Source organism: Macrotis lagotis, chromosome 3 (genome assembly GCF_037893015.1).
Source record: "Macrotis lagotis isolate mMagLag1 chromosome 3, bilby.v1.9.chrom.fasta, whole genome shotgun sequence".
NCBI classification, from domain to species: Eukaryota; Metazoa; Chordata; class Mammalia; order Peramelemorphia; family Peramelidae; genus Macrotis; species Macrotis lagotis.
Window position 1 is genome coordinate 182,581,455 of NC_133660.1, and position 144,179 is coordinate 182,725,633.

Consider the following 144,179-nt stretch of genomic DNA (forward strand, 5'->3'; position numbering starts at 1 on the left):
CAGTTATATTTCAGAAAAAACATGGAAAATTATATATGAAATGATTTTGAGTGAAGTCACCAGAACAGGAAAACATTTTATGCTTTGACAGCAACATTTTGTGATGACCAACAAAGATGGTCTTCTTCTGCTCCATAATGCAATTATCAAATGTAATTTCCAAAGATTTATTATGCAGCATTCTATACACATCTAGAGAAAGAATCATGAAATTTGAATACAGATCAAAGCATACCATTTTCACTTTTTGCTGGTGTTTTTTCCCATTTTTTTCTGATTATTTTCTGAATATGACTAATGTAGAAATATTGTTAACATGATTGTATGTATATTACTCTCATCAGATTGTTTGCTATTTTAGGAAGGGATTTGGGGAGGGAGAAAGGGAGAAAAATTTGGGAATCAAAATCAAAAATCAAAATGTGTTTTGAAAATTATAATTACATGTAATTGGGCTAATGAAATACTATTAGGAGGAAAAAAGAGAAGAAAGCACCCCTATTTGTCTCTTTTACATAGGTATGGTTGTAAAAGGTTAATGATTTGGAGGTATTGTTTGTGTTTGAATTGAATGGTGTGGCTTTGAATGAAATGTTGTAGGGTTGTTATTTATCCTATAGACTAAAAGGAGGTACTCCATGTCACTGATCAGGGCAGTGGTATGGTCACACTTTGCTTGTCTCAGATTCCTTCTTACTCTATATAATTGCTAAAATACTTCCTTGTACTTCCCAGTTTAGCTGATAAGCACCAATTTTACTATCTCTAAGCATACTTATTACAATATGTGAAAAGCAGTTTTATTTAAAAAAATTTAAATGAAATGCCAAACCATTAGATATTATTATGTCACATTACCATAAACTAAAATGTGACTAGTATTCTTTCTGAGTTTTACAATTTCTAATGATGGGAGCAGGATAGAACCATTTTAATATTAATTTATGCCAGACATTGTGATAAATGCAGAAGATACAAATATAGACTAGGAAGATGATGAATTCATTCTAGTTTACATTATACTTGGGTAAAATAACATAAAAGAATGACTTCGGAAAGGGGAAGATTCCATTTCCTCCACTCCCATGGTACAGAAATGGCTAGAAAGTGAAATGAAAAATCTAGATCTGGACAATAGAAAGTTACAGTTTACCCGCTATAGCCTGATATTGTTTCAGACTTGTTCAGGGTTGCATTAAGAAAAATGAAAAATATGGAGTTGAATGGCTCAACTGGAGAAGGTATGGCATGATGATAACCAAGAAAGTTCATTTCAAAGTGAAATCTCTCTTGGCTTCAGTTTTCTTTTTCAGAAAAGAATGGTATCCTTTTTATGATTCTATAAATAATCTATAATGCTATTCTTTATTTACAAATAAAAAATAACAAAACAAAATCTTCTTAGCAATTGCTTATAGAAAAACTAACTCTAGAGGAAGCCCAGCTCTAGCTTTAAGATTGTGGTTTTCTGACCTCTAATTTATTTAAAGAGGTGTCTTACTAATCATTTATTAGCATTTTTATTGACTGTTTTCTATGGTTCAGCACTCTGTTCAATTCTGCTAATTCAAAGAAAGGCAAAAAACACTGCCTATGGAGTTAGGAGTTCAATTGGTGAGAGGAACAATGACTTATCTCTCAATTTCTTTCTTTTGTTTTTGGTAAGGCAATGGAATTAAGTGACTCGCCCAAGGTCACCCAGCTAGGTAATTATTAAGTGTCTGAGGCCAAATTTGAACTCAGGAACTCCTGAATCCAGAGCCAGTGCTCTATTCACGGTGCAATCTAACTGCCCCCCCCTCAATTTCTTCAAGTAATTACTATTCGGTAATAAATAAATTGCCAATGATCTCTGATACAAGAGCTGATCACAATTCCATTCTCAGTAAATTTTATTTTATATAGCTCTTTAAACGTAAATATTCTGCAGTCCTCCCTTCATCCTTTAGTTCTCCTGAGGTGGAACAGCAGTAGAATTCAGATTTGCACAATTATCAACAATATACATAAACTGGTTATCATTTATTTTTAAATATGAATGTACAGGTGGCTAGGTAACACAGTGGATAGAACACTGGCTCTGGAGTCAGGAGTAACTGAGTTCAAATCTGGCCTCAGATACTTAATAATTACCTAGATGTGTGGCCTTGGGCAAGCCACTTAACCTCATTGCCTTGCAAAAAAAAAAAACAAAGGAAAGAAGTTGTGAATGTAGCAAACTGGAGTTAGTGACATATTATATATGCTTTAGAATTACAATAATAGCTTTAGAGCCAGGAAAGTGCTCATTCATTTTAGATATTGGTGAATTGAAATCCACAGATATGAAGTATGTAGTCATAAAAAAAGAGAGAAAGGTGGCATGAGGGAGCAAGTGCTGTTTCTTTGTAGTCCCTGGGAGTGATAGTCATATATCCTTGGTGACTTTTTCCATCAAAGATATGTATGGATTATTGCTCATTGTATGTATCTGTTGGCTCACCATTGAACCCTGACCTGGAATAATCTCAGGCTTGGGAGGTGGTTGTAAAAGGTTTTCTGATAGAGAAGTAAGCAGATTTAAAAGAACAAATATTGTAAATTCGCCCAGGAAATTGTGAAACTGGGTCTCCTTTAACTAGTCATTCCTGAGATAAGTTTTTGCTAAAAAAAGTCTGAGTTTCCAAAAATTGGTAGATTTTCACTTCTCAAGGTTGTATGTTTGGATGTGTTTTTTCTATTCCACCTGACCCTTGTAAATTCATGTCCAAACCCACACCAGATCTATAGCGGGCTATATGTCTTGAGTATGGAAAAATGGAATTGAAATTTTCTTTCAAACATTTACTAGTTTTGTGACTACGTTAATATCTCTCTGAATTGTAGTTTCAAATGGGGATAATAGGAGCTCCACCTTTTGAGTTGTTATGATGATCAAAAAGATAATAGTATAAAGTGAAATTCTAATTTCAAAAAAGTAAACTAAAGTTACCTATTTTTATTATGCTACTCTCACTTCTCCTAACATGTATTTCAATAAAACAAAAACTATGGCATGAAATACTGAAACAGTTATCCAGTATTCAAAAAAAAAAAAAGGAAAACAAACTACTGCCATAACAAAATACAGATAATTAACAGCACATAATTATTAGTTTGAATTATCTTGATAATTATCTCAAGTATCTATTCCACTTAAGTCAGTCATTTTTAAAGATAGGGGAAAAATGATTCAAACTACCTCATTATGCATTACATACCTTTATTATGAGATATGTAATTTGGTCAATTGGTAAATTATTACTGGATCTGCATTCTAATTGAGGATTGTTGAAGAATGGTTTATTAAGAATTTTAATTGATACAATTAGGTTAATTTAACAGTAACAAATGTAAATTAGCATTACTTCTTAGTATTATGTTTATTGGTCTGTTTTCCATTCTTAAACTCATATTATAATGTTAATTTAAATTTTAAGAATAAAAATTATTGGTTATGAAAACTGATATAAGCATGTCTCTGATTTTGTTTGCTGGAATGATTATATTAGAAAATAAAAAGGTGTGAAGGAGAGAGAAAGGAAGACAATTTTGAGACATGTCAACTTGTCAATTAATTCCCGAGTATGAAAATGCCTTCATAGTTCTATCATCTGGCTTCCAAAAGTTAAGTATTTATGTTTCCTTCATTGTTCTTTATCATCAAATATCTACCAAAGGTACAGGGAACTCATTGATTAGAAAAAATATTAGCCAACAGATTGTTTCTTAACTTTTCCACAGAAGTAAAGAATTGGTGAAAGGTGAGATTGTTCCAACTGACTGCTAAAAGATATGTTGTCTTTTTCTCATTTCCTTATTCCTTAATAAAAATGAATCTTTTAAATTATTCTTCTAACAAATTTAACTACCTTAAACTATTTGTATAAAAATAAGTTATACCTCATATATTATTTTTCATATCTGAGATTTCATAATAATATTTTTCATGACATTTATACATATGAGTAACACCTCTAGGGAGGCAGCATGGCAAAATAGATGGAGGACTTCCTTTTTTTTTTAGGAAAACACAGGGTTTAATATTGATATGAACTAAGCAAGTGACTTAAACTTGTCACTTAACTTTTTAATGCCCAGATAACTTTATCAGTCAGTGGCTAAACTACATTAATGGAGTACAGAATTTCCCATGGAAAATTCCTTAAACTGATCAAAGCCTGGATCACTATATAGATCTCTGACATTTTCCTTTCTTGAAACAACCCCCCGCCAGGCAACAACACTAGATTGATCTCTAAAAGTTAAACAAATTTAACAAAGACTAAACAAATTCTCTAAAGTCATTCTGTTTCAGGCACATCTGGACAGCATTTTAGTATTCACATGGCTCTTTCTTCTTTCCCTCATTTCTCACATCCAATTACTTAATAAATCTTGTCAATTTGCTCCTACTATCTTTTAAATTTCAGTTCCATGAGGTAAAACCTAATTGAACTATCCTAGATATGACTCTATACATAATAATGTTTGTAGAATTAGATTGCATCATCATATAATTACAAAGTATCAACAGGAAAATCACTCATAGAAAAGTATGACTAGGGAATGAAAATGCATGTGAAACAAAGAATCAAAAAAGACATTAATTTTGGTGACATTTTCCTAAACAGAAAATCTTGATCTGATCTGGGAATTTCTTTTCCTGTATGAAAACTGTCAGTATTTTGCAAACTGTTATTTTCCACATTTGTAATCCTTCAAAGGCTTCCCAGGGAATCAAAAGTTTCCATTTTTATTTCCCAGGTTATTATAGTCTCCTAGAAGATGAAAGAAACCTACAGTTACCACATGGACCATATTAATTTGTGCTTATTTGTTTTTATTGAAGATCAGAAGATTCCCTTTGAAACAACGAAACTGAAGTCAAACATACGGAGATAACATAGCATTTTTTTTGTTGTTTTTGTGGAGAAGATACAAATGTAAAAAAAAACTCTTTGAAACACTACAATGACATCACAACAGATGCTCTAAGTTTGTGAGCCAATGACTTTAATAAATCTCAAGTTACCTTCAGCTAGTCATTTTCTCAGCAATTCCTTTAGAACTTTTGTAACTATACTGTATCAATTGTCATTGAGTAAGAAAAAATAGACTCAGCATGGCACAGTGGAGAGCTGGCTGTCCTTGGAGTTAGGATAATGCTTAAGCCCCACATCAAAAGATAGATAAGAAATAGTGGGAACAATGCTCACAGAAAAACCTGGAAAGATTTAAATGTTACATTACTTCTCAGTACTACAGATAACATGCTTAAGATTCTAACATTTCAAAAAAAAATAGGTGTTAAAAGAATTTAGTTCAAGAGAATTTAATGTTGACTGGAGAGAGAAAATGAGGATTTGTAGTATTTGTTAATTGTACAGTTCTCCAAATCACAAAACTTTCTAACTTTGGAAATATTTTGTCTTTTTCCGCTCTCTCCTACCTCCTCTACTAATTTTGGTTCTAATTCTCATGTATCTCTCTCATTAAACTATTATCTCTAACATTATTGTCTTTATAATAGTATTTTTCCTAATTACATGCTTTATTATAATATTTTTTCCTAATTACATGAAAAACCATTAGCATTCTTTCTTAAAATTTTATTACAAATTTTCTTCTTCACATCCGTCCTCCCTGAGATGATAAGTAAGTTGATATAGATTATACCTGTATAATCATACAAAACTTATAGTAGCCATATTAAAAAAAAAACATCCATGGAAAGTCTAAGGAAAGTAAAAAACAGCATGCATTGATCTGCATTGAGACTCCATCAGATCTTTCTATAGAAGTGAATAGCTTTTTTCATCATGAGTCTTTCGTAATTATCTGGGATTAGTGCAATGCCAAGAATTACTGTCATTTATAGTTTTTCACTTTACAATATTGCTGGTACTGTGTGCAATGTTCTGATTCTGCTCAATTTAATTTGTATAAGTTCATTTAAATCTTTTGACGATTTTCTGTGAGGATTCTACCCACCACTTCTTATGACACAATAATATTCCTTTATAATCATATACCATAACTAGTTCACCCATTCCCCAAGATACTTTTTCCCTCCTTCCTTCTTCCCTCCTTTCTTCCTTCCCTCCTTCCTTTGCTCCCTCCCTCCCTCCCTCCTTCCTTGTTTTCTGCCTTCCTTCTCTCCTTCCTTCCCTTCCTCCTTCCTTTTCGCTCTCCTTCCTTTCCTACTTCCTTCCTTCCTTCCCCTTTTATCTCTTTCTTTATATGTTACCTTCCTTTATTTAAAAAAAAAGTAGGAGTGGATCCAAGATGGCAACAGAAAAGCCTCTATTAGGTGCTCTCTTAATAAAATATTTCAAAACTCAAAAAAAAATAAGGACTCTAACTAAATTATCAAGAGATAGAACCCATACAGGGATCCAGTGAGGCAATTCTCCAGCCCAAAGTAATCTGGGAAATAGTGCAAAAGGCCTATCTGGAACCACAGGGCCAGGAGTTTGCTGATCCTTAGGGGTGGTATTTGGGCTAGGGGTCTCTTAGCCCCAGGGCCGGTGATCAGTCTGCTGTGCCACTCAGCTACCCTACAGCACATTTTAGAAGAGGAACAGAATGAAAGGAGAGAGAAAATATATTATATGGTAGTGAGGAAGTATGAATGGAGGGTCCTGCGATCAGCAATGGCAACAGTAGAAAAATATGGAAGTAGCTTTTGTGATGGACTTATCATAAAGAATGTGATCAACCCGTGACAGAGCTGGTTATGTTGGAACACAAATTGAAGCACATTTATTATGAATATTTTTTGGGGGGGTTGCAGGGCAGATGGGGTTGGATGGCTTGCCCAGGGCTGCACAACTGGGTGTTGGGTGTCTGGACCCGGATTTGGACTCAGGTGCTCTTGACTCCAGGGCTGATACTCTGTCCATTGTACCACCTAGTTGCCCCCATTATTATTTTTTAATTTTAATTTTATTTTTTTCTCTTTATTGCTCATGGGGGTCTGTGTTTATTAGGGGGGAGGGGGTTTTGTGTTCACTCTTAAACAGGAATATTTTGGTAATGTATAAAAACATCATTTGTACAAAAATAAAAATATAATAATAAAAAATAAACATAAAATTAAAAAAAGTAATTCCTTTGTTATTTTGATTTTTTTTATTTCTTCCAGATGAATTTTGTAACTTCTTTTCTGGCTTCATAAAATGATTATTTGATAGCTTGATTGGTATGGCCTTGAACAAATAATTTAGGTAAAATTGTCATTTTTACTATGTTGTCTTGGTCTACATGGGCAATCAATATTTTTCCAATTATTTAGATCTGACTTTTTTGAGTGAAAAGTGCTTTGTAATTGTGTTCATATAATTCCTTAGTTTGTCTTGTTAGATAAAATCTGAAGGATTTATATTGGCTGAAATTATTTTAAATTGAATTTCTTTTTCTAACTCTTACTGATAGACTTTGTTGGCAAGATTTAGGATTGCAAATTATTTACGTAGGCTTATTTTATATCTTATAAATTTATAAAAATGCTAATTATTTCAATAAAATTTTTATTGAATTCTTTAGTATTTTTTATGTTTACTATTATATCATCTATAATGAGTGATCCTTTTAATTTCTAATGCCTATTCAAATACCTTCAATTTGTCTTTCTTCTCTGACTCTTATATCTAATATTTTTAATAAAATATGGAATAACAGTAGTAACAGTGGGCATCCTTGCTTTATTTTTTAAATTTATTTATTGATTTTGAATTAAAGAATTTTTCCTTTAATCTTATTTCCCTCCCCCCCATCCCCCACAGAAGTCAGTCTGTTAGTGTTTACCTTGTTTCCACGATGTTTCCCTCTAAGTTGAATGTGGTGAGAGAGAAATCATATCCTTAAGGAAGAAAAATAAAGTATAAGAGTAAAATTACATAATGAGATAACGGTCTTTTTTAAAAATTAAAAGTAACAGTCTTTGGTCTTTGTTCAAATTCTGTAAATCTTTCTATGGATACAGATGGTATTCTCCAACACAGATACCCTAAAATTGTGCCCGATTCTCACACTGATGAAATGAGCAAGTACATTAAGGTTGATCATCACCCCCATGTTGCTGTTAAGGGTGTTCTTCTAGTTCTGCTCATCTTGCTCAGCATCTTTTTATTCAAGTCCTTCCAGGCTTCCCTGAATTCCCATCCCTCCTGGTTTCTCATAGGACAATAGTGTTCTATCACAAACATATGACAACAGTTAATTAAGCCATTCTCTAAATGATGGACTTTCACTTGATTTCCAATTCTTTGTGACCACAAACAGGGCTACTATGAATATTTTTGTACAAATGATATTTTACCCTTTTTTATTAGCTCTTCAGGATATAGACCAGGATTGGTATTGTTTAATCAATTCATATGCATACTTTTGTTGCCCTTGGCGTAATTCCAAATTGCTCTCTAGAAAGGTTGGATGAGTTTACAACTCCAACAACAATGTATTAGCTTTCCAGATTTCCCATATCCTTTCCAACATTGCTCATTGTTCTTTCTGGTCATACTGGCCAGTCTAGGAAGTGTGAGGTGGATGCCTTAATTTGCATTTCTCTATTAATTAGTGATTTAGAGCAATTTTTCATATGACTTTGGATTGCTTTGATTTCCTCATCTGTAAATTGCCTTTGCATATCGTTTGACCATTTGCCAATTGAGGAATGGCTTATTTTGTTTTCTTTTTAAATTTGACTCAGCATGATGTTGGAGAGAAGACAGACACTGTGATAGTGCATTCTCCCCTCAGAAATAAAATGAGAGAAATCTCTTAATAGAAATTCAATCAACAAAACCCATAAAGAGAAGCTAGGAGAAGAGTACCTACCAAGAAGGTCTGTCTCAGGGGACCATGGGTGAACCAGGATAAGAGAGCAGAGGATTAGCACTGGGGGAGGCCAGAGGGTCAGTCTCAGCTGTGGAGACTTTGGTGAGTGGCAGCTTCCAGATCCAGCTTTAGTTGCAGTCTAGCCAGGGGGAGACGACCTACCAGAGGGTGAGTTCCAGCACAGAGTCTCAGAGCACACCTGGAGAACAACCAGCTGGTCCAGGAATCTGAGTTCCATACTTTTGGCAGAGCACTTTGCCCAGAATAAACAATAAACAATCCCTCACCCTACCACCTTAGGGTGGCAGAGCTCACTCAACAAAAAGAGATTAACTCCTGCCCCTAGGTTCCAATCTACTATTCAAGGTCAACTCAGATGCTGATGCTGAGGACCTCACTCCAGAGAAAGCAATCAGCACCGCCTACTGGCAGACCCTTGGAATTGCTAAGCCAAGTGAACAAAGCCTCTAGGATCCTCAAAAGCAAACCTCTGAGAGCTAGCCCCCCCCAACACAAGATGAAAAAAGGACAGAGAAAAGGGGGGCCAATAGAGAACTTAGAAAAGACAGATTCTAACCCAGAGAGATCAAGCACTGCTGAAGAGAATATGAATTAGTGTGTAGCCCAGAAAGACTTCCTTGAAGAAATCAGGAAGGAGTTTAAACATTAATTGGAAAAAATGGGAAAAGAAAATCAAGAGAAAATTAACAGTTGCAAGAGAAAATTAATACCTCACAACAAGAAAGCAAATCTTTGGGAAAACAATGGACAAATAAAATACAAAATGGGAATTACTCTCTCAGATCCTTACTTGTTGAAATGCAAAAAAGAAAATGATTTTCTCAAATCCTCAACTGGGCAAATGCAAAAAAGGAAATGATTCTCTCAAAACTACATTTGGACAAATAGAAAAGTCCTTCAAAAATAGAATGGACCAACTGGAAAAGGAGTTGCAAAAGATAAAGGAAGAAAAATCTCCTCTAAAAAAAAAAGGAATGGAATTGGTGAAAGCTAATGACTTCATGAGACAAGAAGATGGTGTTAAACAAAACCAAAAGATTGAAAAAAAATAGAAAAAAATATAAAGTAGCTAATCAGCAAAACCACTGACATCAAGAATAGATTGAGAAGGGAGAATTTGAGAATTATTGGCCTGAGGACATTGAAGTTATAAAAAGCCTGGACTTAATATTAGAGGATTTAGTGATGGGAAATTGCCCCGATATCATGGAACCAGAGGACAAAATAGTTATTGAAAGAATACATTGATACCCTCCAGAAAGAGATCCTAAAATGAAAACACCAAGGAATGTTGTGGCCAAATTCCAGGACTAGCTGATGAAAGAAAAAATGCTACAAGCAGCCAGAAAGAAAAAAAATTTAAATACCAAGGAACTACAGTAAGGATTACATAGGACCTGGCCACAGCAACATTAAGGGAATGAAGGGCCCAGAATGAAATATTCCAAAGAACAAGGAAGCTTGGAATGCAGTCAAGAATCCACTACCCAGCAAAGTTGAGCCTTCTCTTCCAGGGAAAAAGATGGACATTTAATGAAATGGGGAAACTTCCCAGATTTCATGATGAAAAGATCAGAGCTAAATAGAAAATTAGGACATCAAATAGGAGGCTCAAGAGATACATGAAAATGGTTAAAAAAAAACACTGCTATACATTAAGATGAAACTAGCTATATAGCCACTTGGGAGAAAGAGTTTCATGACTCTTGAGAAATGGAAATCTAATAGAGATAATATAATTAGCCAGAAGGGATGGACACTCATAACTTTTCTGGGACTCAGCATGATTTAAAACAATCCCTCCTTAAAAAGGGGTGCAGTAAGGATAAGGGAGGTTGGAGGGAAACTGAATGGGGTAAATCTCATTACATCAAGAGGTACAAAATTTCTATTTTAATAGAGTGGAAGAGGGGCACCATCCCGCATAGGCATCCAGAGCACAGCAGGTCCAAGCAAGCCGGGGAAGGTTTCTGGGAGACTGAATTAGTGGCACCAATGGAAATTTCCATTCCTTTTATCCCAGAAACATGAAAGATAACTTAGAAAAATCATGCACACCACAGTAAAATAGGAACTCAGTCCAGGGCAGGCCATACCAGTGGAGCCCCAGACCCATAAAACCAGGAGCAGGCCTTAGGAGTCTCTGAATCAACTGTGGCAGTGGCTTCTTCTGGACTTCTCTCCAGAAGATTACAATGGGTCTCCCTGACGCAAGACTCTCTGCCACTTTCCCATACTCAGATCATAGTCCCAATATTAGAAGATAATCCCAGTGCAAGGAGGAGCTATAGCACACCAGACCTTATGGAAGGCTTCCTCACAGTTCTAGGGAAGAAAAAAAGTGTTTGAGGATTCTCACAGATCAGAACATAGGCCAGGAAAGCAGTAAAAACCTCTCATTAGATTTTACCAGTTTGGAAGAACTGAAAAATTACAGATCCCAGAAGTATCTCTGCAAACGTCTGCAGGAAACCCCAGAAGCTTGGCACAGTGCACCCTCACCCTGAAAGCTGAGCCTTACATAAACAAAAAAATTAAAATCAAGTCACAGTCTGGAAAGAGGAGCAAACAATAGAAAAAATAATTGGCCATAGAAAGTTACTATTTTGGCAAGGAAGTTCAAAACACACAATTAGAGGTTAACAAAATGAAAGGTCCAATATTCAAAGGCTCCAACAAAAATATGTATTACTTTTGAGTAATTGAGGAGATTAAAAAGAATTGTCAAAATAAAGTAAGAGAGGTAGAAGAAAAATTGGGAAGGAAAATGAGAGTAATACAAGAAAATCATGAAAAATGTTTTAGCCCCCTTGGTAAAGGAGACAAAAAAGTTAAGAAGAAAATAACAGCTTTAAAAGCAGACTAGGTCAGTTGGTAAAAAAAAAAAGTCCCAAAAGCCAATGAGGAGAAGTATGTATTAAAATGTAATATTAGTCAAATGGAAAAAGAGGAACAAAAATTCACTGAAAGGAAAACAGAACTTCTTAAAAATTAGAATTGGTCAAAAGGAAAAGAAAGTATAAAAGCTCACTAAGGAATTCATTAAAATTTCCAAAATTCTTTAAAAATTAGAATTAGATAAATGGAAGCCTTTATGAAAAATCAAGAAAGCTAAAACAAAAAATAGAAAATATATATTAAAAAAAAACAAATGTGAAGTATCTCAGTGCAAAAACAAATGACTTGGAAAATAGATCCAGGAGAGATAATACAAAAATTATTGACCTATCTGAAAGGCACAATAAAAAAAAAAAAGAACCTCGATTTAATTTTCAAGAAATTATCCAGGGGCTGGCTAGGTGGTGCAGTTGATAAAGCACTGGCCCTGGAGTCAGGAGTACCTGAGTTCAAATCCAGTCAAAGACACTTAATAATTACCTAGTTGTGTGGCCTTGGGCAAGCCACTTAACCCCATTGCCTTGCAAAAACCTAAAAAAAATTATCCTGGAAAACTGCCACGTGATTCTAGAATCAGAGGGTAAAATGCAAATTGAAAGAGATCTACTATTACCCTTTTGAAAGAGATCCCAAAATGAAAACTCCAAGGAATACTATAACCAAATTCCAGAGCTCCCAGATCATGGTAAAAAAATTATTGCAAACACAAGAAAGAATTCATGCATATTATGGAGTCACAGTCAAGGTAACAAGATTTAGCACCTTCTACATTAAAGGACTGAAGGGTTTGAAATATGATGTTCCAGAAAGCAAAAGAGGTACGATTACAAACAAGAATTCATCATGTAGTAAAACTGAGTATATTCTTTCAGGGGAAAAAAGATTAATATTCCATGAAATAGGAAACTTTTCAATTTTCAGGTTTGAACAGAAAATTTGATTTTTAAATATGACTCAAGAGAAACATAATAAGGTAAATAGGAAAGGGAAATCATAAAGAAGACTTAATTATTTTGAACTGTTTATATTCCTACATAGGAAGATGATGATATTCATTCCTCATGAGAACTTTCTCATTATATACACATATATCTACACACACACACACACACACACATATATGTATATATATATATACATATATATATATATATATATATATATGGAGAGAGAGGAGAGAGAGAACATGTGTGAGCTGAATATAAAGGAGTGATATCTAAGATAATCAAATTAAGGAGTGAGAGGAAGTTACTGAGAGAAGGAGAAGGGTGTACACAGAATGCATTAAACTATCTCAGAAAAGAAGTAGGAAAAAACTTTACAGTGGATAAGAAGGGAGAAGTTGTGTGAGTGAACTATACTTTCATCAGAATTATCTCAAAGAAGCAATAACATATGAACTTAATTGGTATGGAAATCTGCTTTATTTTACTGGAAAGTAGGAGGAAAGGGGGTAAAGAGATGGCATGAGGGAAAGGAAGGTAAATTGGAAAAGGGAGTAGTCAGAAACAAAACACTTTTTGAAGAGGGACAGGGTCAAAAGAGATTGAGAATTGAATAAATGAGGGGAATAGAAGAAAATAGCAATATTAACTGTGGGGTAAAAAAATTTGAAACAAGTTCTCTGATAAATATATATATATATATATGCATCTAGATGCATATATATATATATATATATATGAAGAGAGAGAGAGAGAGAGAGAGAGAGAGAGAGAGAGAGAGAGAAAGCGAGAACTGAATCAAATTGATAAAAAATAAGAGTGATTCCCCAGTTGATGAATGATGAAAGGATATAAACAGTTTTCACATGAGGTATCAATTCTGTCTATAGCCATATAAAAATGCTCCTTTTTTAGGTTTTTACAAGGCAAATGGGGTTAAGTGGCTTGCCCAAGGCCACACAGCTAGGTAATTATTAAGTGTCTGAGACTGGATTTGATTGCAGGTACTCCTGACTCCAGGGCCAGTGCTTTATCCACTACGTCACCTAGCGACCCCATATAAAAATGTTCTAACTCACTTTTGATTGGAAAAATGCAAATTGCAATTTTTGTGAGGTATTACTGTATATCTTTAAGATTGGCTGATAAAGTAGCAAAGGAAAATGACAAATGTTAAACTCTGTTGGTGGAGTTGTGATATGATTCAACCATGCTATAGGGCAGTTTGGAAGTATGTCAAGAGAGCTATAAAACCATGCCTGCCTTTTGACCTAAGAATGCCACCTCTAGTTCTGTATCCCATAAGAGATAAAAAGCAAAAAAGAAAAAAAGACCAATATGATCAAGGATATTTATAGCAACTCTTTTCTACTGTCAAGGAACTGGAAATTGAGGGGATATCCATCAGTTGGTGAATGACTAAACAAATTGTGGTGTATGAGTATGATGGAATGTTATTCTGCTATAAGAAATGATGTGCAGGATACTCTCAGAAAAGCCTGGAGTTACATGAGCTGATGAAAAGTGAAATGTACTGTATACAAAGTAGTAGCAATAATGTAGGATGATCAGTTATGAAGGACTTAGCCTTTCTCAGCAATACAATGACACAATACAACTCTGAAGGACTTATGATAAAGATTCTATACCTCCCCGAGAAAGAATTGATTTGTGTCTCAATACTGATTTAAACATAGTTTTTACTTTATTTTTCTTTAAAGTTTTATTTTTATTCATATTTTCTTTCACACCCTACTATTATGGAAATGTTTTGCTTAACTACACATGTGTAGTTTATATCAAATTACTTGCTTTCTCAATGAGGGAGATTAGGAGGGAGAAAGAGAATTTAGAACTCAAAGTTTTTAAAAATGAATGTTAATTTTTTTTACATGTAACTGGGAAAAAGTAACATAATGACTAACTATTTTTTTAAAAAGTATTAACCATTGAATTTAAATTGAAATTTCTATTTGCATTATAACATACAAAATATCTAGCCCAAATGTAAATATTTTCTGTAAATATTCTAGAACCAAAAAGTAATTTTAAAGTGAAATAGTATTTCCTAATCTATTCTTTATCCTCTAGAGTTTAAGTATTCTCAAAATAAATTATGAATTTCTCTGAGGATTATTCATATGCAAATAAACATTTGTAATAAGAACTAGCATGTGCTTACCAGAAATTAAGTTTATATTATCTTTTAATGATGAAAGCATAAAATGAATTGATAATAAATATAAATCTTCATAAATATAAGACAGTCCTGCTGATTTAGCAAACTATTGAAAAGGAAAGTAATATAATCAGGAGCAAGGCGTTTTATTATTGCGATGTTCAGAAGAAAGAAGCTAGATTTGGGCTCAGAAGATCCAGATTCAATGTTTTGCCTCTACATGAAGGTTTGCAACCATATGAAGAATCTTTTAACATTTTTGTGCCTCAGTTTCTTCATAATAACATCATAATCAGATCTGTTCCTTCATTAAATAAATGATGAATGAGGAAAATAAGGTTCCCTTTGGTTGTTTCTGCTCTGTCACTTTGAGTTATGATGTACATGCTTATTTGATTCAATTCTAATGGTTATTAATTGCTTATACAGAGGTAAGGAGGTCAACATGAGTTTTTCAGATTAGATTGCGATGACAAGACAGATGATTATCAGTAAAAAAAGAAAGATTTTACAATATGAATCTTTAACAAGCTCTAAGATCTAGAACTTGGCTTTATTCATTTTTTTTTACTTCTTGCCGCTAACTGTAATAGTTTTCATATCTTCCACAAGCTGTAGATATTGGTTTACTAATTTAACCACACACAAACACATACACACACACACACACACACACACAGATATAAATGTATATGCAGATATAGCTGTATGTGCGTATCTATATCTTTCTATCTATCTATCTATCTGTCTATCTATCTATCTATCTATCTATCTATCTAACCAGAAGCTTCTTCAGTTATGACAGCATTTTTTGGAAGTTGCTTAGTGCAAGGCTATTAGGGAGACTAAAAAGTTCAGTAACCACTAATTTGTCAGTGGTCAGAATGAATCTTCAGTTTTCTTCTTAATTCACAAATGACAACTACTTTAAATTTATGTATATATATATATATATATATATATATACACAAATACATATATACATACATACATACATACATGTGCATTTGAAAATGTAGCTAGGTACGCAGTAGATAGAACATTGGACTGGAAATCAGGAAGACTTATATTCCTGAATTCAAACCTGTCCTCACACACTTATTAACTTTGTAATATGATCACCTAATCCTGTTTCCCTCAGTTTCTTCTTCTATAAAATGACCTGAAGAAGGAAATGGCCAAGTACTCTAGTATCTCTATCAATAAAACCCCAAATGAGGTCATTAAAGCAGACCCAATTAAAAAAATGAATCAACAATAATTGTAAATACATGCATGTGTTTTATGTTATATTTATACTTATATAAGTGTATTATGTGAATGAATGTATGCATACATGTAGACATGCATCTGTCAGTCTGTCTTTCTTGTTTCATATGTATACTTGTTTTACTCAAGTCAAATACTTAATAAGTTTCTATTGTGTACCAGACACTGTGATAATCTCAAGGACAACAATGGGATAATTCTCATCCTCATGGACATTCTATTTATCTCTGGGCATATTTTCTTTCTCTTCACCACCCCACCACACGCTCATACCCAGACACAGACACATACACAGCATATTAAGGACAGGACCTCATTTCATTTTGAATTTGAATACTTGGAACCCAATTCTCCATAAGTATTAAGTACATGAGAGCTAGATAGGCATAGAGATTCATTTTCAATTACTTCATTGAAACACATACCTAACAAAGTAGGAAACTCCATTTCTGAGTACACTTCAGTATCTTTGCCTAATTTAAAGTTTAGAGAGTTGCCTAAAATACTGATTGTTTTAAATCATCTGCCCAGGGACACAGATAGTATGTGTTATAGAATAGGACTTAAGTCTAGGTATTGTTGATTGTAAGGCCAGTTCTTTCCCCATTATGTCATAAAGCTTCTCACATAAATTATTAGAAGTCTCAGACTCCTTTGAGCTTTGATTCAGTCCTTTGATTCCAAATTCAGTCTTCTTTTTCTCACACCACAGTTTCCTACTGATTGTCTTTTTCCTTTCCTAAAGCAGTATTCTGTTTCTTAAATTTAGTTTAATATTGCTTGTGACTTTTATTATATCTGGTATTTGATTATAGAAATCTGCAATCCTTAAAAAGTAGCTACCTCCTTACCATTCTCATGGTATTATCAGGCAATTGTCAGACACAAGAAGTTCTCATTATGAGAATGGTTAGATGGTTAAAGGATCTTGAATTAAAAAGTTCTTAAACCAATGAACCAATTCCTCTACCAATCAATCAATAATCATTTACTAGGTATGTAATACATACCTAGGACTATGCTATATTCTGGCAATACAAATAGGAAAATAAATTCTACTATGAAGATGTAACATGTTCCCAGATAAGCAAATGAAATATAGCACATGCCCAAATAATGTTTATTTATGTATACATCAATGAAATATGAAATATATAATATTCATGATACCCAAAAATACATAGTCTAGAGTCAGATTGTGAAAGGCCTAGTTTCCCAAAAGGAGGACTTTGAATTTTAACCTATATTCAATGAAAAAGTCATTAAAGTCTCTTGAAAAGAGGAAAGACGCTGTTAGACCTGTACTTTAGCAATCTTTGTTTGGCCGATTTGAAGGGTGGATTGGAAAAGGAAGAAATATGAATTTGTGATCAATTAGCAGAGTACTGAACAATAGTCCAGAGGATAAAATATTGAGAACCTGGACTACTGTGATTGTTATGTGAAGGGTTAGAAGGAGATGGAGATGACATGTTGAGAAGGTATATTAAAATAAAGCAAGCATTTTGACAACTAATTGGATATTGGAATAGGGAGAGTAAAGTGCTGACCATCATTCTTTGGAAAGATATTAATGTTTTATATTAAGTATATAAAATGATTAGGACCATTTTAATAAATTAACTGATACTTTCTAACTAAAATGAAAATTTTCTTTCCTTTATAAAAAGGAATTAGGGTATCCTTTTTAAAAATGAATGAGTTTAAAGGAGAGTTGAGTTAGTGAAGAAAGATGAACATTTTGGAGATGCTGATTTTGACAAGTTACATATGAATGGGTTACTTTTGAAATTCCTTCATGTACTCCTTAGTACAGGTAGATATTCTTTATGAACCTATAGGCATTTGACTCAGTGGTAAGTCACTTTGTTGAAGTTCACCATTAAGTTTCTTTTAAGTTTATATTCATGTTATGTTACCTTGACAAACAATACCTTAAATACTCAGGATGTCAAGTTGGAAGGCAATTACACAAACTATATTTGTGAAATGTTCATCATTGCTTGACAAATGATGAAAATGTTAAATCAGTAGAAAACATTAGAATTTAAGAATTCAATTCCCCCAATACTTCCTTCTAAATGTACTTGCGTTTGTTATATATTTTTTCATTTTCATCTTTAAAGATTAGTGTCTGTTCTGAATTGTATTCCTCATATTACTGTCTCATTGAAAAATCTGGCAGTTTTGATTTATGATACTGTTTCAAAGAGAGAGGAAGAACTAACAGGGGAACATCATTTTTTGACATCCAGGTTCAAGTCTAGGGAACTGAAAAGATAACAGAAATCATCAAGAAAGACCTCTCATTATTTAGACTAAGAAACTAAGTCCCAGAGATATTAAGGAACCTTGAAGAAAGTAAAACAGAGGTCCTGTGATTTGAACTAAAACTCTTTATGTCTCTGTTGTGTGGAATTGTGATTTCCACAAAGTGAACATTTAAAAAGGTTTGTTCAATGAAATATTTTTCTACTTAGTTTCTCTTGGTGGATTCTTTTATTCATGTTTATATTAGAATTACTTGGGCATGTATCATCACTTCTCTTTGACTATCATCACCTTTTGGGAAATGATTTCATTTTTAAATTAAATAAATACATATTATATTACTTAAAAGCTCTACTTAAGATAGCATTTAAAACATCTTTGATTCTTTCCTCTCTCTCCTCCATTCCCTACATCCAATCAGGTGAAAAGTTCACCATTTTACTTTCCAGAATAGATTTCATTTATATTGCTTATTCTCTACTGCCCTAGCTAATATCTTAGCTCCCTTCCTGATGTCTTGAATGTCTACTTGAATTATTTGACTTCTTATTCATCTTTCAAATCCTTGATCAATGAAGTCATCAGGAAGCATTTATCTTGTGTTTATTATATGTACTGTATGGCAGGCATTTTCCAACACAACTTTTACAGAAATGCTTCACAAAAATCTAGTTAGCCTATCATTTAAGTCCCCCCATCGTTTGGATACAATTTTCTATTTCTTGACTGCATGCCATGTGGTCACTACTCTCTAGAACCCTCCTTTAAAATTCAAGTCAGTTGCTTAGAAGCTACCTTCCAACAGAGACCTGTTCTAATCCCTCAAATTATTTTTCACACAGTTTTAAAAAATATTTTATTTTCCTCTTGAATTACCTTATCTGTGTACATCTTATATCCTTACCGCCAACCGCACAGCAATTTCTTTTATTTCCTACCCTCTCCCACTGCTCTTTGATCTTTGGATCCTCAGTGCTTAATGAATGTTAAGTTGAATTATCTTGCAACTTGCAAGATAATTATAGTGTGAAAATGACACAAAATTTGAAATGTACTAATGTTTTACATTAAGTTTACATAAAATGATTAGGGATATGGTTAATAGGTTAACTGATACTTTTCCTTGACTATGATAAGTTGCTCCTCACCTTTAATAATCTATGAAACATTATTAGAAAACTCATTACAATTGACATTTCAGAGCTCACAGATAACTGACAAGCTTTTGCTGGAAGTGATAGCTTTCCTTAGTTTGAAAATATTAAAAGTTGCTCATGTTTGAAACTTGGTCCTAATTATTTTTTTAAATTGTAATTCTTATCTTAGAACTTTATAATATTAATATATTGAAAACATTATGGATGTAGAAGTTGATATTATTTTAGACAGAATTGTCAAGCTCTTACTTTGTAAACTTGTATTTGCAAAAAAAAAAGTAAGGAAAAGGAAAGTCCATAAATTTAAAGAAGACCTGAATACTTCTTTTCCTTTTTCCTTCAAGACAATGAGGTTAATTTACTTACCCAAGGCCACAAAGCTAGGTAACTATTATGTGTCTGGGATCAGATTTGAAATCAGAGCTTCCTGACTCCAGGGCCAGTGCTCTGTTCACTGCATTTACCACCTTGCTGCTTCCTGGATAATCTTTTAAAAATGTAACTTTCCCAGGTTTTAAAAATTTAAGCTGATAGATGACTATTCCATGTAGTATCACAGAAATAAGAAAATTTTAGGAGATACCATGACTCAGTGACTCAAAATTCATTATTTACTGACCAACTTCCTGTAGGCTATCTGTCTATAACACCAATAACAACAGGCAATGTGCTTTGGGGGAAAATCTATAATGTAATCCCAGCTTTAGGCAATCATATTTTTTTTACATATCACTTAAAATTCCAAACTCAAAAGAAATCTCTTCAAATAAAGAATTCAAATTCAGTCAGAAAGAAAAAGCACTTCAATTGCCTACCTGTTCCTTACTTTATTTTTGCAATTATTAGTTTCTTAACTAACTTATTAAATCCTAATGGATCATTATTTGATTGCTACTTCCATTTTAGCACTGGGTTGTGAACAATTCCATCAATAATAATTGCTCTAAGAATAATTAACATTTCAATTATGCAGTATTTATGCAAGGTATCCACTTTGACAAAATGGTTTCATGTGTGATAATGTCTTAAAGGCTAATTTGAAAACAATGGCCTATCATCATGGAGACAATTAAGTCTGAGGAAATGAGTTGCAAACCACAATGTAAACCTTTATGTCATAAACATACAACAGGAAGATTGGCAGCAACCAAACTCTTTAGAAGCTGATTGTTTTTCAGGTTCATAAACTTCAATTCATCAGAAGGGTTTGAATTTGCCCTTGTCTGTAGCAGTTGTGTCTCAATTTCACCATATTTAGTGAAAATAAGCCCCATCCTTTACTTAAATGACAAGAGTTTACAATGGAAGCTTTACAGTGGCAGAGTAGCAGTCTTATTATGCATAACACTCCCCCTCCACCTTTTTATTCTTGCATAGCACATCATCCCAGAAAGATAAATTCTATCTTGTCTAAATTTTCATTTTAAAACCTGAAAAAGATTGAAACTTTTCAAAATCTGTTTAGAAATAAGAAATACATTTCCAGAACATTTATTTCACAGCATCCAAAAAAAAAAAGTCATCTGTGGACAGGAAAATACTTTAGGTGATTTCAAAATCTTCTTATTAACTCTACTTTTTAACAACAAAAGGCATCTCTTTGGAAACAGAGTCTAACAGCTATCATTTTCACTCATAAATGAAATACACCATCTTTCTCATTTAAATGGGCAGCCCAGAATAATGTTTCATCCTCCTTCCGAACATCACCACTTCTCTTTTAGGTTCTGGTTTTTGTTTCCATGCTAATTAGGGTTAGACTTCTTGTGCCAATCAATAGGGGCAAAACTACATCAGCTCCACAAAAGATGTAAGTTCATTTAACAATTTACTTAGAATAGAACTATTGAATTAGATTTTTGCAATTTGATGAAATATCATCTGTGGGAAATACAGAAAAGTTATCTGGAGAATAGCCCAATTAGATGGATCATAGATGGAGAGATAGAGATAAAGATAGAGATAGATGGATAGATAGATAGATAGAGAGAGAGATTTATAGCTCTTCTAAAGGGGATCTGTCAACTTAAAAAATAACTTATTTCAATGGTATTTGTTTTCTTTGCAATCCAAGGTATTTTAATAAATGCACTTAAAACATTATTCTAAGAGGAGGTTTATAGACTTTAATAACCTACCAAAGGGATTCATGAACACAAACAACCCCAAAATGTTTAAAAACCCACAAATTTGAGTTTGAAGGTAGCTCAGGGGTCACCTACTTAACATTTTCCTTTTTATGGATGAGGAAACTGATCCAAGAGACTTTCATTTACTCATTTGCACAAGTAAATTCAGAGGTGACCTAGATGTGTAATCTGGAACTTTTGCAAACATAATTTTTTTTAAATTACCCAATCCAGAGAAGTAATGGATTAATATCAACCTGACAGTGGAGTGGACAAGAATTTATGCTAGATCCTGTGCCATTTACCATTTAACAATTATTTAAATGCATAGATGACATGCTTATCAAATTTCCAAATGATGCAAAGTTTAAAAGGATAATTAATAAGCTGGGAGTTCCCATCAGGAAGTTAGAATATAGAATCATAAATCTAGAGCATCAAGTTATCCAAGTAAAGATTCAGTCAATACCTTTAGAGAAGAACTCATCAAGACTTCAGGAATTGTAAATTACTCACCCAAAGTAACACAGGTTACAAGGTAGTAAACCTTGGAGATTAGATTTGAATGCAGGTTAGCTGAATCCTTAGCCAGTACTGTATCATGATGATTTTTATCTCTCTCTCTGTTTCTCTGTCTATCTTGTTGGTTTAAACAATTTTCTGTGATTTGAGGAAAACAAAATAAGATCTGGGATTTTAGTGGTTTACAAACTTACTGGAAGTCAAAAATGGAATATAAGAAACAAAAACTAAAATATGAATCATGGGTAGGCTTGCCATGAAAAGGCATAGCTTTGAAGAATAAGGAAATGACAGTGTCATGGTAATCTGCTTGATTCTAAACAACATTTTCTTTGATTGAGGTTTCATTCTTTTAAAGTTATTGAGGCCTGCTGGTTAACATACTACCTTTTACTGTGGTCCAATGGAAAGAATAATGTGTTTTTCAATTTAATATGGACTCATGAGCTCAAACTCAAGCTTTCTTACTTACTACATGTGTAATACTGTACAAGATATTCAGTGTCTCTGAGTATTGGATTTCTCATCCATAAAGTGAAGGAATTAAATGAACCCCATTTTCTTCTTTTTTCCCCAACTCAAGATTTTTGATCCTCTGGAATAAGGAGTGCATTCCCTAGGAAAGCATGTGAGGACAGATAAAGATTTTTGATATACACAAGCCATTTTTTAAAAAAAATTCTCATTAAATCTTTATTTATAATTTATCCTTAAAGTTCCCCATTTTATTTGATGCACTGGATCAGCCTTATTCCATAAGCACAGGTGCACAATTAATAAAATTCATGCACTAACTTATAGGGACTACTCTCCAGGCAGATCTAAAATGGTGGATGTGATTACCCATGAAATTTCATCTTCAATCTTAACTCTGTCAGGGACCTTGAGATGCTTTCAAATATAGTAAAAATGCCAGTGTATATGAGCCATCTGGAGAAGAATTCAGTCTCAGTTGCCTTATTCCAATTTATCATGGGAGAAAGAGCCAATTAGGAGAGAGCTAAAAAGTAGGACAACTGAATGATTTGAAGGTACCATAAAGAGGAGAAATAAGGGAAAATATGAAAGACTGGGAAAGGTAAAATTTTTTCTTTTCCAAATTATATTTTCAAAAAATATACTTTCTTTTGATCCATGCCTAAATCACAAAATGTACATATCCCCAGTAAAAACAAGTCCCCTGTGTTTGTGAACCATTTATAATAACAGTAACTATTTGGATATTTTTTTTTGCCCAAATTTCCTTTCTTTACATAAGCTGTCAAGTTATTTTCTTGTTTCCCTTCTCCATTGCTTGGCAAAATACGTGGTCTTTAATAACATTTCAAAATGTGCACAAATGTGACATTTGGTCATTTATTTTCTCTTAATGATTTCTCTTCCACTAGTGCACAATTAGGCAAGATAAATTTTAAGGGGTTCAACAAACACCCATTGCATGAATAAAATCTATACTATCACTCTTTATTAAAAAAAAATTTATTGCAATAAGGAAGAAACTCTTTAACTCAAAACTTGAATAACTTTACGTTCCATCACAAATGGAATATTCCTAAAATTATGCAAAAGTCATTTTTTTCCATTTATTTGTCCACAAACCTCCAAATTTTGCAGCTTCCAATGCTCTGTACAGCAGATTGGAATTTATTGGTATCCTTTAACCCATTATTTCAAGTTTCTGAAACCTGATTCCAGTATAATTAAATTCCAATCCTGACCCTAACTCTAGCACTTTATCAATTTTGAGTTCTCTTGATAAATCAACAAGGATTACTCATGTACCACAAAGTACTGTAGGAGACACCAATATTCAGCATTGGCACTGACAATCGCTATGTACAGAACACTCTTATTAGGTAGGAAGAAGATACACTGTTTTTGTAGTTAAAGTCAAATAGGGCAATATAACAGACACAATTAAAAATAAAACAACACTATAGTACTCACAAAGGGGAAATTATTTGTGAAGTCTGAGAGATAAAATGTCACATAAAATTTGCCACAAGTAAGTTAATTTGGCTTGAATATAGCATATGTGAAAAGGGGTAATAAACCTGCAATGGGAAGCAGTAGTCAGGTTTAAAGGTTTTTACATGCTAAACAGAAGAGTTTGAACTTTATCCTATAAAAAAGTAGTCACTGATATCTCTTGAGGGATAAATTACATAGATCCATATTTTAGGAATAGTAATTTGGTAACATCTAGCTAGTTCATTGGACCTGAAGTAAAAAAGACCTTAGTTTGAACCCAGACTTATATTTCTTGGCTATATGATTCTTGGAAAGACACAAACTTCATCTGCCTCAGTTTCCTCATTTGTTCAATGTTCACCTATCTCACAGTTAGTTCTTAGTACATTTACTATAGTATTGTAGATACAATAATTGCATTTTTATTTCTCATTTTTTCACCCCAATCTCATAGATAAATTGGAGACTGGATGAAAAGAAAGGTTATGTAACATTTTTTTTAAAGATGATAAAAATTTATTGTGATTAGTGAAAGCTAGGTGGATCTAAGAGATTTTGTAGAAATAGAAACTGACAATTTGATGAAATGATTGAACGTGGAATAGGAAGAGTATGGGAGAGAGAAATTATTCCCCATGGAGTAATGGATGATAGGAAGAGGCGTGGATTAACAGATAAAGCAATTTCTGTTTTACATACTGAGTTTGAGAAGACTATGGAGCATCAAAATGAAATGAACAGTAGGCAATTAGCAATGTCTGAATACAGATCAGAAAAGGGATTTAGCTTTACAAGTTAACTCTATGCTTGTAAGGTCATTAGAATCTCACTGTTGTTTTGGTCCAATGATGGAATGAACAGGCAGGATCATTCCTCAAAGCTGTTGGCTTACTTATCATTACAGTCTAACTCTGCTGGCTCTTCCAAAGTTTTGAAGCTCACAAAGGCCTTCAATCTTTAGGATTGCTTAGGAAAGAATAAACAGAAGGTGTGATAGGAGCAACAATATGGACACGGCTTCACAACACCTTTGGAGACAGAAAAAAGTAAGGCTTCTGTGAGACTTAAAGAATTTCTATACTTGGGACATAGAAAAATAAAGTTTATCCTTTGAGGTCTTTTGCATTCACTCATAGTTTTGAAAAAGAAAAATCATTTTCTTATCACACATGAAGTAAAAAGAAAAAGGACTCAGAATATCTAGCATGTTCTGATGTAAGGAAGAATACCCTCAATTAGATTGACCCAAAATGAGAGTCAATAAGCTCCAACATGAGTTGACTGCAAGGTAAGCACTACATGAATGGTTAAGTCTCTTATTGTTCATATTTACTCATTTACACTGTAGCATGAGCTATAAGAACCAGCACACCCCTTTGTGCACAGGCACACACATACACACAAGCACACATACAAACATACACACAAACACACATGCAGAAAAGTGTAATGGAGTGAAGTGTGTAGGAAAGAATACCAGGACCTCTAACTTACAGGCTTAGGTATATGAAATTTATAGTTTTTAACATTCATAGCAAGTTAATAAGAGAGTTTTTTCCCTGATATACTAGGTTTCAACCTGATTTTTGCTAAATTTCTTATTGAAGTCTTCTTCATTATCAACTTTAGTCAAAAGTAAATATTAAATTCTTATAAGTGCCAGATATCATGCTTAACATTGAGGGAAAAGAAAAATAAAAATTTGGTTCTTGCTTTCTATGAGAACAGATCCTAATAGGAGAGACCATATAAATATGTATTTGTATGTGTGAAATAATGAGAAATAATGAGGTTCTATGTTAGGAAGATTTCCTTACAAGTAGATCTCTTCTTCAAATTACACATTGGATCAGGTAAGCTTGATTTGATTTGTATCCATGCTTCCCTAAAAGCTTATGTAGTATATTTCATGAGATATTTTCCATTGTGTGAATGGAAATGTTCCTTGATAAGATTGTTTACTCTTTCATGAGCAGGGTAGAGTTTGACATAGAGTGCATAGGAGGGCAATCTTTAACGATGATTTTCTAAAACTTTTTAAAAATCACATGGATGAAAGAAGATCCCTATAGGAGTTAAACTATTTTTCAGCATAGCTAAAGTCAAGCCATTAGAAAGATATCATACTTTCACTAGAAAGAGTAAAGGAAAGAGGACTTTATATACATATACATATATATATATATATAAAATCTTAAATTTCATAAATATGTTAGAGATTATTCAGTACAGTTTCCCATTCTAGTTAATATTCCCTCTATAACTTTCTTGAGAGATTGCTCTAATCAACTTTTTAAAATAATTGCACTGAAAAGGAATACAATCTTATACAAAATACACCATTTTGGTATCATTATTAGGGTATTTTTCGGTCTCCTTTTTAAATACATAGTCAAAATCTAGTTAGTTAGAGTTTCATTGTTAATGTTAAATAGGCTATTGATGGAAATCCTTTTTGATTGACTAAATGGCATATTACAGATAGTCCACAGAGCAAAAAGATGATAGATTTGTTGTTCATGTGGCATTTATATTCCCCACTTATCCACACACACTTCAACTACTCCAATACAGATAGATTTCCTGACTTTTTACTTAAAAAACTTGAATAATTCAGTTGTGTCATATTTCAAATACCAAGGGAGTCTGGAATATGATAGCTGAAAGGAGTTAAAATGAGGACAAAATCTTTATCCTGTGTTTTTTCCCCTTCCTGTGCTAGGGACTGATTGTTTGTCAGACACATATTGAAACAGGGTCATTCTCATTCATATTTAGGGAGTCAATGTGCTTCTTCAGAGTCCAAGAAAATCAAGTTGTGAAGATGAAGTCAGGAACCTAAAAATCTGCCCAGCCCAGGAGAAGGTAAGCTAAGAAGATTCTAATATTCTTTTGGGTCAGAGAAAAATTCCTTGGATGCCTGTCTTTTTTCTGACCCTGGGCAGACCTTGATGAAGAAAGGGACCTATACTTGGTAATTTATTGTTGAGCATTGGCTAACAATAATGAGTTTGCATTTCTGAAAGTCAAAACAGGAGTATAATCAAAGGAGTGTCCAATTTTCAATGTAGGAGCTCTTCTAATTTGTGAATGATCTGTGGACAAATAATATATATGTTTCCAGTAATCTTGGTTGATTTCATTAGTGAAAATGTTAACCAAACCATTTTGGTAAAGCAAATCATTTAATGACCAAATCACCATGAAAGTTAAGAATATTAATATAGTCTGAAAGCTGTCTTTCAGATTGTTGATTTTCCTTCTTTTCACTAAGATTAAGACACAGGGATGGGAATGGGAGGGGTGTCAGCTAGTTTGCTCAGTGGTGAGTACTGACTCAAGAGGCAGAATGACCTGAGGTTCAAATCCTGACTCAAAGACTTGATACTAGCTTGGGCATGCCACTTAACCCCACTGTCTCACCAAAATAAGATTAAGACTCAGGCAATTAAATCACAATGAGGAATGCATATTTCTCTGATAGCAGACATTTATACTTTGTGTGCATTGTTTGTGTGTTTGTATGTGTGTGTGTGTGTGTGTGAACTAGTTATTTCTAGAAGACTATGGAATTTCCAAGACTATATATTACATGCCATGCACTTAGAAACACAGAAGTATCTTTTAAAAGCATTATCATTTGATTCTTCATTTTTCAGCTTTTCTGGCATGCTGAGATATGATATTGTGGATAGAGTGCCAGGCTTATAAATGGGAAGAACAGGGTACAAAGTTTCATGGGTTTATTGTATTTACTGGTGAAACCTTCCATAAAACTGGTTTGTTTTGACTCCAGATATAAAAATGCTGGAAGACAGAAGGAGGAAGTGAAAAATCTTAAGCATTAGGCAATTGTATCATATGCTATGATCCATAGGCTTGGAGAATGTCTATTTTGTCCTGAAGGATCTGTCACTGTGAGGACATGAGGGCAATTAGCATTTTTATACAATATACTATTTATGTTAATTCTTCTTTTATTCAAATTGGCAGAGATTAAACACCTCACAAGTCATCACACTGGAGAAGTAACATAAAAATTGGAGCAAGATTGTCTTGGATTTGGTGAATCCAGTTTTGAAAATCTAAAAAAAGTAGACCGTTAAAGGAATTTTATACACTGACTCTGTATTCAGTGGATGGTCATAGTTTTATCACTTTGACACTTATTAACTGTGGATTACTGGGTAAGTCACTTAGACTCTGTCTGAGTAAAAGCCTAGTACTCATTTCTGTATTGGAGATGAGGTAAGGCAATAATAAAACAAACATTTTTTAAGAAGAGCTAAGAAAGGAACAAAGGTTGACCAATCTGATTGTTGTAATGTTGTTTCAGTTGTATTTGACTTTTTGTGACCCTATCTGCACTTTTTATGGCAGAGAAACTGGAGTAGTTTGGCATTTCATTCTACAACTTGTTTTACAGTATGAAGAAATTGAAATAAATAGAATCAAGTGACTTATGCAGGGACACAGAGCTAGTAAATATCTGAAGTTCACTGTGTCACTTAGCTGCCCTTACCAGCTTGGACCCCTCCTCAAAATGAAATCCTCCAGGTTAACTCATCAAGACCAGAAAGGTTTTATGTGTCTTTCAGAGTGATAAGACCTTAGGCTCTGAGAGAAGTTTTAGTGTGACAATACTAATGAAGACTAAAATGTAAAAAAAAAATAGAGCCGAAATATGCCTAGAACTTCCACATGCTGAATACCATAGATACTTGAAAATCCAGTGCTAAGCAGAACCGTGCCTGTCAACTATTAGGTACAATAAATGTTTTCTGATTGATTGATCTTTTCATATGTAAAAAAGGAAAATTCTTTACAATGAGTTCCAGTTATTTTATCTCAGATAATTGACATTTGTCATTGTTCTTTAACTTTTTTGTTATTTTATTTTAATTTTCTTTTTTTTTTTTTTTTGGTTACCCATAGCAGCATAACATAGATTGACATTTGGAGAGTCACTAAAGGAAGGCAGTCTAAATAGTTCAGGCCTTGGGCATCATGTTCTATGAGAATCAGCTGAAGGAACTAGAGATGTATTCTCTGAATAAAATGTCATAGAGGGAGACATGATAAGTAATTGAAGTCTGGTCTATGATCTTTAGATATGTTCTACTTACCTCCAGAAGATCAAACTAGGACTAATAGAGGAAAGATTTAAATATAAAAATTTAAGGGTGATGTAAAGAAACTTATCTCTCAAATTGGACTATTTTTTTAAGCTCAGAAGTTAGCAGGTTCTTCCTCAGTTGTTAGATATGTCATCAAAGGGATTCTTGGTGATGTTGAATTAGGTGGCATCTCAGGTCCTTTCCAACTTTGAGATTCTGTGTTTTTGTGATTTCATTTCAGTTCTGATAAACCTATTTATTAATAGAATATAACCATTCTTGGTAGAAGCATAGCCAGGAATAACCAGGATTTTGACCCAGCATAGGGCATTTAATGGGCTGCCAGCAGCTCTTGAACTCTCATATGACAGAAAGAAGAGAAAGACCTCAAAAGTATAAGAAGGTCAGAATGTGACCTGAGAGTAAGGGAGGAGACAGAACCCTAAAGAGGAGTAGCTTAATTCTACAGATTTGATTTTTTTCAAGCAAGGTGAATTGAGAGGGCAGAGGATGCTGTTAACTGGATTTAAGCTGTGTTTAGATTTAGGGATGGAAAACTCTGACCTTGTAGTCAAGTTTCCTTAGTGCCATTGGATATTAGTAAACTTTAAGGGACTGGTATATGTTTTAAAATATTTAGCTATCCTTTCTCTGAAAAAGTGAGATAGAAGTTTTACTTTAGTCTGCATAATTAATATTTTCTTCCTCACTTTCTTAATCCTAGAAAATAAAAATAAAATTATATCCAGCCCAGATATGAGCATTTGCCAATTTATGTGGTGTAAATATTCACACAGAAATTTTAACAAATAGCTAATAGGATCTGACTCCAGAATCCCCTTGCTTTGGGGCTATGTGACAATTTATCTTTTGTTGGGTGGAGGATTTCTTTTTTGCTTGAAAGGGAAGAAAAAGAAATGACTTTCCTGAACAGTTTAAAAAAATTAAGGCATTCTTTTGTAGAGAATCAGAAGCAGGTTGGGGTCTACTCTAAATAGTCCCATAAAAAGGAAAAGTTTAAAAAAAGATTAAGGTGGAAGTTTTCTTAAAGATTTCATGCTTTCTTAAGGCAGATTGCTAGAATCTTTTGCTTTTCTCAATTTTACTTCACTTAGAACCTCCCTCACTTACTAGACTTTTTCTCAAGAATGATTTTCATCAGAATAAGGTCAAAATTGGTACAGGATTTAGACATAAAGGGTGCCACCAAAGATAAATTAATAGACCAAGAAATACTCTATGTGATCTATGTACACATTTAAAGCAACATTGTGAAATGCCTGATGGATGTGGCTCCTCTAAACAGTTCAGGGAACTAGGACAAACCTAGGAGACTGGCTTTGGACAATGCTACCCCCATCCAGAGGAAACAAAAACACAAAAAAAACCCCAAAAATTCTTCAGAATTTGATGAACACTACATTACCTTTTTTTTTAAAAGAACTATGTCTTATGCATTTCTTTCCCTTAATCCTAATTTCCCATGTTGAAAATGACTGATCTTGTAAAAATGTTTAATACAAATGTGTATGTATAATATTAACCTGACTCTTTGCCACTGAAGGGAGGATGGTGGGAAGGTAGGGTGGAAGGAAATTTTGTAACTAAACATATATATATATACATACATATATATATGTATATATATATATATATATATATATACATATATATATATGTATTCATATAGGCATATGGATGAATGTTGAAAAACTGTCATGACATCATGACATGTATTTGGGACTAGTGGCCAAGATAGCAGAGAGAAGACAGGCAGTGTGCTAAGCTCTCCTGGTTTCCCCTCAACAATAACAAGATAGAAACTTCTTAACAGAAATGCAATCAACAAAACCCAGAAAGAGAAGCTAGGAGAACACCTACCAAAAAGTCTGTCTCAAGGGACTACTGTGGGTGAACTGGGAGCAGAGAGTAGGGGACAAGTTCAGGGTCAGTGGTGGGGTGAAGCTGGACGACCAGCTTTAGCCAAAGAGGTTTGGTGAGTGGAGGGTCCAAGGACCAACAATGGCCACAGAATCTCTGGCTGGGGGAATGAAGGTCTGGTGAGTCTCAGCCTGGCTGAAGGGCAAGTTCTAGCATAGAGTGTTGCAGAGTACGACTGGTGATCAATGGCTGGTCTGGGGGCTTGAGCACCATACTTCTGGAGTACTCTTGCAAGAATAAACACAGTAACTACCTCCTCTTTCAGGAGTGAACAGAAGCTGAAAGGGAGATTAACTCTCCCCCAAAGCCCAGCCTATTGTTGACAGACAATTCAAACCCTGATGCTGGGGGACTCCAGAGAAAGCAACCAGTGCCCCTTCCTGGACAGCATTTGGACTTATTAACCAAGTGAACAAAGCCTCTAGCATTTTCAAAAGCAAACCTCTGACAGCCAGCCCCTCCTCCAAAACAAGATCTTCAGTAAATGAAGAAAGGCCAGTAAAAAGGGGACCCTTTAAGAACTATTTAGAAGAAAACAGATCCTAACTCTGAGGAGAATATGAATTAGTCACCAGCACAAAAAAGACTTCCATGAAGAAATCAGGAAGGAGTTTAAAAATCAATTGCAAAAATTGGGAAAAGAAACTCAAGAGAAAATTAATACCTTGTAAGAGAAAATTAACATCTTACAACAAGAAACTAAATCCTTGGAAAATACAAATGGACAACTACAAAATAAGAATAATTCTCTCAGATCCTCAATTGGGTAAATGCAAAAAGAAAATAATTCTCTCAAAACTATACTTAGGCAAATGGAAAACTCCTTCAAAAATAGAATTGACCAACTGGAAAAGGAATTTGAAAAGTTAAATGAAGAACATTCTTCTTCTCTAAAAAAAAGAATGTAAATTAATGACTTCACAAGACAACAAGATTCTGTTAAACAAAATCAAAAGAATGAAAAAATAGAGGCAAATATAAAATACCTCATCAGCAAAACAACTGACCTCAAGAATAGATCAAGGAGGGATAACATAAGAATTATTGTCTTCCAAAAAGACTGGACTTAATATTACAGGATTTAGTGATAGAAAACTGCCCTGATATCATGGAACTAGCAGGCGAAATAGTTATTGAAAGACTGCAACGATACCCTCTGGAAAGGGATCCTAAAATGAAATCAAGCAATATTGTGGCCAAATTCCAGAATTATCAAATAAAAGAGAAGATCCTATAAGCAGCCAGAAATAAAAATGTTAAATACCATGGAGTCACAGAAAAGATTACTAAGGACCTGGTTGGAGAAACATTAAGGGATCTAAGGGACTGGAATGAGATATTCCAAAGAGTAAGGGAGCATGGAATGCAGCCAAGAATACAATACCCAGCAAATCTGAGCCTTCTCTTCCAGGAAAAAAGATGGACATTTAATGAAATGGGGGACTTCTAAGATTTTGTGATGAAATATCAGAGATGAACAGAAAATTTGGACATCAACAGGAGGCTGAAAGGACACATGATAAGGTTTAAAAAAACTGCTAGCCAATAAGATGAAACTGGCTATAAACCCACTTGGCTGAAAGAGTCTCTTTGAGACTCTTGAGAATTGTACCTCTATTAGAGAGAATATACATAGCCAGAAGTGATGGGAACTCATAAATTTTGTGTGACTCAGATAGAATGATTTAAAAACTCTACCTCCTTAAAAAGGGGGCCAGTAAGGAGAAGGAAGTTTGGAGTGAGACTGAATGCAGTAAATCTCATTACATCAAGAGGTACAAAAGACCTATTGTTATTGAAATGAAGAAGGGAGGAGGAGAGAACCAACTGAATCTTCATCTCATCAGACTTGGCTTAAAGTTAATTTAGACACACTTAATCAAATTAAGAAGCTTATCTTACCTTTCAAGCAGTAAAAGGGGAAAAGGGGAGGGGGGGGGGGTGGGGAGGGGGAGATAAAGGGGAACTAAAAAAATGAAGGGAAGAACAGGAAAATGGAAAGGGGAAAAAAAGTGGAAGGGGCTGATATAAGAGGGCAAAGAGATGGTATTCAGAAACAAAATACTGGGGAATATGGATTAAGGGGAAAAAGGGGGAAAATACAAACAGAGGAAGATAGTATGGGGGGGACAATAAAGAGTAATTATAACTTTGTGAATGGGATGAAATCTCCCTTAAAATGTAAGCAAATAACAGAGTGGATTAAAAAACAGAATCCTACAATATGCTGCTTACAAGAAACTCATTTGGGGAAGAGATACATATAAAGGTAAAAGGTTGGAGCAAAATATTTTATGCTTCACCTGAAGAGAAAAAAGTAGTACAAATCCTTATCTCAGACAGAGCAGCTCCAAAAATAGATAGTGTTAAAAGAAATAGCTAAAGAAACTATATCTTCCTAAAAGGTACCATAGACAATAACATAATTTCAATATTAAATATGTATGCACCCAATGGTGTAGCATCCAAATTCTTAGAGGAGAAGTTCAAGGAATTAAAGCAGACATAGATAGCAAAACTCTTCTAGTGGGATACCTCAACCTCCTGCTCTCAGATTTAGATAAGTCTAACCATAAAATAAACAAGAAGGACATTAAGGAGGTAGATAGATTGCTAGAAAACCCAGACATGATAGACTTAATGGAGACAGAAAGGAATATACTTATTTTTTCTGCAGTACATGGCACTTACACAAAAATTGACCATGTACTAGGGTTTAAAAACCTAATAATCAATTGCAGAAAGTCAGAAATAGTGAATAAATCTTTCTCAGATCATAATGCAATGAAAACTACATGCAATATTGGGCCAGAGAGATGCAGAACCAAAGCTAATTGTAAACTAAATAAGCTCATTTTAAAGATTGAGTAGATCAAAAAGCAAATTATAGAACAAATTAATTATTTCATCCTTGATAATGACAGTGATGAAACAACATACCAAAACATATGGGATACACAGAAAGCAGCTGTCAGGGGATATATTATATCTTTAAATGCTTATATGAATAACTTAGAGAAAGAGGAAATCAATGAAATAATATGCAACTAAAAAATTAGAGAAAGAATATATTGAAACCCCCAATTAAATATCAAATTAGAAATTCTAAAAATTAAAGGAGAAACCAATAAAATCAAAAGAGAGAAAAGTATTGAGCTAATAAATAGAACAAAGAGTTGGTTTTATGAAAAAAAAAACAAAAAAATTGATAAACATCTGGTCAATTTGATTAAAAAATAGAAAGAAGAAAGCCAAATTGCCAGTATCATAAATGACAAAAGTGAACTCACCACCAATGAGGAGGAAATTAAAGTAATAATTCAGAATTATTTTGCCCAACTATATACCAATAAATTTGATTAAGTGAAATGGATGAATATTTATAAAAATATAAATTGCCCAGATTAAGTGAAAAGGATATTAAATACCTAAAGAACCTTATCTCAGAAAAAGAAATTCAAAAAGCCATCATCAAAATCTCTAAGAAAATATCTCCAGGGCCAGATGGTTGCACAAGTGAATTCTCTCAAACATTTAAAGAACATTTGGTTCCAATTCTATATAAACTCTTTGGAAAAATAGTGGGGGATTGAATTCTGCTTAACTCTTTCTATGACACCAATATGGTACTGATACCTAAACTAGGAAGAGTTAAAAACAGAGAAAGAAATTTATAGACCTATCTCCCTGATGAATATAGATGTAAATATCTTAAATAAATCTTAGCAAAATGATTACAAGTTATCAGTAGTATAATACATTATGACCAAGTAGGATTTATCCCAGGAATGTGGGGTTAGTTGAATATTAGGAAAACTGTTAGTATAATTAATTATATCCATAACAAACTTATCAGAAATCATCTGATCATATCAATAGATGCTGAAAAACCTTTGGACAAAATACAGCACCCATTCCTACTAGAAACACTAGAGAGTATAGGAATAAATGGATTGTTCCTTAGAATAACAAGCAGTAAGTATCTGAAATCATCAACTAGCATTATATGCAAAGGGGAAAGACTAGAAGAATTCCCAATAAGATCAGGGGTGAAATAAGGATGCCCATTATCACCACTACTACTCAATATTGTATTAGATATATTAGTTTCAGCAATAAGAGAAGAAAAAGAAATTGAAGAAATTAGAAAAGGGAAGGAAGAAACAAAACTCTCACTCTTTGCAGATGGAATGATGCTATATCTAGAGAATCCCAAAACACCATCAAAAAACTACCAGAAATAATTAGTAACATTAGCAAAGTTTCAGGATATAAAATAAACCCTCATAATTCCTCAACATTTCTATATATGACTAGCAAGATACAGTAGAAGGTGTTAGAGAAATTCCATTCAAAGTTACCTCAGACAACATAAAATATCTGGGAGTCTACCTGCCAAGGTAGAATCAGAAACTTTTTGAAAACAATTTCAAAACACCTCTAACATAAATAAAATCAGATATAAACAACTGGGCAAATATCAACTGCTTATAGATAGGCTCAGCTAATATAGTAAAAATGGAAATTCTACTAAAATTAAACTACTTGTTTAGTGCCCTACCAATCACAATTACAAAAAAAATTGCTTTAATGAGTTAGAAAAGAAATTTTAAGTAAATTCATATGGAGAAATAAAAAGTGGAGTATATATAGGTACTTCTTTTTAGGTTTTGCAAGGCAGCAGGGTTGTGTCTTGCCTTAGGCAAGACAGCTTGTTAATCATTAAATGTCTGAGGTCAGATTTGAACTCAGGTACTCCTGACTCCAGAGCCAGTGCTCTATCCACTGTGCCACCTAGTCCGCCCCTCTATATGGATCTAATAGGGAAAAAAATTCAACAGAAAGTGTCTTGGCCCTACCAGAAGTAAAATTATATTACAAGGCATCAGGCATCAAAATTGCCTGGTCTTGTCTAAGAAATAGCATGGTGGATCAGCGGAATAGACTAGGTGCAATAGCAGGCAATGATTATAGTAATCTGCTATTTGATAAACCCAAAGAGTCCAACTATCGTGTTAAAAACTCTCTCTCTCTGATTTAAACTGCTAGGAAAATTGGAAGTTAGTATGGAAGAAACTTAGATTAGACCAACACCTCACATCCTATACCAAGATAAGAAGTAGTTTACCTGTCATCTATGGAAAGGGAAGCAGTTTATGACCAAGGCAAAGATGGAGAACATCATGAAAAACAAACTAGAAAATTTGAATTACATTAAATTATAAAGCTCTTGCACAGACAAAACCGCTCTAACCAAGATTAAAAGAAATGTAATAAGTTTGGAAGCAAGTTTTACAACTGGTATTCTGACAAAGGACACATTTCTAAAATATACTGAGACCTGACTCAATTTTTTTAAAAAAATAAGCCATTCCTCAATTGACAAATGGTCAAAGGATATGCAAAGGCAATTTACAAATGAGGAAATCAAAGCGATGCATTAGTCAAATGAAACATTGCTCTAAATCATTACTTATTTGAGAAATGCAAATTAGAGCACCTCTGAGATATCAACTCATACTTCTCAGACTGGCCAATATGATCAGAAAGGACAATGATCAATGTTGGAAGGGATATGGAAAAATCTCTTAACACTAATGCATTGTTGATGGAGCTGTGAACTCATCCAACATTTCTGTAGAGCAATTTGTAATTATGCCCAAAGGGCAAAAAAAAATGTGCATACCCTTTGATCCAGCAATACCACTACTGGGTCTATAATTTGAAGAGAGTATGAAAAAGGGTAAAAGCATCACTTGTACAAACATATTCATAGCATCCCTATTTGCAAAGAATTGGAAATCAAGTGAATGTCCATCATTTGGGGAATGGCTTAACAAACTATGGTATTTGTATGTCATGGAACACTATTGTTCCATTAGAAACCAGGAGGGATGGGAATTCAGGGAAGCCTGGAATGATTTGCATTAACTAAATGCTGAGCGATATGAGCAGAATCAGAAGAACATTGTACACCCTAACAGCAAAATGGGGGTGATGGTCTACCTTAATGGACTTGCTTATTCCATCAGTACAAAAATCAGGCCAGTTTTGGGGTATCTGTGATGCAGAATGCTATCTATATCGAGCGAATGAATTGTGGAGTTCAAACAAAGACCAAAGAATATTAGCTTCAATTAAAAAAATAACATTTATCTTATGTAATCTTGTTTTCTCTTATATTTTTTTTTTTCTTTTCAAGGATAAGATTTCTCTCTCAGCACATTCAGTTTAGATCAATGTATAGCATGGAAACAATGTAAAGACTAACAAACTTCTTCCTGTGAGGGGGTTGGGGAGAAGGAAGCAAGATTAGGGGAAAAATTGCAAAATTCAAAATAAATAAAATCTTTCACAAAAAAAAATCAATAAAAAATGAACTACTTTAGAGCATTAGATCAAAGGTTTGCTAAGCCACATGGTAAGGCAAGGCAGAGATACTTCATTACTCTATACCTTGTAGGTGACAGAGCCTGAATGGTCTCCTTGATATAGGAAGAAATGTTTCTCAGTTCTTAAAAAGATTCTCTTAAATCTTTCAGCACAGGCTTTTCCAGAAGAGAAATAGTGATCTGTAGGCAAAACAAGAGTTGGGAGGCATTGAGTTCTTAGTGATTGCTTCTGGCTATGCTTCCTGACAATGTTTCTTCTGAGTACTTTTTCTGTTTCTCAATGTTTGCCCTGTCAAAGTATTTAAGCTTCAGTAATGATTGAGAACTGGTGACAAAGTGAACTTAAGGATTGGAAATGCAAGTAAACTAGTAAATAAAATAAAGGAAAGTCTTAAGGCTAATGATACTGAATTTGAGGAGAGTAGGTATTTGAAGAAATCAATGTTTTTGAAACATTAAATTTTAAAAAAAGAAACCTCCAGACCCCCTTTTTAGTACAATTCTTGCCTACAACTCTGCCAAAGAGCAGACATAATCTGCAAGAGAAACCTTATCTTTCTCTACTTCCCTGCTCTGACACTATTATGAATTCTTAATCATAACCCTGCTTTTTTTTGGGGGGTAAAGGGTGTTTGTTGTCGTACCTGTAGTGTGTTTTCCTTATTTGGGCTTTTATTCCATCCAGCTGACAGCATAGTCAGATGCTATGGTTCCAGTCAAAGGTGCAACCATGACTGCATCAGGCAAAATAATACAGGCCTCACCTGATCTCATCTGACATGATCTTCAAAAGCTGCCCTCAGAATGACAATAAAAGAATACATTTCCTTTTCATCTTGGAAACTTTTTAGTTGATCTAGATAAATTAACTCATTCTTGAAAGTTAAGTGTTCCAAATTCCCAATAATTTGGATTTATGAACGCATAGAAGTTTTGAAGAGTAAAACTGGTAAAGATCTGTAAAATCATTATTTTAATTAGTTATACCTTGTTGATTTTTAATTAATGAGTTTTTTTATCCCTTGGGAAACTGCTTCTATTCTCTCTTCTGATTTGGTTGCTGGGGACCTGTTCCAAAATGACTTAATTTGCCTTTTATATTCCTTATCAAAAAGATTAAGTTTCTACACTAATCTAAATAGATTAAGGAAATGGAGCAAAATGATTCTTCTTCCACATGACCCTGAGATAAATATTCTATTGTTTTGAGTTTTCTTGTAAAATTACAAAACTTTGTTTGATAACTTTTTTTTGCAAACTTAAAATTTTTATCCTAATGACAATGCACTAATGATCCACAGATTACATAATTTTTCCTCAGCGCACACACATTTCTATAAATTGCCCTTACAAACAATTGACCATTACTGTGATATTCTAGCATAAAATTATTGCCTGGAGACCAGACCCCTTTTTGGGGTATCTCTCCCTATAAGAATATAAGTTTCTAAAAGACACTGAATGTCTCTCATTTGTATTTGTAGCCTCAGCACCTTACACAGTGACTGGCACAAAGAAAGCACATAATAGAGGGCAGCTAGGTGCGTAGTAGAGAGAGCACAAGCTCTGGAGTCAGGAGGGTCTGAGTTCAAATGTGACATTGGAGGAGACCGTAATTTCTTCAAGGTCTTATGAGAGGCTCTGACTGCTGTCCCATCCTGTGCTCCATCTTTAGATGACAAGCACAGCCCTCTCTCCTGTAATTGTGAGGAGTGTCCCTGCTCCACTATGGCCAGGACCCAGATGTGACCAGGGTCTGAATGTGCACAAAAAATCCTTTCCCAGGGAGACCTCAACAAGCTCCCCCTCACCCCTTAATGTCTGTGACCTGAACTCTCTGGATGCAGCTACCATGTGGCTCCTGGTTCACTGCCTGTGGGTCTACAGACCTACATCTCCTTCCCAGGTTAAGCCTGTGTTGACCTGAATTCCACTCAAACTCTGGTGCCATAGAATTTTTCCACTGACCTTCCAAGTTAGCCTTGGTGTCCCTGGGCTGAGATGTCTGGAGACTGCTCCCACTGCCATTTGCTCCACAGCGTGAGCAGGTCTGAACTGTGACCTCTTCCATCCCCTATGGGGCAAACCCTGCCCATAGATCTTCCAAGTTGTCTTGGGCCAGAAAATCATTTCATTAGGTTTTTCTGTGGGTTCTGCCACTCTAGAATTTGGTTATAGTTCTAATTTTAAGCCATTTGGAGTGTTTTGGAGGAGAGCATCTCGAATTCCTGCCTCCTGTGCTCAACCTTACCCTCCAACTTCTTTTCCTATTTTTTCTACTTTTCTCCTTTTATTTTTCCTAGGTCATTTCTCTAAGAAGTCATTTTCACTCTATAGTCAACTAACCATAGAGTTGTCTCCTACTTAGTAAATTTCTGGGAGTTATGAGTCCTACTTCTAAGATAATGATTAAATTAGATCTTATAAGAAAGGAAAGTTTCTACACACACAACAAAATATTTATAGCTGCACTTTCTGTCCTAGAAAAGAGTAGGGGAAAAAAGCAGATTACTGATTATTTGTGATGAAAAGAACTTGGTATAATATTATTGTTCTGTTACGAAAAAAAAGCAAAGAAATGTGAAGGATTCAGAGAAGGGAGAGAAGTTAACAGAAGTAAGGAAATAATATCCACTATTTATGAACAGGGGAAATGAAAAAAAATGAAAATGAATACTTTGTAACTAAAATGACATTTTTCCTATTTTCATACCATTGAACATGCTTGATGTTCTAATTAATTTTTTGCAAACATGCTTTTCTTTCTTGATCTTTCTTAAAAAGAGTGACTTTCTAGCTATAGAAAAGAAAGAGATTTGCTCATTATATGAATGATAAGTTTTAAAGGTATCAGTATTATAACTAGGTGTTTTTTAAGGTTGCTCGTGCAAGATTGAAAACCTTTTTTTTTGAATTTCTGCTGGAGGAAAGAGAATAAATTATATGTTCCTTCCTTTGGCTCTTTCCCTTGGAATATGAACATGACCAGGCTGCTACAAAGCCTTCCCCTTTCCCACAAAGTCTATTTTCCTCTCTTTTCTCCACCTCTAAGGTTGGACACATATCTGCATGATTTTTAGGAGAGCAATAAAAAAGGTAGCAGTGAACAAAGCAGTATCTAACCTCTAAAGAGTAAATTTCTGTTTTCAGCTCCTTTAAGATTAAAAAATGTCTACATTCATGGTAGCTCCACTTTGGATGGCTTATTATTTTTGAAACTTATTTTTTATTCTAAATCTAACAAAGACCAAATAAAATTGTTTCTTCTCCTTGCCTCATATACAGAGTAGAACAGGAAAATGGAAAACTGAACATGAAACTTCAAGTATCTATTTCATATAGTTTGATTTTGTTTTAAATATATTAAAATTAAATTCATTTGTAAAATTTTTTTTCAAATGCTATATATATATAAATTTTACATACACACAAATATATATATATATATATATATATATATATATATATATATCAAATGTAGGTAGATTTGATTGTTTGGAACTTTAGTAAAGGGGTTACATTATAAAACATTTTAAAAATTGTTTCTTCAAAATTTCAAGAAACAATTATTTTATCAACTTCTGGGTTCTGTCAATAAAGATTACAACTCTTCTATGCCACATTAAAAAATAATAAAATATATACAAAGCTGTACTACATTTATCATCTCAGGATGCAACATCACTGGGATAAGGATAATACCACTGGTGACTGAGTTCATTGCGGGTGTGGATTGGCCAATGTCATTCCAAAAAATTAAAGGAATTCACAATAGTGCTTCTGATAAAATTTCCCATAGTAATTGTTTACAGAGTCTACTTCTGAAAGAGTCATGGTGGCATGTAATAAAAATATTTTGGAGAGATTTAGAGAGTATATAGACATTTGCTGAACATAACATAAAAAAATAGTCTCTTTTATTGATTGTATCTGTGCTGTTAGAACTGGGAATACATTCAAAAGGTCCCTTCTCTTGAATTAACTTTATTTCACATGCTAAAGCTCAAGTGAGAAAAGATAAAAAATGCTATAAGAAGACAGACCTTAGGTCCTCCTCATCAGAAGCTTACATGTTACCCAATAGTATGAACTTCACTTCTTTTCCTTAGTATGTATTCTTTCGTTTTATTGAAACAGATAAAATATTGAGATTGGAGATTGAAATTTTAGAAGTCTTTAAGCTTCAGTTTTTTTGTGAATAGAGTTCATGCTAAGGTAGGTAGTTAGGCCAGCCAACTTTGAAGTCAGGAGGAGTAAAAAAAATCATTTGAGAGCAGCAGTAGATGAGACAAGGATTTGTCTAGCTGTGACACTTAGCTGTGATGTCAAACTTGGATGTGAATTTCATATGACCAATGATATGTAGAAATTGCATTAGGTCTCAGCTAAAGATCTCTAGAGGGCAAGGTGATTAAAAGAGACTGTGACACCAGAGTCTTAAAGTAAACATCCATTTTCCAATTCTTATTACACCTTATAAGTAAAATATCTTTGTAATCCCTAAATTATATTAGTTGGTAAAATAGGACAAAGTTGCTAGACTTTGGGGGCTAAGAGGGAATAAGCCACCAAAGGATGTACTTCAAGTCAATGACTTTAGAATAGAAATACCCCTACTCTTCATGGGTATTCCTAGACCTCTGAGGTGGTGATATAGCTGGACTTATAGTGAAAAAAAGAGCCCAAAGTGCTTGCTCTATTAGCCAGAATATAAGTGAATAGGAAGATCTATTAAAGGCAAGTGATTAGAAGGCTAAAGTTTAGTTGGCAGCTGAGATGGTCAACATGTAGTCCAAGCACTCTAAAAACTCTCTTTTCTCCCAGAATTACTTCTGCTACCTTTGAAAATATTAATTGATGAAGGATTCTGGGAGTGAATATATGTCAAGCTTAACTTGAAAGGAAAAGAAGAATTATAAGTAAAAGGAATCTAGGGCAGCCTAGGTGGTGCAGTGGATAGAGCACCGACCCTGGAGTCAGGAGTACCTGAGTTCAACTCCAGTCTCAGACACTTAATAATTACCTTAGCTGTGTGACCTTGGGCAAGCCACTTAACCCCATTTGCCTTGCAAAAAACAAAACTAACCTAAGAAAAATCTTACCCTCTTTGTGGTAGGGAAAATTGCATGTAATGATATCAGGCAGGAAATAAACATGTACAGTAGGGGGAAAAGAACAAAGATTTGCTTGGAACTGGAGAAAAGTAGTTAGAAAAGAGGTGGATAAAATGTAGACTTTGCTTGAGAGTTTTTTAATTTTCATATTAAAAACATAGCTTATTTAAAGAACAACTAAATGAAATCAGACTGTATTTTTTGAAAACATTCAAAACTATGCATATCATGTTTAAGAATTATATAGATAACATAGATCCTTACATTTTAACCCAAATGATTCATCACTTAGAAATACTGTGTATTGGGGTGGCTAGGTGGTGCACCGGCCCTGGAGTCAGGAGTACTTGAGTTCAAATTTGGCCTCAGACACTTAATAATTACCTAGCCATGTGGCCTTGGGCAAGTCACTTAAGCCCATTGCCTTGAAAAATCTAAAAAAAAAAACAAACCAAAAAAGTACTGTTTATTGAGGCAGTTTTGACATAATTTAATATACTGCAAAATTAGTGGGTCACAGTAATAATTATTTTCTTATTTAAGTTTTTAACTGATTTATGAATGATTTTTTTACTTTTATAAAAGGGTGATGACTGGATTTATTCTGAGTCAAAGACAGTTTAAGAATTATGACTTTAAGGACTGTTAATTTGTCATTAAAACATTTCCTTTGAAAAAACTGATGTTGGAAGTCAGAAAGTTAAGTAATGTATTCATGGGTACATGAAATGAAATTCTTGCCTTAGGAATTTTCCTTTAAGACTAGAGGCATTTTCTTCATTCTGCCTAGACATTATCCCATTTAATCTTCAAAATTTCAAAATACACCACAACATATTTCTATGAACTGAAGAAGTCAGCTAAGGTGTCATAAAAGTTACTCTGTATTTTTCCTTGAAGTTTCTTTTGAGTTATTCATATGAGGAAATAAGATATACTAGAGGAGAAAATGCATTAGATGAAGGAGCAGCAGATAGAGAGAGGAAACAATAATAGGGAAATTGACGCTTTGCAAAATGACTAATGAAAAACTGTTTCATATAAATAAGATTTTGAAGTTTGTATCCCCAGAAAAGTTAGAATGGTGCTCTGGATTTTGACAGGAATATCCAGTGAAACTAATTGAATCTGATGTAGTGTTTCAACTATAAATATATAACTAAAACATTTTTATATATTGAATATTTCATCAGCACATTATTACTGCACCATATATACCACTGAAACTGAAATTTGTGACAGATCTTCTAGAGGTCATTGGAAATTCAAATGAATCAAAGGATTTATGAACTGTAAAATTAATATATATATATATATATATATATATTGAAAGAGAGAGAGAGCTACTTTTACCACTTATTTTAAGATATTGAAAGGGCTTGACATGTCAAATTCCAGGTATCTTTTTACTGTTGCATTTTTCAAACAAATTGTGAATAATTTTTATAATGATAAAGTAAAAATGGCATTTTTTATTTATTTAGTTTAGTTTAGTTTTATTAATTTAATTTTATAAAGTAGGTGACTCATATAATGTGTGTATTCTTCCTTCCTTCCTTTCTTTCCTTCCTTCTTTTTCTTGTCCTTTCTTCCTTTCTTCTTTCTCTCCCTCCCTGTCATTTTTATTTTCCCTTCCTTCTTTCCTCTCTTTCATTCTCTCCTTTAGCAGACATGGTTGTCTTCCCAAGGCAAATCTTCAAAATTTTAGTTTTCCTTCCAACTCTGTATTTGTTATCTATGAATGTAGCTATGATTTAATCTATTTTTTATGTGTCATCTTTAGTTGTAGTAGTTTTATAAATTTACATATTGCTTCCATTGCAAAGTATTATTTTATTTGACTATCAAGCTTAAAGAATTGTCCTAATTTTATTTAGATTTGAGCATTATATCTATTCATATTTTATATCTACTTCATGAACATATAAATTTTTATTTTAGTTTCTTAAACATTTTTTTCAAAGCTACAAATTATTACATTTTTGTTATTTTTAGCTTCTCCATCTTAATAAAGCTGTATTGTCATGGATACAGCAATGTCTCTAAGCAGACATTTCCCCACCTGACATTATTACCCTGACCTTTCTCCTGAACTTCAGCTGCACATGTCTGGATGCTAACTGGGCATCTCCACATTGATCATTACCATCATCTAAAATGACTCATTACATGGACCAGCATAGTCCAACAGAATAGGTATTCCCCATCACTTGAATGATAAAGTCCAGTAGGGCTTTATGCATATAAGCTACTTAACAGATATGGAAGCAGATATTTAATATCAGTGGTCAATTCTGACCACTTATAACTACAGACCAGACTATGAACACTGCATTATTTACAAACTGCCTCAGGATTACATTATTAAAGATATGCATTTAGTATACAATAAATTTGCAGTCTCTGAAGTAAATTATATTTTTGACATCTTGACAAAGTGTATATAGAACTGGTCTCAGAATTAGAAAGCCCTGAGTTCAGATATTACTTCTCACACATTCTGACTGTATAATGACACTAGGCAAGTCACAAGCTCTCAGTGCCCCAGATAATTCTTTCAAGACTCTAAACTATAGAATATTTGTTGATTTACATCAGTAGCAGGAGCTTTCTCACTGGAAATTCTTTACACCAATAGAATGAAAGTGTTAATGCAGGAAAAAAAGAAATTTTTTTTAAAAAGTATGAGATCCTTGATAATAATGGGAAAATGACATTGTATGAATCTTGGCTAAAGACATCTAATTACTAAATAATAAGTGTCCCCTTTATTCCTATGTTCACCTTTACTCTTATACTTATTTTTTCCATTGAAAATATAATTCATGTCATCATGAATGATTTTTTCTTATTGAAAATATGTATTTTTTCCTTTATATTGATTCTAAACCTGTATTTTTTCCACATTTTTGCAGTATTGAAATGGAGCTTAGAAACAGCAACATTTGACTACTGTGCATAAGTCAAACAACATTTGACTATACTATGCCCAACATTTTGGGCACTAGATGCCATAATTCATTAAAACATCATCCCTGTCATTTTTCTGTTATTCTTAGAATTGCATAATACCAGATTTGCAAGGGACCTTGGATCTTATATATTAGCTTTTCAAGGGCTCTTTCTTGATCTCTCTCTTGGATGAACCACAATGCCAGCCTTTCCAGACTGCCATCAATGGAAGTTTGTAAGATATATTTCACTTTGTCCAGCAGTCTCACAAATTCACCCTTCAGTTCTCTGAAAACTCTCAGGACAATATTACTTTATTGACTAGGTATAAAACCTCCTTCCCATTTACCCTATTTGATAGAGTCCCAGGATAGATAATTCTTGTGACAAATATGAATTTTAAAAATCCATTTCAAATTACACTGATGATGAAATTAAGAAATCATCAAAAGGAATTTGATTTCCTCTTGCTTAAACAGTTCTAAATTAATTATACTATAGAGGCCCTGGAGGGTCTTGAATTAAGTACTAATAGAGAAAGCTTTTCCTGGCAAAGTGTAAACAAAAATTTATCCAGTCCTATGATCGTGTTCAATTTGGCTTCCCCTCTTTGATCAGACTGATGAGTCCTGGTCTTATACTTCCTACCTCTCTACTCCAAAGAGTACTTTAAGAAGTGAAAAACATCCAATATCTTTTTCAGCTAAGTAATTACTATATTACCAATAATATTTGAATAAAAAAGGAAAGTTTTTTTTCAATAACCGCTATTTCCTTCTTGTCACCTGGTTTATAAGGAGTGTCAATGACAATCTTTCTAACTTCATCTTTTTGAAGTATTTAAAATCATCTAAGAGCTAGTTGTGTAATCTGTTGTAAAGTGCTCCTTTCTGTATTTTTGAATCATATTTAAATTATAATACTTAAATGAGCAAATGATTCTCAAAAATTCTCAAGCATATTTAGAGTTCTCCATGTCCACATACAATTAAAATGTATTCATTCTTATGTGTTCATTATAGTAAGTTTTTTTTTTCTCTTTTTACATTAAACATACCATTATAAGGTTCATTTTATATGAACAAATTAGGGATATATCTGAAACTATCCAGAAATTCAGATGTACTTTTCCTCAAATATTTAAATTTAGTATTGTTTAACTTCTAATTCTCTTTTCTATATTCAAAAATTCCTCACAATCTACATTGTGCTTCTACCAGGTAGTTTTAAGTAACAGAAAGATTAGCAATTATAAAAGAAATGTATTTCTTTAATTGAATTGAAGAAATTTATTAAAATAAACTTTATAGCATACAATACAGTGAAATCATTCTACAGTATCATTTTCCAAATGCATGCAAATTTATACCCATGTGGGTATGTGTGTGTGTATATATATATATATATATATATATATATATATATATATATATATATATATATATTAAAGAAGTATTATTTTAAGGCTATGGACCTATAATTATGGAAAGTCTAAAAACTTTCAGGCATCTTTAATTTTATTAGTGTGATTATTCTACCTACTTGCACAAATCACAAACATTACAGGTCTCTTTATCTTAATTATCTTTTCACAAGTTTGTCTATTCCATGAATCTACTCAATTGGTAAAGAATTTTCTCATGTTTTGAATATGTTTGAGATAGAAATGAACCACCATTCTAGCTGTGAAATGGAATGTCAACTCCCTGGACTTATAGTTTGTTTTTAAATGGCTTGCATTTCAGGAAGTTATAAGAATTTGTTACTGACCTCACTGCACAGATAGGTACCACCATTAAGAGGACTGTGAAAATATTCTGTAAGACAGGAGAAAGATCACTAGTTTTCAAGTCAAAAGACCAAGGTATAATCCCTTCATTGATGGTTGCTATTTATGAAATCTAGGGCAAGTCACTTCATGCCTCTAGTCTTTAGACTCCTCATAGGAAAAGTAAAAGGATTGATCTCTCAGCTCTGTATGACCAGTTGGATATTGTGATTATTTCAGTCAGTCAACAAACATATATTAAGACCATTATATACCAACACTGTTTAAGTGTTTGAGATAAAAAGACAAAAACACAGTTCTTGCCCTCAAGGAATTTACATTTGATGGGGGGGGGGGATAACCTGCAAAAATTGTTTATGTAGAAGAATTTTTGGTGTAAATGGAATATAACCTAAGAGGAAAAACACACTTTCAGACAGAATTGAGAAAAGCTGCCACCCCAAGGTTAGATTTAAGCTCCATCTTTTAGGGAATCAGGAAAGGCAAGAAGCAAAGGAATATAGCCATTGAAAACACAATGACTCAGGATATGTAGGGATTGAGTTGGAAATGGGGTATTTTGTTTGAAGAACAACAGGAGTGTCAGAGTCATTGGATTATAGAATAGCTAGAGGGGAAGAAAGGAATGAACAGACTAGAAAGCTAGAAAGCTATTGTTAATAATAGATTTTTTTTTCTATTTGAGATTACATGAAATAAATTTATAGTGATCCTATTTAGCATTGCATGGTTTTGTGATTTCCTCTAGTTCAGTTGGATGATGCATGAGTGGAGAAATGACAATGGGAAGTGAGAGTAATCCAAGGCTGGAGTTTGGCATGGCATGATTGGGAAAAAAAAGGAAAGGGGGTAAGTGTATAGGAGCACTGTAAACTATCATCACCTGGTGTCCTTGAGTACCAGAGACTTATTTTAGTAAGTGCCCTGGGAGTGGATTGGAGACTGGGTAGGGTATTTAAACATTTGTATTTTGATAAATAAATGGAGTATTTGAGGATCTTGGAGAACATGTCATCCTTGTCTTCCTTGTCTCTTGCCCCTTCAATGATCACCTGGTGAAGGTTGAGGGAGTCCAGAATGTTCCTCAACATATGATGTCTGAACAAGTACTTAACATATGATGTCCAAACAGGGACATGAGACTCAACAGGCAAGGTAATAGAGATTAAAAGGTAGTAAAGAGTTAAAATTATTCACTTAGTGTAGTTAGTACAAGAATGATGACTTGGGCGAGAACTGAGGCTTAGAAGAATTGAAAAACTTGGCAAGGATAAAGAACAATGTTAGTGAACTATAAGGAAAAGGGAAAGATGGAATGATAAAAGATTATCTTCAAATAAAAGACTTTTGGAGTTTACAAACATAGAAATAGTACCCTATTTAGTAACTACAACATTAAGGATATTACTATTTCATTGTTTGGTCAAGGTAAAGTGAATAGTAAATCATAAAAATTGATAGGAAGTCAAGAGGCAGGGCACATCATTTTGTCACATGGAAGTTAATGAGCAAGTCAGAAGATGTCTTTTCTTTTAATTGATGCAGTATCCTTCTCTCCCACTCCTGCTACTTCCATGCTGAAGGAAGAAGAGCAAAGTTCCACATAAAGTGGATGTTACAGGTGTACATATACAATATGTGAGAGTGTATGCATGAAGATTTTACCAAAAATAATACTTTAAGCTTGAGCACTAAAGATTTTTGAAAGTGGTTTTCCAAAATAAAAATGTAAATATAGAAATAATATGAGCAATTAAAACAATTAATAAGCATTATATAGGTGTATGTAAGAAAAATTCCTATCATTAAGCTAAAGTTCTATTCTGTGTGTACTAGAAAAGATGGGCAGCTAGAGGCACAGTTGATAAAGTCAGGAAGACTCCTTCCTGAGTTCAAATTTGACCTTAGAAACTTACTATGTGACCATGGGCAAGTCACTTAATCCTGTTTACCTCAGTGCCTCATCTATGAAATGATCTTCAGGAGGAAGAAGCAAACCACTCTAGCATCTTTACCAAAAAAAAAAATCCAAATATGGACCATGAAGAGTTGGAAATGACTGAAATGGTTGACTAACAACAAGAGAATAGATGTTATTACCAATAAGAAATTTCCCAAATTTGCTTTCTCCTCCCTGGTGCACTATGGTACCAAATGAATTAGAAAATACTCCTCTATCTAAGAATGAACATTTGTTGTCAAACTGCCAAAAAGTTTCATGAATCATAAATTATAATATTTATGGTATCTCAAATAACATCTACAAATTTTTTTCTAATTCATTTTCTGACAATAGGAACTCCTTTGTGAATTTCATTTTAATTTAAATTGATAATATGATAGCGATGGGGAATTTAGAGCTTTGAATTATATTTTAATTGCAGTTCCTGTTCTAGTTTCCTCATTGGGATAACTTTTACAATATATAGATGACAAACTTTGCCATGCATATAAAAACTTAGACCTATTACCTACAAATGGATAAAATGCATATAAAATGGATACAAATGTATGTAAATAATCACTTGTATAATGTATTTAATATTTATATAACCTCCATGCCTTATTAACTTTCCCATTTGTAAATGTGAGGGCTCCTAAGATCTCCTGTATTGCTTGCTTGAAAATATGGTATTTATAAGTTTCTTTCTACTACATTTTAGAAAAAGATTATAGAAACAGATATAACTTCACAAAAAATGAATTAAAAAAAGGAAATTGTAAATGTAGATTCCTGATATAACAAAAATATAGTCTTTATAGTACTCAATTTTCACGATAAACCATAAACACACATATTAAAATAATGATCAAATAGTGACAGCAGAACTTTCAAAACTATTTCAAGTCCATTAAGCTTCCATTATACATAATTTTCCTGCCTGGGCTTTGAATCTAAAGGATTTAACAAACACTGATTCAATAGGAAAACATTTATATTCAACAAATAGTACATTGATTTAATTTAACTCAGTTCAATAAATATTAAGTAAACTCTATGGTCTTGCCCCTATTTGGGTGGGCAAGAATTGTTTAGTCTAAGGTTTGGAGGCATTATGCAGCAAGGTAGTTTTATTTGGTTTTGTGTTTTTTTTTTTAGGTTTTTTTTGTTTTTTTTTTTGCAAGACAAATGGAGTTAAGTGGCTTGCCCAAGGTTACCCAGCTAGGCAATTATTAACTGTCTGAGACTGGATTAGAACTGTACTCCTGACTCCAAGGCCAGTGCTTCATCCACTATGCCACCTAGCCACCCTAGCAAGGTAGTTTCTTAAAAAATAACTGTGTGGAAAGTATAAATGATGGATTTCCATTATATCACTAAAAGGTGAAAATAAGACAAAGTTCATGTATTTCAGTATTAGCTACACTGAAGAATTTTCAGACAGTGATGCAATGGAGTGCTGGTCCTGGAGTTAGGAAGAACTGAATGCAAATCCAAACTCAGATACTAACTATGTGAGGCTGCAAAGTACTGTTATTTATTTCAATTTCTCCAGTTTCAGCTGGAAAATGAACTGGAGAAAAAAATGACAAATCACTTTACTATCTTTGCTAATAAAACCTGAAATAAGATTACAAAGAATCAGACTTAATTAAAATAAGTGAACCACAACAACACAGAAGACTTGCATTACACTTGGTTGCTTCAGTGAAAATAAAGTACAGGGAGTCTGAATGATGCTAAGGTCCTCTCACTTGCTTTCTACGACACATTCCTCCAGGACCGTGGAGTTTCTGTTCTTCCTTCTGTCTGTTCCACACTGAGAAAGGTACAAAAATCCACATGAGAATTGCAGCATGTTTCTTTGACCACAGTTCAATTTAAAGTATTACTGTTCTTGCTTATATAGTGAAAAAAAAGTTCTTTAGCTGTTACTCCTTATTTGTAAGTCATTCTTAAAGATCTATGTGATAATTGTACAGCAACTGTCCCCCTATCCCCAGCCCCTACTTATATATTCACTAAGGAACATAGACATATCTTACAGAAAATCTTTTTTCTACTTATGGTTAAAGTTTGAGGTTGTCAGACTTGAAAGATACATAACCAAAATGTTGACCAGACTTAGATTTAAACACTTAAGGAAAATAAGAGGGAAAACTAATAATGAGTTCATTTTCATAATTAAGATAAAGATAATATGCATATATTGACTTGGGAGAAGACAGTTATCTAAGGACAAACAATCTGCTTAGCTTAGATGTTAATAAATATTTTTATTGATGTATTATTTTATTTTTACAATTACATGATATGATATGAATGTTTTTCAACATTTATCCACTTGTATATTTATGTTACACACTTTTCTTCCACCCTCCCTTCCTGCATCTCCCCTTCCCCCAGTGATGAACAATCTAGTGAATATTGTGTATGATTCTAATAAATATTTTGAGAATGACATTGGTGGAAAGAAATTACAGCTATCTTAAAATGAGGGGAAGTATAACCAAAGCTTTTTAAAGGCAGAAGAAGAGGAAGAAAATGCTGAAAATATAAAATGTGAATTTATGAGAATAAAAGAAGCTATTTTACAATGAAAAGAATTACCCCTTGGTATGTAAACAAGATGTCTAACAATAAGTAATGCTTACTATAAATGTTTCTTCCAAAATAAGAGTTGCATTTGTAGATGATTTAAAAATTTCATAACAATAAATAAGAAAAGTGATTTGATTCATCACTTAACTTACTTTGACATGCAGAAATCCATAAATCAACAAAAGCACCTTCTACTATGAGTCTGACCACAGAGTAGAAGTAAGGCATTGACTAATGGAAAAAGGCCACCTTCAACATTGATACAAGCTAGGTGCTAGATATAGAAAAGAATCAAAGTAAAACATATGAAATCTTTTTTTAAGAAAGATTTTATTTATTTTTGAGTTTTACATTTTCCTCCATTCTTGCTTCCCTACCCGCCCCACAGAAGGCATTCTGTTAGTCTTTACATTGGTTCCATGTTATACATTGATCTCAGCTGAATGTGATGACAGAGAAATCATATCCTTAAGGAAGAAAAGTAAAATATGAGATAATAAAATTACATAATAATATAACTATTTCCCCTAATTTGACAATAATAGTCTTTGGTCTTTGTTCAAAGTCCATAATTCTTTCTCTGGATATAGATGTTATTCTCCATTGCAGATAGCCCAAAATTGTCCCTGGTTGTTGCACTGAAGGGATGAGGAAGTCCATCAAGGTTGTTCATCACCTCTATGTTGATGTTAGGGTGTACAATATTTTTCTGGTTTTGCTCATCTTGCTCAGCATCAGTTCATGCAAATCCCTCCAGGCTTCCCTGAATTCCCATCCCTCCTGGTTTCTAATAGAACAATAGTGTTCCATGATATACATATACCACAGTGTGTTAAGCCATTCCCCAATTGAAGAACATTCACTTAAATTCCAGTTCTTTGCCTCCACAAACAGGGCTGCTATAAATATTTTTGCACAAGTGATGTTTTTACCCTTTTTCTTAATGCCTTCAGGGTATAGACCCAGTAGTGGTATTGCTGGGTCAAAGAATGTGCACATAAAATCTATAAAATCTATTAAGTGATATTATATTTAATTTAAATGCTTTATACTCCATAGACCCAGATGAATTAACTTTAAATTTATAGTGCAGTAGAAGGGGTATCTATGTGACATAGTAGATAGATCACCAGTCCTGGAGTCAGGAGGACCTGAGTTCAAAGTCAGCCTTGGGAAAGTCATTTAACCCCATTGCCTTTGTAAAACAAACAAAGAAACAAACAAACAAAGTGAAGTAGAAGAATTTGATATATAGCTCAGCACTCAAATTCCCTGAAGGTTGGGAACAGTGACTTATTGAAATGACATTAGAGGGCATTCACTATCACTTGTACACCAGAAGATTCTTGTCAGGGTTTGCAGTAGATAGAGCACTGACCCTGGAGTCAGAAGGACCTGAGCTGTGTGACTTTGGACAAGTCACTTAACCCCATTGTTTTGCAAAAAGTAAAAAAAAATTAAAAATATCCTTTTTATTGTGCCATCACTCAAGCTGGGTCCCCTCAGCACACTGTATTGGGTTTATTAATTAATATGTATAACATCACAAATCCCTGGAGTTTGACAGTGTTGTAATTTTAAGTGGGGAAAGGCTTTTTTAATATATAACAAATCTACCCTACTTTTCATTTTTGCCTACAGTCAACTCTGGTGTTAGTTTAATATCATGGAGTAATAAATGCTCATAAACTTGATGGTAATTAATTATTTCTAGAAAATGAATGACAAAATAGTTTGTATATTTTTAAAAGTGAGTATAAGGTAGCCAAAATCAGAGATTAGCAGGAATAATAAATAATATTTGATAACTTCATTTCAATATAAATAGTTTCCATTTAAATTATATTTATTTATTTCATGAATTTAAAAACACTTTTCCACAAACGGATATATAGACTTCCCCAGTCTGCCACAAGGTTACATGTTACAAAAGTAATTAAGAATCCTTGGCCCAGAGAATGGGGATTGGTGGAGTGATTATGCTTACTTTGCTCTCATTTCCAGATATTTAACAGGTACTTGGATGTATTAGGATAAAAAAAAATGCATACTATTAAATTGTATAGGAAAAATTGGCAAGATGGTAGTGACATGATGAAGAAGAGAAGTTATTTTGTTTTTATTATATGAATTATTTTTTATAAATGTTTGATAAATTCAATTCTTTTTTGGCAATATACATTATTCATGTAAAGAATTTACTAAAGAAATCACATAGATTCAATTTGCATCTGAATCACAAAAAAGTAAAGGTAGCATCTGGGTCCAAAGGAACCAAAGAGTGCAAAGACTCATTTAAAGTTTGTCACAGCAGATGGAGTCAAGATGACAGAGTAAAATGTTCTAACTGCCAAACCTTTCTCAAAAACTCTCCTACAAAATAACCACAGAACTTATCAAACAGAATTCTGAGATAAAAAGGTCTTAAGAAACAGTCTCAGTAATTCATTCATCCATCCCAGGCCAATTTGGGATCTAGAATGAGAGAACTACAAATATGGCAGTGGTTTAACAAGAGCTTGCCATGGTAGAAACTCAATAACACAGAAGCAGCATCTGCTGTAGACTATGGAACAGCAAATCCAGGGTCTCTAAGGGGACACATGGTCAGAAAGAGGTCCCAGAAGACTCCTTTTACATATTGGGAACAGGATCAGGTACTATTTGGTTGTTCTATTGCCCATTTCCCATTTCTAGGCCATAGTTATAAGGCAAAAAGGAATGGTTACAAGGACAAAGGAGTAGGGATTGATTGTATCTGTATAAGAATCAGAGGGCAGAAGAGGACAGTGATCAAATTATGAAAGTAGAAGGGCATAAAAGACAGGAGCTTCAACCAGTTATTCATCCTCCCCAATTGTGAAAGCTTAACTTTAACAGAAAGTCTAAAGTAAAGAAGCTAGAAAAATTAACAAACAGTAACAGCAAAACAACCTATGTAAAAAAAAAGGCTACTACAGTGATAGGGAAACTCAAGAGAACTCAAAATAAAATAACATTTTGAAAACATCTGCAATTGAGCTTCAAAGGAAAAAAATGCTGATTGAATACCATTCCAACAAGAATTCCCAAAAGTACTAAAGAAAGAGTTAAAAAAAGAGAAATTAAAAAATCAAGGAGAAAATTTGGGAAGAAGAGTTATTCAAAAATTATGAAGAATATTTAATAGGATTGTAAATGATGAAAAATACTGAAGAAAATAATAAAAAAATAGAATTGGGCAAATGGAAACTAATGACCCCCACAAAATTATTAAACAATTAATCAGAAGCAAAATACTGAAAACAATAGAAGAAAATATGAAGTATATCTTAGATAAAAAGAGCCGATCTGGAATATAAATTAAGGAGGGAGACTTACTGGACTATTTGAAATATATGATCAAAAAAAGTCTATGCATATTTCACAAAATGATAAAATAATTTACCCAGATGACTTAGACTTCAAGAATAAAATAATAGATCTCATTGCTTCCCTCTTAAAATTCCAAAGTAAAAATTTCCTGGATTATTACAAACAAAATCTAGAACTCTAAAGACAAGGAGAAAATAGTACAAGAGCCAGAACACAATAGCAGAAGAATTCCAATACCATAAAGCTATAATTGGGATCAAACAAGATTTGGCAGCTACACTATAAAGCTGCCAGGGATTTAGAGTATGATTTTCTGGAAGACAAGGGAGTTAGGATTACAAATAAGAACATGAATAGTAAAAATGATTTTAATGTTACAGAAAAAGAAATGAACACAATGAAATAAAGGATTTTCAAGAATTCCTGATGAAAAAGATAAGAGTTGATTAAAAAATATGAGATTCAAACATAATACTCAAGAAAAGTTTAAAAAGGTAAGAATGAGAAGAATCATATGAGATAGAATAAAGTTTAATTTTCATTACTATATGGCAACATGATGCACTTTATCATCTTTAGGGATGGAATTTATTTAGACAGAGGCTATGGGTTATTATGGGATAATTTCAAATGAAGACTAAAAGGGTAAGAAGAGGATGCACTGGGGAAAAAGGAAGGTAAAAGAAAAATGAAGACAATTATCTCACACTGAAGAAAAAGAAAAGGAAGATTTTTTTCAATGGAAAAAATTAGTATGTGTGGAATAGGCAGTGATTGATGATATATCTGAATTGATTCAAGGAAGGAAGAGATTTCATATATACACCATCAGGTATAGAAATTCATTGTACTCAACAGGGAAGTAGGAGCGAAGTGAGATAAGAGAAAGGGAATAAGGTGCTAAAGGAGTGGGAAGATTAGAGAAGGCAGTGGTCAAGAGTAAAACAGACTGTTTTGTAGAAACTTGGTATAGAAAAGCATCTCATACCAATTACAAAGATAAGCACAAAATGATTACATGATTTATAGATAAAGGATGCTATTATGGAAGAATTCATGATTGAATAAGAGAAATAGGGGGCACAATATATAATTAAATTTAAAAGTTTGAAATAGTGATATGAAATACTACTTTTTTTAAAACTACTAATGAAGTGATAAATATCTCTGAGGTGCAACCTCACACACATTAGATTGCTTAATATGACAGAAAAATAAAATGACAAATTCAATAGATATTTGAAAATAGATTCATTAATGCATTGTTGGTGGAGTTGTGAACTATTTCAATTATTTTGTGGATTAATTTGGAACTAAGCCCAAAGAGTTACAAAGCTGTGCATATCCTTTGATACTAAGTTTGTACCGCAAGAAGATGAAAAGCAAAAGAAAAGGAGAGATATGTACAAAAAATTTTATAGCTGTAGTTTTTGAGGTGGCAAAAAACTGGAAACATTGGCTGTCCATCAGTTGAGGAATGATGGTTTCAGAAAAACCACAAAAGACAAATGAGCTAATGCAAAGTGAAGTAGGCAGAAGCAGGAGAACTATGAACACAATAAAAGCAACATTATAAAAATAATCAGTTGTGAAATACATAACAAATCCGAACATTAAAATTATATGCAACCATTTCAAATGACTCAAGATCAAAAATTCTGTCCATTTTCACATAGAAAATGATGCATTCCAAGTGCAAATTGAAGTATATTATTTTTTTCTCTATTTTTTTTCTTACTCCTCCCCCTGCACCACTCCCCCTCCCTGAACCATAAGACTAATATGGAACTGTTTTGCATGATTCTAAATTTCATAATCAGCATCATGTTTCTTGCCTCCTCAAAAGGTGGGAAAGATGAGGAAGGAGGGAGAGAATTTGCAATTTAAATAAAAGAGAAAAGAGTACATGAATTCCCTTTTGTGCTATTGATACCATCAACTGACATATATAGATTAAGGAGAAATAAGGAGTTGAAACTATTGTTTGTTTACCACTCCCTAGCAGCTGGAAAAGAAGAAAGAAGAGAAGACACAACAAAGACTAGAATAGTTATATTTCTGGGGTCATTGCCCTTGTTTCTGTGGAAGTGTTTCTCTTGATTAGCTAGCCTAGATATTTTTTTGATAGTTTTCCAAAAGAGAAAATACTACAGGTTACTTAGCTATGAAAAATTTTCATCACAAGATTGCTTAAGCCCTCATCAAAGCATTTTCCTATTTTGGGAGTGACTGTAAAAGCTAGGTTATAGAACTATGGTAGAAAAATAATATGATTTTACACTGTGAAAAGAATTTAAAGAATGAAATTTCATTTTTCTCAGATACTAGAAAAATAGAGGCTTAGAATTCTTGTGTTAATAATTGTGCAGTTGTTTTATCTGAATAGGTTTGGTGTCTTTTGTTTAAGCTTTCTTGTGAGACATAATACAAAGTCCTTCACCTATATATTATATTAATAAAAATATTAATTGGTAGTTTATGGGTCACTTAAACACTGGTTTTAATAAGAGTTTTCTAAAAGATGGCACAAGCAATTGAGGTGATAAGGAAAAGGCTCTGAAGGTATAGCCAAGGAAAAACTGTTTCTGGCCTTGGGGATAGGGAGGAAGAATAATTACTGTTCAACTTCTCTAGGTTACATTTTGCATAGGGCAAAATCAATCTAGTAAATGCCATCATGGCAAATTCTCTCTATACTGGTCTGTTCTGCTTTACTCTGCCACTTCTTTGGCTTTCTCTCCTTCAAAAACAGAGTTCATCCACCACAGTATATAAGACTATCTCTATCACCACTCCAGAGTTGCAGTCTTTTCAAATCTTTTATAATACTGTCTACAAGCAACTTCAAAGTGGCAGAGAGAGGATGATGCCCTCATTGGGACTGTTGGCAACAGTTGATGACTTTCTGACCTGAAGATCAACTGACCTGCCTTACTGATTGCAGTAACAGGAGTGCTTTCAGAAACAGAATAAACACTATCTTTCCCCAATGAGGAAAGACTGTCATGAAATGTCACTTAACTTTTGAATCCTTTATTCCTTCGCCAAGCATTTGAGATTGGCCACTGGGAACAAATGGTGTCAAAGAGGTTGGAGTATACTGACAGTTACACAAAGACTGAATATAGAGGTTCTGAGGTGGGGAAAGCTCACTAGGAACACTGCACAAGAAATAATATAGCATATCTGACATTATCTGCTTAGAAAATGCATTGTATATATTTGACATAGTGTTATGCTTGATTTTGTAGTTTTAGTATCTATTTGTAGTTTATCAGGTCTAAATACTTTTAGTTCAGTTTTTCACTAATGTTATATTTTCAAAATCAGTCAAGAAAATACAAAAGAATTGATATTTCCCATAAAATACTGATTTTTGTTTTTCAATTAGCTTTGAAATTTAAAGTTATTGCTCAATATCCTTTTGCTATTTCTCCATGTGCCCAAATATTAGAAAATAAAATCAAGAAGAATAGTAAATAAGCTGTTATGGAGATGTGAGACCAAGAGTTGCATTTTTTCAAAACAGATTTATTTAATAGAAAACACATTAATCTTGATGTCAATAACCTGTTTTTCAAGTCTTCCATTTCACTTAGCTTTGTAACCTTGAATAAGTGACTTAAACTTCATGAACCTCAGTTTCTTATTTGCAAAATGAAGATAATATTTAAATTATTATCCTGATACAATTGTTGAGAACATCAAATGAAATCATGGACTCACTGTAGAAATTTAGAATCTCAAAAGCCAACTACCTTTTTCAAAATTGCAAAGGAATCTTCACTTACATATTGAACAAGTAGTTATGCAACTCTGCTTGAAAACCTCCAATGAAAAGTTTTTCATCACTTCTGTAAGTGATCTTTGTTAGGAACTATCACTAATGTGCAGGCTAGTGTTTGGCACATAGTAAATGTTTGATCAATGAGTGTCATTTGTTGTAAACTGCTACTAAATTAAATATAATGGGTGGATAGATAATGAGGACACAGTCTTTAGATCATGTGCATGTTGAAAATCCACAAAGAAATTTTGATGAGTGTTTTTTGAGATATGCATAATGGACTCTTTTCCCAGTTGAGAGCATATACAGATTGCTTTGCTTTTTTTTTTTTTTTTGAGTGTTGATGAAAATTCTTAGCTCCTAATGTGGAATTTTGTTCTTCAAAACAGTAGAATGGAAAGATTTCTTTCTCTGTGTAAGCTTTCTTGGGAGACATAATACAAAGCCCTTCACCTATATCTTATATTAATAAAAATATTGCAAAGCTCCTTAAACTAACCCAGAAGTAAATTGATCTCATAACCAAAAACACTATGTCCTACATTGCGCAAGGAAGTCCCTAATCCATTAGTTATTCCACATCCAGAAGTGAACTTCATAGGTGGAAGATTTGGTAGCCACAACTTCAAGTTCTAGTCCATTCTTCCCATGGACTCAAGTACTGTAGGACTTTTGGGAGATTTTTGCTATAAATTCGTGAACTTTCCATAGGAAAAAATAGTCATTATTGAGGAGAAATGACAGGTAAAATGATATTGTGAAAAGAATCACTGGTCTTTAGTATGGTTAGATGACATTGGGGAGATGATCACTGGTAATTGATAAGGGGGCTAGAAATCAATATTAGAAGGAACACATCATATATGCAAAATAATAGAAAGGCACTCCCAAACCACTGGCTCATTCTGATCAGCCTGAATGGAGACACTGTACAAGTGTTCTGAGAACTACCCCTCTGTGAACCATATTTCCCAGTGAACATTCATTTGGAAAATAGAATTTAGGGGTGGTGGAAGAAGTTAAATAAAAACAACATACCAATCTGTGACAAATGACACTATGAGAGTGATAACAGTGTACTTTCTTAAATCTTCTCTAGGGTCAATATTGATCATTATAATTAAATACTGGTCAGTTTCATTTGATTATTCTCTTCATTTACATCTCCAAAAATCTTAAATTCCCTAAGTAGAGAGAATATTTTCAAAAATAACAATGTGGTCAATTGAAAGAGTGTTCCTCTTATAGTTTATGAGACCAAACAAAGAGAGACAGTGTTCCTTTTGTTTATATTCTATATCAAGGACAGATATAATTTTCTTGGATAGATGGACAATTCATCTTTAAGGTTGTATGAGGGAGGTTGTGAATATTAACCTTATTGTTCAGTAATTTCAAAAACATTTATTGAAATAATTTCATTTTTTATATTGTTGTAAAATTTCTTCATTTTTTTTTGGTTGTCACTCCTTCAATGTGACTATAAAATGTTAGTTGGAAAATGCCTGAGGAAGAACAACAATATGAATTCAGTTGGTCTGAAATACTTTTAAAGAAAAATGAAAAGACATTCATAAAAATGTTTTTCTGTTGATCAAAAAAATAAAGTTAAAGATATTATGTTTTTCATTGACAATATTTATATTGCTTATCTATTTGTAATTTATTGTGATACAGACTATAATAGGTTATTCTTAAATTAATTCCTATGATCTTCATTTTAATTTTTCCACCAGGTTTTCTTGAATAAAACATTCTTCTAAAAGTACTTTATTTTTAGGGGATAATATACTGTTGAAATATTTTTTGGAATTATTTGGAAAGTTTATATTTTGGAGGTAATCATATATCATTTATTTATTTTTAATTTAAATTTTATTTCATTTTTCCAATTACATGCTCTGATAGAGTTCCAACATTCATTCATTCATAAATTTATGAGTTACAAAATGTTTTATCATCCTCTCTTCCGTCCCTGCTCACCAAAGTGGCAAACAGTTAGTTTAGTATAAGTTGTACATGTACATTTCTGTTTAAATATTTACATAATAATCACTTTGTGTAAAAAGAACTACAACTAAGGTGAAAGAAAGAAAACTGTTAGATAGTAAGGAAAAACATGGGAGAAATTTTAAAAAGGGAACAAAGTTTGCATTCAGAGGTTGCTGCTGATCTCTGAACTGCTGAGAGGAACTGCATCCATCACAGCTGATTATCTCACATTGTTGTTAGTGTAGTATAACGTTCTGCTTCTGCCCTGTTCACTCTGCAGCAGTTCACATAATTCTTTTTATGTTTCTCTAAAGTTGACCCATTCATGATTTTTTTTTTAGGTTTTTGCAAGGCAAATGGATTTAAGTTGCTTGCCCAAGGCCACACAGCTAGGTAATTGTTAAGTGTCTGAGGCCTGATTTGAATTCAGGTACTCCTGACTCCAGGGCTGGTGCTCTATCCACTCTGCCACCTAGTGCCCTAACAATAGTACTCCTCAGCATTAATATAGCATAATTTATTCTGTCATTCCTCAATTGATGGATAACCCCTTAATTTTCAATTCTTTGCCAATACAAAAGGAGCTGCAATAAATATTTTTGAACATGTGAGCTTTTCTCCCGTTTTTATGATTTCTTTTGAATATAGGTCTAGTATTAATATTGTTTGTTCAAATGTATGAACATTTTTAATTGTTCCTTTCACATAGTTCCAGATTGCTCTACAGAATGGCTGGATCATTTCAAAATTCCATCAATAATTCATTAATGTCTCAATTTTTCCATATTCTTTCCAATATAGATCATTTTCCTTTTTGATCATCTTAGCCATAATTATGAGACAATAACTCAGAGATGTTTTAATTTGTATTTCTCTAGTCAATAATGTTTTGGGAGCATTTTTTCATATGAACATATATATATATAGTTTTAATGTCTTCATTTGAAAACTACTTGTTCATATCTTTTGGCCATTTATCTATTGGAGAATGATTTGTAGTCTTATAAATTTGATTCTATTCTCTATTTTAGAAATGAGTCTATCAGAAATACTAGCTGTGAAAATTGATTCTCAGCTTTTTTTCCTTCTAATCTTGACTGCATTGATTTTATTAGTGCTTAATTTTTTTAATTTATTCTAGTCAAAAATCATACATTTTCCCCATTTATAATGTTCTTTATTTCTTGTTTGGGCATAAATTTCTCTCCTTTCCATAGATCCAAGAGATGGAGTATTTCTTGATTGCTTAATTGGTCTATAGGTTCACCTTTTATGTTTAAATCCTGTACCTATTTTGAACTTATTTTGTTATAGGGTATGAGATATGGATCTATGCCTAGTTTTTGCCATACCATTTACCAGTTTTCCTAGCATTTTTTTGTCAACAAAACAAGTTCTTATCAGAAGCTATTGTCTTTGGGATTGTCAAATAGTAGATTAATAGAGCCATTTACTACTGTTTCTTTTGTTCTTATTCTAATTCACTGTTCCTTTACTCTATTTCTTAAACAGTATCAGGCAGTTTTGATGACTGCCACTTTATAACATAGTTAAAGGTCTGGTCCAGTCAGGCCACTTCCTTACCAATTTTTTTCATCATTTCCCTTGATATTATTGACCTTTTAATCATCCATATGAATTTTGTTACTATTTTTTGTGAATTTGAAAAATAGCTTTTTGTTAGTTTGTTTATTAAAGCACTAAAGTAAATCAATTTGGGTAGGATTGTCATTTTTATTATATTAACTCAGTTCAACCATGAATAATTGACATTTTTCCAATTTTTTAGATCTGACTTTGTGTGAAATATATTTTGTAAATGTGTTTATGTAGTTACTGCATTTGCCTTTGTTGCCTACAATTACTTTAAATGGAATTTACCTATCTCTTGGCCTTGGGCTTCATTATTCATATATAGAAATGTTGATGGTTTATATGCATTTATTTTATATTTTGCTACTTTGCTGAATTTGTTAATTATTTAAAATAGATTTTTAGTTGATTTTCTAGGGTTCTCTAAGTATGCCACCACATCATCTGCAAAGAGTGAATGTTTTGAATCCTCATTATCCATTCCAATTCCTTCAATTTCTTTTTCCTTCTCTTAATGCTAAAGTTAATATTTCTAATATATTGAATAGTCATGGAGATGATGGGCATCCTTCTTTCACCCCTGGTCTCAGTGGAAATGCTCCTAGTTTATCCCCATTACATATAATGTTTCTTAATAATTTTATAAAGACGTTACTTATTATTTTAAGGAAAACTCTATTTCTATACTCTAGTGTCTTTAATAGGAGTGGGTATTGTAGTTTGTCAAAAACTTTATCTGCAAGTCTTAAGATAATCATATGGTTTCTTTTGGTTTTCTTATATACAAGTTAAATTATGTTGATTGTTTTCCTAATATTGTACCTTCCCTGTCTATATGATAAATCCTTGGTGTACTATCCTAGTAATGATTTGTTGTCATCTCTTTGTTAAAATTTTATTTAATATTTTTCACCAGTGTTCATTAGGGAGATGATCTATAATTTTTTTCATCTGTTTTGGCATTTCCTGGATAAGGATCACAAAAGGAATTCAGCAAAATTTCTCCTATGTTTAAAAATATTTTACATAGAATTAGAATGAATTGTTCCTTAAATATGAATAGAATTTACTTGAAAATCCATTTGAATCTGGTAATTTCTGCTTAGGGAGTTTATTGATAATTTCTTCCATTTCTTTTCTGAAATAGGGCTATTTATTTTATTTCCTCTTCTGTTAATGTCGGTAACAAATTTTTGTAAATTTTCATTCATTTTACTTAGATTGTAAAATTTATTGGCACAAGGCTAGGCAAAATATCTCTGAATCATCACTTTAATTTCTTCCTTTGGTGTTGAGTTTATCTTTTTCATTTTGATACTTGTAACTGAGTCGTTCCATCAGATTTTCTTGAATAGAGTATCATCCTACAAGTACTTTATGTTCTTGCGATAACAGAAAGTTGGACTATTTGTTGAAGTTTTGATTAAGAAAAATTTACGTTTTGAATGTTATCATGCATTTAAAAATCCTATTTTGCTAGTATCTGATTGTGTATAGGAAATACATTTTCAAAAACTTTTCAATCTATTGAGAATTCTTCTTAGTTAATTTCTAGGTGAAATAATGAATAGAGAGCAATGAATTTAGAGTTGGAAACAACTGATTTTTAATACCTCCTGATGACTTCTTAATTACTTTACATTAAATAAAAAGTTTAACCTTACTCAGTCTCAATTTCTCTATTTGGAAAATAGGATTAAACTAGCTCTTGTCTCCCTGGATTGCTGTGAGAATCAAAAACATTAATATATGAAAAACTCTTTGCAACTGTCAAATTGTTATGTCAAATTTGACTATTAATATTGCTTCATTTTTGTAAAATAGGTTAGTTAATGGTTGAGCAATCCTATTAATCTTTTTTCAATCTAGCTTTTCTTTTCATGTATACTTTTTTTAGTTTCTATTTTATCTAATTCTCATCCAATTTTCAAGATTTCATCTTTAGTACAGTTTTGACATTGCCTGATTTATTTTAGTCTTCTAATTGTATACTCAGTACATTATTCTTTCCTTTCTTAGTTTTTATTGTTCCAAATATATTATTAATTCTAAATCTGATTACACGCAAATTCTTATGTATTATTTAACTTCCATTTTAATAAAATGTTTTATAATTTCCATTATTATTTCTTTGATATACTTCTTGTTCAAGTACTTATCAATTTAGTTTCAAATGTTTTCTTATTAATAATTTGGATTTTTAAACTAAATTTTACTTATCTTAAAATTTCTGTTTTTTTGTTCTCATTTATGTACTTCTGTCACACTTTTTTCTTACTTATAGTTAGAAAGTCCTGATTTTTAATTTCACCTTATATATTTCTTAACTACATGTCATTAAAGAAATGACTTACTCTTTCTCAGACCCAAGTTAAATGACCCCTTTAATGATGAGTACATTAGGAAGTAGGTTCTATGAATCTGTCTCAGCATTCTCCAACAAAATTTCCATTTTATTGATCTCATTTCTTTTAGAATGAGTAGTAAAAGGACCCACATAATTCTGTTTCACTAAAGGCCCAACCTTGCTTCTCATGTTGACTCCCTTTACTAATTCCTCCTCTGATTTTCATAGGCTTTTTTTGTTTCCTCTCCCTGGGATAGATTCAGCACCAGAACTTATTGTTGAGCTGAAAAGTAGATTTTCAGAAATGTTTGGTGAGGAAGCAGTGCAATACTAATAGACTCTTAGAGAAATAGTGGAGGGAAGCTGTTTTGCAACTTTGCTCAGTGATGCCACTGGTGGCATCACAAGTGATCCTTCTTGATGTCTTCTTCCTATGCCTCAGCACACTGTACTTTCTCTTTCTTCTTTTAAACTGTGCCGTTGATTTTCATTTCACTTTGGCTATTATACCTCCTAGTTTCTTCTTTTTATACTATAACTTCTCAGGGCATGAACAAGTTTCTTATCCAGAGTAGACTCTTTGTTGTACTTAATTGAAATTCCTTTGATTGATTCAAGGAGGTGACCAAACCTTGTTCACATCTAGCTCTGATTTATTGATTCAATCAAGAAGTATTCTTACCTAACAGATGTAATTAATTTTAAATGAGATAATCAATGAACTTCAATGAACTCCAAATGTTACATAAGGCATATACTTTGGTGTTGTTCTCATTTTCTCTCCTCCTGTGGATTCATCTGTACTTTTTTCTATATCTGGGATAAAATTCCTTCTTTGTATTTATTTCCTTATTTCAAACTAAAGAAAATGCCTAGTTCACCAACTTGCTAATTATTTGATTAAAATTCATCTTTTATTTTATACTAATTATTATGCAAAGTATCTCAAAAGTTGAGATAAAAGCTTAATACTACTTAAAAGACTTTGGGGACATGTTGTATTAAGGACTATAAAATATACATTTAATATTTTTTTACCTTTGTGCATTTTTATATAGTAATTGCTCTATGTTCTGGGATATGACCTATTTTTGGAAATATATGATGCAATATTTAGAATTATTATGTTCTTTAATGGTCTCATTCTGAAAATGATATAAATTTTTCAGATTTAAGTTCTTTATCAGTTTATTCCTATATTCCCCTTTTGTTTATTTTTCATTTAGTTATAAAGATGATTGAAAGGGAAACATTAATGTCTCCATTATTTGTTTCCTTATCAATGTCAGGTGGTTTTGCAAACTAAGATTAAAATTGGTACAGAATTTAGAAATAAAGAGTGATATGTTAAAAGAACAAGAAATACTCTGCCGGATCTATGGAGAAGGGAGAAAATTATGAATTAATAAGAGAGAACATTATAAATTACAATATGAATGATTTTTTGACCATATTAAATTAAAAATATTTTGCACAAATAAATGCAAATCAATCAAGATTTGAAGGAATATAGAAAGTTGGACAATAATTTTCATATCTAGTGTTTCTGATAAGGGTCTCATTTCTAAAATATGTAGAGAGCTGAATCAAAGTCATAATATTACAAGTCATTCTCCAACTGATAAATGATTAAAGTGTTTAAACAGACAGTTTTCAGATGAAGAAATTAATGCTATTCAGTTATATGAAAAAATGTTCCAACTAATTATTGATTAGAGAAATAGTGATTAAAGCCACTCTGAGGTACCTGCTAACACCTATCAGATTGACTAAAATGACAAATAAATGGTCAATATTGGAGAAGATGTGGGAAAATTGAGACTCTAATGCACGGTTGGTGAAGTTGTTTAATGATCTGACCATTCTGGGGAGTAATAAGAAACTATGCCCCAAAGTCATTAAATGTGTGTCTACTTTCTGATCCAACAATGCCATTAAAAACTCTATATCCCAAAGAGATCGTAAAATATGTAAAGGTCTCACATGTTCAAAATATTTTTAGTAACTCTTTTTGTAATGGCAAAGAACTAGAAATTGATAGGATGGCCATCACCTGTGGAATGAGTGAACATTATATGTATATGTTTATGTATATGTTTTTTGTTTTTGTTTTTGTTTCTGCAAGACAATGGGGTTAAGTGACTTGCACAAGATCACACAGTTAAGTAATTATTACATATCTGATGCCAAATTTGAACTTAGATCCTCTTGATTCCATAGTTGGTTATCTATCTATTCACTGATCATCAAGTTATGCTTTATGAGTGTCATGAAATAATATTGTTCTATTAAAAAACATAAGTTGGCTGGATTGTAGAGAAGTTTGGAAATATTTACTTGATCTGATACTTAGTGAAATGAATAGAACCTAGAGAACATTGTACACATCAACAACAACATTGTGAGCTGATGAACTATGATGTATTAAGCTTCTCTCAGCACTTCAGTGATCAACGACAATCCTGAGAGATATGTCATAGACAATGCCATCCACATTCAGAGAAAAACTATGCATTCTGAATGCAGAGAAAAGCATACTATTTTCAATTTTAAAATTTATTTTATGTTATTTTTTTTCTTTCTTTCTCATGGTTCTTCCCCCCAACCCGTGGTTTTAACTGCTGTTTAACAACATTACTAATATGGCAATATGTTAAACACAATTATATATGTATAATTTTACCATATTGTTTGCCACCATGGGGGACAGGGGAGGGAAGGGAATGTGTTAGAAAAATTTAGAATTCATAAACTTGAAATGGGATGAATGTTGAAAACTATCTTTGCATTTAATTGTAAAAATAAAATATAATTATATCTAAAAAGAAATTAATGAATTTTTAAAAACAAGTACTCTCTTTTCTTCAGGAATTCTACTAAGCGCTGTAGTTTTAGAGTCCTTTCCTTCAAAGACAATACATGTTAGAAAGGTGAGTGATTATAAGAGAAGGAAAATCACTGGTTGATAAGAAGAAATTTAGGAGAAAAATCATTTGACACATTCTTTCAAAAAGCCATTATACTATTGATTAATTACTGGATGCTGAACAAGAAAGCAGGAAGGGTAGTTTAAAGATGAAGGGGTATGAACATAGCAACAGATAGAGGGCATTCTTTGTGTTTTTATGAAAGAAGTACTTTTACTTTTCCTTCCTTATTTTTATACCCTTTTATACTCTCCTTAAGTTCTCCAGTCAATGAGCTACTGTGGGCTAAGTGAGGCCCTTTAAGTATTCAACAAAGGACTGGAATTTTGGGAATTAGGTCAAAGTGAGTGGATTAATAATATCCCCCTGAGTCATCAATTAAGATGTTATGCGATTTGGAATATAGAAATTTGATAATTGCATTCTTCATTGTTATATTACCTTTAATTATAGTATTTACCTCTCTTGACCTATTTTGAAAAAAATATTTCACCTGAAAATATGTAATTCCTTCTTATTCAAATTACCTGATTAAAGAAAATTTCATTCCTGTCCCTTATTTTCATTTCATATGTATCTTTAAGATAAGTCTCTTATTGGTGAAAAATTGTTGAATTTTGCTTTCTTATCCAATCTGATATTCTATTTCTTTTTATTGTACTCTTTTGTCCATTCACATTTCAGGTACTATATATTACATTTATGTTTTACTCCATTTGTTCCTTTTATATCTATTTATATCCTTTTTCCCTTTTAAAGTCAGAACATTTCCCTATTTTGTTTATATTCATTTATTTAGACTTACATAGACTTCCATCTCTATCTCAAGAATTTTGAATTTACTTAAATTTTGAATTTCTCTTTTTGCCTTTTAAAAAAAAATCTCCTCTCTTTCCATTCTTTCCTTTACTTGTCCCACAAAAATTCTATACCATAAAAATTTATGGTTCAAAATTCCCCTTCCTCACCCTCCTAAACTCAGGTTACATTATATTTTGTGCCCTCTTAAAGAAACTTTCTTTTACTTTGTCTCTCTTATTTTTGTCACTTCTGTATCTACTCTCTATTATTTTTCTCCTATTATGATATACATTCTGTATGCTTCTTTAGGGGGAAAATGTCCCTCCCACAAAAGACAATTTCTCAAGTATCCTATTTGAGCTCCCTCTTCTATTCTATTCTAATATTAGTGTATTTGTACTGCTCATTCTATTCTTTTATCTGGGTGTAGAGAGGAAAGATGGAAACTCAGGTCCAGGGAAGAGACAATAGTCTCCTTTGTCTTGAATATAGAGTTTTGCAAGGAAGGAATAAAAAAAGAGATGGGCAGATCAGTGAGAGTTACTTTTAAGGTCCTTAAATGTGACCCTAAGGAATTGATCTTTTATCTTCTAAGCAATGATGAGACACAAAAGTGGAGAGGAGAAGGAATGTGACACAGTCAAACCCATGATTTATGACTATTATGTTGGCAACTGGATGCACAATGAATTTGAGAAGGGAGAAAACAGAAACAAAGAAAATTTTAGGAGTCAATGATAGAAATTTAGTAAGAGGTGTTGTGGGTCTAAATTTTATGTAGGGAGACTAACCCAAAATTTTTCAAAAGGAGTTATGGTCTGATTACATTAAAGGGCCCTTCCAATGATAAAGGTCATCACAAATCCTTCCACGCCTAATGATCATATGCAATGTTGATCTAGTTCTCCTATAAGTCACCATGCATATTTCCCAAGTCCTCCAAGGTGACCCACCTTTCTCATTTTCTTCTAATACCATAAGAATTCTTATATTCCTCCAGTTATCCCTGGCCCTCACTTTATGATCAGCCCATCTTATTTTTCTAGCATATAGTACTCAGATGAATTGTGCTGTTTAGGTAGTAGAACAGAAATAAAATGTGTATCAATTTTATTTTAGTCTCTTGGTAGTTAAAGGAGATAATGTATAATAGATTATTTCAAATTCATTTGGATTGTTTGAACACAATTCTACAGCTATACACAAAGAGAAAAAATTAAACAAGACAGGGAGATCATACATATCTTAAACTCTCTCTACATTCTTAGAATCTATGTATAGCAGTTCCTTTAAGTTATTTCTGTCCCACTTCAGTCTTATAGCTCACCTTTGGGCTGCTGACATTTTCATCTGATTCAGCAGATGTTCATCTGATTTTTCCTTCCTATCCTACTACTCCATCTTCCTTTTTAAATTCTAACAGCCCAGCTCATTCTTTACCTGTCATATTATGTTATCTTTTGCCCTTTGCTTCTTCTTCCTTTCTCAGAATTTCAGTGTCCTAATTGTTCCCTGCCTATCATACTGTCCTAATTTTTAACAGCTTATTTGACTGTCCCATTTCTAGGGATCTGCATCCTTTTGTCCTTCATCTGTGCCTTCATTTAAATGTGTACGTGCATAGACAAAATTATTTTGGGATCAAAAATTGGATGTAGGTTGAGACATTTACAAGGGCATGAGGAAAAAAATAAGGATAGTCTGAAACTCCCAATACACATCCCCATACACATACACATTGTATTATTAAAATGAAACATGCATTCTAAGATAGCAATGTTTCTGAAGTAAGGTAAGATATCTTTAGAAATTTTGAGGGCATGAAAGAGAGCTCTGAACTGGGAACAAAAAAAGATAGACTCTTTAATCATTCTACAAGCCAAGAGACTGTAGTGTCAGAGACGAATTAATTTACTGTGTTTTTCCATTATTTCATAAGGTAATGTCTTGGCCAACTGATTTTAGAAGCTGTGATGACCACTTTAAAGTGTAAAGGATTTATCCTTTTCTCTTATATTCAAATGGAAATTACCTTAATCATTATTTTATAAAATTTCACAACAAATAAAAGTTTATCCCTTTTGACTGTGAATAGAGCATTATGCTTTTAGGTAGTTGGGAACTCTGTAGACTTCAGTGTTTTATAATTTAGAGCTCTAAGAGACTTCAGAAATAATCTAATCCAATCCCTTCATTTTACAAATGAGGAAATAGAGATTCAGGGCAGGGAAATTAAATTTGAGCAAGATCCCAGAACTATTTTAATGGCTGAGTCAGGACTAGAATCCAAGCCTGCCAGAATTCTTGAGAATTAAGTCTTTTTTTTATTTTTATTTTTGGTTTTTGCAAGACAATGGGATTAGGTGATTTGCCCAAGGTCACACAGCTAGGAAATTATTAAGTCACTGAGACCGGATTTGCACTCAAATCCACCTGGCTCCAGGGCCAAAGCTCTACCCACTTTACCTAGCTGCCAAGAATTAATCTTTTGTTTTTTTAAAGTTCGGTGGTCAGAAATTCATATTTTTGTATAGCTACAGAATCAAAACAGTAGCAAGGTTAGTCTAAGTACTTTTTACTGTTTATGGAATAAACTGCACAAACATTTAAGCTGATTCACCAAAACTCCTGTACCTCAAGGCAATTTGACATTCTTAAGCAAATCACTTCACATCTTTCAGGGTCATCCTATAGCCTAATTTAGTAGTGGGATCATAACAGATACATTAAAAGTACTACTTGAATGGAAAAATGAATGAGTAAATAAATGCAAATTTCCTCTTTGGTGGGAAAAGAAATTTTTTCCTATTCCAATTATTTCACTCATTTAAATGAAATGCTTTCTCAGAATAAAATAAAAATCAGCTTCTCTGGTTCATGAAATGATAGAAAGAAAATAATAAAAACTTTAAGAAAACTAAGGAAATTCCCAGTGTCTGTCAATTGTACAGGTAATGGTGAGAAAAGGAGGGGAGATGGGAAAAATTCACTAGGTATCAGTAGTCAGCAAATTCTTTCTAGAACACTCCTGAAGTGGGGCAGTTAACCAGACTAGACTTCAAATATTCATAATTATATTCTGTTTAAGCAGCAATATCCTTTCATTGAAACTGACTGGCCATTGTTATGATCTGCATTTGCTCTGGGACTTCAAAGTTCTATGGGCTTCCCTGTTCTTTCATTCTCTTTTTTCAAATGGAAAACAAACCAGCAACTATTTCCCATTAGTTCCTTTACTAATGAGGAGCCACAAATAACATTTCCTCCTTTTTAAAACTTCTGATAAATATAAGCCATTCCTGTATATAGTAATGAGAATGTTATATTTTTTAATTGTTTTGGTCCTGATATAAATAAACCACTTGCTTACATGAATCAAAAAGTTGATGCTGTTTTTGAAGTTTAGTTTCAATTAAACTCCTCCTCAGTTTGCTTCTCTAGTGATACCTAATATACCTTTATAAAGGGTGAGATAGATGAACAGTGACAGCATTTCAGACAGCATTACAGAAAAGGCTTCTTAGTAGCTTTCCTAAAAAAAGATAAAAGAATGAGGAGTGGCAGAAAGGTACAAGTTTAGGTACGAGCTATTCAAGAAAATTCGATTTGCCCTTTTATATTTAAGCAGCTTACTTAGTGGTAGCAGTTACTAGGTGGTCCCAGGTCAAAGCTGATATTCTCACCCAGTAAAAGAGTTTTAGCAAAGAGAGTATTCTTCCACAAGGTCTCATTTGCAAAAGCTGGGAACTATTGCTTCTGTTTCAGGAAACTAACACACATACCCCCCCCAACACAGATGCACATATAGAGATATGTATGCACATATGCAATATGCACACAACACACACACATACACACTCTCAATAATTTTGCTAGATCAGCAAAATGTTTTGCACAGCTGTACTCAAATTTTCAGAAAATTCAAAATTTGCTTCGAGGTACACAGGTTGACAGTTGCTGTGTTTTTTGAGAGCTTTACCTGTAGGAAGCCAGTTCAGCATTCCTTTTTTCATAATTGGTCTGCAGAGACTGGTCATTTTACAGAGATAGGCTCTGTACCTCAGAGAGAATGGCATCTACCTTAGTCCATAATTAGTTAATTAAAGGAATGGGAATATACCTGACTCCTGGGGGAACTTAACCACCACTAAACATTGAGATCAGGTTAAAAGGCTACAGAAACATATCAATGAATATAAAATTAGGGCAGGATAGGGAATAGAGAAAAACATAACTTTCAAAGTGGCTAAAGTCTATCACTTTAAAATCTAAGAGGATTTCAACATAGTAGTTTAAAAGATAACAACTTATTTGATTTAAAAAAGTGGAATCCTAATACTTTATATTTAGTTGTAATTTTGACCTCACAAGTGAATCATACCAAATATAAGGTCATTCTTTGAAATCAATTGTTTTTACTATTATGTGATATACTTATATTGCAGAAAATTTCCTTAGAGAGCACCCAGATAAGTCCCCCATTGTATGTAAAAATCAAAACCAACAAGTCAAGTTACTGAAGAAGAGCTACCATTTGAAGTTATTTCCATGTCCTTTCAGAGAGTCAAATCACAAGTCATATTTTAGTGTTATTTTATTTAAATTGGAATGTTTGTGTAGATTACAACTGACAGGTATCGACAGAAATGCTGTTACAGGACATCATCTAGATGGGTCACCTAACTTGAAATTCAGAAATTTGAAGGTCTTGTTTCCATTAGAATAACTCTTTCAGAATTCATAGGGTGCCATTTGGACATTTACTTCTAAAACTATTGTTCACAAAAGCTGTGTTATGCTTATTAATATTATTAATTAATATTTTTAACATTGTAGTCTACCCAGTTATCTCTTGGTAAATACATTAACTAAGTTTTCATAGAACGACCAGTAGGTACAAAACATCTCACCCCCTACCTCATATACATGGAGCATATTTTCACATTAATACACATGGAAGAGGGGCACAAACTTATAGAGTACAATGATTGTGAGGAAATACATGTGGCTAAAACTATTCAGAACTCTGGAGGTACCAAATCTTAAAGTCCTTTCACCCTTAGTAAAGGGTTCACAAAGTCTCACTTGGACACAGTATAACTACTTTTCCTACATAAGCCTTCATTTTCTGTGAATCTTGCTTACATAAATCATGGTGTTATTTTTTTTTTTCCTGAAGAAAGGAGAATTATGGATTGGATTGAACAATGCCTCTCTCCCTTTAGCTTGTGTGACAATACATTCCTCTCCTCTCCTCTCCCTCTCCTCTCCCTCTCCTCTCCCTCTCCTCTCCCTCTCCTCTCCCTCTCCTCTCCCTCTCCTCTCCCTCTCCTCTCCCTCTCCTCTCCCTCTCCTCCTGAAGAGGAAGTTAGAGAAAAAGAAGGTAATTAGGTTCTCAAAGGTTCTATTAGTGGTGCAAAGTTCTGGAAAAACCTCCAAGGCTTATCACCCAAGGCTTAACTTGGTTAAAGGTGAAGAGGTTCAAAATCAGAAAATTAACCAAATAGTTGATTGGCTAACACTTCTTTCTCCCAACATAAAAATACATAGATTATGTAGGTTAACATTTATCTGCATATATATGCATATGCATATATTTATAGTCACATGAGTGTATAAGTTCAACTCAGTGATTAAACTTTTTCATACTTAAATTCTCAAAAGCTTAACATTTGAGGGAAGGGGATAAAGATCTAGTGCTGTATCATGTGTGACTAATCAAAAAATACCTTACTTTAATTTGCTAAACTGAATACAGGTAACCAACTCAACTCTGTAAAGTTTGGAAATATGTTCATTGACTATAATTCCATGAGTCTTTGTTTTGTTTTTATTTTCATTTTAATTGAAGTCTTTCATTCCCTTTCCTCACTCTTCTTTCCCCTTTCCCCCCTTTTAATTGACTGTGATTCCCACACATTTTATTTTGCTTAACTATATGCGTTATTTTATATTGTTTTCAAAATATAGTCTGGCTTCATACTGTGATTTCCTGTTAAATCTCAGCAAAATTAAAATTGGAAAAAATACAGTGTGAAAAACAAATCAATATAACCAAATTCAACTAAGTCTCATTTAATGGCTATGAACTCTTGAAGATATTTATTAAGATTCTCCAAAGACTTCTTCCTGTTCCCTGCCTTTGGTTATGTAAAAATGCACAAAAAATTCACCTGGTTTTAGTAGCTTCTGTTTTCATCTCAAGTATCTTAGATCCCAATATCTTTATCAGCAAGTAAATATTGAGGCTCAAAGTAAGCATGATTGTATGTTAGTTATAAAACTAGAACTATAGCACCATATCATTTATGTATGATATTACCAAACCATTCTTTTGTATACATGTACTTATATTGATGTGAAACTTTTATTATTCTTTGAAAGTTCATAAAGGAGCCTATATCTGATTCTAGCCCAAATATATCACAACTAAAATATTTAAGACATAATAAATACCTCTCTAAAATGTTTTCAACAATTTTCTGAGAAGGTGGTTAATAACTTCTGTCTGAAAATATCAAATGATGGGGAACTCACTGCCTCTGATTGTTGGTATTTATTTTTTCCCTCAAATTGACATTTTGACATTTTTGTGAAAAGTATGTTTAGTATAGGCACAAATCAATGACTTGAATCAGTCCACATGGTTGGTCTGGATCCATTGAGAATAAGAGGACATGATAAAGATTAAAAAAAAATCTCAAGTTCAGTATTTCTTGAGATATCAAATTTGTTCATTTTTCAAATATGATTTCTTGTGTGATTCACAAATCAGAAAGTATAACTTTGTATTTATGGAACCCATAAGGAGTTTAGAAAACTTTCCTTCCTTTACTCAAGCAAAATATCTGGAACAAGTTATTTACCTCACTGTGACATTTACTTGACTCCATTCATTGGTCTAGCTATATAGGGAGGTGTGTGAGAGGAGGATTTGTGTGTGTGTGTGTGTGTGTGTGTGTGTGTGGAGTTTAGTACTGTACCATGGAATTCTAATGTTTTCAGTGAATTAAAATGAATATCTCACAAGAAAAGGGATAGGTATAAGGATGATGTAAACAGACTGCAATAAATAAGTAATGAGGAATTCCAAAAAGAGAAAATAAGTAAAAGATGTCAACAAAGAAATACAAGATAAGACAGGGACAGCCTGGTCACAAGGTGAATGTGACAGATCAAAAGTAGTAAACCAATGTACCATTACTAACCTCACAAAGTCAAAGCTAGATGAATAAGACCTTCAAGAATAATGGATCGGCTTCCTATTGTAAATGTTTGGAAAAACTGAGGAGATTTACTAGGATGGCTAAATAAAAAACACATTGGTATTTTGAAGAAAACTCAAATCCACATAATTTCTAGAACCTCTGTTTGCTAATATAAGGCTCAGAATGAAGTGAGAAGCCATGAACTACATAATTATTTTCCAAATTAGTTGATTTTTGTGGTCATTTTAATGCCTGCAACAAAGGGGGAAAGAATTGTACATTTTCTTGTTATTAGAATTTTGAAATGTTCAAAATCAGGACAAGACTTCCCTTTTTCATCCCTGTTTCTCTGTGTATCTTTCTTTTCTGTCTCTGCCTCTCTGTTTCTCTCTTACACACACACACACACACACACACACACACACACACACACACACGCACACACACACGGGAGGATAAAGAATGATTGCTATTTTCTTCCTAATTATGTTATATGCTTCAAAAGACACTGCTAGTAAAAATTTCTTGTACATCAATCATTTCTAGCATTTTCTAAAGGGAAGGCAGTTGCTACAATGGATAGAGCACAACTCTGGAGTCAGAAAACTTTTGTTCAAATCCAGCCTCAGATACATACATGCTAGGTGTGTGACCTTGGGTAAATTGCTTAATCTCAAATGCATTGAATCCAGGGCCACATCCAATCATCTTGATTTACATCTAAGTACCACATCCAGATGGCTCTGGAAGAGAAAGAGAGAATGGTGACTTAGCAGAACAACTCCTCACTCAAATCCAAATCCATTTCTTGTCATGCCATCACCTCCCTGATATCATGGCTTTCTCCCAGAATGAAAGACAAACATCATCACCTTGTAATACAACTCTGAGCTCTGATCATCTGGATAGCACTTTAGGCTAATACACTTATGTTCAAACCCTAGGCATTGTTTCCTGATTGAAATATGATTTACTCACAGAAAAATGTCTGTATAATGGGGAGGTGATAATTGGTGAATTGAAAGAGCAACAGCATCATGTACCATATTTCTGGAAAGTAAAATTAAAAACAGGGGAAATAGTACTAAGTCAGTTACTTAAGAATTGAACACAAATATATAAAAGTATTGAAATTAATTGAACTAGATATCATAGTTATTAAATATCATATTTTTAATTAATTGAATCAAGGACTTATTGAGCACCTAAGGTGGTTGTCAGAAAGTTTCATTTTTCCTTTAAAGAGTGTTTTAATGTAAGAAAACAAGGTAGAGTATTAAGCTGGTCCCAGCTGGTGAATGGAACTTTGTGAACCAGATAATTGAATAAATAATTTTCAAATCTTTTTTAATTTTGAAGTTTTAGAATTGGATAGAACTGATGTTTCTCTAATTCTTTATTAAGTAGAATAGAAACAGAGTTTAATGTTTTATATGTTTAATGAAATAAAATAAATCCATATATAACAGAAGAGAAGGAAACACACAGTTTTTGCCTATTCTTTTTAAAAACAGATTGTCACTGTTAACTAAAGTGCCTAGAGATCCTTTTCATTTCAGAGCAGTTCTCTGAAATATGAGTTAAGTATTATTTTTGTTGTTTTTTTGTTGTTTTGTTGTTTTTTTGCAAGGTTACACAGCTAGGTAATCATTAAGTGTCTGAGGCCAGATTTGAACTCCAGTACTCCTGACTCCAGGGCCAGTGCCCTATCCCCTGTACCACCTAGCTGCTCCTTAAGTATTTATTTTAAGAAAAATTGGATATTCATGTATTTTAAACTACTTTTCTTTTTTTATTAATTTAAGTAGAATTCTCTGCTTTCTTCCTACCTCTCCCCCACCCTCAGAGAAGACAAGCAAAATTATGCCAAGTAAATATGTGAAGTGATGCAAAATATAGTCACATAATAGCCACATCACAAATAAAGACAAAAAAAGGGGAAAATTATATTTCACTTTATAATCAGTGGTCATCAATTCTCTCTCTGAATGTGGATAGCATTTTTTTTTCACCTTGAGTGTTTTAGAATTTATTATCTTGGATCACTGTACTGATTAGAGTAGCCATGTCTTTTACAATTCGCCATCATTGTAATAATTCTGTTACTGTTCATTATTACTTGATAGTTCTTCTCATTTCATTTTATATCATGTCATGTGGGTCTTTCCTGAAACTACCACCTTCATCATTTCTTATATTAAAAAAGTACTCTATCAAAATCACATGCCACAACTTGTTTAACCATTCCCTGATTGATGAGTATCCCTTTAATTTCCAATTGTTGCCACCACAAAAAGTTATTATAAATATTTTTGTACATAAATCTCCTTTTCCCTTTTCTTTGATTTCTTTAGCTTAAAGAGAGTAGTGATATTGTTGGGTCAAAGGCTATATGAAGAGTTTTATAGCACTTTGAGAAAAATTCTAAATTGTTTTCCAGAATGGTAAGTCCAGTCAGTCAAAAAAAAAAAAAAACAACAGTTAATTATTGAATCTGTTTTCTCTCTTCCCCTCCAAATTTGTCATTTCTATTAAGTGTGAGTTGGTACTTCAAATATTCTGAAAACTGCGTGTTTATATCCTTTAACCATACACAAGTAGAGGAATGACACTTGTTTTCATAAATTTGACTCATTTGTTATATATTTGACAAATAAAGTCTTTATGAACATGTGTGTATGTGAATGTTTTGCATACGCATACACACATAAATATATAGATATAGACAGATATAAGGTACTTTTTAGCAAAATGTAGAGATCATGGTTGCTACTTGTGCTTTTTTATTTTTAATTTCAGCTGAATGAAGTGTTAATAAATTCTGATCCAGGTCTTTATTTTCATTCTCTATCTTTCTTTTTCATATGTGTCTCTAATAAACAAATTATTTCTGTACTCTATTTTTTTAAATGCATTATACTATCCACCTCCTCATTTATGGGTGAAATTATTCCATTCACATTCACAGTTATGATTACTCTTTCCTTGTATCTTCTTCGCTTCTGTTTGTCAATCTATATTCCAGGTCAGATATTTTCTTGATGAGCTCTTTCACATTATTTTTTATTCTTTTGAATTTGTTTTACTGTTTCTCGATATCCCATTGAGTGATTAATTTCCACTTTCGCAATTCTAATTTTTAAGGAATTATTTTCTTTAGCGAGCTTTTGTAACTTTTTCCCCATTTGATCAATTCTGCTTTTTAAGGAGTTCTTATTGTATTGAATTTTTGTGTTTCTATTACCAAACTAATTGTGCTTTCATAATTATCTTTTAACATTCATTTCTGTTTTCCAGGTTTTCTTCTACCACTCCTATTTTTCTTTATTTCTTCATGGGTTTCATGTTCAGTGTATTTCCAATTAAATTTTTTTCTTTAAGATTTGCTTGTAACATTTTAAAAGGATTGTGATGGAAAAATGCTATCCACATCCAGAGAAAGAACTCTAGAGTTGGAGGGAAGGGAGAAAATTTTACAAGAAAGAGCATCAAAATCTATCTTTAAATATAATTGAAAACCCAATTACTAAATTAGAACAAATTTAAAAATGACTGTCTTCTGAGTTTATGTCTTGGCCTTCATTGTCATCATGGTAGATTGATATGATGTCTTTGCCACTCATTTTTCCAGATGATTCTTTGCTTTTAGCTTTATGTTAAAGTTAGTCTCTATTTTCTTGGAATATGGAAACATTGTCACAAGTCCCTTTGCCCTGTACTGCTATTTTGAGGTTTATTCTGGGAATTAGTAAATTTTTGGTGTTTCCAAGGTGCTTTGCCCATGGGAGAGGTGTGGTCATTGTTTTCCTGGTCCATGTTCTGGTCTGAAAGCACAAAGATTAGGACTCCTCTTGACCCTGGGAGGGAGACCATGGCTCTTGTCTAACCACAAGCACTAGTTTTGTCCACCATGGAACTGCAACCCAGAACATTTCATAGGAAACAGATTTATCAATCAGTATCAGATTTATGAGTGTCAACAATCTCTTTCTGGCCAGGTATCTGACCCCACTTTTGTGTCTGTACTGAGAACTCTAGAAGCTTTCGTTTTTGTTGCTGTCCCAAAGTTCTCTCGCTGAACTTCTAAGTTTTCTTAATTTGGAATAGTGACATCAATGAGGCTTTTTGTTTTTGTCACTGTTGCTCCAAATTTGTCTTGAGGCATTTCTTTAAAGTTGTTTAGAGGGGAATGTTGAGATAATTCAGGTGTGTTGTTGCTTGTGTTCTCAATCGTTCTATCTGCACATATTAGATTATTTATATCATTCAGTTGTAGCATAATTCTAAGAGGTTATCTGATGGGAATTATTAAGGAGTCATTTATGTAATACCGATTCATATTTTATTTATAATAGAAATATCACTTCTTAAAGAAAATATTATATATGTTTATATATTCTATATGATTACATATCATTATTATTCCTACTCTCAAGGAACTTAAAATCTACTTTGCACAACAGAATCAGCTAGCTTGCAAAGTGTATAGAGAAAGATCTTTGGAGGCAAGAAGTGATTTCAAATCCTACCTCAGGCTCATTTTATATATATCTCTAAGCCATTTAATCACTTTCAATGTTTTTTTATTTTTTTTAATTTGTAAAGGGGGGACAATAATAGAAACTATCTTAGAAGATTATTGTGTACTTCAAAAGAGATAAAAAGGTGGAAAGCACTTGCAAATCTAAAGTGCTATGTTTATGCAAAGTACTACTCTAAGGGCTTTAGAAAGGACAAGAATGGCAGTGGAGTATTGATAACTTGTCAACTTTATAACTGTGAATGAATTTTCTGTGGTTTTGCAGTAAATCTTAATTAGAGGTATAAAACTAGTGCCCCAGACCACAAGGGGCCTGAGTCAGATAAAAATGTAATTGAAAAATGTTTAAAAAATAAATAAAAAACAAATATAATGTTAATTTGTGGTTTTTCTAAGTCAATACAAATCATGAAGTAGATAACTTTCTATTTAAAATTGATGACACTGAAATATATGACTCTATCAATCTATTTTTATGGGAGTATTTTCTAATCAAATAATATGAACTTGAACTAGGATTGTAGACATGAAGAATTGACAGGGTTTGGGGAACAATTGATTTTGAAGAATTAAATGATTAATCATAAATGAATGATAATGATGAGAAAAGAATTGGTATAAACAAATAAAGGCAAAAAATAAGATAAAATGTAAAATAATCTTGAGTAGTAAGAACCTTGCATGACCTAAGGAGTCATCAACCTAGACAGAATTCCATGGTTTTAATGACAGCTGGTGAATTCATCCCTTCTGTGCTTCCTCTCACTTATTGAGGCATTCCCTCTCTCCCTCTAAAGAGGGACTTCATAAACACAGTTTAATTAAGGCATAAATGAGAAGTCACTAAGGCTCAGCTATACCTTACTTGATAGGTTCAAGTGAGCTTGAGTTATTATATGGTGTGAATGCCTACTGAACAAGTTTATAGTTCAATGTCACAAAATAACTTGAACCAGTCCTTAAAAACATAATTCCAACTAAAAAAGGAAATGTAATGTGGTAGAATTCCAGGTTTAATAGAAGCTAAATATGGGTCCAAGTCCTGAATTTAAAATTTACCAGCAAAACGGTTTAATGAAGGCAAGAAATCGCAGATTTTCCCCAGAACAGTCCAAATGGTTTAAAATTATAACTTTAACCAAATTATAGAATGGCAAAACCCAAAGAGTGAACAATTCTCCAGCCCAATACAACTTGGAGGATCTGCAGAAAACCCCACCAAGGGTTGAAAAGGAACACAGTGCAGCCATGCTGCTACTAGAATGAACCAGCTCCAGATTTCCAGGAATAGCCTGTGGGACACCTGGGTCCCTGGGGGCACTTGTCTATGACAGTAGGGGTGTGATTTCCAGATCTCTCAGCCCAGAGATTGCCAAGGACAACTTGGAAGGCAGTGGATAACCTGCCACACCAGAGTGAGTGCAGAGTCCAGGACTGCATGGGCCTCAGCTCAGCCCCTAACATAGTCCCTATCCAGGAATCAGAAGCAAGTCTAGGAACCATCCAGTGGCTGCTCAGCTCTCAGATGGTTAGGGCATCATGGAAGACTGCAGAGGTCTCTCTGCTATATCTGGGGCAGGACTCTGTTGTTTTGTTCATACTCAGATTAAGGTCACAGTCTTGGTCCTCTTACTGCCATATTGGAGCAAGGATTCTCCTCAGTGCCAGGGCAGAGGGATGTACTTGTGGTCATCCACAGACCAGAGCATAGATCAGGAGAGCTCAGAGCCTCTCATAAGACCGTGGAGGAATTGATGTCCCTGAGGAGGATAGGGATGAAAACAGAAGCAAAAATGCTCAAAAACTTGGATAATGCATACTCCATCCATCCTGGAAATGGAGCTCTAGCAACACAGAATTAAAATCAAGTCATGGACTGGGGAAATGAATAAACAACAGAATCTGACAGTAGACAATTACTTTGGTCCCATGGAGGATCAAAATACATACTCATAAGAAAACAAAAGTCAAAGCTCCTGAATCCAAAGCCTCAAAATAATATCAATTGGACTCATGTTATGGAAGAGCTCAAACATATTTTGAAACTCAAGTAATGTAGGTAAGGGAAATTGAAAAGAGAAATAAAAGTAAGGTGGGAAAATCATGAAAACCAAATCAATGGCTTGGTGAAGGAGATATAAAAAACACTTAGGAAAATAGCATCTTAATAAAACAGTTTAGATCAAATGGAAAAAGGAGTCCAAAAGTCAATGAGGGAAAGGATACCTTAAAAAACAGAATTGCCTATATGGAAAAGGAGATTAGAAAAAGTTCTCTAAAGAAAATAATTCCTTCAAATGTACAAGTGTTAGGGGAAACTGAGGACTTTGTGAGAAATCAAGAAACAGTAAAAAACATTAGAAGAAAATGTGAAATATTTCATTGGAAAAGCAATTGATCTGGAAAATAGATCAGAAAGACATTATTGGAGTACCTGAAAGTCATGACCAGGAAAAGATCCTAGATTTCATTTTTATAGAAATTCTACAGGAAAATTATTCTGATAACAGAGAAGCAGAGAGTAAAATAGAAATTTAATGAATCCACCAATCCTCTCCTGAATGAGATCCTAAAATAGAAACTCCCAGGAATATTGTAGCAAAATTCCAGAACTCCCAAGTCTAGGAGAAAACATTACAAGCAGCCAGAAATAAACAATTCAAATATCATGTAGCTACAGTCAGAATTGCACAGGATTTAGCAGCAACTATATGAAAGTCTTGTAGGGCTTGTAATATGGTATTCCGGAAGGCAAAAGAACATGGATTACAACTGTGAATCGACTATCAAGAAAAACTGAGCATCATCTTTTTCCCCAATCCCTTTATGTATTCATTTTTATTTATTTATTTTTTCATCCATGTGTACTTGTATATTTTTAAGTTACAAAGTTTCTTTCCACTCTCCCTTCCCACCTCCCTCCCATCTGTGATAGTCAGATTAGTACTGTATATACATGTTTTTGAGAAATATGTTTACAGATTAGTCATTTTGATATGAGGAATTAAGATTGAGGGAAAGATATACATAAGAGATAATTTTTATAAAGTATTCATCAGATTCTGAAGGATTTTTGTTTTTCTCCCTCTGGGTGGGGATAGCATTGTCCATAGCTAGTTTAACACAGTTGTCCTAATTCTCTGAACTGCTGAGAGAAGCTGCTTCCATCAAGGTTGATCAGTGCACAATATTGTTGATATGTACATTGTTCTACTCCCTTTGCTCAGCATCAGATCCCCTAAGTCATTTCATGCTTCTCTGGAGTCTGACCATTTTTGGTTTCTTATAGTACAATGGTATTCCATAGTATTCCTGTACCATACCTTGTTTAGCCATTCCCGAATTGATGGGCATTCCCTCAATTTCCAATTCCTTGTCACTACAAAAAGAGATGCTATGAATATTTTGGAACATGTGGGACTTTTCCTATTTTTTTATGATTTTTTTTCTGGAAATAGGCCTAGAATTGTAATTGCTGGGTCAAAGAGAATGAACACTTTTATTGCTCTTAGGGTATAGTTCCATATTGCTCTCCAGAAAGGTTGGATCCATTCACAAATCCATCAGCAATGCATCAATGTCCCAATTATTCCACATCTCCAGCATTGATCAATTCCCCTTTTTCTCTTCTTAGTCAATCCAATAAGTGTGAGGTGATACCTCATCGTTTTTTTTTTTAAATTTGCATTTCTCTAATCAATAATGATTTGGAGGATTTTTTATATGATTATAAATAGCTTTAATTTCTTCTTTTAAAAACTCTCTGTTCATATCCTTTGACCATTTATCAATTAAGGAATGACTTATAATCTTATAAATTCGTTAGCCTCATCTTTTAGAGGCAAAGGTGGACATTCAATGAAATAGGGAACTTTTAAACTTAGCTGTTGAAATGATTGGAGCTGAACAGAAAATTTCATCTTCAAGTACAGGACTCAGCTAAAACATAGTGAGGGTAGATGGGCAGAGTAAATTATGAGGGATTAAATGATGCTTGCATTCCTATATGGGAAGATGATACTAATAATTCATATGAACTACTTATTAGAGCTCTCTATGTGGAGCATATATAGCAAGGCACAGGTATGAGTGAATATGGAGGCATGATATATTATAAAGATGGAATTAATGGTCAAGAAAGGAATATACTGGGAGAAAGGAAAGGGAGAAGTAATATGGGCTAAGGTATTTTACATAAAATAGGCAAGAAAAAGCTTCTGCAAAGGAGTGGAAAGGGGGAAGGTGTGGGGAAATGAGTGAGCCTTCACTCACATTAGAAGTAACTCAGAGAGCAAATAATATACACACTGAATAGAATATAGAAATTTTTCTTATCCTAGAGGAAAAAAGGAGAGCGAGGGTTAGGAGAAAGGGGACAGGGGGGAGGGAAGGGTATTATAGGTGATAGAAGAGAGGGGAGTTTATGGGAGAGGGTAGTCAGGTGCAAAATGGTATGTGAACATAGACTGAAATATATTTTTTTTTACTTTTTCTCATTGCATTTTTCTTGAGGTATCTATGTGAGGGGATGGGGGATTATTGTTGTATTAATATGAAAACATGAAATTAATTTAAAAATAAAATTTGCAGCTATATAACCTTGGGGAAATGACTTAGTTTCCGTGTTCCTCAGGCAAAACTCCCTATGACTAAGCCATTTGAACTGTCTTGTATGCTAAGAAAATTCTTTCCTACCTGATGCTGATGTTCAACCTATATAAGATAGAGATTTTAAAAAAGTATGCCTTATAGGGTATAATTATAATTCTTTCAGATTTCAATAGGAAATACTTTTTTATTATTGGTTAGGCTAACTGCATGTGTCTCATTGGGCAATGAGATGAGCCACTAAACATTTAAAAACCAGAAGAAAATCAAGAAAAGTGATAAGAATAAACTGACTGAAAAGAATCTTATTTTATAGAGGAGTAAGCTGAATTCATTTCTAAATTTAACTAGTTAGTAGGAGAGTCATTTTTGTCCCCTTTTCTCCTGTACTTTTGTACTCCTATCTAGTCCTATTAGATTTTATTTTTGTCCACCTCTGTTTCACCCCAAAGGAAAATTCTCCCATTAGCTAGGTGATTTAATCAGTATAGACAGGCAATCTAGAAAACCTCAAATAAAAAAAAAGAAATGCCTCTTCTTCCATAAATTTTTTTATTTTTATTTCTCCCACTTGAATCATAATCTTTTTAATTGCCTCTGTTCATGTTTTGATTTCACTGTCATCAAAACATGATCTTTATGGAATGTGAAGGATATGGATTATATTGACAAGCAGAATTTGACATTCACAGTGTGTTGTGAGGATGTGAGGTTATTGAATGAGGCTATTATAGAAACCAATAAACACATTCCAGTCCAACCTATTTGGTGTGCTTTTTCCTTCCCTGCAAAATGGCTTTATATGGAAACTTGTGCCTTAGAGGCTGTAAAGAACAGTTTTCTTCATTGATTTAAAAAACTAAGACATATTAAAAACACCCTGAAAAACAAATAAGGTCTTTCAGACCTATCAAAGGAATCTAATGATTAGATTTCTTCAAGAAACATACTGTTTCTTAGTATTGTGCATCTAACATACAAATAGTTTTCAATTCCATCTGCTTCTTTCAACAGCAGAGATATTTTTTTGTAAAGAAATGTAAGTAAAACATTGAGATAACTTCAAATCCATATTGAACAAAGAAATACTATCTAAGCACAAAAAAATTTAATTTCATTTTCTGAATAGAGACAATTATGGATAATTCTATTGCCTTTCTCTCTGTATGAACCAAAATACCTCATTACTAGTGGTTATTAGATACAAGATGCTATTTTTGAAAAAGAAAACAGTTACAAAGCTAAATGAACTGCCCTAGTTACTCTAGTGCCATATCTGATAGAAAGCATTTAACTCAATTGCAATGGCTAGGATTTTATTTTTCATACCTGTGTCTTGGAATTTTGTATGAAATCGATGAAATAAAACTGCATTTAAAATTATATGTCATGGTGTATTTTCAGTAATGTAATTATATTTTTTACTAAGCAGATGGTCCATATGTTGTCAATCCAAAGATGTCAATATAGTCATTATATAGTCACATAATTTAAAATCTGGAAAAAAATTAAAGTCTTTCATATGACAAAATCACAAACAGGTTAGTATTTAAAGTTAAACAATAACTTTCCTGGCATAGACAGGACCTGAGTGAATGTTTCATTTATTCTTTACTTCACCATTTTATCTTCAACTCAATCAGTGTTTTTAAAGTAACTTTTATATTTCAGACCTTTTGTTAGGTTCAGTGATTACACATTCAAAATGAACCATTTCAGGGAGCTTATGCTCTCTGGAGAAGGGAAAGATACAAAATGTATGAAGATAATCAACTACAAAGTATAATTAAAAAAAAGAACAACTAAAGAGGTAGGTTGGTGAATTAGAAAAGATGGGGCTAGTAAGATAAATATTGAATGAAACCAAGATGCAGAGATAAAAAATGAAAGGTATTCTGGGTATATGGGACAATCTATACGGATTTCTGACGTCCATTTAGTTGTTCATCACTCCAACATATAGAACTTCCTAGCCAAGTTTGACCATTGCATTTCTCAAAATGTGAGATAGAATAAATGAATTTTAGAACTAAGCAGTACTTTAGTCAGTTGAAATCTGTCATTTTAGAAGCTCAGACATTTCAATCATGCATGTTGAGATTTGTGAACTGAGCACTAGTTTCTTCTTTTAAAATCCTCATTGATGATCCTCAACTCTGATATATTCATGCAGATCAGGATTCACAAAACAGTCTTTGAGAGCTGAAATGGATATGAACAGACAGAGGTTGAGTGACTTGATCAAGGTCATAGAGTATCTGTGGATAGATTTCAACTCAGATCTTTCTGACTCCTGATTCCAGAGTGCTATCCTCTGCCTCTGACATGTTGGATATATTTTAATTTATTGTTGAATGCTTTTGTTTGCTATATGGGCTAGAATATTTTAAACATAGCATTCTTGAAACTCATCCTTCCATTATTTACAGGGTATAAAATAATTCTGATTTTCCTCTATTTTAATTGAATTAAATAGTTCAATATTTATTTAATCACTTTACACAAACCAGAATGCTGGTCCTTTAAAACAGCAGCAGCAGCAGGAATGACAACAAAATTTGTTGAACCTTCAAGGAGCTTAGAGTATAATGGGCACTGAATTTGGAATCAAAGATTCTAATTTCAAATAAAGCACATCTTTTGTGTTCCTTGATCAGTTTTCTTAACCTCTCTGTGCCCAGCTTCCCTACCTCTAAAATGAGAGGTTTAAATTTCTAAGATCCTTTCCATATTTAAATCCACGATTTTATAAAAATCATAATGTAGGACATATAATCTGTCAGATGCAAATAATTTTGATTTGAGGAGCTATAAAATAAAAGTTACTCTAAAATGAACTCTAAAACACTGACTCCCAAAAACATATTTGTAACATCTCTCTCTAATGTTTCTACACTATATAATTTAATGATGAACATCTCCACCTTGCTTCAGAAGGAGAGTGTTTTCAATGAATCAGATAGTGTCTATGAATAATTATGAATGCTAAGACTGTGAAATCATCTATAATATATAACAAATGCTTTGTTAAGAATTTTTGAGATGATAATTAATTTGTGGGAGTTAACACCCTCAGAAATGTAACAGCAGTCATTTATGTTAAAAGAAAAGATTTCTGATTTTGTCCCCTTTTATTCATGAAATGAGATAAATTAGAATGCACTATCATTACTGTCTTAGAATATTTAAGTGTATTAGCATTTATTTTGCAGAACTATTATGTGTAAAATAGAGATGGGGACAACTGACAAGTTGACTTTCTTTACTTTTATTCCAGAAGAACTGGGGATAATGAGTAATTTATGAAAATAGAGTTACAGTCCATTCCGAGAAATTTCCTTTTTCTTTCTGTAAATGTTTCTCATTCTATTGTTATTCAAAGACCATGATCATATATCACTATCAAACCTAGATGTTTGCAGATGGTCTTCACTGGTCAAATGAAATAAAACATTGTAAAATCATCATTTTAGTCTGTGGTGTATAAATGCATCATAATTAGGGCATAAAACACATTTTTCCCCTCTTTATCTGCTTCCACAAGCTATTTTTTTTATTGTCACAGACATCATCAAGGGGACCATAACAAATGAAAATTCTTTATCCTATATTAAGAATATACCCATCAAGTGTGACCTTCAGATGTTGGAGGGATAGCAGTATACGATGTGAAGAGCTCTGCAAATCCATTTCAATCAAAAAGGCCAAAGTCAAAGGACAAAATAGCCATAGGTCATTTAAAATGAAGCCTCAATTTTATCATTCTAGCTGATTGTCTTATAGAGTGGCTTTGAGGGAAGCATTTTATTGATCTTAAAGTACGATATTTGTGTGAGTTGTTATAATTTTTTATTGTCTTGACCTCTGATTTCATTACTATTGGGACATTCTCAGGATTGTAATTCGTTCCACCAAAGAAACTCAACAAATCATTTGTAACTTCCATTCCTTCAGTTGTCTTGAGTAGTATGAGAGGTAGGTAACTTGTCTATATTTACCATAACTCCTAGGTGTCAAAAATAAATCTTACTTGAAGCATATGCTTAGTGTATGCTTAACAAATGTTTAGTGTCTTGAATCTTAACAAAGACTAGCCCTCTACTACATTTTACTACTTTTCATTGCTATTGTTATTATAATTATCATAGTAATAAAATTGGGTTCATTAATGCTTAGTTTGCTGTAAGGAAGGTATTTATAATCTGTGACATGAATTACAGATGTTAATTTATATCATTTCTATATATTACTTTTCAATGATAAGTTCAAGGTATAAATCCTGGAATAATTTAATTGTAGATTGTTTCCATATGTATATGTATATTCCCTTAAAGAAAAGAAAATTTTAATCTTGTATGATCCTTACTTGCTTTGTATGTATTTGTGTCTTTTTGTTCAAACAGATTTACCAAGGAGCCATAAACAACTTTTGCAATGGAAATTAAATTAAACTAATATGTTTCACCATTTATTGCAGCAATGATGTTTCCTAATTTCTTATTCCGGTTTCCTAATTGCCAATACCTTATATTTGAAATGTTGGTGACATTTTTGGTTACTTTATACATTTCACAGACTAGATTATATCACTCACTCCCATTTTTTATGAATTCATTTTCTGCTTTTTGCTTGGAAAGACTCTATTTCATTACCATCAATCAATAAGCAACCTTCCCTCTCAAGGATGTTGCCTAACAGCTGTGTCTGGTAGTCCTGTTGAATCATGAAGATGTTGAAAATGTAGAGAAAGAGGTTAGTGGAGATTTGATTATGACGTATTTTGCTGAAAATTATTGAGTCAGATGTGATTAGATGTAACTGGACATTTAATTATTGGTTTTAAAATTTAAATTGTAAGGGGCAGTTAGGTAGCATATTGGATGGAGCACTGGTCCTGCAGTCAGGAGGACATGAGTTCCAATCCAGGCTCAATCACTTAATAATAAATAAAATTTTAAAAATTAAATTATAAAACAGTTAAAATACAAGAGATAGCATGGCATAACAGTAAAGGGCCAGTCTTAGAGTTAGAAAGATAGAAATTCTAGTCATATCACTGCTGTATTCTAAGAACAGTCATGATTAATATCTATTCTCTCAGTGTCCCCAGGTAAATATTCAAAACTATAAGTAAGAGTAAGTAGCTGATATGTGTAAGTGGAAGGAATTGCTTCATCAGGAGTGCCTAACACATTGAAATCAAAGATCCAGAATACCTAGCCCTAAAGAAGCCAAATACTTAGATTATAATAATTATTTTTCTAAACTATCTTGAATTAATAAATTATGTGACATTCAAAAATAATTTCAGTCTATCTTGAGATCAGCTCAAGTTTTATGAAAAAGACCTTCATTGGTTTTAGAGTTATCCTTCAGAAATTCCCTTATAAGTTATTAATTTCAATATATGAATGGAGTATTAAGGAATAATATAAAGGTAAAAGAAGAATCAATACAGGAAAGTGCTTAAAGTAAGTTGGTTTTCCCATTCTGTCATAAGTGACATACAGATAAATAAAAAAATATTTATCCTGCAGTTTCTAGCATTTAAATTCAACATGCCTAATAGAGAGCATCTTTATCTCAAAATATAAGCCCCCTTTGAATCTTTCTTTTCTGATCATTCATTCTCATACTCAATCTTTTGCCACTCATCTACAAAACATGACTTTCCTTAAGCATAGCTCTCAAGATAAAGCAGCTCCCATGACCTCTACCCACACACACATTCATTAACATAGAGCTGTTCTGCTACTGTCAGAATGAAATGATCCCCTCTTATTGAAATTCACAATCTTTATTAGATTTTCAGTCTTATAGTTTAGTGTCCTTTATATACTCCAGGATCTTGCAATATAAATCTATGTATTATTCCTTTCATTTGATATCCATCTGTAGATTTTGTACCTTTTCATTGGTTGCCTGATATTTGTCATAACTCAGCTCAAATCACACCTTCTACAAAGATGCTAGGTATATTGCCAAGCCTGAAGTCAGGAAGACTCATGCTGAGTTTAAAGTTTACTTCAGGCATTTACTATGTGACTTAAACCTTAAGAAAAGAAATAATAGAAGAAAGCTTTCTGAGAATGTCTGAACATAGGAAACAAACTACATATAGAAAGAATTCAAAGTTTACCACTAGAGAAATAGCCACATACAAATATAAAACTTTCTATATAAACTATAAATTCAAAGATTTATAGTGGCTAAATTTAACAATTTCAATGACAGCCAAGACAGGAAACCCAACAAAGCAACTCAATTATCACAACTGTTCTGTGCTTACTAGAAACCACAAAAAGGAATGGAATAATTTATTCCAACGAAGTAAAGTCTTCACCATATAATCACACAGCCTATTATGTGTTAATGTTTACTGTGAAAATTTTATTTGGAAGTTTTATTACACTTAAGTAAAAAGAAGGCAGTGCTTGTGATGAGAAGGTCATGAGATGTGCCAATTTTCAGTAGTAGGTGGCCATTGCTATTGCTGTTTCCAACTCCATTCCTCCCAAGGACTACCTGCCATGTCTGGTACTCTGAGTTTATTATAGCATTAAAATCACCCAGAATTATACACTTATCCTCTTATGGTACATTGATGCTAAGGGTCCCCAGGTCTTTGTAAAATTTTTCTTTGATTCCATCAGAGTTTATCATTCTGGAAATATAGGGAATGATAATGGTGGCATGGTGCAGCAATGTCATTGTTATAACTTAATTATTCACATCTTTTGGTAGGCATTCAAGCTATCAAATAGTAGTCTCAATAAATGGTTTTTGATTGATTAATTCAGTCAAGAAAACAAAATAGTTAAATCATGCCTTTTCTCAAAACAAGTGATATTGTTTAAACTTGGTTACCTCTTCTAGGTAATCTTCTAGAGTAGCTGTATTCGGTCGTCATGTTCATCTTTCCTGATTTTTGTGTTTCCTTTTCTCTTAATACTGCTTTCATTTTATCCTAAATTACAAAAGGTCATTATTCTTTCTAAGCTTTTATGTAACCTTATTACTAACACTTAATGTTCCAACTGCTATTATCCCAGGGAATTTTGGACAGCACCATGTCATGTAGCTAGTACATATTAAGGAATGTTTACTGTTATATCTATGCTCAACTATTTTAGTTAAAAAAATTCTTTGGTGAAAAAAGCACTATACCATTACTGAGAATTATTAGTCTTTTAAAATTTTTTTATGAAATTCATTAAATATCTTCTAATTAAAAGTGAATTTTTTCATATTTTTGAGTTCTTTATTCCATTGCTCCCTCTTGACCTTTGTCCCTCCTTGAGAAGGCAAGGTATATGATGGTGATATACATATATATTTGAATTAACTTATTTCCATATTAGCAAATAAAATAGACAAAGATAAAAGGAAAATAAAATTTTAAAAATCATGCTTAATTTATATTCACAGTTCATTAGTTTTCTCTCTGTAGGTGGATAGTATTTTTCATTGTGGGTCCTTTGCAATTGTATTGTAGCACTATTGATTACAGAAGCAAGCTTTTATAGTTTCATATTAGATCATCTTTTATAGTTGATCATCATTGCAATATTTTTGAAACTGTGCACAATGACCTTTGGTTCTGCTCATTTATCTCTGCATTAGTTTATATGTCTTCCCAGAGTTTTCTGAAATCATCCCTCTCATCATTTTTATAGCACAATAATATTCTACCTCAATCATATGCCATAACTTACTTAGGCATCCCCAAATGATGCATATTGCCTTGATTTCCAATTTTTTGGAGTCACAAAAAACATCTGCTATAAATATTTTTTGTACAGAGACCTCTTTTTTTCCCATTTTCTTTGATCTCTTTGGAATACAGACCTACTTTACTATAGTTACACATTTTTCCTCCAAAATGATTGGACTAATTCTGAGCTTTACCAATAATCCCTTAATCTTATTTTTTCCCCCACATCATCTCCAACATTTGTCAACTTGCTTTTTTGTCATGTTAACCATTTTAGATGAGAGATAGCATCTCAGAGTTACATTTCTTTGAACAATAGTTTATCAAGCACTGGATTATCATAATCATTTACTATTGAATATTGTGTACTTAATCTATTCCATTAATCCATCTGTCTGTTTCCTAGCCAGATGGAGTGTTGGTACATGATTTTCTGTTCCAGATGATTGAGCCCTCAATGCAGCCTCTGAACCTGAGATGCAACAAACTTCAGATTGATTCTCTGTTACTTGAGCAATTTTTGGTCTAACAATTAACACCAAGAAAACATTAGACAGCACCACGCCATCCATGCATGAAAACATCAGTTATAGCAAATGGAGGAATTCTGAGTACTGCAAACAATTTCATTTACCTTGGCAGTGATATTTCCAGGGAGATTCACATTGACAATGAGTTTGACACATGCATTGTCAGAACTAGCTCAATAGGGAGACTCCAAAAGAAAATGTGGGAGAGAATAGGTATTAGACTGACTACCTAACTGAAGGACTACAGAGCCATTGTCCTGCCCTCATTGTTATATGCTTATGAAACCTGGACAGTCCATAGCAGGAAAGTGAATGTCTTCCAGTTAGATTGTCTTAGGAAAATTCTGAAGATCATCTGGCAGGAGAAGATACCAGTCACTGAGGTTTTCTCTCAAACTGAACTGCCTAGCATTCAAATATTACAACAGAGAGATCAACTAAGTTGGACTGATCATGTTGTTAGAAAGTCAAATATACATCTGACAGAAAGACTATTTCATGGAGAACTCACACAAAGCAAGCTCACAGAAGTGTATGAGGGGTGACAGAGGAAATGGAGGTCTCTCTTAAAAACTTTAGAATTGATTGTGCAGCATGGGAGATCTGGCACAGGACTGCCCAACATGACATGTCCTCATCAGTGAGGGGGCTGAACTCTATGAGGAAGGCAGAAATGAATCAACTCAAAAGGAAATGTGAGAAATTTCGATTTAGAGGACCCACCCCAGGTGTTCAACTGTACTATTTGTGTCTGACCTGTGGCAGAACATTCTGAACTGGTATTGGTCTGATCAGCCACAATCAGACACACTATAGCTCATAGTGATGGCAATGTTGATCTTCTTTGATCATGAAAGATAAGAACCAATGTAATAGTCATTGAGTAAGGTACTTAGGACAGAAAACAGAAATAGAAACCAATTCTTGCCTTCAAGAAGCTTATCTATTAAGGACATAGGAAATAGAAATAGCTAGGTGTCCAAGTGAATACAGTACTGGCCCTGGAGTCAGGAGGACCTGAGATCAAATCTGTCCTCAGACTCTTAATAATTACCTAACTTTGTCACCCTTGGGCAAGTCACATAACCCCATGGCCCTGCAAAAAAAAAAAAAAAACTTAAAAAAGGACATAGGACATATTCAAAGAAATATCAAAGCATATATACCAAGTAAATGTAAAGTAAATGAGGTGGTAGTTAGTCCCTGATGGGCGGGGGGTCAAGAAAACCAAGAAATTTTTGAAATAAGCAACACTTGACCTGTTGCTAACTGGAATCTTTTTTTTAAATTTTTTAAAAGATTTTATTGGAGTTTTGAGTTTTGAGTTTTACAATTTTTCTCCCAATCTTACCTTACCCCATAACCCCCATGGAAAACAACTTGTTAGTCTTTATTTTGTTTCCATGTTGTACATTGATCCAAGTTGAGTGTGATGAGAGAGAAATCACATCCTTAAGGAATAAAAAAAAGTATAAGAGATAACAGGATCAGACAATAAGATATCTGTTTTTTCCCCCTAAATTAAATGGAATAGTCCTTGAAATTTCTTCAAACATCATGGATCTTTATCTGGATACAGATGGTGTTCTCCATAGCAGACAGCCCCAAATTGTCCCTGGTTGTTGCACTGATGGATTGAGCAAGTCCATCAAAGTTGAACACCACCCCCATGTTACTGATAGGGTGTAAGGTGTTTTTCTGGTTCTGCTCATTGCACTCAGCATCAGTTCATGCAAATCCCTCCAGGAATCCCTGAATTCCCATCCCTCTTTGTTTCTAATAGAACAATAGTGTTCCATGACGTACATATACCACAGTTTGCTAAGCCATTCCCCAATTGAAGGTCATTTACTTGATTTTCAATTCTTTGCCACCACAAATGAATATGAATATTTTTGTACAAGTGATGTTTTTACCCTTTTTCATCATCTCTTCGGGGCATAGACCCAGTAGTGGTATTTCTGGATCAAAGGGTATCCTCATTTTTGTTACCCTTTGGGTGTAGTTCCAAATTTCTTGCCAGAAAGGGTGGGTGAGTTCACAGCCCCACCAACTGTGTAATAGTGTCCCAGATTTCCCACAACCCTTCCAACAATGATCATTATCCTTTCTGGTCATACTGGCCAGTCTTAGAGGTGTGAGGTGGTAACTCAGAGAAGCTTTTATTTGCATTTCTGTAAAAATTGATGATTTAGAGCAATTTTTCTTATGGCTATGGATTGCCTTGATCTCCTCATTTGTAAATTGCCTTTGCATATCCTTTGACTATTTGTAAATTGGGGAATGGCCTTTTTTTAAAAAAAATATGACTCAGTTCTCTGTATATTTTATAAATAAGTCATTTGTCAGAATCATTAGATGTAAAGACTGTTTCCCAATTTACTACATTTCTTTTGATCTTGGTTACAGTGGTTTTATCTGTGCAAAGGCTTTTTTAACTTAATGTAATCAAAATCATCTAGATTATTTTTGGTGACGTTCCCCATCTCTTCCTTAGTCATAAACTGCTCCCCTTTCCATAGATCTGACAGGGAATCTAGTCCTTGTTCTTCTAATTTGGTTATAGTATTTTTTTTTATGTTTAAATCCTGTTACCATTTGGATGTTATCTTGCTAAAGGGTGTTAGGTGTTGGTCTAATCTAAGTTTCTTCAATAATAACTTCCAATTTTCCCAGGAGTGTTTTTTATCAAAGAGAGAGTTTTTATCCCAACAGGTGGAGTCTTTGGGTTTATCAAATAGCAGATTACTATAATCATCTCCTGCTTTTGCACCTAGTCTATTCCACTGGTCCTCTATTTCTTAACCAATACCAAACAGTTTTGATAAATGATTCTTTATAATATAATTTTAGATCAGGTAGGGCTAAGCCCCAATCTTTTGCACTTTTTTTCATTAAATTTGTGGAAATTCTTGACTTTTTATATCTCCATATGAATTTACTTACAGTTTTTTTTCTAATTCATTGAAGTAATTTTTTGGAATTTTGATTGGTAGGGCACTAAACAGGTAGTTTAGTTTTGGTAGAATTGTCATTTTTATTATCTTAGATTTACCTATCAATGAGCAGTTGATATTTGCCCAGTTATTTAAATCTGATTTAATGTGTGTGAGAAGTGTTTTATAATTGTTTTCAAAAAGTTTCTGAGTCTGCCTTGGCAGATAGACTTCTAAGTATTTTATATTGTCTGAGGTTAATTTGAATGTGATTTTTCTTTCTGGCTCTTCCTGCTGTATCTTGCTAGAAATAGATGGAAAAGTTGAGGATTTATGAGGGTTTATTTTATAACCTGCAACTTTGCTAAAATTGCTAATTGTTTCCAGTAGTTTTTTTTGGAAGATTTCTTGGGACTCTCTAGGTATACCATCATGTCATCTGGAAAGAGTGATAGTTTTATCTCTTCCCACCCAATTCTGATTCCTTCAATTTCTTTTTCTTCTCTAATTACTGAAGCTAACATTTCTAATATGATATTGAATACTAGTGGTGATAGCAGGCATCCTTGTTTCACCCCTGATCTTATTGGGAATGCCTCTAGCCTCTCCCCATTGAATATATAATACTTGTTTATGGTTTCAGATAGATACTGCTAACTATTCTAAGGAACAGTCTATTTATTCCTACACAACTGTATTTTGTCAATAGCATTTTCAGCATCTATTGATATGATTATATAATTTCTGATAGGTTTTTTGTTTATATAATTGATTATACTAACAGTTTTCCTAATATTGAACCAACCCTCCATTCCTGGGATAAATCCTACTTGATCATAATATAATATTTAAGTGATAACTTGTTGTCATCATTTTGCTAAGATTTTATTTAAGATTTTTGCATCTATATTCATTAGGGAGATAGGTCTATAATTTTCTATCTCTGTTTTAACTCTTCCTGGTTTAGGTATCAGAACCATATTGGTTTCATAGAAAAAGTTAGGCAGAGTCCCACCTTTCCCTATTTTTCCAAAGAGTTTATAAAGAATTGGAACCAATTATTCCTAAAATGTTTGGTAGAATGCCCTTGTGAATCCATCAGGCCCTGGAGATTTTTTCTTAGGCAGTTCAATGATGACTTGTTGAATTTCTTTTTCTGAAATTGGGTTGCTTAGATATTTAATCTCCTCTTCATTTAACCTGGGCAACTTATATTTTTGTAAATATTCATCCATTTCATTTAGATTATCAAATTGATTGGCATAGAATTGGGCAAAATAATTTTGAATTATTACTGTAATTTCTTCCTCAATGGTGGTGAGTTCACCTTTTTCATTCATGATACTAGCAATTTGATTCTCTTCTTTCTTTTTTTAATCAAATTGACCAGAGGTTTATCAATTTTATTGGTTTTTTTCATAAAAACAACTTTTGGTTTTATTTATTAATTCAATAGTATTTTGCTTTTGCTTTTATTAATTTCCCCTTTAATTTTTAGAATATCTAATTTGGTATTTCATTGGGGATATTTAATTTGTTCTCTCTCTAATTTTTTAGTTGCATATTTAGTTCATTGATTTCCTCTTTCTCTAATTTATTCATGTAAGCATTTAAAGATATAATATATCCCCTGAGAACCACTTTGAGTGAATGCCATAGGTTATGGTATGTTGTTTCCTTATTGTCATTATCTAGGATAAAATGGATAATTCTTTCTATAATTTGTTTTTTGGTACACTCACTCTTTAAAATGAGGTTATTCAATTTCCATTTGGTTCTGGGTCTATATCTCCTTGGACCAATATTGCATATGACATTTGTTGCATTGTGATTTGAGAAAGATGTATTCACTATTTCTGCCTTTCTGCAGTTGATCATTAGGTTTTTATGTGCTAGTACATGGTCAATTTTTGTATGAGTTCCATGTACTGCAGAGAAAAAGGTGTATTCTTTTCTATCCCCATTCATTTTCCTCCATAGGTCAACCATATTTAGGTTTCCTAACACTCTATTTAGCTCCTTAACTTCTTTCTTGTTTATTTTATGATTCAATTTATCTAGATCTGTTATTGGGAGGCTGAGGTCTCCCATTAGTAGAGTTTTGCTGTCTATGTCTTCCTGTAGTTCTTTCAGCTTCTCCTCTAAGAATCTGGATGCTATGCCATGGGGTGAATATATATTCAGTACTGAAATAACTTTATTATCTATGGTACCTTTTAGGAGGATAAAGTTTCCTTCCTTATCTCTTTTAATGCTATTTATTTTTGCAGCTGCTTTGTCTGAGATAAGGATTGCTACCCCTGATTTTTTCACTTCAACTGAAGCAAAATATATATTTGCTCCAACCTTTTACCTTTACTCTATATGTATCTCTCTGCTTCAAATGAGTTTCTTGCAAGCAGCATATTGTAGGATTCTGGTTTTCAATCCACTCTGCTATATTTTTACATTTTAAGGGAGAGTTCATCCCATTCACATTCAAAGTTATGATTACTAATTCTTTATTGCCCTCCATGCTATCTTCCCTTTGTCTGTATTTTCCCACTTTCCCCCCTTTATCCATATTCCCCATTATTTTGTTTCTGAATATCACCCCCTTGAGTGTATTTGCCCTCCTCTATCACCCCCTCCCCTTTCTTTCCCCTTTCCTTCCTTTTGCTAGTTCCCCTTTTTTCCTCACTCCCCTTCACTTTCTCCATACTCCTCCCCTTTTCTCCTTTTAATACTTGAGAGGTTAGATGTTTTTTAAGTTAACTAAGTGTGTGCATGCTGACTTTAAGACATGTCTGATGAGAAGAAGAGTCAGGTGTTTCTCATCTGCTCCCTTCTTCCCCTCTTTTACCATAAGTATTTTGTACCTCTTAGTGTAATGAGATTTACCCCATTCAATCCCCTCCCTCCTCCCATCTCCTTCTTGTCCCCCCTTTTTAAGGGGGTACTGTCTTTTATATCATACTAATTTAGTCATAGAAAATTCCGAGTATCCATCATTTCTAACTAAGTTCAGTCTATCTAATAGAGTTAAAATTATTGAGAGTTTTTAGAGTCTTTCTCCCATGTGGGGTTAAAGCCAGTTATATCCCATTGGATAACAGTCTCATGGATTGGTCATGAATGTCCATCACTTCTGGCTAGGTATATTCTTTCTGTTAGAGTTACACTTCTCAAGATTTATGAGAATCTTATTCCCCATGCTGGGATATAGCCAGTTTCAAATTATTGGATAGCAGGATTTTTGTCTTTTACTGCCTCCCCCCACTTTTTTTACCTTTTCATGTGTCTCTTGAACCTCCTGTTTGATGTCCAAATTTTCTATTTAGCTCTGGTCTTTTCACCAGGAATTCTTGGAATTATTCCATTTTGTTAAATGTCCATCTTTTTCCCTGGAAGAGAAGGCTCAGTTTTGTAGGATAGTGGATTCTTGGCTGCATTCCAAGCTTTGTTGCTCTTCAAAATAGTTCATTCCAGGCCCCTCGATCCCTTAATGTTGATGCAGCCATGTCCTGTGTAATCTTTACTGTGACTCCTTGATATTTAATTTTTTTCTTTCTAGCTGCTTGCAGGATTTTCTCTTTTATCTGATAGTTCTGGAATTTGACAAAACACTCCTTGGTGTTTTCATTTTAGGATCTTTATCTGGAGGGGATCAATGTATTCTTTCAATAACTACTTTGCCCTCTGGTTCCATGATATCAGGGCACTTTTCCATCACTAGATCCTGTAATTTTAAGTCCAGGCTTTTTTTTTTCCTCTTCAATGTTTTCAGGAAGTCCAATAATTCGCAGGTTGCCCCTCCTCAACCTATTCTCAAAGTCAGTGGTTTTGCAGATTAGGTATTTTACATTTTCTTCTGTTTTTTCTGTTTTTGATTTTGTTTAACTGGCTCTTGCTGTCTCTTGAAGTCATTAATTTCTGCTGACTTCATTCTTTTTTTTAGGGAAGAGTTTTCTTTAACCTTTTTCAATTCCTTTTCCAATTGGTCAATTCTTCTTTTGAATGAGCTTTCCATTTGACCTATTGTGGTTTTCAGAGAATTATTTTCTTTTCATATTTGCCCAATTGAGGACCTGAGAGAATTATTCTCATTTTGTATTTGTCCAATTGATGATGTGAGAGATTTATTCTCATTTTGTTTTTGTCCAATTGAGGATCTGAGAGATTTATTCTCATTTTGTATTTGTCCAATTGTACTTTCTAAGGTTTTGTTTTCTTATTGGAAGGTATTAATTGTCTCTCCCAAATTTTTAAGCTTCTTCCTTATTTCTTCAAGGAAGTCTTTCTGTGCTGAAGACCAAATCATATTCTCCTCAGAGGTTCTAGGTCTTTCTGAGTTAGGGTATTTTCCTTCCAAGAATTTTTCTATGGATCCACCTTTCCACTTACCCTGCTTCAATTTGCTAAGACCTTGAGTTGGGGAGGGTCTGGTGTGAAGGGTCTTGGGATCACTACAGGCTTTGCTCACTGAGTGTAATTTCTCTGGCTGGCCAGTAGGAGCTGCTTGGTTGCTTTCTCTGGAGTGTCTGTGACCTTGATTGAGGCCTTCTCCCTTAGCTTGAAGGGAGGGGTTGAAGATATTGATCCTTTTGCCTTCAATCAATGGTGGGCTTTAGCCTGGGTGAGGTTATTCCTCTCCCTATTGTCAGCTGGTCTGGTTTTTCTGCTCATACACCTGTGCCTGAGGCAGAAGTAGTCTGCTACTGTTTGTTCTGGGAAGAGGCCTCAGCTGCAATGGAGGTGTGGACTCAGAATTCCTCAGATCAGAGGAGTCCAGGGATGGTGTCTGCAGTTCTCCTGCACTGGAAATCTCCCCCCAGCCCTGTTGGCAAGCTCCAGAGGGTCAGTGCCAACATCAGTGCCTCTACTCCCTAATTGACTCAAGCCCCCGCAGTCTAGCCCCACTGCTGATCCAGCAGGTCCATCTCTCAGGCCCTCAGACTCCCTGGCTCCAATTCAGCCACTAATCTGGCTGGTCTGGGGTTTATCTGCCCTCTGAGCCCAGACTCACCCTGCCCGGATTTGCCCAAGGCTCCTGCGGGAGACAAATCCTGAGGTAGATGTTCTTTCTCCTGCCTTTTCTTTCTAACTTTTTTGTGTTGGATTTCTGTTAAGAGGTTTGTTTCATATGATAGATGAGGAAAGATCAGGAGCCTTTAGAACTGTGCCTATCTTCTCTCTGCCATCTTGGCCAGAAGTCCACTAACTTGAATCTTAAGAAAGTGAGGTTCTGAGGAGTTGAATTGAAGAACTGACAGTAATTTGAGAAAAATTATGGGGTGAGAAATGGAATATTATTATGGAAAAAAATTATGGAGTCATATTCTGAAGGACATTAAATATCAAAAGAAGTTTTTATTTCTTCTAAGATATCAAAAGAATGACCTAGTCAGAGTTGTAATTTAAGAATAACAATTAGCAGCTGAATAGAAAATGCATTAGAGAGGGGATAATGAGGGGAGCAGATTGAAAAGGAGTCTATTGAAGTAATTCATATAAGAAATGAGAAAAGTTCTGGAATAGGATGGAGGTGTGAATAGAAAAAAGGAGGGATGTGAGTGATATTGATTATATAGATATGATAAGCCTGAAGAACAATTAATATGGAACATGAAGAAAAAGTAGAGATTTTGGCTAAAAACTGTATCACTGGGAAAATGGTGGACGTAATTTTTTTAGCGAAGATTAAATAAAATTTAGAAGGAAGGATCAGTTAAGGGGAAAAGAATTATGACTCGTGCTTTAGCCTATTCAGTTTAAGATGCACATGTTATATTCCTAAGACCATACAATTAGTCAGCTGGAAAAGTGAAATGGGGTTCAGGAGATGAAGATTGGACTTGTGCATTTGGTGTCTCTCTTTCTCGTTATATAGATGGGTCATAAGGAAGACCTGATAAGATTACTAGAAAAAGAATAAATAGAGAGAAATGAATGGGAACCTGGATAGAACAACGCAATACATCTTTACATAGTGATTACATATGATGGATTTTTTCAGAAAAAAGATTAAGAGAATCATGATCCTATAGTGTCTCAAAAAAACCTCAGATGGATTAGCTAATTGTTTTATTATTATTATTCACAAATTTTAGATAAGGTCTGGGGAAGTCAAATCACTTTTATCTTTTAAAGTGCCTTTAGGCATGTACTCCTTGATATTTCTGTTAAACCTCAATTTTTCCAAATTCTTAGTTAAATAGCAAAATAAAAAATAAAACAACTAGATTTTAAAATAATGATCATGTTGAAAGGATATATATATATATATATATGTATATATATATTAATTTTTGACTTGAAATTGAATGAAACAGGACAAACTCTGCAAATATATTTCCAAATTAGAGGAAAATTGACTAATGTCATAATTATTGATTTAGAAAGGGACTCACATGCTAAGTACTCAGACACACACAAAACTTTAAATATTTTCAATTAGAGTACACAGATGAGATAGAAGAAACATTTGAAATTCATATATTCTACTTCTAATCTTAATGTTAATGGCTACCATAAAAATAATGCTACCTCTTGGAAGGGAAGGTTTCCAAGGAGATTGTGTTCTTTCCTAGTAACATTTAAAGACAGTTCCACAGTTTTTAGAGTAATAGGTTTGTAGTTAGGAAGTTTTGTTTTCATATTTTTTTCTGACACTAGTTGAGCAAATCACTTAAACACTTCTGCACTCCAGGCAACTACCTAAGATGAGTCTATGAAATAATAAATTCCTAAGCAAAGATTATTTTTGCTCAAGTAGTGACTTGAGAACCTATCAATTATATAATAAAATAATAATTGAGTAAGAGATAAATTTAGGTCATAGTACAGCAGAATTTTTATTGAATTTTCTGAAGGAAGCAAAGTGAAATGGGCAATATTGGACAAGTCACTTCAATTAATTTGGTTTTAGGTTCTATATTTAAAAAATTTAAAAATTTTAAGAATGTCTTGGTAGTACAGTACATTAGAGAGAAATTAGAGAACTGGACCTAGATTTGTAAAGACTACTCTTTCTAGGTTCAAAATCTTAGCTCAGACACTAATTATGTATGTGAGTCTAGGCAAGTCACTAAAACCTGGATAGATCAGTTTTCTTGTTTGTAAAATGATGTGTAGAAGGTTATGTCAAATTGCTCCAATATATTTGCCAAGAAAAAACCAAAAAGGGACACAGAGAGTCAGAAAGGACCAAAAAACACTGAGAAGGCTATAGTTTTCTGATTCTTGTTGTGGAATAAAGGTCATTTTTTGACTGAAAGATCACATTTCTATAAAAATTTTACCAATTAATATAAATACTTTTTTATACATCACACCTCACTGGTCTATATATATTTTTTAATGTATCATGAAAAAGTGGAAAGAAAATCACAGGCACAAAGCAGTCAGTAGTAATATGACTTTTAGAATTTGGAGTGTCTGGAAAACTCACAATATGTTTCTATAATTCAGGGAGTGTATTAGAAATATAGATTTGGGAGAAACTGAGCAACTTTTATTGGCTGGGTTCATCAAAGAAGAGGGTACAGAGGGAGAAAATTATCTAAGAAAGAATTTTATTGAAGATCAATGCTTAGACTTCTGGGGTGGAGCCAAGATGATGGCACAACGCTAACTTGCTTCTGGAGCCTTTCCCTACCAAAGATAAATGAAGTCTTTACTCTGACAATCACACTACAAATTGCACCAAGAAAAAGAGAAGATTCAAAGAAGTTTTCAACTGTAGACATTTCAGAGGTTCTTCAGTGAGGGTCTGTCATTTTTTGGGGGAAAGGGGTAAAGTCCAGGAGGTGGGAGAGCAGGGAAAGCCAGCAGGAGTCTCTTAGCCACAGTGCAATCCAGGTCTCAACAATGGAATAGCAAGCCAAGATGGAGGATTCCAACTCCAAAGTAAGTCTGAACCCTGAAAGCACTGGGGTAAAAGACACACCTGGGTAGGGAACAATCCTCTGTTAAGTCAGAAACTGGACATGAAGGAGGAAACAAACCTCTGCAAAGGCAAGGCCTGGACTGCATAAGCAACATCTTGGTCAACAATCAACCAATGATCAGACCCCAGTCCCAGAAAAATGAAAACTTGGATCTATACTTCATATAGCCCAGTAGCAGAACTGAAACAACTAAAATGAACAAAAAAGCTAAATGAGCACTCACTATAGAAAAATACTTCACAGATAAAGATGGTAGCAAAGCCATATCTGAAGAAGAAAGCAGTGAAAAGAATTACTCACAGAAGTGAGTGAATTGGACTCAAGAGCTTAAAAAAGAATTATAAACCAAAAAAAGAGAGGAAGAAGAAACATGGAATAAAAGGAAAGGAAAATCATGCAGGAAAATTGTGACATACTGATCAAAGAAATCAACTGCACTAAAAGTAAAAGTAACCAAATGGGAAAGAAAACACAGAGGATAAGTGAAGAAAATAAAATCCTAAAAAATTAGAATTGAATAGTTAGAAAGTAATGAATCCACAAGACTATAAGATTCAATGAAACAAAATAAAAAGCCTGAAAAAAGTGAAGAAAATGTAGAGTACCTTCTAGCAAAAACAGATGACCTGGAAAAGAGATGCAGGAGAAGTAATTTATGAATCATTGGACTTCTGGAAAGCCTGGACCAACAGAAGAACCTGGAAAACATCATGCAGGGAATTTTAAGGGAAAACTGCCCCAACCAACTAGAGCAAGATAAAAGAACCCCTCCTGAAAGAGACCACAGGATAAAAATTCCAAGGGTTATAATGGCCAAATTCCCGAAATCCTCAAATAAAAGAGAAACAATTGCAAACAGAAAAAAGAAAACAATTCAAATACAAAGGGAACACAATCAGACTAAAATAGGACCTATCAAGCTCAACATTGAAGGATCAGAAGAACTGAAATAGCATATTTTGGAGAGCTAAAGACCTGGGATTACAACCCAGAATGTACTACTCTGCAAAATTCAGTATATATTATCAGGTAAAAAAGATGGATATTCAATGAAATACAGGATTTCCAGAACTTCCTGACACAAAGACCAGAACTGAACAGAGAATTCAGTCACCAACTACATGACTAAAGAGTTGCGCTCACACACACACACACACACACACACACACACAGACACACACACACATACAAACAGGCAAATGAAAAAGGGGACTGATAAAAAACAAAATTGTTTTAACCAAATGTTACTCCCTAAATGGGAAGATATAACTATTCTAATTCTTTAGAAATTTACTTCTCTAAGGAAAATTAGAGAGTAGAATATAATTGAAGAGAATGAACCTAAAGGACAGGGGTATAATTGGGTCATGTCTCTCAATTGAAGAGCTGCAAGATCACATCACTGTGTTTGGGACAAAAAGTCCTGAAAAAAAAAAGCAGGAGTGTTAACTTCAATTTAACTGTCTCATTATACTGTGACTCACTTTAATCAGAAATTGCTAAGCACTTTGTCTAATGAGGACTCCATAACCTGCTAGGACACTGAGACAGTGTCACTTGTAAAGTTCTCAGTGAGACCTCCTGATCTTCCCAGGACTTAGAATTCTTCCAGATTCTTACAGTTAATTAGATCAGCATCTGGTGCTTCACTTAAGTGTGTGTGTGTGTGTGTGGGGGGTGTAAAGGGGGAGTGACAATTGGCCTTTGGGGGGGGCTAAAGTGTGAAAGAAAATAGTCCTGGGGGGAGGGGCAGAAATAGTTCAAGAATTGTTTTGGATTTGAATGATACTTTGGCTCATGAAGAGGATTATATGTACTTGAAAGATACTTGAAAAGGGGGTAAGGTAAAAAAATGATTATAATTACAATTTGATGCTACTAATCAAGCAATCAAGTAAACAATCTGTGAAACAATCTCATTAAAAGGGATAATGAAGGAAACTATATCTTCTTAAAAGGTAGCATTAATAATGAAGTCATATCATTAATAAAGTTGGCATAACAAGTGAGTGAGTGAGCTGCAAAGAGAAATAGACAGCAAAGCTTTAATAATGGGAGACCTCAATCTCCTCTTTCAGAAGCAGATAAATCCAATAGTAAAATAAACAATAAGGAAGTTAAGAAGGTTAATGAAATCTTAGAAAATCTTAGATATGATGGACTTATAGAGAAAAATTATCCTGGTAAAAACTGGCTGTAGTCTCATTGCTAAAATTTTATTTAGGATGTTTACATCAATATTCACTAAGGAGAGTAGTCTATTATTTTCTTTGTTTTGGCTCTTCCTAGTTTAGGTGTCAGCACCATGTTGGTGTCATAAAAGGAGTTTGGCAGAACTCCTTCCTCTCCATTTTTAAAAAATATTTCGTGTAGAATAGGAACTAATTGTTCTTTATATATTTGGTAGAATTCACTTGTAAATCCATCTGGACCTGGAGACTTTTTCTTAGGGAATTTAATGATGGTTTCTTCGACTTCTTTTTCTGAAATAGGGTCATTTAGTAATTTATTTCCTCTTCTTTTATCTGAGTAGTTTGTATTTTTATAAATATTCATCCATTTAACTCATATTGTCCAATTTATTGGCACATAGTTTGGCAAAGCAACTCTGAATTCTCTCTTTAATTTCCTCTTCATTGTTATTTAACTCACCCTTTTCATTTTTTGATAACTGGTAATTTGGTTATCTTCTTTCTTTCTTTTCATCAGATTAACCAGAGGTTTGTTTATTTTATCGGCTTTTTTTCATGAACCAACTCTAAGTTTTATTTAACAAATATGTTTTTTTTCTTGCTTTCTCTTTTACTCTCATTAAATCTCATTTTAATACACCATGCTCAGGTTGGATTTATACGAGGTGGCCAGGGATGGTTCAACACTAGGAAAACACTCAACATAATTGAGCATACTAATAGTAAAATCAACAGAAAACATGATTATCTCAATAGATTCTGAAAAAGCCTTTGATAAAAATACAACATCCATTCCTATTAAAAGCACTAGAAACTTTAGGGATAAACCTTAAAATAATATATCTATATCTATATCTATATCCATATCCATATCCATATCCATATCCATATCCATATCCATATCCATATCTATATCTATATCTATATCTATATCTATATCTATATCTATATCTATATCTATATCTATCTATCTATCATCTCTATCTCTATCTCTATCTCTATGTATATATATATATATGTATATATATACATATATATATATATACAGTATCTATCTAAAACCATTAACAAATATGATATTCAATGGGAATAAACAGAGCATTTCCAATATATTCAGGGGTGAAATAAGGATGCCTATTATCACCATTACTGTTCAATATAGTACTGGAAATTCTTGCAATTAGAGAAGAAAAAGAAATTGAAGGAATAAAAATTGGCAATTAAGAAGTAAACTTTTCACTCTTTGCATATGATATTGATGGTAACTAGAGAATGCCAAAAAAATCATCTAAAAATTCCTTTAAACAGTAATTTCAGCAAAGTAGCAGGATATTAAATAAGCCTACATAAATCATCAGTATTTCTATATATGAGCAATAAAGTCCCAGAACAAGATATAAAAAGAAAAATTCCATTTAAAATGACTATAGATGGGACACTAGGTGGCGCAGTGGATAGAGCATGGGCCCTGGAGTCAGGAGTACCTGAGTTCAAATCTGGCCTCAGACACTTAATAATTACCTAGCTGTGTGGCCTTGGGCAAGCCACTTAACCCTATTTGCCTTGCAAAATCCTAAAAAAAATAAAATAAAATAAAATGACTACAGACAATGTTAAATACTTGGGAATTTGCCTGCCAATACAAACCCAGAAACTGTATCAACACAATTATAAAGCTCTCCTCACCCAAATAAAGTCAGATCTAAATAATTGGAAAAATGTCAAATGCTCCTGGTTAGGTTGAATTAATACAATAAAAAGAACAACTCTACCCAAGTTAAATTACTTCTTCAGTGTCATACCAATCAAACTACCAAATAATTCCTTTACCCAGCTAGAAAAAAATAGTAACAAAATTCATCTGGTACAACAAAAGGGCAAGAATAGCAAGGGAACTGCTAAAAAATATAAAGGAAGGTGGCCTTTACTAGATCTCAAACTATATTATAAAGCAGTAGTCATCAAAACTACCTGGTACTAGTTAAGAAATAGAGTAATGCATCAGTGGATTAGTATAGGTTCAAAAGAAACTGCAGTAAATGACTCCAGCAATCTACTTTTTGACAAACTCAAAGACCTCAGATTCTGGGATAAGAACTCACTATTATTGGGAAAACTGGAAAATAGCATGGCAAAAACTAGGCAGAGTTTCATATCTCACACCCTATACCAAAATAAGGTCAAAATTGGTTAAGGATTTAGACATGAAGAGAAAAACCATAGATGAATTAATAAACCAAAAAATACTCTATCTGATCTATGGAAAAGGGATAAATTTATGGCCAAACAAGAATTAGAGAATACTATTAACAGCAAAATGAATGAGTTTGACTATGTTAGATTAAAAAGATTTTGCGCTAATAAAATTAATGCTGCACAAATTAGAAGGAAAGCAGAAAGCTGGGAAACAATCTTCACAACCAGGAGTTCTGATAAAGGTCTCATTTCTAAAATATATAGAGAATCACCTCAAATTTATAAGGTAACAAGTCATTCACCATTTAATTTCTAAATGATGAGAAAAATTAAAGCTATATATAATACTATGAAAAAATGCTCCAAATCATTATTAATTAGAGAAATACAAATTAAAACAACAATGTGGTATCATCTCACACCTATTAGATTAACCCAGATGAGAAAAAGGGAAGATGATCAATGTTGGATAGGTTGTGGGAGGATTGGGACACTGATGCTTTGCTGGTGGAGTTGTGAATGGATCCAACCTTTTTGGAGAGCAATAAGAAATTATGCCCAAAGAGTAATAAAACTGTTCATTCCCTTTGACCCAGAAATTCAAATTCTAGGATTATATCCAGAATAAATCATAAAAATGGTAAAAGTCCCCACATGTTCCAAAATATTCATAGCAGCTATTTTTGTAGTGGCAAAGAATTGGAAACTGAGGGGATGCCCATTAATTGTGGAATGGTTAAACAAGTTACAATCCATGAATACTATGGAATGTTATTGTTTTATAAGAAACTATAAATGGTTGGACTCTAGAGAAGCATGGAATGACTTAGGGGATCTCATGCTGAGTGAAGAGAGGAGAGTCAAGAGAACAATGTACCCATCAACATCATTATGAGATAAATAACCTTGATGGATGCAACTCCTCTTGACAGGTCCGAGAACATGAACAACTGTTTTAGTTTGATTATGGACTATATTATTCCCAATCAGAGGAAGAAAAATAGAACAAAACAAACACATAGGAAAAAAAACACCCTTTCCATTTCTGATGAACACTTTATAAAAAGTGTCTCTCATGTTCCTCTTTCCCTTAATCCTAATTCCTCATGCCCTCAAATTACTAATTTGTAGATATGTTTAATAAAATATGTATATAAAATGCTAACCTTGGGGCAGCTAGGTGGCAAAGTGAATACAGCACTAGCCCTGGAGTCAGGAGTCCCTGAGTTCAAATCTAGCCTCAGATGCTTAATAATTACCAAGCTGTGTGGTCTTGAGCAAGCCACTTTAACTCTATTTGCCTTTCAAAAATCTAAAAAAATAAAATAAATACTAACCTGACTATTCCGTAATAAGGGAAGTGGGGTGGGAAAGAAGGGTGGAGGGAAATTTCGTAACTTGGAAATATGCATGTACAAGTGGATACAAATAAAAAAGTTTAAAAGAAAAGATCATTGAAGGTCGTTGAATAAAAACAGAAAGAAGCAAACAAAAAATTCTGACAATTTGTGGTCAGAGAGAAAAGAGTAGCAGAAGACCAAAGCAAAAACAAAAACAAAAAGCTGGTATAGAAAATTATATGTAAGGTTTTGACAATGCAAAGGAGAGATGTGATGGAGCACCTTGAGTGGATTGCAAGTGTTCAGTGAAAGTGTTTTGCTGTTTATTCTTCCCCTCCCCCCAAACACTGATGGCAACCTGAGCATATGTTTTGGCAGTAGACTAGGATACAACAAGTAGAGAAAGTTTATAGATCAGAGAGAGAGAAAAAGGAAATGATCAATAGAGTAAACTCTTGGAGAAGACAGAAAATTATGGGAACAAGAGCACAAACATTTGCCTTGGCAAAGAAAAGTGTCACTTTTTAGAAACTGGAGAAAAGATGAACTCAATGAAGATGAAGAGGGTTTTGAGGTATGGCATAAGGAATAGGAGAGAACCTAAGATAGATAGCCTCAATTTTCCCAGTAAAGTACCAAACAAGGTCATTTGCTGATAGAAAAAAAAAAGATAGGAGTATATTTGGAGGCTTTAAAGGAAGAGGCTTGTGAATAAAATCTGTTGCAGATAGTATGATAAAGGGAAAATCAGGGGAAATAATAGGATTAATGTGATTAGAGATTAGAGATAAATTATATGACATTAATTTTTAGTGGACAAAGTTTGAAAAAATATAGTATATATTTTTGAAATTTTCTTTATTTAATCTTTGGATTTAAATTCTGCGTCAATTTCAAGTCTCTTTGCAATCTAGTCAGACCTTTTTATAGAAGATAATCTTTATTCCCCATTATTCCTTAATGCTCACACACACACACACACACACACACACACACACACACGCACGCAGAAATAATTTTTCCTTGTCTTTTGCATGTCCATTTTCATCTCATAATTTTTTAAAAAATATTTGTTTCCTTATATAGAAAGGGCTTTTCCATGATATTTTAATTATGGTAGAGTTATAAATATCCTTAGATGTTATCTAAGAGCAAGAACAGGAAAGATATTCAAATCCTCCTTCTTCTGATCTGAAGTCACAGTCCTTATTCATCAGGCCCCTTTTTTCATTTCTAAATTCTCCCTCTCTTTTCATTTTCATTTTCACTTTCTCTTAATTCCATATTTACGTTCTGGTATTTTGACTCTATATAGTGTCTGGAATTTTCTTTGATTATTCATTTGTGCTAGTTGTTCATACCCAACTTAATTTTAAATTCCTTAAAGACAGGAATCAGCTGTCCAATGTCAGCAGAAGAGAAAAGAAAAAAAAAGAGGGATTAAAGAAAAAGAATAAAATTTTGTTGAAACACTCAAGATGATATCTGGTCTTTTTTATAATCCTACAGATTAACTTTTGCTTCATCCTTTCTTGTTCTTTTATTTTTCTATACTAGTGTCATAGATTAGAACTGGAATGAACTTTTGATATCTAATCAAACTCTTAATACTGTTAGTAAGGTAACAAGTTCCCAAATGTTTTAGTGACTTGACCAATATTATATAATAGTGTCAGAGATAGATTTTAGAACCAGGTTTTTGGAATTTAAATTCAATCACCAATTTATGTTTAAGTGTAATGAATCCTTAATTTTTCCACTACCTTATTGGTGGTCCTTATAAAGGAGAGAATTCCAAGACCTTAACAATCCAAATGTATTTATAAATAAGCTATATAGGAGCAGCTTTCTCCATTTAAAATAATCAGCTATAACATAAAATTTTAATCTATGTTCCATGATGAAAACTCTTAAACAGAAATGAATATCAAACTTCCTACATCCCCCATTCCTTTCAACTGAGCAGTTATTCTGAGACATAAATATTTCAAATATTAGTAAAGTTTTACATTTCACTTCTGATCTTTATTTTCAACACACAAGTCATTAAAATCAATCTACCAAAATTTTGATGTATATTATTCAATTTTGATTTTAAATTATTTCTTGAATATTTTTATACCCAGTAAATTATGGGCTGCTATTGTTTTGCTTTGATTTTTTTATACTTCAATAAGTCATTTAACTATTCCAGAATAAGTGAATACACCTATTCTTTCTATTTACAGAAAGGTAGTACTTCTGAAGTAGATATAAATAACATTCTTCAGGTAGTATAAGACTGATTTAGAAAGATTTTTAAAAAAGAATTGGGGATATTCTACAAAACATAAAACAATTATTTTCATAAAAAATAAAAATGTAGTCTCTGAATTACAGAATATCAGAGTCAGATATAGCCTTTCAGTTGATCCTTTACATGTTCAAATATCACTTCTATAATATTCCTGACCAATGGATATCTATCATTAGCATTAAAAATTTCCATTTTTGATTTAGGGATGAGAATCTACTACCTCTGAAATAGTTCATTTTACATCTGGAAAACTCTAATTTTTGGAATGGTTTTTAGAAACGTTTTTACTATAAAGATATAATTAAACTCTGCAACTTCTACTCATTGTGCAGTGGTATAATAGAAAGAATATTGTCTCTAAAGTTAGTAGAGTTAAAAGGGAATCCTATTTCTACCCATCATTGTCTGACTTTAAGCAAATCACTGGTATTCTCATCCATGCTGAGTTTACTTATTTGTAAAGTGAGAGAATTAGACAAACTTGTCTCTAAAATTGTCTCTCTTTCTAGATCTACTCTCATATCTATGCTTTGTGATCAATGGAAAAAAAGTAAGATAATCCCTTTTCTACATGAGAGCCCTTTAATACAAGGAAACATTATATCAGTCCTAGAACCCATGTCTTCTCATATTATGATTTCCTTTCAACATTTCTCAAGTATCACTGTTTCTAATATTCTGCATTTTCACTTTATGGGAATCAAGAAATAATGTTTTAAAAAATCAAAAGAATGAAAAATATAAGAAAGTGAAAAAAAATACTCATTGATAAAGGAAAAAATTCAGGAAAATATTATCTATTCTCCATGGCATATCCTTTGGACCTCGGATTTCCTTCAAATTGGGTTCTAACACTTCAACCTCTTCTGGGATGTAAATTAACTAAGACGATAAGAACAACCTCAACCCTTCCCCAGCCTCTTTCCTTCCCCTTCCCCTTCCCCTAATAGGTAGCATATTCCCCTGCCAAGGCTGACACCAGTCATACTCAGGTTCAGGTGTTATTCACTCCTTGATCCCTGCTTCTGGCTCCTCCCAGCATGGATAGTGCGTTGGGCTTTTTTAATACTCTTCTCGCTCTCTCTGCCAGGCCATTCTTGCCAATCCAGTTGTCAACCTCTGGAGCTGCTCTGACCTTCTTCATGATTTTCTTCCTCTCTAAGCTCCCTAGGAGAGCTGCTGCTCTCCCCTAGCCCTTAACTGTCTGGCTGTCTTGATGCTCAATCCCTCTGGGGACTGTTTTTTTTCCAAATGCCTTTATTTTCTCATCTCAGGAATCTAGTCCATTTCACTATCCAAATCTTTGTACTTTGATCCTTGTTAACTTAAAAATTTGCAGAAATCTGTGAATATATGTTTGAGACTTTTCAATCAGAGAGCCATCTTTTTTTCAGTTTTATTTATTCATTTATTTTTAAATATTTATTTATTTTCATTGATATGCACATGCACATTTCAAAGATGCAAAATTTCCCTCCACCCTCCCTTTTTTTGTTTTTCTTTCACTGGTTGAGGAAAATATAGTCTATAACCTGTCAAAGCAGTCATCTTAGCCCTCTGGATTGCTGAGAGGAGCTGCTTCCATCATGGTTGTTGATCTCATAATGTTGTTGTGTACATTGTTGTCTTGGTTCTACTCTCTTTGCTCTGCATCAGATCCTGTAAGCCATTCCATTCTTCTCTAGAATCCGACTCTTTATGGTTTCTTATAGAACAATAATATTCCATAGTATTCATGTAACATAACTTGTTTAGCCATTCCACAATTGATGGGCATTCCCTCAGGTTCCATTTCTTTGCCACTATAAAAATAGCTGCTATGAATATTTTGGAACATATAGCACTTTCCCCATTGTTTACAATTTCTTCTGGATTTGGTTCCTAGAATTGGAATTGCTGGGGTCAAAGGGAATGAACAGTTTTATTCTTCTTTGGGCATAGTTCATATTGTCTCCAGAAAGGTTGGACCCATTCACAATTCCACCAGCAATGCATCAGTGTCCCAATCCTCCTACAATCTCTCCAACATTGATCATCTTCACTTTTTCTCACCTGGGCTAGTCTAATAGGTGGGAGATGATACCTCATTGTTGTTTTAATTTGCATTTCTCTAATCAATAGTGATTTGGAGCATTTTTTCATTGATTATACATCACTTTAATTTCTTCATTTGAAAACTGTCTGTTCACATTTTTTGACTAGTTATCAATTGGTGAATTATATGTCATCTTATAAATTTAATGCAATTCTCTATATATTTTTGAAATGAGACCTTTATCAGTACTCCTGGTGTTGTGAAGATTGTTTCCCAGCTTTCTGTTTCCTTCTAATTTTTGCAGCATTGATTTTATTAGTGCAAAACCTTTTTTTAATTTAATATAGTCAAACTCATTCATTTTGCAGTTTACAGTGTGCTCTAATTCTTGTTTGGCTGTAAATTTATCCTTTTTCCATTGATCCGATAGATAATTTTTTGCTCTATTAACATATCTATGGTATTGCTCTTTATGTCTAAATCTTCTAGGTATCTGTCTTCATTTAGCTATCTACAAGCTGATCTGGATAATAGCTCACTTTTTTGGATGATTGAATGACCTGAAAGTCATGACTAAATTAAAAGTCTAGACTTCAAATTTCAAGAAATTCAAAAGGAAAATTGGCCCCAAAATCTTGGATCAATAAAGTAAAATAAAAATTGAAATAATACACCAATCACCTTTTGAAAGAGATTCCCAAAAGGAAAACTCCCAAAAATATCAGATCAAAATTTAGGGCTTCTACATGAAGGGGAAAATATTGAAAATTACAAGAAAGAAACTATTCAAATACCACAGTGAGGATCATACAAGACTTAGCAGTTTCTATGTTAAAGGAGAGATAGGCTTGGAACTGAAATTCTGGAAGGCATTAGAATTTGATTAAACACTAAGAATAATATATTAGAAAAACAGTGTAAACTTTCAGGCTAAAGAAATGGGCATTTAATTAAAATATGTTTAATCATTTCTGATGAAAGACTAAAACTGAATGGAAAATTTGGAATTCAGACTCAAGAATCAAGAGGCATACAAAAGGTAAAAATGAAAGAGAAATCATAAGGGACTTAAGTTAAAGTGTGACATTCCTATACAGAGGAGGATACATGCATATCCCCCTGCAAAAATGTTTGTCATTATTAGGGCAGTAAAGGGATATTACATAAACAGAGGATATGAGTACTACATAATTGTATTGCATTGATACCCCAAAGTATGGAAAGATAAGAAATAGGGCATAATTGGGAGAAGAGGAAAAATAATATTGAAAACATATTTCACATAAAAGAGGCATGCAAGGAAGAACTTTCTCAGTGCTGCAAGAAAATGGGGTGGGGATTTGGATAATTCTTGGACCTCAGTCTCATCTATCTCATTTGACTTTAATCAAAGGAATTCTCTCTCTCTCTCTCTCTCTCTCTCTCTCTCTCTCTCTCGTTCTGTCTCTGTCTGACTTTTTCTCTCTGGTGAGTATAGAATTATATCTTGCCAAATATCACGATAGAGAAAAGGGGGATATTTAAGAAGAAGACTGGATTTAGGAAGGCAATGGTCAGAAGTAAAACAGACTTTAGAGGATGGATAGGGTAAGAAAGAGTTGGAGAATAGCACAAACACACATAGATAGAAAGACAGGTGGAGAGACAGATGGAAATAGAGACAGAGTGAGAGACAGAAATGGGGAGAGAGAGACAGAGACAGAGACAGAGACAGAGACAGAGACAGAGACAGATAGACGAAGAGTGAGAGGAGGACGGAAATAGAAAAATAAGACAGAGCAAAATATAAAATTTTTAATCATTACTATCAATATAAAGGTATAACTTCACCCATTAAAATTTTTCTCAATTGGTAAATGGTCAAAGGATATGAATAGACAGTTTCAAATGAAGAAATTAAAGCTATATATAATCATTCGAAAAAACATTTCAATTTCTTATTATTATTATTATTTTAGATTTTTCAAGGCAATGTGGTTAAGTTGCTTGCCCAAGGCCACATGGCTAAGTAATTATTAAGTGTCTGAGGCTGGATTTGAACTCAGGTACTCCTGACACCAAGGCCAGTGCTCTATCCATTGTGCCACCTAGCCGCCCCATTCAATTTATTATTGATTAGATATATGCAAATTAAAAAAAATATGAAGTATCACCTTATACTTTCCAGATTGTAAAAGATAACAAAAAGGGAAAATGATTAATGTTGGAAAGGTTGTGGCAGGATTGGGACATTAATATATTGCTGTTGGAGTTGTGAACTGATCCAACCATTCTGGAGAGCAGTATGGATCTCTGCTCAAAGAGCAACAAACTGTTCATACACATTGACCTAGCAATTCCAATTCTAGGTCTCTCTCTAGAAGAAATCATAAAAATGGTAAAAGTGCCCACATGTTCCAAAATATTCATAGCAGCTCTTTCTGTAGTGGCAAAGAATTAGAACTTGAGGGGATGCTCATCAATTAGGGAATGGTTAAATAAGTTATAGTATATGAATACTATGGAATACTATTATTCTATAAGAAAACATAAATGGTCAGATTCTAGAAAAGCATGGAATGAATTACAGGATCTTATACTGAGGAAAGGGAGAAGAACCAGGATAATAATATACACATAAACAACATTGTGAGATCATCAAACCTGATGGATGCCTCTCTTCTCAGTAGTTTAGAGAGCTAGGACAAACCTATTAGATTAGCTATGGACAGTACTATCCCCATCCAGAGGAAGAAAAACAAATAAAACAAAAAAAACCTTTCTGCTACTTTCAATTTAAAAAAAAATCTTTTATGTATTTCTTTCCCTTATTTCTAATTCCTTAAATGGAAAATGACGAATCTGTAAGCATGTTTAAACAAATGTGTATGTACAATATTAACCCAATTGTTCATCATTGAGGGTAAGGGGGTGGGAAGGGAGAGTATGGGTGGAAGGAAATTTTTTAACTTTAAAAATATACATATGCATATGAATGAATGTTGAAGGACTTTTATAACATGTATTTATAAAAATAAAATATCAACAAAAAAGGAAAAAGAAAGTAGATTAATGGATAAGAAACAAGTATATATGAATATAATGTTTACAAGAAACATATTTGAAACAAAAAGACACAGCAAAGTTAAAATAAGAAGCTTGAGTAGAATCGATTATACTTAAGCTGATGTACATGGTACAGTGGATAGAGCACCTAAAATCAAGAAGACCTGAATTCAAATTCAGTCTCAGGCACACTATGTGACCCTGAGCAAGTCAATTAATTCTGGTTTCTTCCCCCACCAAAGAAAGAGATAAGTATAATGACTGTTTTTCACTGAAAGGTATCATAGACAATGAAAAACATTTATACACAAAATGGTAAAGCATACAAATTCTTAAAGGAAAAGTGAAATAAGTTATGGAAAGAAATAGTAAAATTTTATTAGTGAGGGACCTCAATTTTCCCTTTTCAAATTAGATAACCATAAAATAAATAAGAAAGAATTTAAGGAAGTTAAATATATGATAGATTTAAATAAATAAAAAAATCTTAATGGACTTAAGATCTTTACAAACAAATGCAGAAAAGTGGAAATGTGGAATGTACTAGTTTCAGGCAGTAATGCAATTAAATTGCTTTCAATAAAAGTTAAAAAAAAAAGCTAGAAAAGTTAAATTAATTGGAAAATAAATAGTTCAAAGCTAAACAATGTGTGACTCAATGAGGAAATTATAGAAAGCATTAGTAATTAAAAGAGAGATAATGACAACAATATGGTAATATTCTTAAATCATGGAATTTTCCCAAAATAGTTCCAAGGGGAAATTTTTATATCTAAATGTTTATATCAATGAAACAAAGTACAAACCAGTGAATTTGACATGAATTTAAAAAAACTAAAAGAAAAACTTAAAATCTTTAATCAGACAACAAAGATGATGAGATTAATAAAATTGGAAATAAAACAAGAGTTAAAAAACTTGGAACTGGTTTCAGGAAAAAATAGAAGATAGATGAATTATTGATTAATTTGATTCAAATGTATTTCTATTGTGAAAAAAGGGTGAATATACCACCAATGAAGATGAAATTAAAGCAATGACTAAGAGCTATTTTACCCAGTCATATGACAAAAAAACTGATGAGTAAAATCAATATATAAAAATGTTTATCTATAAATCAAATTAACGGAAGATAATATGACATACTTAAATTTGTATAACTTTGAAGAATTGAAAAAGCCATAAGTGAGTTCACTTATGGAAAACAGAATCAGATGTGTTTGCAAGTTAATTCCATCAAACAATAAAAAACCAATTAATTTCCATATTATTTAAACTATTGAAATAATTAAAAAAGAAGTTCCACCAATATTTGTCTCAGGAGGAATTACAAAAAATAGAGTGAAAAGTTGTAGAACAATCTACCTAAAAAAGAGTGAAGCAAAAATTTTATATAAAATACTAGTGGGGAAATTATAGAAATATATTACAAATATACTCTATCACCAGTAACATTTATACAAGAGTGCAGAACTAGGTCAATATTAGGAACATTTTCAGCATATTTTACAATATCAATAACAGAACAACCAAAATCATATGCTTATATCCATAGATGTAGGGGAAAATGTTTTAACCAAAATATAAATACCTTTTTCTATTCAAAACACTCAGAAGCATAATAAATGGAGCCTTTCTTAAAATTATAAACATTGTCTAACTAAAAATGAAGTTTAAGCTTTATTTTTAATGGAGATAAACCTGAAGCTTTCTGAATAAGATCAAGGGTAAAGGAGAATATCTCAGTATTTGACAAAAATGCCAGGGGAAACTAGAAAGCAGTTTGGCAGAAACCTTATACCAAGATAAATGAAAATGGGTACTTGATTTAGATAAAATGTTTGATACAATAAGTAAATTAGGGAGTGTGGAAATTTTACCTGTCAGACCTATGAATAATGGAAGAACATCTGAGGAAACAAAAATTAGGGAACATAATAAAATGAAAAATTGATAATTTTAATTGCATGATAGTAAAAAAATGTTTTCTTTGTACAAATAAAACCTAAATCATAAAATTAGAATGAAAATGGATAATAAGGAAAAATTCAACAAGTTTCTTTGATAAAGCTTTCAATTCCCAAATATTTTATGGTACTGGGTCAATTTGTTTTTTTGGTTGTTTTTTTTTTTGCAAGGCAATGTTAAGTGACTTGCCCAAGGCCACACAGCAAGGTAATTATTGTCTGAGACTAAATTTGAATTCAGGTACTCCTGAATCCAGGGCCAGTGCTCTATCCATTGTGCCACATAGCCACCCTGGGTCAAATTTTTAAGGAAATCTTTAAAAAATCTGTAAGCAAAAATATATTTAAAATTGTTTTCTTTGTGGTGAAAAAGAACTGGAAAATATGGGCATGCCCATCAATTAGGGAATGGCTAAACAAATGTTGTTACATTATTATGATAAAATGCCATTGTGCTGTAATAAATGATGAGCAGGGTGGTTTCAGAAAAACCTTGGAAGATGTAAAAGAACTGCTACAAAGTGAAGTGAGCAGAACCAGGCAAACATTCAAATAGTAAAAGCAATGTTATAAAAGACATTAATGTGAAAGTCTTCACTATTTTTGTCACTAGTTATCCAATCCAATTCTAAAGAAATCATGATGAAATATGCTATGTATCTCCAGAGATAGAAACTGATCTGATTGCAGATTTAAGCCTACTTTTATCCATTTTATTTTTCTTGTTTTTTTGCAACATGATTAGTATAGAAATATGGTTTGCATAATTCCATGTGTATATTTGATATAATATTGCTTATCCTGTTAATGGATGGAGAAAGGTTTGCAGAAGTAAAGAATATGGAACTAAAATTTATAGAAAAAGACTTTCAAAATAAATGAAGTAGAATTAATTTTTTTGAAAAAAGAAAACATGAAAAAAGTAACATTAAACTACCTAAAATAACTTTGTGTTTTTATACTAAATGTAATTTTCATTTAAAGAGAATTTAAACCCTCTAAATTTTAAATGTTTAACATATAGAAAATATGTAGATTTCTAATCAAATATACTTATTGAGGATAGGAGTATAAGTCTTCTTCTGGATCTGGTCAAAGTATGATATTGAAGTCTTGCTTGGAGATGATTAGGAACTCACATATTTCAGGCAATACTAATCTAAATAAATTCCTGAAACATGGGCCAATCAGAATTCCAATGATAGGATTTAAATTTTTATACCTGGAATCAGGCAATTCCATTAAGCATGGGCATTGGCCCTTGCAACTCAGTTTTGTTTTGTTTTTTTTATCCAAAGTCTGTAATTACCATGAGTCTTGAGTCTTGTTTTATCTCCCATAGTTTCACTTACAGCCTAACTTTATTGTTCCTCAAATCTGGAAATATATATATACATATATATTTATATATATTTATATATATATATATATATATATATATATATATAGACATATATATGTGTATGCGTGTGTCTGTTTATGTGTGTATATATATATATATATATATATACATGTATAGATAGATAGATACAAACACAAGTACATATACATCCCTACACATATTTGTGTGTGTGTGTGTGTGTGTGTGTGTGTGTGTGTGTGTGTGTGTATGTGTATAAATGAATTCAAAGAAGATTAAAAAGTATGGGAATACTGACTTCTGGTAGACTCAGGGAGGATATCATGTAAAAGGCAAAGTTTGCATTGAACTTTGAAGGGATCCCCAAAAACAGTTTTTAAAAAGGAAAATATCCTGCAAATAGAAAATAATGCAAGCGAATAGAAGAGTAGAAGAGATGAGATAATAGAGGAGAAATGTAAAGAGACGAGATAATAGAGGAGAAATGTAAGAAGAAATGTCAAGGAGGCCAATTTCTTAAATACTTAGAGTAATGCAGGACAACTATATTAAACACTCTAGAAAATTAAGTTAGAATTATCAAGGGCAGATTATGAAGGCATTTACATGCCTAATAGAAGACATTGAAGAGTCTGATTTTATCATATATATATATATATATATATATATATATATATATATATATATATAAATGAATGAATCACTGATAATATTCAGAGAAAGCCCTATCTGGGCTTTAAGTATATAGGCTTGATAGCTGTGTGGAAAATTAGTCATAGAAAGAAGAGATTTGTGGCAAAGATAAATTGTAAAAAAAAAAAATTGGATATTATCATAGATGATGAGAGCCTGAATCAAAGTAGTTTCCAAGTGCATGAACACAACAGGAAGAAGGAGAAGTAGACAATGGCAAGTCTTGACAAATGACACAGTAGAATAACTGGAGCTGTTGTTTATCAATTGCCAATCAAAATCTGAAAACCACTCCTCTACTCCTAAATTTTACATTGTATTATTAAGGTAATAGTTGGTAATTAGTTAAATCCTGATCTTTCTTTTTATCAAATAATTAAACATACATGTATGTTTAAAATGAAGTACTCAGGATGAATAGGGAAAAGATTTTGTAACTGATGTGAAATATGGGGGCAAACTTCACAAGACATTATTCTTAATTTGTGGTGCTCAGGAGAAGATGCTACTGAGGAAAGATATGATAAGAATTGAAAAAAGAAAAAAATAACGTCTCTTTTCTGAACCTTGTGTTATGAACCCTCTGATCAACAATGTGTTAAGGTCAAGTCCATGTAGTTTAAAAATGAAAAAAAAATGTATTATAGAATTCTATCCTATGAAAGTTCATCTTCCATGATTAAGAATTTCCTTTCTATCATGATGCTGAGCTCAATCTGAACATTTGAATGGTTGACTGGTTGGTTGCTTGGTTCTTGTCATTCATTATCTAGGAAGATTAAAGTGACATTCCTATCTTAGAAACAAATTTCAGCATGTTCATCTGTGGTTGATCAGACCGTTATGAGCTTAGAATGCTCTACCACAGGTGGGGCTTGAATAGTCCCTGTGAATACCTGGGGTATTTAATCTAAATTTAAGTATCTTGTGTATTCTTTGAACTACTTCAATTATACCTTGTTCATACAGCACAGGACCCTCTTTGATGAGGGTATCCTATTTTGGGTGGTCCTGTGCCAGTGTTTCCCATGCTGCATTATCGATTACAAAGTTAATAAGAGAGACATTCAGAGTGTCCCAGTATCAGTATCATTTCCTCTGACACCACCTTCCCTCCACTTCCCCCTCTCACCTGGGACTCTAATAATATGGTCTAGTTGAGTTCTCTGCAGTAATATTTGAATGCTCAGCATTTTAGCCTAAGAAAAGACCTCAATGTCTGATATCTTCTCATGCCAGGTGATCTTCAGAATATTCATAAGAATTTAAATGGAATTGATTCAGTTTCCTGAAATGGAGCTGGTAGACTTTTCAGGTTTCACAGGCATACAGCAGGTAATGAAATGGTAAAAGTCAATCAATAGGATGGCTGTGTAGAACATTGAGTTCTAGGCTTAGAATCAAGAAGACTCATATTCCTGAGTTCAAGTATGCCTCATTTTCTTTTTCTGTAAAAGGAAATGTCAAACTATTCCAGTATCCTTACATAGAAAGTCCCAGATGGGATCATGTAGCATTTACCTGAATGAAATGATTCAACAACTTGAATTGCAATTTGAAGACTTCCACATTCATTATCACATTATTTTCTTTAGTCTTCATTGTCTGGTAGTCACAATAGTAGGATGTGGGAGGAGATATTGAGTAGCATGAATAATAAAATGAAACGCTATAATTATACACATAAATGCTTATGTATACATACCCATCAATTTTTGTATTGATTTGTTATATATTAGAGCAAATATCTTAAATTTTTTTTCAAAACTACATATATAGGATAAGCAAAATGACCTATGTCTAAATAGTGATTATTTTTAGTTAATCACTAATTTCCTCCCTTCCATTTTCCTTCATTTTTTTTTAATCTAACAACTCCATTAAAAAAAAATGATGTTTGGGGCGGCTAGGTGGCGCAGTGGATAGAGCACTGGCATTGGAGTCACAAGTACCTGAGTTCAAATTCGGCCTCAGACACTTAATAATTACCTAGTCATGTGGCCTTGGGCAAGCCACTTAACCCCATTGCCTTGCAAAAACTAAAAAAAAAAATGTCATCTAGTTTTTAGAGTTAACATTTAATTTATAACCTTTCCTTGTAGCCATCTCCCAATCATGAGTTAGCAATTAATCTGAGGATTATTAATGAGTCTGGATGCATATAACCTTAATTAAAACTTGTATTTTGGCATGGAGAAATGAACTTTTGCAGGAATAGTAAACAGTGGAATCTCAATGAAGATTAATCTGAGGTGATATTTTGCAGATCACATGCAGCTTCTTTTTGAAAAAACAAAACAACCCAAAAATACCCTAGAGACAAAAGGTTGATATTAGAAAACATTGGTTATAAATTGAAAGGAATTTTTGTCTTCAAGAAAATGATTATTTGATAATATAAAATAAAATCATGAAAAGTTTTATAAAATTATGACTATTAATTTAATTTGTTATCATGGATGAATTAATCAGCTCCTTTAGAAAAGAAGTTTTTATGTTTTATGGTACACATTTTATAATTTTTCACATATTAAAAATAATTTTGATTTTCTTCACATGATGTAAGTAAATATTTATTGGACACTGTACACAACTTCTCTCTTTATGCATCTCCCATTCAATAGCCAACAGATTAAGTAGTATGTATGTAAAGAACCTGCCTTCTACCTTCTCCTTCCTCTCAAATATATTGACTTAGATGATAGCAGATACTCAATTTATCATTAATGAGTGACAAATTTGCTTGAGCACTGGGCTTTCCTCACTTTGAGCAAAGGTGCCCATTATTAGGTCACTCATCTTTAGATATCTTCTAATTTTGATTCCATAGTTGCATTCTTATTACATTTCCATTACAAACAGATGCAAATTATATTTGTGACCTTTGCCATATTTGTGCTTGTCAATGGGGATTTTTATTTTTGTCAATATATATTAAAAATGTCTCTAGCTTTCATAAAATATATTAACAGATATCTTCATGATATGCTTTTTGACAGCACCACAGAAGCCTCTCACATAGGCCATGTCTCTCATAGGCAAAGTTTTTCACATTTTTGTCACATTTGTAGAAAAATCTGGAAAAAATTGCAAAGCAATTGGAAAAGCAAAGTCATGTTTCAAAAAACCACTGACTATTTAGAATATTGATCTAATTTTAAAAAGATAAAAATTAAAGAAATAGTAAAATCTTATCCTCATGTTTAAAATAGCTTTAGAGAGATACAAATGTTGATATTTGCTTTAATCATTGGGAACTAAATATTCTATTATCACAATCTTTTCATTGGTATCTCAAATTATTCTCCTTTATTTAAGTCAGAGCTTTCTAAACTCTGCGACAGAACCCCTGTCATTCATAAAATCCTCACAGAGGGGATCGAAAGCAAAGGCCAAAGTGACATACTAGAAAATATCTAATATAACTCGCTATAAAAACATCCACTTTTTAAATAGAATATAAAGTTCAAAACAAAGTCAACAAAACTGTATATAAAACAGCAAATTCACTCCAACTGGTAGTGAATATAGTAAGCTTATTAATATAGTATTTTAAAATCACATTTGAATTCATTTGTGTTAAATCAGGACTTGAACCTGAACTGCTTTTGTTACTCTACATTGTTGTAGACTGATGACACAGATAGTTACATACTTATTCTATTGAATTTGAATATGGAGTGATAGTCTTGAAGTTAAATAATCATTGAATGGAAGTTAAAAGTATTATAATGTATTCTATGATTCTCAACTACTCATTTATTGTAGTTGTTGCTATTGCTGTGTCATTTTCAGTAGTGTTCCAATCTTTGAACAAATGTCTTAAAAATTAAAAGCAAAATGCCCTAAAACTGTCTAAATAATGACTAATATTTTTACCCATTCACCAAATGAGGTTTTCTTGGCAGAGATATTGGAGTGGTATGCCATTACTTTTTTGAGCTCATATTTACAGACTAGGAGCTGAGTCAAACAGAGATAAGTGAATTGATCAGAGACACAAAACTAAGTGTGTGAGTCTAGATCTTAACTCAGGAAGATGAGTCATCCAAACCCCTATCCACTGTGCCACCTGCCTGCTGATCACCTCCTTTTTTTGTAAATTCAACATCAAAAGCTGCTTCCTCACAAAAAGTTACTGCTTAAAATAGAAAATAATTCAAACATAATAATAGCCATTCAAAATTTTCATAATTGTGGTCATATTAAGTTGTTTTAATTTTTATTGTCTGTAAACCATTGAATGAAATATCACATCATAATAGATAAATACATCTCTACTTTGAGGAAAAAAAATCTAGTGGAGTAGATGGAACTTACAAGTAAAGAAAATAACATTTAAGAGGCAGAAATCCAAAAAAAGCCCAAGACAAATAAAAATCCTGTACCCCAAAGGTTTAATCCACTCTTTATTATTATTCAAAGTATATTTTAAAGTGGAAAAAAGGTCATCATGTTTAGTTTGTATGAATGCCTTAGCTACAGATAAAATAAAACCCAATGAATTGAAATGACATCTTGAAACTGAATATGCAAAGTAGTTTGCAAGGCAAGAAATCTTTACAGAGAAAGCTAGATGCTTTTAAAAATCACTTTTATCAATTTTTTAGGTTCTTTTTTTTTGCAAGGCAAATAGGGTCAAGTGGCTTGCCCAAGGCTAGGTAATTATTAAGTGTCTGAGGTCAGATTTGAACTCAGGTACTCCTGACTCCAGGGCAGATACTCTATCCACTGCTCCATCTAGCCACCCCTCTGTCATCAAATTTTACTTATGTGGTACCGATAAAATTCAGTCAGATATTCAACAAATATTTAGTGAACATCAAGGGACAGCTAGACCTGGATGAGAGTTCAAATTCAGCCTCAGATGCTTGACACTGTGATCTCATTTAACCCTAATTGCCTTGAATTCAGAACCATCTCCAGTCGTCCTAAATTTGTATCTGACCACTGAATCCAGATAACTCTGGAGGAGAAAAATGCTGTTCAGCACCCCCTCACTCAAATCCAGTTCATGTGCTTGTCATGGCATCATCTCCCTGATACCATGGCCTTTGAGAATAAAGGGCAAACTTAATCATCATCAACATCATTAAATACCAAATATGTTCCAGATAGTGTACTAAGTACTGAAGTTGCAAAGAATATAAAATATAGTCAGTGCTTTCAGGGGAATCATAATTTAAAGCCATTTACAGAATTGATAATTTTAAAAAGTTGTAATCTAGAGAGGAATTTTTTCCTTCAGCTGTTTATTTGTTTGGAATGATATTTGGCTAATTTTATACAGAGTAACTTCGAGTTGTTCTATTGAATGCTAATATGACAAGAGGAAATATTGTCCACCTCTCTGAAGACTTTTATTGTGATTTAATGGAAAAACTTACATCATTCTATTTTACATGAAAATTAGATGAAATAATACATGTACATTTGGTTACAAAGCTCTGATATGTTATTGAAGATGATGATATGATCAATGTCCCATCTATTACTTTGAGACATATTGGAGACTTCTGGCCAAGATGGCAGAGAGAAGACAGGCACAGTTCTAAAATATCCTGATCTTTCCACACATATGATATGAAACGAAACCCTTAACAGAAATCCGATCAACAAAACCCAGAAAGAAAATCCAGGAGAAAGAACATCTACCTTAGGATTTGACTTCCACAATTGTGGGTGAGTCTGGGCACAGAGGGTAGGCTTTGCCAGGAGCCCAGGTGGGGGAGAACCTGGGAGCCTTAGGGCCTGAGAACTGTACAAGCTTGATTGTTGAGGCCAGAGCCTGGTCAACCATGCAGGCTTGGATCAACTAGGGAGCAGAGGCATTGTTGTTGGCACTGACCCTCTGGAGCTCACCAGCCGGGCTGGAGGGAGAGTTTCAAGAAGGGAGAGCTGCAGACACCATTCCTGGGCTCCTCTGGTCCAGAAGAACTCAGTCCACACCTCCATTTCAGCTGAAGCCTCTTCCCAGAACAAACACAATTATAGACCTCCCCTAGGCACAGGTGTGTGAGTAGCAAAACCACCCCAGCTAACAATAGAGAGAATGATGACTTCACCCCAGGGTATAACCCATAATTGATTAAAGACCATTGGAGAGGGCCTCAATCAAGGTCACAGACCCTCCAGAGAAAGCAACCAACACCCACTATTGGCCAGCTGGAAATATTACACTCATTCAGTAAAGCCTTTAGGGATCGCAAAACCAAACTTCTGTGAACCAGCCCCTCTCCAAATTAAGGTCTTAGCAAAATAAAGGAAGGTCCATAGAAAAATTCTTGGAAGGAAAAGACCCTAACTCAGAGAAAGCTAGAACCTCTGAGGAGAATATGATCTGGTCTCTAGCACAGAAAGACTTCCTTGAAGAAATAAGGAAAGAGTTTGAAAATCATTTGGAAAATTTGAGAAAAGAAACCCACGAGAACATTAAAACCTTGCAACAAGAAAACAAATCATTGGAAAATACAATTGAACAAATAGAAAATGAGACTAATTCTCTCAGATCCTCAATTGGGCAAATGTAAAAAGAAAATAATTCTCTCAAAATCTCAACTGGTCAAATGGAAAGCTCTTTCAAACATAGAACTGACCAATTGAAAAAGGAATTGCAAAAGGTAAATGAAAAAAATTCTTCTCTAAAAGAAAGAATGGAGTCTGTGGAAATTAATGACTTCATGAGACAGCAAAAGCCTATTAAACAAAACCAAAAAAAAGAAAAAAAAATAGAAGAAAATATAAAATACCTCATTAGCAAAACCACTGATCTCAAGAGTAGATCAAGTAGGGACAACCTGAATTATTGGACTTCCTGAAAATATTGAAGAGAAAAAAAAAAAGCCTAGACTTAATACTACAGGATTTAGGGATGGAAAATTGCCCTGATTTCATGGAACCAGGTGGCAAAATAGTTATTGAAATACTACATTGATCTCCAGAAAGAGATCCTGAAATGAAAATACCAAGGAATGTTGTGGCCAAGTTCCAGTACTATCAGATTAAAGAGAAAATCCTGCAAACAGCAAGAAAGAAACAATTTAGATTCCAAGGAGCCACAGTAAGGCTTATGCAGGACCTGACTGCATCAACATTAAGTAACTGCAGAGCCTGAAATGCGATGTTCTAAAGAGCAAGGGAAGTAGCAATGCAGTCAAGAATCCACTATCTGGGAAGGTTGAGCCTTCCCTTTCAGGGTAAATAATGGACATTTGTTTAAATGGAATACTTCAAACAATTCCTGATGAAAAAACCAGAGCTAAATAGAAAATTTCGACATCAAACAGGGGTTTCAAGAGACCCATGAAAAGGTTTAAAAAAAGGGTAAAGAAAAAAATCTGCCATCCAATAAGATGATACGGAAAAAGAGGCTCATGACTCTTTAGAATTGTAACTGTATCAGAGAGAATATATAACCCTACTTGGGAGAAAGACTCTAATAATTCTCAAGAATTGTAACTCTATTAGAGAGAATATATTAAGGCAGAAGTGATGGATACTCAGAATTTTATATGACTCAGAATGATTTAAAAACACTTCCTCCTTAAAAAGGGGGGCAGTAAGGAGACGGAAGTTTGGAGGGAGACTGAATGGGGTAAATCTCATGAGGTATAAAAGAACTATGGTAATAGAGGGGAATAAGGGAGGAGATGAGAAACGCCTGAATCTTCCTCTCATCAGACTTGGCTTAAAGTTAACTTACACACACACACACACACACACACACACACACACACACACACACACTTACACAGACACTCAATTAACTTAACAAAATCTTATCCTTCAAGTATAAAAAGGGGAAAGGGGGAGGGGGACAGAGAAAAGAGTGGGGAAAGGGGAATTAACAGAAGGAAGGGAAGGGAAAAGGGGAAAGAAAGGGGAGGGGATGAATATAGGAGTGCAAACACACCAAAATGTCTGATATTTAGAAAAAATACTGGGGAACATGGATAAGGGGGAAAAACAAAACAGAGGAAGCATGGAGGAGAATAAAGAGTTTGTAATTATAACTTTGAATGTGAATGGGATGAACTCTCCCTTAAAACATAAGCAAATAGTAGAGTGGATTAAAAACCAGAATCCTACAATATGCTGTTTACAAGAAAATCATTTTAGGCACAAAGATACAAATACTGTAAAGGTAAAAGATTGGAGCAAAATATATTTTGCTTCAAAGTGTAAAAAGCATGGGTCGCAATCCTTATCTCAGACAAAGCACCTGCAAAAATACACAGCATTAAAAGAGATAGGGAAGGAAACTTTATCCTCCTAAAACATACCATAGACAATAAAGTGATTTCAATACTGAATATGCATGCACCCAATGGGATAACAACCAAATTCTTTTTTTTAGGGTTTTTTTTTTGCAAAGCAATGGGGTTAAGTGGCTTGCCCAAAGCCACACAGCTAGGAGAGATGGCATTCTCCTTGGGATGGAATATTCCTTTTTTGGGGGGATTTTTTTTTTGCAAGGCAAATGCAGTTAAGTGGCTTGCCCAAGGCCACACAGCTAGGTAATTATTTTAGTGTCTGACACTGGATTTGAACCCAGGTACTCATGACTCCAGGGCTGTTGCATTATCCACTGCACCACTTAGCTGCCCCAGCATCCAAATTCTTAGAGGAAAAAGTGAAATAATTCCAGGAAGACATAGACAACAAAATTCTACTATTGGGAGACCTCAACCTCCTGCTCTCAGATTTAGATAAATCGAAACATAAAATAAAGAACAAAGAAGTTAAGGAGCTAAATAGAGTTTGAGAAAAACCTAGATATGGTAGACCTATGGAGGAAACTGAATGGGAATAGAAAGGAATATACCTTTTTTCCTTCAGTACGTGCCACTTATACCAAAATTGACCATGTACTAGGGCATAAAAACCTAATGATCAACTGCAGAAAGGCAGAAATAGTGAATACATCTTTCTCAGATCACAATGCAATAAAAATCATATGTAAAATTGGGCCAGATACATATAGACCCAGAACTAATTGGAAACTGAATTACCACATTTTAAAGAATGAGTGGATCAAGCAACAAATTATAGAAAGAATTGATTATTTTATCCTATATAATGACAACAATGAAATAACATACCAAAAACCTATGGGATTCAATCAAAAACAGCTGTCAGGGGAATTACTATATCTATAAATGCTTACATGAATAAATTAGAGAAATAGGAAATCAATGAAATAAATATGCAACTAAAAAATTAGAGCAAGAACAAATGAAAACTCCCTATTAAACACCAAATTAGAAATTCTAAAAAATAAAGGAGGAATTAATAAAATTGAAAGCAAAAAAACTATTGAATTAATAAATGAAACCAAGAGTTGTTTTTATGAAAAAAACAATAAAATTGATAAACCTCTGGTCAATTTGATTACAAAAAAAGAAAGAAGAAAACAAAAGCACTAGAATCATAAATGCAAAAAGTGAATTCACCACCAATGAGGAGGAATTTAAAGTAAACATTAGGAATTATTTTTCCTGTCTATGCCAATAAATTTGACAATCTAAGTGGAATGGAAAAAATATAAGTTGCCCACATTAAATGAAGAAGAGATTAAATACCTAAACAACCCTTTCTCAGATAAAAGAAATTCAAGAAGCCATCATTGAACTCCCTAGAAAAATCTCCAGGGCCTGATGGATTCATAAGTGAATCTACCAAACATTTAAGGAACAATTGGGTCCAATTCTATATAAACTCTTTGGAAGAATAGGTGAAGACAGAACTCTGCCTAACTCTTTCTATTACACCAACATGGCGCTGACACCTAAGCCAGGAAGAGTTAAAACAGAGAAAGAAAATTACATACCTATCTCCCTGATGAATATAGATGCAAAAATATTTTTTTTTTATGTTTTTGCAAGGCACCGGGGTTAAGTGGCTTGCCCAAGGCCACACAGCTAGGTAATTATTAAGTGTCTGAGACCGGATTTGAACCCAGGTGCTCCTGACTCCAGGGCCGGTACTTTATCCACTGCGCCACCTAGCTGCCCCCTAGATGCAAAAATCTTAAATGAACTGTTAGCAAAACAATTAGAACAAGTTATCACTAGGATAATACATTATGACCAAGTAGGAATCCCAGGAATGCAGGGTTGTTTTCAATATTAGGAAAACTGTTAGTATAATTTATTATGTCAACAACAAATTTATCAGAAATTTTGATTATATCAAGAGATGCTGAATAAGCTTTTGACAAAATACAGCACCTATTCATACTAAAAACACTAGAGAGAGTATAGAAATAATTGGTTTGTTCCTTAGAATAATAAACAGTATCTATCTGAAACCTTCAACAAGCATTATATTCTAGAGGCATTCCCAATAAGATCAGGGGTCAAACAAGGGTGCCCATTCTCACCACTACTATTCAATATCTTATTAGAAATGTTAGCTTCATGGGGCGGCTAGGTGGCGTAGTGGATAAAGCACCGGCCTTGGAGTCAGGAGCACCTGCGTTCAAATCCGGTCTCAGACACTATTTACCTAGCTGTGTGGCCTTGGGCAAGCCACTTAACCCCATTTGCCTTGCAAAAACCTTAAAAAAAAAGAAATGTTAGCTTCAGCAATTAGAAAAGAAAAAGAAATTGTGAAGGAAGAGGCAAAACTCTTACTCTTTGCAGATGACATGATCGTATACCTAGAGAATCCCAAAAAGTCATCTAAAAAACTACTAGAATGGAAAATACCATCTGTATCCAGAGCAAGAGCTGTGGAGTTTGAACAAAGATCAAGGACTATTACCTTTAATTTAGAAGAAAAATTGATATCTTATTATGTAATGTTGCTATCACTTATACTTTATTTTTCTTTCTTAAGTATATCATTTCTCTCTCATCATACTCAATTTTGATCAGTGTATACCATGAAAACAATGTAAAGTCTCGCAAATTGCCTTCTGTGGGGGGTGGGGGGGAGGGAAATAAGATTCATTGAAAAATTGTAGAACTTTAAATAAAATCTTTAAGTAAAAAGCAGTATATTAATATTAGTGCCTTAGCAAAAATGGAGATTTAAATTGGCATGTTTTTAAAGCACAATGACATAGATTCTGCAGTGATAGAACTCAATGAATAGCAAAGTCAAACACAAATCTATCTTCTTTGAATTAGTTTAATATGAGATCTCTTATGCAATTTGCATTTATTACATATATCAGACATTTATTTTAAGAAATATGATTGAAGAATAAAAGTGTTTTATTTCCATGCTGTTATAATAATAAATAACTTTACTTTAAAAGTTCTTTCAATGCAAGGCCTTTTGCAAAACTTCATGGCAATATGGGAATAGAACTCAGAAATCATCTATATTTTTATAAGATAAACTTGCTTTCCAAAGTTCTTCTGAGAGAACTTGAGAATGTTCTTATATCTTTTCTTCTCACTACCATGTAAGCACTTGTTTTATGTGAATACTCCATAAAATAGTTTTTTAGACAAGTGTATGTTTGGCATTCAAATAACATGACCAGGCTATCAGATTCATGCTTTCTCAGTAAAGTGCTTTTTTGCACTTTTGTAGTACTTTTTACTTTTGTAGTTAAGTGCTTTTTGCACTTTAGAGGAATGCTTAGAAATTTACTTAGAGAAAGGACCTCAGTATCAGTTACCTTTTCCTTCTAGATGATCTTTAGAATTTTCCAAAAACAATTCAAATGGAAGTGATAAAATTTCCTACTGCTGTACAGATATACTGAACAGTTTTCAGATCTTCATAGACCTTCGGTTTGTTTACCAGACTAATGATACTTTTTCTCTCCCATTCTTTCCTTTGGAGCCTCTGAACACTGATCTATGTCTGACAATGCATGCACCACCATCATTATCAATATGTATATCCCTGGAAAGTATAATGCCAAGGTAAGTGAAACTATCCATGGAATTCAAAACATCTCCATTTCTTGTAACTGAAGGTTCTACATATGGTGGTGACTGGTGGGGCAGCTGTGTTTTCTTGGTATTAATTGTTGGGCCAAAATTAACACAAGAAACAGATAAATGATCTATCCTTTTAGTCATGTCAGATTCAGAGGATATAATTTGTTTTGGTCATAGGTGAATGAAAAATTTTCTGATTCATCAGACTATATAATATGCTACTTTTGAGATGGCATTTTCTGCTATGGCTGTTAAAAAGGCATAAAGTAACTCTTGAATAAATTGGAAAGCATTACTATTAGTAATATGTTCATTAACACCATGTTTTTCAAAACTTTACAACAAAAACAAACCCACTAGTTATACTACTGTTTATACAAACTATAAATATGAAAATTGTAAAAAGATTTTCCAGAAAATATCTACATATTTAAATTTTTTATGCATGTTTTAATTGCACATTATAACTTGAACTTCATTCTTAATTACATTCAATGAAATTGTAGGCTTAGATAATTATTTTAATTTTTTTTTTTAAATTAAGATGGAATGATTTTGGTGAACAAGGTTCAGTGACTTGCCTAGGATCATACAGCTAATATGTGTCTTGATCCAGATTTGAATTCAAATCTTCCTGTCTATATCCATCGAGTCACCAATCTCCAGGATCAAGTCAGGTCATTTCATATTTTCTTAAATTGCAAGATTATTTCACCCTCTCATCTTAAATGATTCTGACTAATTCTCCCCCACTAATTTTCTTCAGAGGATCTATCCAATTTCCTATCAACCTTTCCAAAATTTACTTAATCTGGGAATAAAGTTTAGGGGTATTTTTTTTATGTTTTTAATTCATGGTATATTATGTGCCTATAATCTAATAATGATTTGCAGCAGGATAAAGCATTGGATGTGGCACAAGAGGCAGGATTGATGCTATACTACTAACTTGGGCATACCAATTTTGGGGGGACCGCAATTATTTCATTTGTATCATGAGAGGGAAAAATCAGTTGTAAATGAGGCAGTCTTTTCCAGCTTTAAATACTAGTAAACTATGTCTTCAATAGTATCTAAAATCCTATATGTTTTAATAATATTCTTGTCTTCCTCTCTCTCTCTCTCTCTCTCTCTGTCTCCATATATATATATATATGTATATATATATATACATATATATATATATATATATATATATATATATATACACACACTTGTACATTCATAGATAGCTATGAATCAATTCAATATCTTCACACAAAACTCCATGACATGGTGATACGTTATGGACATTATTAACTTTTAATCATTTATTGATATATTTAGGACAATATGAACTATAACTTCTCATCATGAGAAAGTATGGAAGAGATTAGTCCTACATTCTATCTAAGGATAGACTCTTTGCTAGTATAGATATATTTGAATAACTATTTTGAGAAAGTATTTAACTTGGTGGAGCCAAGATGGTGGAACGAAGACAGGAATTCCTGGAAACTTGTTCCCCAACAAACTCCAAAAGTCATAAATTATGACTCCAGTCAAAATTTAGAGGGGCTGGCACCTATAGAAAGACTTAGTGATACAATTTCCCAGTCCAAGACAGCTCAGAAGATCGCCAGTAAAGGTCTATTTCACCAGGATGGGGGTTGTAAAGAGTGTCAGAGCAGCCACACCACAGGGCATCTGGGCCAGAGTAACCCTGCTCCCGTCTTACAGGAACAGCCCATGTGGTGCTTGAGTCCCTGTGGACTCCTGGAAATGTGGCAGAGGGGGTGGTTTCCAGACCTCTTGGCCAAGGGATCACCAAGGACAAATTGAAGAGGTGGTGAGAGAACTCTTGCTGCACCAGAGTGAGCACAGAGTGGAGTGCTAGCCTCAGAGCAGCCCTGTATTGAGAGCCTGCAGTGGGAATTGGCAAATCCACCAAGCATTTCCAGCCCACAGACAGTAAGGGGGCTGGGGGGGAGACTTCAGTTGTCTCTCTGCTCTCCCTGGGTCAGGACTCTGCTGTTTGCACACTCTCGGATCCAGGTTGTAGTCTGGACCCCCACAGCACCACAATAGTTGAGCAGAGACCCTCCTCCCAGTTTCAGGGCAAGGGGAAAGGCCTTTGATGGTCCACATACAAGTGCACAGACAAGAGAGTAGTCAGAGCCTCTCATAAGAACTTGGAATAATTAAGTCCCTGTAGATTGTCCCCATCCCCATCCCACCCAAAGCCTTGGAAGTGTGGAAATTGGTCATAGGCTGAGGAATGAGCAAACAGCAGAAAAAGAAGAACCTGACCATAGAAAATTACTTTGATCCCATGGAGGACTACAATACACATTCAGAAGATGACAAAGTTGAAGTTTCTGTTTTCAAAACCTCCAAGAAAAATAGAAAATGGACTCAGGCTTTAGATAAGTTGAAAAGAGACTATAAAAAACAAGTAAGGGAGGTAGAGGAACAATTGGAAAGAAAAATGAGAGAAATGAATGTAAATCATGAAAACCAAGTCAGCAGCTTGGTGAAAAAAATACAATAAATATTCAAGCAAATAACATGTTAAAAACTAGTTTGGGCCAAATTGACAAAACAACCCAAAAGGCAAATGGGAGAAGAATGCAGAATTGGCGAGCTAGAAAAGGAGATCAAAAAGCTCTCAAATATACAATAGAATTAAAGGAAACTGATGACTTTGGGAGAAATCAAGAAACAGTTAAACAATGCCAAAAGGACAAAAAAATTAGGAGAAAATATGAAATATCTCATTGAAAAAAACTGAGCTAGAAAACAGATTCAGGAGAGATAATTTAAAAGTTATTGGGGTACCTGAAAATCATGATCAGGGAAAGAACCTAGACTTCATTTTTCAAGAAATAATGCAGCAAATTTTCCCTGAGATACTAGAAGCAGAGGGTAAAATAGAAATTGGGGGAATTCACTGATCACCTTCTGAAAGAGATCCCAAAAGGAAAAGCTCCCAGTAACTTTATAGCCAAATTCCAAAACTCTCAAGTCAAAGAGAAAAAATACTAAGAGCTGCCAGAAACAAACAATTCAACTACCATGGCTGTTTACTTAAGAATACACAGAATCTGGCAGTATCTATATTAAGTGCTTGTAGTTTATGGAATATGATATTTTAGAAGGCAAATGATCTTGAATTACAACCAAGAATCAACTACCCAGCAAAACTGAACATCCTCTTTCAGGAGAAAAGATAGATTTTCAATAAAATGGGAGATTTCTACAACCAGCTCCTACAACCAGAGCTGAACAGAAAGTTTGATCTCCAAGTACAGTACTTAGGTGAAGCACAGGAAGAGTGGATGAGAAGGACTAATTATGAGGAATGTAATGATGTTGAACTCTTTATATTTATGCATGGGAAGAAGATACTGATAACTCATATGAACTTTATTATTTATAAGAGCAGTTACAAGGAGCATATTATATATAAATATAAATACATATATATATATATATATGGCACAGGAAGGAGTTGAATATAATAGAATAGTATAGTATAAAGATGGAGTCAGTGGGTGATAAAGTATTGGGAAGGAGGGAAAGAAGAGGAAGAAAGGGCTAAGATATTTCACATAAAAATTCAAGAAAAAAGATTTTGTAATGGAGTGGAATGGGGGAAGGTGAGGAAAAATGAATGAGCCTTCATTCTCATCAGAAAAGACTTATAGAGGAAATAACATACACACTTAATAGGGTATAGAAATGTATCTTGCCCTAGAGAAAAAAGACGAGGAAAGGGATGAGAAAAAGACAAGGGGAGGGGAGAGGGGATGCAGATAATGGAAGAGAGGGAAGATCATGGGAAAGGGTAGTCATATATACCCTGCAGAGGAACAGGGTGAAAGAAAAAAGAATAGAATAAATGCAATTGGGAAGGGATAGAATGGAGGGAAATATAGGTAGTAATAGCAACTGTGGGAAGAAATATTGAAGCAGCTTCTCTAGTGGACTTATTATAAAGAATGCAACTCATTCCAGGGATAGAGTCAATGGAATCTGAACACAGCTTGAAGTACACTTTTTTTTCTCTCTCTCACTATTTTTGATGTTTCTCTATTATTTTTGGGAGGGGGGGTTATGTTTACTTTCAGCACAAGATAATTCACAGTATAAAATGAATAAACCATAAAAAAAGAAAAAAGAGAAAGTATTTAGAAATATATTCAACTTTACATAAGTTTAAGGAATGGCAAATAGAACATTCTGGAAGGTATTGTGTGTATTGTTTCAGTAATCACTGATTTCATATCCTGTTTTAGACACTTACTATCTGTTGAACTCAGAGCAAGTCTCTTGACGTCTCTCAGTGCCAGTTTTCAAATCTATGCAATGGAGAAATTATACTATCTACCCCACAATGCTGACATGTGAATAAAATGGGGAAAGAAATGCAGGCAAAGTGATTTTCAAAATTTAGTGTGTTATTTAAATGTTATCTGTTTTTAGAATTAAAAGATATTCTTTTGCTTGAAAGACATTTAATGAATGAAAAAATGAAAAAAAACAAAGGTGAAAATCTATTGAAAGTGACTATATTATATAATTGCAAGCATAATGATTTAAAATAATTCTAAAGCAGATAAAGATGCATTCCATCAGAGAAAATAAATGGATTATAAATAATCTTTACAAAAGACTAATGAAACTGGGGCTAGGAAAGGAAATTGTGTATGCCAAGCCCTTTGTCTGGTAGGGAACGAAAACAGAAACCAAACAAACAAATAAAGCATGATTGCTTCTTCTAATGCAGCCACCAAGAAAGGAACTAAAGTTTTTTTTTTTTTGTAATCTTAAATTTCTTCTATTTCCAGCCTAAGTAAGTTACAGATAATTATTTTCTTTCCTATTGGACAATTAAAAGACTTAAAAATTTTTATAGCTCTTCCTTAAAGGCACAACAATATTATTATCATTGATAATAAGATGCTTTATATAGATTATATTGGACCCCAAAACAAAAGTAGAAAACAATATTAAAAGTGGCAATTTTCCCTTGATATTAGAAATTTATTTTATCACATCCAGACAGTATTTTTAATAAATTTTAAATGCATGAATGCAAGCACATAAAGACATGTATTGCATATCCTAACAAACCTTAGGATTATAGTGTAAAGACCATTCTAAAAAAGTGTAATACTTTCCAGTGATAATGTACATGAACTTATTCTGAAATGGCCCTTTCTGTTTAAAATTACATCATTGCTTAATGGACAAAGGATACTCTTCTGAAATTAATTTTTCAAGAAATTGCACTCAAAAATGTAGTGATGATTAAGCAGATAGAGTTAAATTTATAGGGGAAAAATCTAGTTTAGTGACCTTTATATTAGCAGCTTTTGCCATGAGTATTATCTGTCAGCAGCCTTGAACTTTGGAGATGAATAAGGGCACAGTTAGTGGATTTCTTTCAATGACATTTCCTGTTTGCCCTATTCTGAAGAATCACATACTGATGCGATTAACTAAGGTAATTGTTACCTGCCTAAATAGATGAGCTACATACCAATGTTCAATGAGGTTCATAAAACAGGTGGCCCAGTTTAATCAGCCTAAGGAACTCATCCAAAACCTTTTACCAATCTGATAAAATCTAGAGTTTCAGTCTGCATCATTTTCATGCTGTAATAAAAGCAGTCTCTTGAGCTTTGAACTTCATTTCGAGTTTAAAAATGTTTTGTCTTTTTTTTATTTGTAGAAGGCAAAGGTTTAGAAGTATTTTTTGTCTAAATTTGATTTTGATGTAAACTAATCTAAAAGAAAAAGGCACAGTAAAAGCATGCAGTTTGGTTGGGGCATATATTAATGCAACAAATTTAGTGTTTCATATGAATCAATATATTAAACTAATGAAGTGTAGATTGAGACTGGAGAAAAAAGGAAGGGAAATTACATATAAAATAGATTTTAATGAAATCAATTTATCCCTGGAAATAAACTATAGCTATTATATATACTATGACTTCAACGCTACAGAAATAATAAAAAACTAATTCAGTGAAACTTAACTTTGGAAAAATAAAAGTTGTCCTAAAAATTAATTGTCCAGACAATGTCAAAACAATTAGTCTTTTTAAAAAAAATGATTTTCCCCCAGCTACATGCAAAAAAGTTTCAAAATGTATTTCCAAAACCTTATTTCCAAATTCTCTCCCTTCCTCCCATCCCTCTCCTCCCATTGAGAAGAACAGATATATGGTGCAGAGTAAAAATATGCAATCATGAAAAACATTGCTACAATAATCAGGTTGTAAAAGTAAGCACAATCCCCTCACCACAGAAAAGAGAAATCTCAAGGAAAATAAAGTGGAAAAAAAAAGTATGCTTCAGTCTGTATTTAGACACCATCAGCTTTGTCTTTGGAATGGATAGCATTCTTCAGCAAAGGTCCTTCAGAGTTCTCCTGGATCACAGCATTGCTGAGAAAAGGTAGGTCATTCACAGCTGATCATCCTGTAATATTGCTGTTACTTTGTATAAGGCACATTTCCCATTGCATCTGCTCATGTAACTTGTTTTTTTCCTGAGAGCATCCTGTCCATTATTTCCCATAACAGAACAGCATTTCATCTCAATCATATGCAACAGTTTGTTCAGTCTTTCCCCAACCATTGGCCATCCCCTCAAAATCTAGTTCCCCACCATCAGAAAAGAACTGCTTTAAATACCCCAATACATACAGATTCTTTTCTTCCCATGTTTCTTCTTTCCTGGAATATGGACATAGATATATCATTGCTAGATCAAAGGGTAGGCATGGTTTTATAGCCCTTTGGACATAGTCACAAATTATTCTTTAGAATCATTTCATAACTCCACCAACAGTGCATCAATGAGTCAATTTCCCTAGATCCCTTCCAACATTTGTCATTTTCTTCTTCTTTCCTATTAGCCAATGTAATAGGTATAAGGTAGTACTTCAAAATTATTCCAACCTACAATTTTTTTCTCTTTTAAAGATTTTATTTATTTTGAGTTTTACAATTTTCCCGCCTCCCTCTCCCCGCCCCCACAGAATTTGCCAGTCTTTACATTGTTTCCATGGTATACATTGATCCAAATTGAATGTGATGGAAGAGAAATCATATCCTTAGGGAAGAAAAATAAAGTATAAGAGAAAGCAAGATTACATAATAAGTTATCAGATTTTTTCTAAATTAAAGTTAATAGTCCTTGATCTTTGTTCAAACTCCACAATTCTGTCTCTGGATACAGATGGTATTCTCCATCACCGATAGCCCCAAATTGTCCCTGATTGTTGCACTGATGGAATAAGCAATTCCATCAAGTTTGATCATCACCCCCATGTTGCTTTTAGGGTGTATAATGTTTTTCTGGTTCTGCTCATCTTCCTCAGCATCAGTTCATGCAAATCTCTCCAGGCTTCCCTGAATTCCCATTCCCTCATTGTTTCTAATATAACAACAGTGTTCCATGACATATGTATACTACAATTTGCTAAGCCATTCCCCAATTGAAGGACATTTACTTGGTTTCCAATTCTTTGCCAACACAAACAGGGCTGCTATGAAAATTTGTACAAGTAATGTTTTTACTCTATTTCATAAACTCTTCAGGGTATGGACCCAGAAATGGTATTGCTGGATCAAAGTGTACACAATGTTTTGTTGCCCTTTGGGCAAAACTCCAAATTGCTCTCCAGAAATATTGAATGAGTTCACAGCTCCACCAAAATTGTATTAGTCTCCCAGATTTCCCACATCCCTTCCAACATTGATCATTGTCCTTTCTGTTCATATTGGGCAGTCTGAGAGGTGTGAGGTGATATTTTGAGATGCTTTAATTTGCCTTTCTCTAATAAGTAATGATTTAAAGAAAGTTTTCATATGACTATGGATCACTTTGATTTCCTCATCTGTAAATTGTTTTTGCATATCCTTTGACCATTTGTAAATTAGAAAACAGCCTGTTTTCTTGAAAATTTGACTCAGTTCTCTGTATATTTTAGAAATCAATCCTTTGTCAGAAATACTAGTTGTAAAGATTGCTTCCCAATTTATTACATTTCTTTTGATTTTGCTTACATTCGTTTTGTCTGTGCAAAAGCTTTCTAATTTAATGTAATCAAAATCATCTAAGCCACCTTCATTTGAACTTTTTCTCGTTGGATCCCTGGAAATTCTTGACATTTTAATTTCTCCATATGAATTTACTTGTACCTTTTTCTAACTCATTAAAGTAATTTTTTGGAATTTTGATTGGCAGGCCACTAACCAGGTAGTTCAGTTTTGGTAGAATTGTCACTTTTATTATATTAGTTCGATCTATCTATGAAGAGTTGATGTTTGCCCAGTTATTTAAAACTGATTTTGTTTTTGTTAGAAGTGTTTTGTAATTGTTTTCAAAAAGTTTCTGTGTCTGCCTTGTCAAATAGATTCTCAGGTATTATGTATTTTCTGCAGTTACTTTGAATGAGATTTCTCTTTCTAGTTCTTCCTGATCCAACCCACATTTTGCCTATCCATAGTGGGTGCAGATATTTTTAAAAATATATTATATAAATATATATTATACAATAATATATTAATAGATGCATTAATAACCTCATCTGAAAATTGTTCATATCTCTTGATCATTTATCAGTTGGGGAAGGGTTCTTATTTTTTATAAATTTTATTCAGTTCTATGTTTGAGAAATGAGACCTTTATCACAGAAAATTATTTCATATTTTTCCCCACAGTTACTATTGCTAGCTGTATTTGCCTCTGTTCTATTTCTCCCACCCCTATTTATTCCATTTTCTCTACTTTCACCTTGTCACTCCTCAGAAGCCCAGTGAATCTGACTACCTCCTCCCATAATCTTCCCTCCTTTTTCCCCTCCCTTTTTTCCATCTCTTTTTTCTCTTATTTTCCTCTAGGATAAGATAGATTTCTGTGCCCTATTGAGTGCTTATGTTATTCCCTCTATGAGTCACTTTCTTTGTTTTTTTGAAATTATTTAATTATTTTTGAAATTTACAATTTTTCCTCTGATCTCACTTTTCTCCCCCCCCACCCCCCAAAGAAGGTAGTCTGTTAGTCTTTATATTGTTTCCATGCTATACAGCAATCTAAGATGAATGTGTTGAAAGAGAAGTCATCCTTAAAAGTAAAAATATATATATAAGCAAAATTACATAACAAGATTATGTTTTTGTTTTTAAATTAAAGGTAATAGTCTTTGGTCTTTGTTCAAACTCCACAATTCTTTCTCTGGATACAGATGGTATTTTCCATTGCAGATATCCCAACATTGTCCCTGATTGTTGAACTGATGGAATGTGCATGTTTGTTAAGATTTATCATCAACCACATGTTGCTGTTGTACAATGTTCTTCTGGTTCTGTTTATCTCATTCACTATCAGTTCATGGAAATTCCTCCAGGCTTCTCTGAATTCCCTTCCCTCCTGGGGGATTCTAATAGATTATAATAGAACAACATAGTTCCATAATGTACATATATCATAATTTGTTTTGCCATTCCCCAGTTGAAGGACATTCACTCAATTTCCAATTCTTTGCCACCACAAACAGAGTTGTTATGAATATTTTTGTACAAGTGATGTTTTTACCCTTTTTCATGATCTCTTCAAGGTATAGACCCAGTAGTATTGTTGGATAAAAGGGTATGAACATTTTTATTGCCCTTTGGGCATAATTGAAGTTGCTCTACAGAAATGTTGGATAAGTTCACAGCTCCACGAACAATGCACTAGTGTCCCAGATTTCCCACATTCCTTACAACATTGATCATTATCCTTTCTAGTCATACTGACTAGTCTGAGAGGTATAAAATGGTACCCCAGAGATGCTTTAATTTTCAATTCTCTAATAAATAATGATTTAGAGCAATTTTCCATAAGACTATGGATTGCTTTGATTTCCTCATCTATAAATTGCCTCTACATATCCTTTGACCATTTTTCAATTGGGGAATGACTTCTTTTTTCATAAATTTGACTCAGAAATGAGATCTTTATCAGAAATACTAGTTGTAACTGAGTCACTTTCAATTAGAATGAAGGATAATTTTCCCCTTCCCCCTCACCTTCTCCCCCCTTCTGCTTCACTGCAAAAGCTTTTTCTTGCCTCTTTTGTATGAAATAACTTAGCTCATTCTACCTCTCCTTTCCCCTTCTCCCAGTACATTCCTTTCTCCCCCATTAACTCTTAGCTTTTTAATATATATTATACCTTCAAATTCAACTCCCTGTGCATTGTCTATATATAATGCTCCTTCCAACTGTCCTAAAAATGAAAATGTTCATATGAGTTATGAGTATCATCCTCCCATGTGAGAATATAAGCACTTCTAGATCATTAATTCCTTTATGATTTTTGTTTCCTGCTTACCTTTTTATGCTTCACTTGAGTCTTGTATTTCAAGATCATATTTTCTGTTCAGCTCTGGTTGTTTCATCAGGAAAGTTTGAAAGTCCCTTATTTCATTGAATAGTCATCTTTTCCCCAAAAGAGGACATCCAGAATTGATTCTTAGTTGTAATCCAAGCTTGTTTGCCTTCCATAATATCATATTCCAAACCCTATCATCAATTAATATAGAAGCTGCTAAAACTTGTGTTTTTCTCCACATTATATATATATATAGATATAGATATAGATATAGATATAGATATAGATATATATATCATGATATTTCTGGCTACTTGCAGTATTTTCTCTTCAACTTGGCAGTTCTAAAATTTGTCTATTAATATTCCTAGTAATGTTCATTTTGGGAACATTTTCAGGAGGTGATTGGTGGATTCTTTCAATTTCTAATTTACCCTTTGCTTCTAA